This window comes from Coregonus clupeaformis, chromosome 6, assembly GCF_020615455.1.
Source record: "Coregonus clupeaformis isolate EN_2021a chromosome 6, ASM2061545v1, whole genome shotgun sequence".
Taxonomy (NCBI): Eukaryota; Metazoa; Chordata; class Actinopteri; order Salmoniformes; family Salmonidae; genus Coregonus; species Coregonus clupeaformis.
In genome coordinates this window covers 45925797-46069165 of record NC_059197.1, presented here as the reverse complement: position 1 = coordinate 46069165, position 143369 = coordinate 45925797, and the positions used below count along the sequence as shown (strand labels likewise).

Genomic DNA, 143369 nt, shown 5'->3' with positions numbered 1-143369 from the left:
ATCCTACCGATCCTTGACTTCGGCGATGTCATTTACAAAATAGCCTCCAACACTCTACTCAGCAAATTGGATGTAGTCTATCACAGTGCCATCCGTTTTGTCTCCAAAGCCCCATATAATACCCACCACTGTGACCTGTACGCTCTTGTTGGCTGGTCCTCACTACATATTCGTCGCCAAACCCACTGGCTCCAGGCCATCTATAAATCACTGCTAGGCAAATCCCCGCCTTATCTTAGCTCATTGGTCACCATAGCAACACCCACCCGTAGTCTGCGCTCCAGCGGGTATATCTCACTGGTCATCCCCAAAGCCAACACCTCCTTTGGCCGCAATTCCTTCCAGTTCTCTGCTGCCAATGACTGGAACAAATTGCAAAAATCTCTGAAGCTGGAGACACTTATCTCCCTCACTAACTTTAAGCATCAGTTGTCAGAGCACCTTACCGATCACTGCACCTGTACACAGCCCATCTGAAATTAGCCCGCCCAACTACCTCATCCCTATATTGTTATTTATTTTGCTCATTTGTACCCCAGTGTCTCTATTTGCACATCATCTCTTGCACATCTATCATTCCAGTGTTAATACTAATTGTAATTATTTTGCACTATAGCCTATTTTATTGCCTTACCTCCATAACTTGCTAAATTTGCACACACTGTATATATATGTATTTCTGTTGTATTTTTGACTTTGTTTTGTTTTACCCCATATGTAACTCTGTGTTGTTGTTTTTATCGCACTGCTTTGCTTTATCTTGGCCAGGTCGCAGTTGTAAATGAGAACTTGTTCTCAACTGGTTTACCTGGTTAAATAAAGGTTAAATAAATAAATAAAATAAATAAATAAAGGCTGTCCTACCTTATCTGTTGACTGGAACCAGACTGTGGCCCTTCTCCTCTCCTTAGGATACATGAGATTTAACAATAACATGTTCTTCCTGCACTCCCTTTTCTCACTCAGTAGATTTCCGTACCCTCAGTTCTAATATGGTAACATGAATAAGGATATATCATATTTCAAGTTTAGAAGTTAGTACCCAACAGTCCCCCCTTTTGAACAATAACTCCATACTGTTCAACATTATATAAACTTGGAAATTACTTATAAACAAACAAACAAATAAAACATGAACAAAAAATAAAACATGATTAACATTCACAGTTGATTTGTATATTTACTCCTCCGAGACTTATGGCCTCTGATCTATGATTATACTATGCACACTCTTTTGTCCCTCTCTCGTCAGACAACTGATAATGACATTTCAGCTGGAGCTTTTGACTTCCTCCATTTCAGCTGGAGCTTTTGACTTTCTCCATTTCCTCCTTCTGGTTCCTAAGAGAGTGATAGCACAAGACTTGAAAAGCAAAAAGAAACACAAAACATAACAAGTATTCATTATGCGTTTAGCTGTGCATAATTTATATATGCAAAGAAAAACCAAAGTTTGATAACATGACGATTCCCACTCTCTCTTCGCCTGACTCTATACCGTCGGTATAATTTTCTGCTGGGTTACACAAAAATGAAGGCCCTAGGAAACCTCCTCATGCTTTCACCCAGTCATCCCCATCAGGCCACAGGTTACAAGAGGTGTTTCCAAGCCATGTCATTTTCACTTCGCTCCCCATCTCCTCCTTCCTCCATGGCCACCCGATATGTGCGGTGGCCCTAATTAACTTTACCTCGTCCTGATTGTTTCCACATCAATGCCCTCAGAAAGTGATATCCCAACAATGCTACCAAGGTAACCCCTGCTACTACTAACACTGCCCATGACGCATACTTCAATATACCCCTCATTTGCGCCGTCGTCCAGTTGCATGCTGTTACTATAGCACTCTTCACCACTACTACTACTCCTTCAGATACTGTCCCCACAGCGACTGCCGTGAGAATAGCTATTGCATGGAGTCTGTCTCCTCCTCTCCTATTGCCTTCGTGGTTCACTGATAGATCTAGGACTGAACCTTTCAGATACACCCTACCTGTCTCCCAATTCATACCCGGTTCCCTAGCCACCAACATCTCCAATGGCCTCCTATGTTCTGCTACAGTCTGTACCTGTGGATAATACTTTCCAGTGCTTAGGTTAGGTACACATCGCTCATCCCAAGGCTGATGTACACCCCACCCCTGTGTGACCACCCTCGTTACAGTGTAAACATTGGGTCCCAACGGTTGATAAGCAGCCACCTTCTGACACTTTCCGTTTACCGTCACTCGGTCCCAATCTTCTGGGAGATATGTCAAGTGTTTGCTGGCTGTTAGAGACGGGGGAGATATTAGTGGTGTTGGAAGAGTATCCAACCTTACAAAACTCTGAGTCACATGTTTCTTAATCACACTCTTCAGGAGATGTGATGCTATTATTACAGCATACCTCCCTTCCGGTGAGGTGGCCTCCTGTATACAGGGATCTGTAGCTATTCTTTCAAGTGTTGTACCTTCTTTGACGAACCCCTCACTGAAAGTTGACAATGGTGTCTGAAATGAGAACACTATCTCTGCTACTCCCACCATGATCTAGGCATGTGTGACGTTCAATTTAACTTCATAGTAGTCTCTATATTGTGCACAGTTAGATGTCCTTCCTCTACTACGAGCGATCCCCTGTATCACTATACACAGAGGAGTGGTATCGTTCCCCAGAGACTCTATTACCCACTTCCTTAATTTATGAGCCACACAGATCTCCGCTCCAGTCACATTCCATTCACCTTTCCCAATTCCCTGTAATGTTAACGCCTTGGTTTTTGTTGGTCCTGCCAGACTCTGCAACTAACACCCTTATGCAAACATTCTGCCTCAAACACAGGCCCTGTATGTACTTAGCCTCCGGCTACCAATACATTTACACATAAATCATTCCATCTAACCCATAACATGTTAGTCACTACTGCTAGTCCACTTATATAGTTATAAACACACTAGAACATGCTGAAGTCAATTAGTCAATTTCCAACAATCCCTCCTCTGGAACAATGATCACTCACATGTTCCACGACACCTAGGAAACATATTGACTTGAACAGGGAAGAGAGAAAATACATGTTTAATAATTTCACACCACCCTTGATGTGAATGAGATTGGGGAAAGAACCGTCCATCCGTTCTGTTCTATGCCGATGGGATGCTAGTCTCCATGCCAGTCTCTGTCCATCCGTTCTGTTCTATGCCAATGGGATGCTAGTCTCCATGCCAGTCTCTGTCCATCCGTTCTGTTCTATGCCAATGGGATGCTAGTCTCCATGCCAGTCTCTGTCCATCCGTTCTGTTCTATGCCAATGGGATGCTAGTCTCCATGCCAGTCTCTGTCCATCCGTTCTGTTCTATGCCAATGGGATGCTAGTCTCCATGCCAGTCTCTGTCCATCCGTTCTGTTCTATGCCAATGGGATGCTAGTCTCCATGCCAGTCTCTGTCCATCCGTTCTGTTCTATGCCAATGGGATGCTAGTCTCCATGCCAGTCTCTGTCCATCCGTTCTGTTCTATGCCAATTGGATGCTAGTCTCCATGCCAGTCCCCTTCATCCTCATCCTCGGGTGTCAAAGCAAGACGCAGACTATGAGCCTTGTACATAATTCATTGTACTGTATCATCCAGCAAGCCATATGTATTGATGCGCTTTAACATTAGGATTCTGATGACATGGTAAAACGAAACCCCTACTATCAAGTATCCCATCATGGTTAGTCCAAGCTATCGTCTAGTGGGTTCTCTAATAACCTCCCTCTCGGAGGACACTAAAAGATAAGGTTTCCTGGGAGGAAACCGTCCCTAGACTCAAAAGACTCGAGCAGTGCACCCTCCCCTCACAGCTTAGGGGCCACGCTCTCTCTCTTTTTCTCTCCTTTCCAAATCATAATTAAGCACTTGATAAATTAGCCAACCCAAATTTAGAATGGGTCCTTAGTGCTTTACATTGAGTCTATCACTCGAATTCGAGCCTCAACTTAGCACACACCGACACTATTAGTATATACATTTACAGACAGGGAAAATATATAGACAGTATGCACTACTTATATTACCAGGATTCACTTTTCTCATCACGGCCCCGTTTGTCCCCGTTTTACTGTTGCTAGTGGCATGTTAATGACAGATCGGTATCTCAATAGTCTTTAATCTAAATTACCATAAACTTCCCAGTGTGTAGATCTCCAAAATCAACCTGATACCCCAAATAAACAGTTTAGGGCAACCCTAAATCAATTTACGGGCACAGTTGACCACCCCCCTCCTTCTGGCATATCTTCATTTTCTTCTTCAGATATCGTTATAGTTCATCTTCCCAACGGCACATATGTAACTCATGCCTGTCACAGTTGATAGCCCTTGATAATGTCCTGATTTCAATATCTGGGGGATAATCACATTTTCCCCAGCAAACAAATCTCTCACCTGAGCCGCCACCACCATTCTGTACAGTCCATTCTGTCTGGTCCATTTTCCCAGTGCACCAGCAGCATGAGAGAAGTTTGGACGTGATCTCTCTCCATGCTCACTCCACACGTACGGTCTCAGGACTCATGCCGCACGCCTGCCGCTCGTACACAGGTTGCTGGCTCGTACTCAGGTCTCAGTAGAAGTGGTGCAGGACAGGGCCGTAGTGAACACCATTACTTCAGCCAGTTAGGGGGGGTGAAGCTCACACTGTTCTCATCGTATTATTCCTTCCACGCATATAGATACCATCGGTAGTCACTATCGCCATAACTTTGAGAGAGGACAGACCAAAACAACAGTTTAAGTCATTTCTGATTCAGAAAATCCCAACAACTATTTACCGTATGACAAATTATTACCTTCCCAATTTTCTTAATACAAAATTCCTAAGACAAATGTCCAAGAGCATAACCACACACTGTTGAAACCATTTTCCAAAATGGCTTATACTCCCTTATCATACTAGCGACCTCACCGCAGAGTTACAGGGTCAGTGAGTTAGAGAGCTAACCCTTAGCGAGAAATCCCCACCATACAGCAGACCCAATCTGGTGAGATTTGTATCGAAACAAAGACAAAAACAAGAACAAAAACAGCAACAGCAATTCATATTATACTTAAATCTTACCAAATGTCTCTAGCCTTTCTAGTAAGGGTGATCAGGCCTCACTAGGAAGTCAGGTCAAAGGTCATTCAACACCATTAAGTATTTCCTTTCCCTTTTCTTTCCCTGTCCTTCAGAAACCATTTAACAACATTTCAAACATTTTCATCATTCTGCGTACCCAGTTTACAACCAAAATAAATAAATCAAACACAATAAATCAAACACGGTATTAACACCACTAACAAATAGTAATAACCGGTGGGTTGTGTGTGCGTGTGCTGGTGTGTGTGGTAAAACATAGGGAGAAAAAAAAAACAGATGGCCATGCCTTTGGTTATCTGGGAGCTCCCTTTACAGCCGGATCCAGATACCTTTATACTTTATAAAACTAACAGTCTCGGGAAACATTTCAAAGAGAGAGATAAGGACACCCCATCCTCTCCTGGAAGAGAAAGTGTACATTTCGTTTGTATTCACTATGCTACATCTTAATCAGCAACCCAAAAGTTTTAATTACAAAAGAAACATGATAATGAGTCCACTGTCATCCCTCCAATCATGAATCGTTTGTTTTAATCCATCCCAACATTTATGTAACCTTTATGTTGCTTGTACTACTCTTCGACATGGCGACATTTCTGGCACCTACTACCATTCCCCGTTCAAAGGCACTCAGTCTAACGATTATATGACTGGTCTCTCTTTTCCCCATGATTTTCCGTAACCACCGCACTACAATGCCTTCATGTTCATGAACAAACATTTTAAAAGGTCATTTTAGGTTTGGTAACCCCAACGCTGTCGCTTGACAGAATTGCTTTTTCAAAACTCTACTAACAATTACTCACAATATTAACTCCACTCTAATTTCTCGTGACCCTCCTCCCTTTCGTCAATTCAATAAATCTATTTCAGAATAAGACTAAATAAAATGTCTCACGAGATAAAATAACAAACAAGGTTTTCTGAGCTTGTAAGGAGTGTTTGGCCGTGCCAATTCTAACTTGTTACCTTTTAGAATTAATTCCCCTGGCATTTCACATAGATTCTTTCAACCCCAAAATTGGTTCCACACCCGTCGCCATGTAACATTATCCGTGTATTGTTACTGGTCCTATGGTCAGAGATATGGGTAGTAGCTGTGCATTAGCACCAGTTCGCTACCCTTTCCTCTCTGTTTCCTTGTCTTACCTTGGCCATTGAAACCACTGTTAGTGACTTTCACTGTGGCTATATTAGCCACACGCATGGCTACGAAGTGATCGGAATTAGATTCCACTCTCAAAGCCTCCTGCTCTATTTCATCCCAATGAAAATGTTAGTCCACTACCCCCGCAATAGCCGTTTTGATAACAGGTTTCAAACCTGCCATCAAAGCAGACATACACATTCTATCAATATATTCACGTACCCAGTCTTTTTGCAGCTGAGTACATCTACTAATTTTGGTTTTATCGGTTTTTCTTTTTTGTTTATAGAACGCTGACATCAAAATGCTGGTGTATTTAGCTTTAGATTTTTATTTTATGTCATTGTGCCAAGTCACAATTGCATCTCTGAATTCTTTATTAGATTGGAGTTTTCCGTCAGCAGGGAAATGCTGACCAATTTTGTCCAGTTTGCAAAATAAATCCCATATTCGAGTCGAATTGGTAGAATGCTCGTGCGCCACTTTCAGCGCCTCTATGGCTTTATTAAACTTTTCTTCCTCTAGCCCCCTTTACAGGGAGAATCTGGGCCGCCGGTCGCCATTTCAATCAATATTATTCCGACGCTTCTCCCGACGGTGTCCAGAGTGTTTAGATTTCTTCACCCAGAGCTCTAATACGCCAATTTTAACTATCTTTCAGGTAGTGATACCCACTTCCTGGAGAGTAGTTACAGTATCGTTACCTAATCATTTGGTCACTGGACCTGATACCTTGTATTAGACACAATACTGAAGCTTCTGCCAATTTACTACTGGAGAATACGGGTGACCTAATGTCTTATTCCAGTGTTACGCCTCCATTATCACTGTTGTTGACAACACTCATTACCAGAATTATTCACTGTCGTCTTCCTATTTCCACATGATCTGTCTCGGTTCCCTCTCCCAATAGGGCATAAACCAACCTTTCTCCTTATTGCTCCTTATGTTTAAACAACATTTGAATATCTTTTATATTTTCTAACCATGGATGAGGCTCTCCTCCAGAACTTATAGGCAACCTTTTATACTAGTACACAAGCACGACACCCACACACACTCTACTGCAGGGTTCTTCAATTCCGGTCCTGGAGGGCCGAAACACCTCTGTTTTTCATCCTCTCCTTCTAATCAGGGGCTAATTCAGACCTGGGACATCAGGTGAGTGCAATTAACTACCAGGTAGAAATACAAAACAGAAGTGTTTCGGTCCTCCAGGACCGGAAATGAAGAACCCTGCTCTACTGCCTCACGGCCACTCAGACTTTCGTCCTTCTTATAAATCTCGCAGGGGAATACTCCCACTAGGGACCTATCCTACACAGAACCTACCCTACACTGTAGTGTCACGCATGGATCTCGCCGAGAACTAGCTCCACTCGGGACCTATCCTTATAGAATCTACCCTAAACCATGTATTTCTATGGATCTCGCAGAGGAACACCCCCACTCGGGACCTATCCTTAAAGGAACCTACCCTACACCATATATTTCTATGGATCTCGCAGAGGAACACCCCCACTCGGGACCTATCCTTAAAGGAACCTACCCTACACCATATATTTCTATGGATCTCGCAGAGGAACACCTCTACACGGGACCGGTCCTTAAAGGAACCTACCCTACACCATATATTTATGACCGGTCGTCACACAATGGGCCTACTGAATAAACTCAGGTTTTCTAGGTCCGTATCCTATAATTGTTCAGCCTACGATTCTCATCTCCCCAAGATGTCAGAATGAGTGGTAGCAGGTGTAGGAACTGTACAGGCTCCTGCTCCACTGATTCGGACACTCCAGTTAAATTGTAAATTGTGGTGAACCCTGCTCGCAGCTCCAACTGTTAGGTTCTAAATAAACAGAGTAAAACTCACGGAACGAGTTCAAACCAAGTTTATTCACCCACTGGGTCAAACAGCTGCATAAGAGAAAGACATGAGTCCACAAGTACATATATTTATACCCTCCACTGGGTGGAGTCAACTTCTTGCACACCGAGACAGCCAATACATCTCTGTTGCTAGGCAGGACTTTAGTGATGCCTGCTCTTTCTCACTTCATCTGACTTGACCTCGGCCCAAATTCCTCACTCCTCCCCAACTCACGGCTGTCCTACCTTATCTGTTGACTGGAACCAGACTGTGGCCCTTCTCCTCTCCGTAGGATACCTGAGATTTAACAATAACATGTTCTTCCCCCCTTTCTCACTCAGTAGATTTCAATACCCTCAGTTCTAATATGGTAACATGAATAAGGATATTTCATATTTCAAGTTTTGAAGTTAGTACCCAACACCCTCTATGTAGCATGGCTTTGCTTCTGAATGATATGTAAAGCATTTACGTATTGTTTATGAAGACTTATAAAGCCCTATAAAGCCTTTATAAGTTGTAGTTCGTTTAAAGTGAGACGTTTTTCAAGTTCAAGGGTATAGTTTGTTGTTTACACTGATCACTGTTAAGATATGAGTTTCCAATTAAACAGAAGATATTAATTAACAGAAGACAGGCTCAAGGTCCTTTCCTGGCTGAAGGTTTATAAACACACTTCCTCTTTCTCTTTCTCAATGCTGTCCATCCATCAACACACAAGGTGAAGGAGGCCCAACTGTCTCCCTCTCTCCCTCTCCCTCTCTCTATGCTGGTCTAAACTATCTTTCATGTCCTATCCGCTCACACTGGAAGGGTTATATGAGGTGTGTGTGTGTGTGTGTCAGAACCTGCAGCTGGTGTTAGAGTAGTGTGTGTCAATGTGAGCCAGGCGCGGTGGGAGAACTCCTACACGAGGGGCCAGTGTTCCTGAATTAGGCGTGGACACAACTTGTCACTGACAGAGAAGTCTGTAAGGAAGTAGAGAGGGAATCGCATCCTGTTTGTGTGAGCGAGAGAGTCAGGGGCCAGTCTGTGAGTAAAGGGCACGTTGGCATGGCAACGAGAAGGGACAAGTAGTGGTAGGGTAGAGGTTCAAGAATATACAGTGGGGGAAAAAAGTATTTAGTCAGCCAACAATTGTGCAAGTTCTCCCACTTAAAAAGATGAGAGAGGCCTGTAATTTTCATCATAGGTACACGTCAACTATGACAGACAAAATGAGAAAAAAAATCCTGAAAATCACATTGTAGGATTTTTTATGAATTTATTTGCAAATTATGGTGGAAAATAAGTATTTGGTCAATAACAAAAGTTTCTCAATACTTTGTTATATACCCTTTTTGGCAATGACACAGGTCAAACGTTTTCTGTAAGTCTTCACAAGGTTTTCACACACTGTTGCTGGTATTTTGGCCCATTCCTCCATGCAGATCTCCTCTAGAGCAGTGATGTTTTGGGGCTGTCGCTGGGCAACACGGACTTTCAACTCCCTCCAAAGATTTTCTATGGGGTTGAGATCTGGAGACTGGCTAGGCCACTCCAGGACCTTGAAATGCTTCTTACGAAGCCACTCCTTCGTTGCCCGGGCGGTGTGTTTGGGATCATTGTCATGCTGAAAGACCCAGCCACGTTTCATCTTCAATGCCCTTGCTGATGGAAGGAGGTTTTCACTCAAAATCTCACGATACATGGCCCCATTCATTATTTCCTTTACACGGATCAGTCGTCCTGGTCCCTTTGCAGAAAACCAGCCCCAAAGCATGATGTTTCCACCCCCATGCTTCACAGTAGGTATGGTGTTATTTGGATGCAACTCAACATTCTTTGTCCTCCAAACACGACGAGTTGAGTTTTTACCAAAAAGTTATATTTTGGTTTCATCTGACCATATGACATTCTCCCAATCCTCTTCTGGATCATCCAAATGCACTCTAGCAAACTTCAGACGGGCCTGGACATGTACTGGCTTAAGCAGGGGGACACGTCTGGCACTGCAGGATTTGAGTCCCTGGCGGCGTAGTGTGTTACTGATGGTAGGCTTTGTTACTTTGGTCCCAGCTCTCTGCAGGTCATTCACTAGGTCCCCCGTGTAGTTCTGGGATTTTTGCTCACCGTTCTTGTGATCATTTTGACCCCACAGGGTGAGATCTTGCGTGGAGCCCCAGATCGAGGGAGATTATCAGTGGTCTTGTATGTCTTCCATTTCCTAATAATTGCTCCCACAGTTGATTTCTTCAAACCAAGCTGCTTACCTATTGCAGATTCAGTCTTCCCAGCCTGGTGCAGGTCTACAATTTTGTTTCTGGTGTCCTTTGACAGCTCTTTGGTCTTGGCCATAGTGGAGTTTGGAGTGTGACTGTTTGAGGTTGTGGACAGGTGTCTTTTATACTGATAACAAGTTCAAACAGGTGCCATTAATACAGGTAACGAGTGGAGGACAGAGGAGCCTCTTAAAGAAGAAGTTACAGGTCTGTGAGAGCCAGAAATCTTGCTTGTTTGTAGGTGACCAAATACTTATTTTCCACCATAATTTGCAAATAAATTCATTAAAAATCCTACAATGTGATTTTCTAGATTTTCATTTCTCAATTTGTCTGTCATAGTTGACGTGTACCTATGATGAAAATTACAGGCCTCTCTCATCTTTTTAAGTGGGAGAACTTGCACAATTGGTGGCTGACTAAATACTTTTTTTCCCCACTGTACTGTGCACTGAAGTAACTAACTAACTGGAGTAGGCTAGTGCTATCTCCCAGTGGTTACTGGAAATAGCCATGCCTATGTTTAACCCTAAATAGGAAATCCCTAATATTTCCAATGCTGTTTGTTCCTTCAGTCTGCTCAAAAACAGGTTATCAGCCTCCGACAACGCAGGAAATGTTTTGAATGTAGTTGTCCAAAAGATTAATAAATGTGCCTTTTAATTAGATAACACTGTATTTTGGTACTCTATTTTTTTTTATCTTTCTTACATTTCCCCTACAGTAGGTTAGGTTATATTTGCCATACAAACTTTGAATGGGGCCAAATCCGTGCCGATTAGAGCTAATATTTTTATCTAGCACTAGTTATTGCTGCCCTCTTGTGGTTTCAGATAAAAACACAGGTTTATTCACACCATGAGTCTTACAATGCATGTGAAATTAATTATGGTGTCATGGTAAATCTATTGTACACACACATCTAAAGCCTCCACTGAAGTTAGGAGAATGAAAGCACACCCCACCAGTTGAAACCAGAACCCACCAATGTATAGCTCAAGAAGACTACAAGCAACTAAGCAACTATAGGCCTAAGCCAAACAGAGGTAGTAGCTAGGTGAGTAGTCTCCATACACACTAGGTAAGCGACACATTACACACAGAAGAAAAAACATTGTTTTGAGAAGGACTGAAGTACGAAAGCTGAGAAATCAAGAATTGTCAAATCAATTTAAATCGAAATTAACTTTTTGAAAAGGCATGTTTTAGAGCTGCAGTATACCAAATAATGATTATATAAAAGAACAGCATTACTTTTTGGCCCAATGCAGAAAGTGTTGCCAGCACTGACCATTCTTGATGCGCCTGGCACCTACTACCATTCCCCGTTCAAAGGCACTTAAATGTTTTGTCTTATTCATTCACCCTCTGAATGGCACACATACACAATCCATGTCTCAATTGTCTCAAGGCTTAAAAATCCTTCTTTAACCTGTCTCCTCCCCTTCATCTACACTGATTGAAGTGGATTTAACAGGTGACATCAATAAAGGATCATAGCTTTCACCTGGATTCACCTGGTCAGTCTGTCATGGAAAGAGCAGGTGTTCATAATGTTTTGTACACTCAGTGTATAACACGCTTAATGATTTAAAAAAATGTACATGTCAACTATCATCTACAGCCGTCCTATAAGTCTGATGGACAGATCTCAGGTGAAGGGGGGAAAGTGAAGAGGAAAACAGAGTGTGAGGAGAAGGAAAGTATTCCAGCAGAACTCCTGCCTGTCAGTCCATTGATATTTGACCCCCAGGTGAGGTCAGACATACAGTGCATTCGGAAAGTATTCAGACCCCTTGACTTTTTCCACATTGTTACGTTACAGCCTTATTCTAAAATGGATTAAATAGATTTTTTCCCTCATCAATCTACACACAATACCCCATAATGACAAAGCAAAAACTGTTTTTTTGAAATTTCTGCAAATGTAAAAAATAAATAAATGAAATATGACATTTACATACTGTTAGTATTCAGACCCTTTACTCATACTTTGTTGAAGCAACTTTGGCAGCGATTACAGCCTCTGGTCTTCTTGGGTATGACGCTACAGGCTTGGCACACCTGTATTTGAGGAGTTTCTCCCATTCTTCGCTGCAGATCCTCTCAAGCTCTGTCAGGTTGGATGGGGAGCGTCGCTGCACAGCTATTTTCAGGTCTCTCCAGAGATGTTCGATTGGGTTCAGGTCTGGGCTCTGGCTGGGCCACTCAAGGACATTCAGAGACTTGTCCCGAAGTCACTCCTGCGTTGTCCTTTTGGAACGTGAACCTTCGCCCCAGTCTGAAATTTCCCTCGATCCGACTAGTCTCCCAGTCCCTGCTGCTGAAAAACATCCCCACAGCATGATGCTGCCACCACCATGCTTCACCTTAGGGATGGTGCCAGGTTTCCTCAAGACGTGACGCTTGGCATTCAAGCCAAAGAGTTCAATCTTGGTTTCATCAGACCAGAGAATCTTGTTTCTCATGGTCTGAGGGTCTTTAGGTGCCTTTTGGCAAACTCCAAGCGTGCGGTCATGTGCCTTTTACTGAGGAGTGGCTTCCGTCTGGCCACTCTACCATAAAAGCCTGATTGGTGGAGTGATGCAGAGATGGTAGTCCTTCTGGAATGTTCTCCCATCTCCACAGAAGAACTCTGGAGCTCTGTCAGAGTGACCATCGGGTTCTTGGTCACCTCCCTGACCAAGGTCCTTCTCCCCCGATTGCTCAGTTTGGCCGGACGGCCAGCTCTAGGAAGAGTCTTGGTGGTTCCAAACTTCATCCATTTAAGAATGATGGAGGCCACTGTGTTCTTGGGGACCTTCAATGCTGCAGAAATGTTTTTGTACCCTTCCCCAGATCTGTGCCTCGACACAATCCTGTCTCTGAGCTCTACGGACAATTCCTTCAACCTCATGGCTTGGGTTTTGCTCTGACATGCACTGTCAACTGTGGGACCTTATATAGACAGGTGTGTGCCTTTCCAAATGATGTCCAATCAATTGAATTTACCACAGGTGGACTCCAATCAAGTTGAAGAAATATCTCAAGGATGATCAATGGAAACAGGATGCACCTGAGCACAATTTAGAGTCTCTAAAAACCTGTTTTTGTTTTGTCATTATGGGGTACTGTGTGTAGATTGATTATGAAATTGTTGTATTTAATCCATTTTAGAATAAGGCTGTAATGTAAGAAAATGTGGAAAAAGTCAAAGGGTCTGAATACTTTCCGAATGCACTGTATTCCAAGCTTGGGATCATGATATAATTACAAAATAGCGTTGGGCCAGTAACCGAAAGATTGCTGGATTGAATCCCCGAGCTGACAAGGTAAAAATCTGTTGTTCTGCCCCTGAGCATAGCAGTTAACCCACTGTAACCTGGGCGCCGATGACGTGGATGTTGATTAAGGCAGCCCACCCGCACCGCTCTGATTCAGAGGGGTTGGGTTAAATGCGGAAGACACATTTCAGTTGAATGCATTCAGTTGTACAATTGACTAGGTATCCCCCTTTTCCTAGTTTTACCTGAGTTTCAGTGGAAGCAGTCTCTGTGTGTACACGTCCTGTCCTCCAGGATGTGCTAAAGGAGCTGCTCTTGCGTCACCCTGTAACCAGTGAGGAGGGAGAGGAGAGTCTGGACAGCATATGCACACAGTTGTATGAGCTGGAGAATGCTGTAAGAAAGCCTTATTATACATTGAATACTAACTGAAGAGTTGGCACTGTCTTTAACAATCCTGACAATCATATTAATCCAATAACAGAGAGGTAAACACCAACCATTGGAGGCGAGGGTGCGTCCATCCACGAAGATATGTCGCTTTGACCTTCCAATGGACTTCAGACAGCTGGAGAGTGGGTTGGATGGATTTTCCCCAGATCAATTCAGAATGTGAGATCTGTCATTCATTCACTTGGTGGAAATGACAAGATTTTGGAGGTCATTCTCTTGTGTCTTTCTCTGTGTCCCAGCCAGGCCTCTCTCCACAGGGATATCTCCGCAGGTTCTGTCAAGTGTGTAAGCGAAGAAGCAACCTATACAGGAGAGTCTTCGAGAAGTTTGATAAGGACAGGGATGGACTGCCTTCTCTCAAGGTAAATCCAAATAAAATTGCATAATATAATGTGGTTCCCCCACCACAGTGGATGGCCTGAGAGGATCCCTCACCAGCAGGCGCTGACCCAGCAGAAACAAGTTAGACTGACTAGTTTATGGATGAAATGTGAGAATCTAAATCCATTTAAAATGTATAATCCTGTTACAAAATACTATGTGCAAAACAGCAGCTGTGGACAAATCTATATCGAATCACAATTTACAGACCATGTACAATGGGCTGTGTCTCTCTGTATTGCAGGAAATGGAACGTGGTATATGTAACCTGTATATGACTGATGTCACCGCTGGGCTGCTCCAGCGGCTGGTGGTATTGATTGACGCAAAATCACACTTTGACTGTGTCATTCTGCGCGACATGTGCCCTGTCTGAAAGAATATTTCACTCTCTGTTAATGTAAGTCAGTCTTCTGATTGACACATGATAACCAACTGTCAAATGACAAAATAAACACACCAGGTGCCTTCATATAAATGACATGAACTTGTTCACTTTCACATAAAGAATAAAGAAACAATCAAGAAAAGACTGGCAAATATAAATCCTTATATTCTTGAAAGTTATCACTATTAAATCAACACTTAAAATAACACATTAAATTAACACTTGAAATACATCTGTAATTTTGTTAGGAAAGAAGACATGGAGGAACATTTTGAAAAGGACCGTTTAGAAGAGGCCGACTTCAGCTCACTGATGGGAAAGCTCTGCTACCATAACATTTCACCTCCAACGACTAGACTGTTGTTAATGATTTCAAGACTTACATGTGTTCAAAAAACCTAGACCAGCGCCTCAAAGGTTAGTACTAGGCCCAGTGGTCTCACGTACCAGATTTGATAGGGCTTTCTTTGTAGACACTGGCTGTTGAGACTAGGGCCCCTGTAACCTAGTTAGGGTCTTACAGTCACCTGTCATCGGAGTGTCACGGTGACAATTCATATAAACGTTTGTTGGATTATTTGTCCCCTTCCATTTTAATAAACTTGTTCAAAGCCAACATTCTTCTAATGTAGGCCTACATATTTCCCTGCCATACATGCTCAACTGGTATACAAGTAAAGCACTGTTTCTGTAAATGACAACTGCTAGCAAATAAATGCAATCCATCATTACAAATGTTTTAACTTGACATCTTCAACAAAAAACTCTGATTAGAGATTTGGTATCAGGGCCAACCAACCATGTGCCCTGTGGTTGTGTTAGAAAATCCCTTGTCTATCTCCAACCTTCCTCCAGTGCTTCTCAAATGACAGTGACTTAACATGGCCCACCAAAAATAAATGGGTATACATCCAACAGGCAAGCTTCCATTTTGTGAGTCATTTCTAACCATGTTTAAACACCCAATTCCATGGCTTTACTCCATGGCTTTTTAAAAAGTAAAAACCAAGAAGCATGAATGAATTGTTTGATGCAATCAACACCAACAGACATTTAGGTATGTTTAATTTAGATTGTTTAATGTTAATTCCATGCTGTGTTTCAGAAAGAACAATAGGAGACGCTCTGTGGCTCCAGTCAGATATCCAGTAGTACAAATTAGCTTTAAATTACACATAATGAAGCGAAAAGGAAAGAAAAACTTTAGGAGCTATATAAAGGAGGGGAAAGAGGCTGAAAAATAACTATTCATTAACTCATGCAGGTTTTAAATCATCTATTTAGAACGCTGTCATCTTTCAACAGAAGCCAATCAAGAGCGGTCTTTTACTAAACGCAACAGCGCTCCCTTGGATTTTTAAAACCACTACCAGCCACCATCTGAAATCAGCAAGTATGCGCAATACAGTATTTCAGCACAAAGTACAATCCAAAACATTACAATAGAATCACTATGATGTAAAAGTTAAGCATTTTGCGCCACATGGATATCAAGAATTTTGCCAACTTCCTCTGAAAAACTAAAGTTAACAAAAGCACTTTGTTTAGACTTGCCCTTCAAATGTTTAATGATTTGCATCTCTTTCACTAACACAGAAATATTACAGCTCCCACAACTAATAAAACTATCAGTAATAAAAGTTAATTTCTGTAATTACATTAAGAAAAAAATGTCTCTAAATACATCCAGCAACTGATAAAATAATGAGGAAAGAGCAAAAACAAAACAACGAAAAATAATTTTCAGAACCGCGTGTACCAAGAAAAATACAATAATCCAGGGACTCTTTGCCTTTCCAAAATTGTATTTATTGTCTCAATTAAGTGGTATTTATATTTGAATTGAATTAAAGGGCTATAAAAAAAATAAAAAATAAACTGATTATCTCTAAGACCATGAGGTGTTAGAGCTGCTGAGGAGAGCCACTGTCACTTGGGCCACTGGGGGGGTCTCAAGCTGGCTGTGATGTCTCACTGGGGCTCGTCCTCCACATCTTGCAGCGCCTCTTTGTTCTGTTCTTCACCTGCTTGAAAACAAGAGAAAACGGACAGTGAGGGCTGGGCTTTCAGGTTATGTACACGAGAGACAAACTTAGTCTAGGTGATCAGACTCAGTGCCCAAACATCAAACATATTGAGATGCTGTGGAAGTATTGCATTACTCCTGTGCCAGTTTTAACCTACAGTCTACAAAGTTGAAGGTGGACAGGCCAAAGTGAGCCCAGTGGTGGTTTCATTCAGTGCGTCACAAACATCTTAGCACATGCAGTGAAACTTCAACCACTAACTACAACCTTGTAGGCCATATCAAAAATAACTACTGTAGTGCTTCAATCAAATAAAAATGACATCTTAGACTAATTCAAAAGCTTTAAAATGAAACGTCCTATATAGGCTCTACTTGACAACCTGACAGATGACTTCCGTTTATAATTGAGAAGCAAGTTTGATTTGTTAATTTCCCCATAGCCTACTCATTCCATGATTTATAAGCCATCTAGCTAATACAGTAACATCCTATCTTTAAATCCCTCCTGACAGATCTGCCCAAGACTCACCTGTACCCAAGTATTCTATTCCAACATAAGCCACTATATTGTCCTGGCATTCCGTTGCTAGTGAGACAACTGTCTATTTGTGTCATGCTACAGGATGCCAGGCAGACAGAATGACAGAGCAATTATGGGACTGGATGTAGATAATGTCACCCAGTCAAAGACAGACAGGATATCCCATATAGCCTCTCAACAACTGGTGCCATGCTGTTAGTCGTCCAGTCTCCACAATACACGGCTCTTAGGATAGCTACGGAGATCAGGCACTATCCATCAACAGATCAGGCAGGCGACTACAGAGCGTCAGACTCTACACACAAACCCACGTTCTAACTTGGTGAGACACTTGCAGCCCCACAGAGAAAGCTAGTGCCCTTCACCTGGCCTCCTTGTACCTACAGAGCTGCCCTTCACCTGGCCTCCTTGTACCTACAGAGCTGCCCTTCACCTGGCCTCCTTGTACCTACAGAGCTGCCCTTCACCTGGCCTCCTTGTACCTACAGAGCTGCCCTTCACCTGGCCTCCTTGTACCTACAGAGCTGCCCTTCACCTGGCCTCCTTGTACCTACAGAGCTGCCCTTCACCTGGCCTCCTTGTACCTACAGAGCTGCCCTTCACCTGGCCTAAAATGGTTCCAGCTGAAAGACGATACTCGCACACCAGTACCAAACACCCAATAATCTGTCAGCTGTCCAAGACACGTAGAAATCAGAACATGAAAAAGACAGTCGCTTCAGGTTACCTTCTAACTAAATGCATTACTGATAGACAGGTGATTTTATTTTAAATCACTATGTAAAAAGACTATTCATAAGACAGTGTGTGAATATACAACTTTCCAGAGGACACAAACCAATGGGTGAGTGGCGTTGCAGTGAGTTAGTAGTGAAGGGGGACAGAACAAACTATTCAAACCAAGGCCAGAAAACACTTACAAAGTACAGATTATGGGAAATGAACAGCTGTTTTGTTCCTTTAGGACTCTACACAAACAGAACGAGAGAGGTGAGAGATGAATCAGACAATAAGATGAAGGTTGAAGAAGCTACAGCTTTAGAGGGCAGAGAGAGGACCACTAAGCAATGCGGAAGAAACTGCAAGGTGAAAGACACAAGGTTAGGTTAGAGACGGATGGAGAAGGGAGACGTTAGGGTTAGCATAATGATCCACGTCAGCAGCTCTGAAAAGAGCCGAATAAGCAATAGCACACACCTCAAGGAGATCCAGTGCTACACTTTTCTGGTAGGATAGCATCCGTTTACAAACATTGTAATGGGCTAACAAAAAAATAGCAGAGGCAAACTGCTGTAATATTGTAAGTATACCTCAGACTGGAAGAAATTGAGGAATTGAGCATGTTCTCAAAAAGCGCTTTACCCCTTAATAATATTACCAACTTCCTCCATGCATTCTAAAAGTCCAGGTGTGGGAGCTCTCACTCAGCTTACCATCTCCCTGCATGTCTGAAGTCCATAGTGTCAGGTTGTCACGTAACAACTGCATGATAAGTGTGGAGTCCTTGTAGCTTTCTTCACTCAACGTGTCCAGCTCTGCGATGGCATCATCGAACGCAGCCTTCGCCAACCTGCAGTACAAACATTGGTCTTATGTCACACTTGTATCAAGAGAGTCTATCAAGGAGAGCCGTGCGAGGTACTTGCCTGCACGCGCGGTCGGGTGAATTGAGGATTTCATAGTAGAATACGGAGAAGTTAAGAGCGAGGCCTAGGCGAATGGGGTGTGTAGGTGGCAGTTCGATCATGGCGATGTCGCTAGCAGCTTTGTAGGCGACCAAACTGTTCTCTGCAGCCTCCTTCCTGTCGTTCCCGGTGGCAAACTCGGCCAGATACCTGTGGTAATCGCCTTTCCTGAGGGGAGAGCAAGAGGGAGACGAATCAGTGGGTCATCATGGTGTAAAATGTTCAAAGGCTCCCTGAAAACATGTGAAAAACAACTATGTTCCTAACTCAGGGACGTGATCAGGGCAACCTAAAACATCTCGGGGATAGCTCAGTTTCAATGATCAAAGAATGGAGGATAAATGTCAGAAAAGCAGGAATTCGGGATTTAGCAGGAGGAATCACAATCCCTGCTCTATGCTTTATTCTAGAGCCATTAGAGAAGTGGAATACTGTTCTAACCCGGTCATTAAAAAACAGCAATAACCATCTATCAAGCATCTGTTCCTAAACAACACATCGAGAAAAGGAGAAGAGGCTCGTACATTTTGTAGTAAAAGACCTTGGACTCTCCCGTGTTGGCAGCTGGAATAAGGTGCTTGTCCAGTACATCCAGAATGTCATTACAGATTGACTTCAGCTCGTTCTCAACCTGCAGGAGAAAAAATAACTCAATGAATGACCAGCCACTGGCACAATGTTAGGCACAACAAGCAACAATACACAAACGGTATCATTCAGGTGAATTAGCCTAAACTACTTTATATCAATGACAATTTTCTCCAGTAGAAATGCTACCATATTGCTTTAAGAGTGCTGCAGCTCAAATGCCTCTCCAATCATGTCAGATCTCTCTCGCACCAGTCCTATATGAATGCACTCAGAATGACTCATACTTCTGGGCGTACTCACAGTTTGCCTGTATTCCCGGATCATTTTCAATTTGTCTTCTCCACCTTTGTTCTCTTCCCTTTGTTCAATACTGCTGATTATCCTCCATGATGCTCTCCTCGCCCCAATTACATTTTTGTAGGCCACTGATAGTAGATTTCGCTCCTCGACTGTTAGTTCCACATCCAACCCGGCCACTCTCTTCATGGACTCCACCATTTCTGTGGGGAGCAGAGAGGAAGTCATAAGTAATTGGGGCTGAAAGATCAGATCCAAAATAAAACTATTTGACAAAGTTTGACTTCAGAGATCTTTCTTTCCTTTTTCTTATGCTAAAGTTACAAATGTTTATTTCTCAACAATATAATCCCAATTATAGAAAGTCCTATTTACAATCATCTCTGTCCCTAAACCTGGGCCTATATTCCCAGAGTCGGCAAGCTGATCTATAATCAATGTTGCCAATTCGATCATAATGAATATGATTATAAGGACAGGTGAGACCTGATCCTAGATCAGCATGCCTACTCTGATGTGCTTTATGAATACAGGTTCTTGATCATACAATCTTGGAAGGTAGTATCTGCTGCAACATTTAGGTTTAATTCAGTCATGCCGAGGGATTAATACTACAAGACTACATCTGTACCGCATCAACATATACCCAGTGACAAGGTACAAAATCATATCTTTCAGAAACCGATAGTTACATCAGTGTCAAGAATGAGAGCGGCATGTCTGAAGAATCGCATTTGATTTGAGAGTGAAATAAAGCAGCTAAACTGGTTTTATTTCGGGGCAAATCAAAGTTGCATGTGGCCAGGGTTCCATAGCCAGACAGACATGATCATGCCCTGTAATCACACATCTAATAACAGCTTCTGCTTCATGCCAATTGACAGGCATGTTAGCTAGCTTGCTAACTTAACTAGCTACGTCAAAATGTCTTATCATTGGGGAAGGTTTTGTTTCAGGTCAGTCTTCGATACGTCACACCCAGATAGCACGCTATGGCTAACGTTGGACCACGAGAAGTTTAGTAAACTGGGGTAGGGTATTTGGCTGGCCAACAAATTTACATAGTTATCTAACGTTACATTATAGCTAATACTTTACCATATGTTTACATTGGCTGACATCATTGTTTGGGAAAAGTAATCCCCACATAGCTACTGTAGCACAGCTAACGTTAGGTGGCTAACGCGTTAGCTAACTACCACCCCCACTTGCTTGCTAGCTACCTAGCTCTCGCACCATCAATAATCCGCCATTTTGTATTCTCTTTAAATTATCCATATCGTTAAACAAATCTGGACAGTTAAGTGGCTATAGTATTGGGTAATTAATGTTAGTTACACAGCTAGCTCGTTAACCTAATGCGTTAGCTCACGCTAACTAGCTAGCTAACGTTAGCGCACTGACATCACCGTCCTCGCTCGAGGCCCCCTGCAAGAGGGAGGAGGATGAGTGAGTGCAAGTGTTAGCTATGTTGGTAGCTAACATTAGCTAGCTGGTGAAAAAAAACAGCGGCGAACATGTCCCTCCATTGAATAATACAATTGTGTCTCTTACCGTCATATCTCTCAGCCTGCTCGGCGAGTTTTGCCTGATATACTAAATCCTCCCGATCGCCCATTTTGTTGCGAATAGTCTAGTTTAACTGACAAATTGATAAAACGGGTCGACAGTAGCTGCTATCGTACTAGGTCAATCTGTCGGCTGTTCCTGTGAAATCAACGGATAGATCAGTGGCGTTTCCACCCCACCGGTTGTACTGGAGTAAAAAAAAAAAAAGATGGCGAAAATCTCAATCCGGGAACCTTTCACACCACACACGCATCACCCCCCACTGAGGATCACCCCTTCCCCAGAAAAACCCCTCCCATTTTTGCACGGCATGGCAACCAGTGACAGACAAGTGAGCCAAATGATGAATGAATAACGGCAGTGCAGTTTGATCTCATCAATTTATGACAATCCATAAGATTGATAGGGTACAGTATTTTCATTTGCCAATCCTTTGACTTTAATATGCCATTTAGCAGACGCTTTTATCCAAAGCGACTTACAGTCATGTGTGCATACATTTTAACGTATGGGTGGTCCCGGGGATCGAACCCACTACCCTGGCGTTACAACCCTGGCGTTACAAGCGCCATGCTCTACCAATTGAGCATGTTACATATTACATGCTACAGAAAATAAAAGGTAATTTCACTTGTCTTGAAAGAATATAGTGTTATAATACAATGGCACATTTTGATATCACAATTTCCATTTGCGGTTGCCAACCAAGCCCCCTTATGAAAGGTCATGACTTACACAGGGTTACAAAAATACAATACTTTAAAATATTTATAGGCATGATTGACAACAAAAAATCATTAAAATAAGAGCAGATTACATAAGCAACAGGCATGCACTGAGAGAATGAATGAAAATGCAGACATTATTTAACAGATGTTAATACTGGAGTAACTGAGTAACTAGATACTTAAAAAAAAAACTAGATGATTGCTTCTTGGATTACTTTTAAATTGAGAAAGGATGTTCGCGAAAAAATACATTATGACACCTTTCTGTTTTCTCAATGACATTTAATTCCGCATTGAAAAAAGGCGCAAGTTTAAGTTTGTTCCACCTGAGCAAGTCTGAACTCAAGTCAGAGACCACTATGATGACACACTAAATGCGTTTGATGGTTCCTTTTTATCTGCTTGTAAAGGGGACAGTAATCCAAAAGTAACTGAAAGTAATCAATTTGGGTCATCCAAAAGTTAATACCGATTACAATTTTGGAGAGGTAACTAGTAACTAACTGATTACATCTAGAAAGTAACCTACCGAACCCTGCCCTTAAACAAAGATTGTGGCATAAATTGGCAATAAAACAGTTTGTCAGGTGGCCCGAAAGCTACAATTACACAGAGAAATGGTAAAAGTTTGATGGCAATGGGATAACCCCTGTGGTTTGAGGACAATCCAATCATCAAAAGGTTATACATTCTATTCCTCTGGACTTTGCAGCATCTACTACCCAAAACATAATCTAAGGACAGCACACACTGTATTTTTGATGAGGTACTACATCATTGGAGTTTAATTCGTATTACCATATTACCATTTATGTAGACTTCACACCCTGATAATGCATGCGTTTGGATTTTTCACAGCTGCTTCATAAATTTGGTGCTAAATTACCTTATATTATCCCCCAAAAAAGCCATCACAAGGTCTGCCACAGACAATGAACACAGCAGAAATGACATATTGGAACAGTAAAGAAAAGGCAAGAAAAGTCATTAAAAGGATGGGGTCAGAACTGACAAGTAATTGTAAAAAATAACTGAAGTGCATTCTGAAAAAACTAATTTCACCTCCAGCAACCTCAACACAGACTACTGTATTGATCAACAAAGGCTAAGGCTCAGAGACAGACTAGCACCTTGGTTCTCCCAGCACCGCTCTGCCTAATGCTGTTGCAGTGCACCCTAGTGGCCAGTTCTACTGAAGACGAGGTAAACCATTTCTCAAGTCCCCTCCGCCTAAATCTATGGGAAACCCCTCTAGGAGGTGAAGTTATCCAAGTGAATTTCAGGGGCACATTCAGTGGGGTGCAATGTGTAAGAATGGTCAGATACAGGTTAAATTTATAGTGGAACAGAGATACGCATCTGCTGTGTACAGTAAACTACTTATATCTGTAACATTTGTGATGCTGTGCCAGGGTGCTTTGTGATGCTGTGCTAGGGTGCTTTGTGATGCTGTGCCAAGGTGCTTTGTGATGCTGTGCCAGGGTGCTTTGTGATGCTGTGCTAGGGTGCTTTGTGATGCTGTGCCAGGGTGCTTTGTGATGCTGTGCCAGGGTGCAAACATTTGTCAGTTTTCTACATGATAGGAATGGAAAGATGATTGTCATGTGTCAACAGGTGGACTTAACTGTGATCTCTTAACAACAAAGAAGACCTATTCAAAGTAGACAATCTTAGTAATAGTATGGTGGTTTGTGGATGCATGCAAATTAAAGGGTTTTTAGCTTGCTCTAATACACTAATAAATACGGACAGACATCAATTCTCAAAATATAGTGGATGACAGGAATCTAGAACAGAAATGTGAGAACAGTCAGTGTCAATGCACTGCCTTTACCTTGTAACCAACGTGTACAGGAGAACAAGTAGGTACTACCGTAATCTGTTTTATATCTGACAGCTTGCAAGGAGAAAGCCAATTCATATGAACATTGAGCTTATGTCATATGAAAATGTCATTTTAACAGTCTATCCTTGGCTATGGTATGGCAGAACATTTGCGCGACCCTGGCTGATCATACACAAAAGGCATCTCCACTGTTTAGAACAAGGTGAAAAGTTAACAGCCGTTTGTAAAAATAAAAAATGTTTCAGTGATTCAGAGTAGGAGCGGAGCAGACAAAGGTTTGTCAAAGACAAACACAAAAAAATAAGAGAGAGGGTTAGCGCCTGACAATACCATAAGCACACAACATAGCCTACACATTTGTTGAGATCTCTGCAATAGTGGTGGACTGGCAATGTTACTTCTCGGAAAAACGATGCAGAAATACAAGGCAGAAAAGAAACAATTTCAGCATGTAATGGTTATCAACAATTTCATAACAATATGTTATTTTGTTCTTACAAAAGACTACTAGTTACTTGGTCGTGGATTTGTAGTGAGGATGATAGTTTTGTGTACAATGTAGTGTTATCCTAACGGCTCTCCTCGACAACCAGAGTGTTTCTCCATGGGTCTCTGTGTTTACCATTCCAGTCCAAGATAGCGTTTCTATCTTTCTTTCCCTCTCTCTGAATGGCTGTCCACACACTCCCCACTGTCCTCATCCCAGACAAGGCTTGAGTCTTTCTTATTTAGAAGGGGAATGTGTGTGGGTGCGTGTGTGTTTTGATAGAGCTGACCATGGTGCTGAAGTGGTATAAATACTGGTAGTGTGAGTGAAGATGACACAGCGTAATGATTATCTAACGGGACCAACTGAGGAAGAGGAAGTGGTGTGTGTGTGTGTCTGAGTGTGGCCATGAGGAGGCTGCTGATTGGCACAGGGGCGATGGTGGCAGTGGAGGGAGTGAGTGTGTGTGTCTAAGGGCAGAGTAAGGGATGGGAGGAGCCCAAGGAGCCCAGTGTCCACTCTCAGCTCGCATCGTCCTCAGGGTTGTTATGGTCCAGCAGCTTAACGTGGGTGAAGGGGAAGTGGCCGCGCTTGCCCTTGCACTCGCCCTCCCACTGGCCGTTCACGTTGATCTTTGTCACCTTCACCATGTCGCCCACCTGCAGGAGGAGAAGGACTCGTCAAACAGACAGACATGGCTCATGTTCATTAGGGCACGCTACGGAAAACATTTCCAAACGCTTTTCAACGGAACACAAAAATGTGCCTTTCTTACTGGACAAGTCCAGGGAGACACTCCCCATTTCAGTACGTTTTAGTTGCAGCAAGATAGCCACTTGTGAAACTTTGTGTCTATGTATCGCAGCAGTTCATTTGGCCTCACAAGCACAAATCACAGTGCAACTAAACACAAACCAGTACTGCAGAGGTCCATTTGACGGTTCATCCTGTAGGCCTCTTCATTACAGGTGGACCATTCTTCTAAAGAGAGTGAAGTACTACCATCTACTAAGATGTGACCAGGAAGTGTGTGCAGGGAGCTAATCATTACATTTACATTTACATTTTAGTCATTTAGCAGACGCTCTTATCCAGAGCGACTTACAGGAGGGTTAAGTGCCTTGCTCAAGGGCACATTTACGTCATTCATTAAACCTATATCCTCCTTAGTCATACCACTGGCAAACACCTTTATGGAGGGTAAATATCCTGTTGGTTATCAGTGGAGCGCAGTGCTGACTGACTCTTGGGTGGGTAGAACATATAAACTGTCTGGGAACCAAAAGTAAATAAAAGTAATGCAACATTTTCACACAAGTCTTTGACATTACTTTTTGTCCTTGTAAGCATGTAGCGTAACACTTCAGTCTTTCAAAAGACAGAGGCAAAACAGACTACCTCCAGCCTGTAGCTGATTCCATAAAGACAGAAAGAAGGTCAGAAAGTGAAGATCATGTATCTGTTTCAGTGTTACTGTTCCTTCACTCCCTCCACCTCCCTTCTCCCCTCTCCCCTCTCCCCAAGCAGGTTAGAAGAGGAGAGAGGGGGGCAGCTGAGACTGAGACCGCTGGCTTGACGCCCAGAGGCTGCTCTGGCTCAGAGTAATGTCCTCATAGAAATGAAAGGAAATGTTCCTCTACACAAAGTATTTCCTTCCCACAACGACCTTCGCTTTGGAAGCCCTCTTTCCCCTTCTGGACAGTTTGTTAAGACAGTCAGGGAGGGAGCCTCTGGCAGCATTCTCTAATGAGCTTTAGAGCAGTTGGCCATTGAGTTCAGACTGACTGACCACCACCCTGCATGCACTGGGTCATATTCAATAGAGCACACCCGTAGCAAAACGTTTTGCAATGAAAAACAAAAATAAGCATTGCTTATTGGACAAGATCAGGAAAGTCCCTGCCCGTTTCAGTCCGTTTTCTTCTGTTTGGTGACTAATGGATACGACCCAGACTAACTTGTTTAACAAGCCTGGCGACTGGGACCCTGAGGGGCATGCGACTGGTTAAGAACCTGAGGAGGAAGTCACAGACAACGAGTCACAGAGGTCACATACCAACTCCTTCATTCCTTCCAGCAGTGAGCGGAAATGGAAGACATAACTTGGAATGCCTCACTGGGAGAGAACATAGGGACTTCTCCAGATTATGACTTTACAACAGTTCAAACCAGTCCCAGTAGTGAGGATTACCACTTAAGACACTGATATTGGCATTACAACTATGACGGTACAGACGACAACCATTCAGAAATGTCATCAATTCAATATAATTCTAAATCACTATTAATGATAAAGAATAAAAAGAAAAGGCTGAATAAAAAGGTGATTTGATTCTCTGACCTCATAATTTTGACATAATGCCAAAGAAAATATATGTTGTACAAGACCAGTAATGATTAGCCTCATTGCACTGAAGGCTGTGGACAAAGGAAAATCCATGACAAAATGAAGAGTATCAAAGAATCTGAGAGAGGGATGATGAATAAAGGGAAAGAGGAGATGAGAGAACAAGAGAGCAAAGCTAGGTAGGTACCTCTAAGGCAAGGGCGGTCTTGTCGTAGGCGTTGGGCACCCTCTTCTGGATGGCCCTGGCAAAGACGGGTCCGTTCTGCAGGTTGGGAAGAGATGTGGGCTGGGCGTACTGGCTCGGGTCTAGCAGAGGAGGGCCCTGAACACTGGAGCTGTCTACCGAGCCCACCCCACTGGGACCCCCTGCTCCAGGGCCCCCCGAGGTGGGAGAGGCCGGTCGGTACTTCTCCACGTAGGGCACAGGGATCATCCCGGGACGCCCCTCTAAATTCTTGGCGTTCCACCACTGCTCCTCAGGCTTCTCCAGAACCTGCAGGATGTCACCCTTTCTGAAAGGCAGGTCCTCATCGTCGTTGCCTGGGAAATCGAAGAGGGCACGGACAAACTCGTCTTCTAGCCGCTGCGGCAGGCCTCCAGCACCTGCATTGACGAAGGAAGATTTTTTGGCCTTGTTGACCGGCTCTATCAGAGTGGTGGTGTCCAAGTAGTGGATCTTGTAGAACTCCAGCAGGGAATGGAGGGCGTCAAACTCCTGGTCCCCTATGCGGAACCGTGGTGGCGCCAGGCCTGGGAGAGGAGGGTGGGAAAAGAGGGATGAGTAGAAAAGAAGGAAAGAACAACAGAAACCCTTTCACTGGCCAAAGGTATTAGGCCTTATTAATTGGCATGTGAATTACCACATTTCTGGCCGATAAAAGGCAGTGGACTACATAGTTGATGTCTGGTTAATCCAAATGTCACTGTTTGGTTAATTCACTTGTAGGAAGTTCATCTAAAATTATGTTCCAAATAAAGCCAAATAAACGTGGAGTGGCTTGCTGGATTAATATTTTATCATTGGATTGCATGCGTTATTGTAAATCCGGTTGCATTGAAGTCATACAAGAACGGATACCTTGTTTGCTCCTGTATTCTGCAGCCCCAAAGCATGTCTCTCTTACCTGAGCCAGACTGCCGGTTGTTGCTGATGCTGTTGATTATGTAATGCGAGACTTTGGAATTCTCTGAAACGGACAGCACGTAGTCGCCTGGACTTGTGATAGAGTCTCTCACCAAAAACACTCCATGTCTCTGTCCTTGTAAAAGTGAAACTGCCTCCTGTCTACCTAATCTTCCCCAGTACCAACTTGCACGGTCCTCTGCGTCAAAATTTCCGGCCATGACTCCCACTCCAAAGCCGAGGCTTCACGGGCCTTCCCTTTGCCTCCACTTATCCACAACCAGCATTCAACTCATACAAAAACTTTAGCGCTTAGAACACGTTTGGAAAATAGGCGACATCCGCAACTTGCATATGCCCATCAATTTAAAATCCACAAGCTGGTCCTCGTACAAAACGTGTCTGATCGCCAGATTTAAATGATAACTCACCCAACCCAGTTGTAAAACAATACAATTTTGAATCAAATCTTGTTACTTGTCACAATTAACTTCAAAAAATGAAATGGCGGATCCGCGGAAACAAAACTGACCCCATTAGCCGGATATGACGTTTTGATGAAATACGTAGAAACGTGTCAGATGAGGGTGTCCATGTTGATAAGGTCAAACATTACTTTATTTATGATAGGATATGAGATGATGATGATAATAATAATAATAATAATAATAATAATAATAACAGTACACATTGTATAAATTAATCCAATACATGGATTATCTCAATTGTGGTCTATTTGATGGCCCATAAATCCAAAAGATTATGTGGTTTAGGCCTAAAGGCCACTGATTTGTGCAATTATGCCAGACTACATGTATTTCTTTCACCTTTATTTATACAGGTAAGTCAATTAAGAACAAATTCTTATTTACAATGACGACCTGTCAGGGAGCGGGCACAGCACATATAACACACAAATAGGTAAAACAATATCAGTCAAAATACAGTCAAAATACACATAATGAGCAGTCAGTAAAACTGTCAGTAAAACATTCAGCAATAGGCAGCATTTAAGAGGCAGGGGGGAAACACATGCAGTTATCAGTTAAAGCTTTTTGGGCGACCGACCAAATTCACATAGAAGAGTGAGTTATAGATCTGTCATTCGAATTGAAAGCAAGTCTAAGAAGCAGTAGATATGTTCTATATGGCTATTTCTATGCTTAATGTCCTTAAGTTTCATTTTTGCTTCTTTTACTTTTGGTTTTGTACACCAGCTTTAAACAACTGAAAATACAATATTTTGGGTTTTGGAAAATATATTTCACAGCGGTTTGGATGGTACAATGATTCTCTACACTATATTTGGTTGGTTTGTCACATAAACGTAAATTAAGCAAACGATTAGAATTTTAGCAACCAGGAAATGGCAGAGCGATTTCTGCATAGTGCACCTTTAAAATCCCAGACAGTTTGTTTTTAAAAGTACCAATGGTCACAAAAGAGCTTAGTTTCAGTGTTTTTTGAAGGATGGTCCAGTCTCTAGCAGCGGAGAATTGAAAATCAGTTTCACCAAAGATACTGAGTGACTTGATGATTGCCAGGTTTATGTAATTGCTGGATCTCAGGTTGCTGGTGGGGAGTCTTAATAGTGAGCTGAGATAAAGGGGGGTCTTACCAAGGAGGGATTTGTATATGAATGTGAGCCAGTGGGTTTGACGTCGTACATGTAGGGATGGCCAGTCAATGGATTAATATGTCACAGTGTTGGGTTTTGTTAAAGCACATTCTTTATATATATATATATATACAGTAAGGGAAAAAAGTATCTGATCCCCTGCTGATTTTGTACGTTTGCCCACTGACAAAGAAATGATCAGTCTATAATTTTAATGGTAGGTTTATTTGAACAGTGAGAGACAGAATAACAACAAAGAAATTGTCACGCCCTGGCTCTGGGGACTCTTGTATTTTGAGCCAGGGTGTTCGTTTCTTTGTGTAGTGTCTATGTTTCGTTTCCTATGTTCTGTTCTAGGTTATGTGTTTCTATGTTGGCCGGGGTGGTTCTCAATCAGAGGCAACGAGAATCAGCTGTTGCTTGTTGTCTCTGATTGGGAACCATACTTAGGCAGCCTTTTGTGCACTTGTGATTCGTGGGATCTTGTTCCGTGTAGGTTTGTGTTATGACCGAGGACTTCACGTTTCGTTTTGTTGTTTTGTTGTGTTGTTGCTAAGTACTATTAAAAGATGTACGCATATCACGCTGCGCCTTGGTCCGTTGTGTATGACGAGCGTGACAGAAGATCCCACCAAAACAGGACCAAGCAGCGTGTCCAGGAGCAGACAGCCTGGACTTGGGAGGAGATCTTGGACGGGCAGGGGTCCTGGACTTGGGAGGAAATCCAGGCTGGAATGGATCGCCGTCCGTGGGAGGAGACGGTGGAGGCGCGCCATAGAGAGGAGCAGCAGCGCCAACCGGGCACACGTCGGACACGCAAGAGGCAACCCCAATAAAAATGTTTTGGGGGGGGCACACGGCATGGACGACGGGGCTGCTGAAGGCAGCTACGGGGCGAGTTTGGGGATTAGGAGAGGTGGCCACCGGGTTTGGGGGGCTGGAAGGGAGGTTGGCGGAGCCAAGAGGTAGAGCAGAGCCAACTCCCCGTATTCAGGCTAGGCAGCGTGAGACTGGGCAGGTTCCGAGGTATGCGGAGCTGCGTACTGTGCCGCGAGTGGTCCGGCACAGTCCGGTACGTCCTGTGCGAGCACCACGCACGTGTCGTGCTAAGGTGGGCATGCAGCCAGGACGGAGTGTGCCGGCTCAACGCTCGTGGCCTCCAGTACCCCTCCTCGGTCCCGGATATCCTGCGCCAGTGTCACGTGCTGTAGTGCCAGTACGAGTACACAGCCCTGTACGTCCTGTGCTGATGCCTCACACAGAGTGTGTAAAAATAGGCATTCAGCCAGGACGGGTTGTGTAAGCTCTTCGCTCCAGACCTCCAGTCCGTCTCCACAGCCCGGTCCGGCCTGTTCCTGCTCCCGCACCAAGCCTGTGGTGCGCGTCGCCAGCCCAGTCCGGCCTGTTCCTGTCCCTCGCACCAAGCCTGTGGTGCGCGTCGCCAGCCCGGCCCGGCCTGTTCCTACTCCCCGCACCAAGCCTGTGGTGCGCGTCGCCAGCCCGGTCCGGCCTGTTCCTGCCCCTCGCACCAAGCCTGTGGTGCGCGTCGCCAGCCCGGCCCGGCCTGTTCCTGCCCCTCGCACCAAGCCTGTGGTGCGCGTCGCCAGCCCGGCCTGTTCCTGCCCCTCGCACCAAGCCTGTGGTGCGCGTAGCCAGCCCGGTCTGGCCTGTTCCTGCTCCCCGCACCAAGCCAGTGGTGCGCATCGTCAGCCCGGTCCGGCCCGTTCCTGCTCCCCGCACCAAGCCAGTGGTGCGCGTCGTCAGCCCGGTCCGGCCCATTCCTGCTCCCCGCACCAAGCCAGTGGTGCGCATCGTCAGCCCGGTCCGGCCCGTTCCTGCTCCCCGCACCAAGTCAGTTGTGCGCGTCGTCAGCCCGGTCAGGCCCATTGCTGCTCCCCGCACCAAGCCTGTGGTGCGCGTCGTCAGTCCGGCACAGCCCGTGCCTGTTTCACCGGTGCCTGGTCAGGTACCGGTCAGCTGCTCCACACCGGAGCCTAAGCAATCCGCTCCACCGATGTCCAGGCCAGCGGGACCAGACCAGGGGCGCTACGGGGGGGTTGTTAGAGGGTGGTGGTCACGCCCGGAGCCGGATCCGCCTCCGAGGTGGAATGCCCACCCGGCCCCTCCCCTGTTGGGTTTATGTTGGCGCGGTCGCAGTCCGCGCCTTTGGGGGGGGTACTGTCACGCCCTGGCTCTGGGGACTCTTGTATTTTGAGCCAGGGTGTTAGTTTCTTTGTGTAGTGTCTATGTTTCGTTTCCTATGTTCTGTTCTAGGTTATGTGTTTCTATGTTGGCCGGGGTGGTTCTCAATCAGAGGCAACGAGAATCAGCTGTTGCTTGTTGTCTCTGATTGGGAACCATACTTAGGCAGCCTTTTGTGCACTTGTGATTCGTTGGATCTTGTTCCGTGTAGGTTTGTGTTATGACCGAGGACTTCACGTTTCGTTTTGTTGTGTTGTTGCTAAGTACTATTAAAAGATGTACGCATATCACGCTGCGCCTTGGTCCGTTGTGTATGACGAGCGTGACAGAAATCCAGAAAAACGCATGTCAAAAATGTTATAAATTGATTTGCATTTCAATTAGGGAAATAAGTATTTGACCCCATCTCAATCAGAAAGATTTCTGGCTCCCAGGTGTCTATTATACAGGTAATGAGCTGAGATTAGGAGCACACTCTTAAAGGGAGTGCTCTTAATCTCAGCTTGTTACCTGTATAAAAGACACCTGTCCACAGAAGCAATCAATCAATCAGATTCCAAACTCTCCATCATGGCCAAGACCAAAGAGAGGATGTCAGGGACGTGATTGTAGACCTACACAAGGCTGGAATGGGCTACAAGACCATCGCCAAGCAGCTTGGTGAGAAGGTGACAACAGTTGGTGTGATTATTCGCAAATGGAAGAAACACAAAATAACTGTCAATCTCCCTCGGCCTGCGGCTCCATGCAAGATCTCACCTCGTGGAGTTGCAATGATCATGAGAACGGTGAGGAATCAGCTCAGAACTACACGGGAGGATCTTGTCAATGATCTCAAGGCAGCTGGGACCAAGAAAACAATTGGTAACACACTACGCCGTGAAGGACTGAAATCCTGCAACGCCCGCAAGGTCCCCCTGCTCAAGAAAGCACATATACATGCCCGTCTGAAGTTTGCCAATGAACATCTGAATGATTCAGAGGAGAACTGGGTGAAAGTGTTGTGGTCAGATGAGACCAAAATGGAGCTCTTTGGCATCAACGTGTTTGGAGGAGGAGGAATGCTGCCTATGACCCCAAGAACACCATCCCCACCGTCAAACATGGAGGTGGAAACATAATGCTTTGGGGGTGTTTTTCTGCTAAGGAGACAGGACAACTTCACTGCATCAAAGGGACGATGGACGGGGCCATGTACCGTCAAATCTTGGGTGACAACCTCCTTCCCTAAGCCAGGGCATTGAAAATGGGTCGTGGATGGGTATTCCAGCATGACAATGACCCAAAACACACGGCCAAGGCAACAAAGGAGTGGCTCAAGAAGAAGCACATTAAGGTCCTGGAGTGGCCTAGCCAGTCTCCAGACCTTAATCCCATAGAAAATCTGTGGAGGGAGCTGAAGGTTCGAGTTGCCAAACGTCAGCCTCGAAACCTTAATGACTTGGAGAAGATCTGCAAAGAGGAGTGGGACAAAATCCCTCCTGAGATGTGTGCAAACCTGGTGGCCAACTACAAGAAACATCTGACCTCTGTGATTGCCAACAAGGCATGTTTTGCAGAGGGGTCAAATACTTATTTCCCTCATTAAAATGCGAATTAATTTATAACATTTCTGACATGCGTTTTTCTGGATTTTTTTGTTGTTATTCTGTCTCTCACTGTTCAAATAAAACTACCATTAAAATTATAGACTGGTCATTTCTTTGTCAGTGGGCAAACGTACAAAATCAGCAGGGGATCAAAAACTTTTTTCCCTCACTGTATATGTTTTGTACTTCTTACCCCATTTTTCTCCCCAATTTGTAGTTACAGTCTTGTCCCATCGCTGCAACTCCCGTACAGACTCGGGAGAGGCGACGATCGAGAGCCATGCGTCCTCCGAAACACGACCCTGCCAAGCCACACTGCTTCTTGACACATGCGCTCTTAACCCAGAAGCATCAATGTGTCAGAGGAAACACCGTACAGCTGGCGACCAAAGTCAGCATGCATGCACCGATGGGACAAGGACATTCCGGCCGGCCAAACCCTCATGACGCTGGGCCAATTGTGCGCTGCCTCATGGGTCTCCTGGTCGCGGCCGGCTGTGACACAGCCTGGGATCAAACCTGGGATCAAACCCGGGTCTGTAGTGACGCCTATAGCACTGCGATGCAGTGTCTTAGACCGCTGCGCCACTCGAGAGTCCGTTCTAGCACGTTCTACTGGTGTTTTTTGTCAGGCAGCTCAGCCACCGTTCAGAAGGTCCTAAACTTATTTTAGTTCTTATTGGTCAAGGTCACGCCAATTATTATTATGTTAGCCTATCAGCAGCCTAGATTCCCGGGACATTCAGTGCAAGACCCCAGCACGGACAGGACAGATGTCAGAAACGTGCTTTCCCTATCCTGACGAGCACTACATTTTCCTTCCTGCTACTCCCCTTATTTTAATGGTCCTTTGATTCTACAACCAACACATCTTTTTCTGGTTTGGAATGGGGCACTAGTGACAAAGCGTACAGCAGAGTGGTAAAGTACGTCCAGTTTATTGAGGGTGGAGTTTGGGGCCATCCTGTAGATGACATCCCAATAATCCAGGATGGGGAGTATTGTCATTTAGACCAGGGTGTGTTTAGCAGTGTGTGAATGAAGAATTGTTCCGGAAGAGAAAGCCTATTCTGAACCTTTGCTTGAAGATTATTGATGTGTGTGTGGAAGGATAGTGCCTTGTCCAGCCAGATACCCAGGGATTTGTATGAGCTGACAAATTCCAGGGCAGACCCATCTAGTGAGGTACATTGGCTCTAAAACGTTTTCTTCACTTTTGCGTCTCAATCAATGAGGTAATGGGCTTGTTTGAGTGGTAAGGCTGAAGCAACTGACTGTAGACGAAAGTCAAGGAGTGAAGTCAGGGGAGGTGCATCTGCGCCAGCCGAAAGATGGACACTGATGTGGTTATCCAACAGTAAGGCTCAGTGTATCATGGCAGTGTTGCCATTGTTTATAAAAGTTTTTCTGTGTGATGTCGAAATAAATGTATGTGTGAACATTGTATTATCAATTGGTGAGAGTGAGACTCAAATATCACATTAATTTGTACATATCCACTGTATACATGAATGCTGTTCCTGTTTCAGTCACGTCTTTGGTCACGTCCGCGTGGGTCAAAGAAAAACACCCTAATGATTGGTTGACAATAGAGCCTTCCACAATGCATGTGTTGGCTCAGTTGGTAGAGCATGGCGCTTGCAATGCCAGGGTTGTTGTGGGTTCAATTCCCACAGGGGACCAGTACTAAAATGTATGCTCTCACTACTGTAAGTCTTTCTGGATAAGAGCGACTGTAATGGTTGCAGCTGGTGATGAGCAAATGCAGAAAATTGCTGTCGACTGAAGTTGAAACGTCATGACCTTTGATCACATGGTTGTTGTAAAGTTCATGTAGGTGCAAGTCGGACAGTTTTTTATCTCCATAATGCATCACACTTTGAAAGGCGTTGGTCACCGACTCGACAAAAGTGATCCACTTGAAAGAGCCCATAAAGAACTGGAGACTGTCCCCGAGATGTCCGACCTTTGTTTTCAACGTAATCTACTCACGTTAGCATACGCCAATTCATGGACCGTCTATATCCGGGTTATATCCGGTTTACAAGGCCCAACTTCACAAGCGCACTAGCACAGGAAGCAGCGTGAGCAGCGACGGCGTCATCACGTAATCCAAAAACATGGCAGACATTGGATGCATATAAAATGTTAATGGCCGTGTTCGGGAGCATCAAAACCACGATGTATCATGGGTAAATTGTGAATGACTGATTTATAAATAATAATGAGTCGTTATTTATGATGCAAGGTGATTTGTAGATCAGTCAGTTGTTAGCAGTCGCCTGCACTGTTGGCTGCTATGTCCAACAAGGCCTCTCTCTTCGGGCTGTGAGTGATGGAAAAAAAACATTGGCCTCGGCGACAATTATTTGAATAATTCAATGGATGTTTTGTGCACAAAGGTGATGACTAAGGTGTCTTATTAGGAATTTTCTAATCTGACTTCTCTATGTGGCCGTCTATGGAAATTGTCTTTCTGGGCCGGGCATCAGTTAAACTGTAATGCCGAAGCAAGTCTGTCAGAGCAGTCGAAACTGTGCTTCTAGACCGGAACTCTGGCCCCTTGGTCTCAATTGACTTTATTTCACCTAAAAGGGGGCTGAACTTCCTGATTTGGTCATTAAGAAATGCAGCGTCCATGGTAAAGAAATGAGAGTTGTCTTGGGGGGGTGGTTTAATGTGGGTGTCTCTTGTGTGTGTGTGTTCGCACGTGGCAAGCAGTCTATGGTTTGTACATTCACTCTCCCAAAACAGTACACAGTTACAGTCACCCTTCTAGATAACTTGAAATTGTCTAACCAGGTGTTGTGTCTTGAAGTCGCCTAGGCTAGCTAGTGCTAGCAAACTTCTTTCACGAATTAGCTTCAACCAGCTAGTGTGCAACCATGGCAAGGTTGGTTTGACATTGGATAGCCTATCGCTGGGGGTAATTAGGGAACATCAATAAATTACACAATGTAAATGGGACAATATTTTCATGTTGCACATCTTTTAGTTGTCTCATTAAATGCTTTCAATATTTGTATATGAATTTCTACAATTTATAGTTTGTTTTACGTTTTTATGTCATTGAAATTTGGAGGTATTGTTATTTAAGAATATTGTCCAAAGTACATTGTGTAATTTACTTATGGTCCCTAACTATCATGGGGATATCATCAAATGTCAAACCATGTTGACCATGGGCATTACGATCGGGTAGCGTGCAGAGCTAGAATAAATGTTTCTGACTCATATCGATGCCACATAGGCCATTTTCAAAACTAGAAATAGCTTTTTAGAGGTAGTCGCTCCGTTTTCAATTTGATATTTCCAAAAGTGACCACCAGATGTCAGTCTAATACCAGGGACCCAAAAGGGTGCCAAAAATGTGTTTTCAATGTCTTTTTCTGGGCATCATACCAATGGTATCATTAGAATGTCAATACTGGATCTGGCGTGGTTCAGTTGGAGCAATTGCTCCCTAGGAAGTGGCACTCATAAATGTCCCTTGAAGTACCCACTTTAAGTCCAAAATCCTTTCCAACAATATTTTCTTCTTCCCTCCTTACTAAAAAAGATTAAGAAGGCATTTGGGGTTTTCCTGGATATATGTCTTAGGCATCTGGGGTTTTCCTGAATTTGCATATCTGGACTGATGCAATGGAAACTAGCTAAGTTTATTGTGGCCACCTAGTGTGAGATGACCCAGATTGCCTCACAAAACCCTGACTCTGGAGCACTGTATCATATCCTCTGGACTCTATATGGATAGTGCAGAGAATCACAGAACAACTGGTCTGCTATGGGGTCAGCACCCCCACCACATATGTGTGTCCACCTCCAACTCTGTTACCAACTAAATACGTATTTGTTTGCTCATTGTCTGTGTGAATGGGAGCGACAGACTGCTCTAGTTATTGATCCAAGAAATAGCACTGAAACTCCATATATGGGAAAAATTTGAAGTTATTCTGGAAAAAGTGCTTCGGAGGAAATTTTGGAGCTGAAGTCCAGGGCAACATTCCTAAATATTTTCAGGCAGAGAATTAGGGATTATTTACTGCAGTTCACTGCTCAGGCATTTTCTTCATAATCTGTTACAATACAATGAGACCAAGAAGAGGGGAAAGACTGATATTATAACAAAGAAAACATGCAGAAAAATAAGAAACAGATATGCTTTTCAGAATACAGTATTTATTGTTTTTATTTCATGACATTGGCAAGACAGCAAGTCACTTGGTTTTCATTTCATGGAAATACACAGAACTTTCCTTTCCAATTCATCACCTAAACTGAGAGAGAGAGCAAGGAACAAAGAGCGAGAGAGAGAGAGAGAGAGAGAGAGAGAGAGAGAGCAAAGAACTCAAAGCTGCATATAGACATGCTTTTAGAATCATATAACCCTTTTCACTTTCAGAGAGAGAGAGAGAGAAAGAGAGAATCCTTGAACTGTGGATGATCCTCATAAATCCATGATACACTCAATATCATAATAGCAAAATTCAAGTACACACAAGTCTAGAAATTCCAGTACACACCTTTGGTTTATTTGTATTTTTGAACCGTTTAGTCTGCTCCATTAACTCAGGCACATTTAGCTTATTTTGTTTTAATATTCCACTAATAATCATCCACTGGTTTGGGAGGGGAAATTACAGTGCTGTGGGCAGTGAGGAGAGAGGTGCCAGAGATTCCCAAACAAACAAGTATACAAAGAAACAAACTGCATTATCACATCTTCTCAGTTTGACAGATAATATGGACTGAGTTCCAGAGAAACGTCTTCCAATTCTTGTCACTGTCAGCAGTGTCTATGGTGACTGTTACACGTTGTCTGGGGACCTAAGAGACAGTTGAGTCTGTCCTCCCAAAACCAACCATCGAGACACAAGACACTGCACCCAGACAGACAAAGCACTCTCACAGAAAAATTCATCAGAGACACAGTGGAACATCCTGCAAATACAGACAGTGTACTCATCTATTACAGCTCCTATAGACCCACATACACACAACGTGTTCAACTGGACTTTCTCTGAAATATGAAAGACTTGAGTTAATAAGACAAGTCTCAGATAGGAGTAGACCTGAGAACAGAATATACGCTTCAAAAAGTGCTTGTGGGGCAGCACTGTGCAATGGTGGATAGAGTTCTGGACACGATGAGACCATAAGAATTAGGGTCCTAATTGGTTTGTTGAGATACAGTATATCCACTATCTTCTCATTTGAATACAGTATAACAACCACATTATCAGCACAAATGTCTATCTTTTTTGGGGGATGATAATAGTTTTGAGGAATTACACTTCTGAGAACTGACATTGAACATCTGGACCCAATTGCATTCACCTCAGTTGACACATAACCCCATGTTACTGCCCTTAAAGGTATACGGTACCTCATATACACAATTAACAAAGAAGATGAAGCGAATAATCCTAATTCTTAAAGCGTTTTATTAGTCCGTTGTTACAAATGGGAAAACATACGCTGTGTGAGAGCTACATATTTACTGAGAATGAGGGAATGTTCTATAGCCGTAGCCTAGAGACAGTCCATGTTAGATGGCACTGTTGTAATCACACAATAAAATACTACTCAACATTTTCATACAACGGTGATAAGTGATACGTGCACTCTACATGACTGGCAGGGATAAAGGGGAAAAGCGAGGCTACTAAAGATGGGTTGTTATTCAGCACTGTGCGCTGAACTACATAATATCTTGATTGAATGGTTCTGTTCACTACAACTGTCACCGTAGCTCCCGTCACCGTAGCTCCCGTCACCGTAGCTCCCGTCACCGTAGCTCCCGTCACCGTAGCTCCCGTCACCGTAGCTCCTAAGCCCTTTTCCTTAGCCTAAACACTGCTTTTCGTCACAGCAACAGACTCTTCCCTCACATGTTTTACAATCATGAGCCTTATAGTCAGAATCTTTTCCTTTCACATTCAACCCGCCTTACACCCAGTATTTTTTTGGTTTCCATCAATTCTTTCCGCCAATAGCACTTGTTTAAAGGTACTCTTAGTGCACTCACATCACATCAGAAATCGAACATGCATATGCATAAAAAATACTGGGTAGGTAGGATTGGTGAAGAGAGTGCTGGTCAGCGAGATAGAGAGACAGACATACTGTAGTATCAGAGCAGAGAGAAAGATGCAATCTTGTTCACACACCAAAGCTGTCTGTGTCTAACGCTCTTCCTCTGTCTTGTTACCTATCTGTCTGTCCATCCGTCCGTCTGTCCGTCAGCCGTCTGTCTGTCTGTCTCGCTCTCTGACATACAGTCTCCCAAACAACAGGGGAACAAGTGACAGGCACATAGGCATTCATCCATCTATAGGACAGGATTAGCAGGAAGTAAAACCTGAATGAAACATCTCATACGTGCCAGATTTGACATACTCACATGTACATTTCAAAATGTAATTTCTTTCTACATTTGATATATAATATATCTATTACTCTTTACTACAGGGGATTATAATCCTAATTCATAATGAAACAACAATAAGAGTTATCACAAACGTCCTCCTCTTTTAACCTGGATTGTCATCTCCCTAAACTGTGCATCCGTGGACAAACAGTCCACCCAGATCAGTTGGATATTCCGGAAACATTCCAGAAGGTTGAGATGACAGAGCCCCTCCCCCCAGATGTCCAACCCAGGAAACAATTTCCGGTTACCTATGCATTCCAAGAACGTTACCTAAGGTAATAGAAACGTTCACTGTTTGCTGGTACTGCTCTCTTCTCATTCTAGACAAAACGTGGGAGGGGAAGTTACAAGCAGAGTGGACCGGGGCTCTTGCTCAGGTCAGGTGATCTAAGTGATCTGTCCCCTCCTCTCCTTCTTCCTCCTTCATCAGCTCAACCACTCCAGAAGAATGCTGCGATTGGCTGGAGCATGACAAGTGGGAGGACTGACTCTGTGTGTCTTCCTCCTCTAGCTCTGCCTTCCCCACCATCTTCCTAATTCCCTGTCCCCGTGTCTCCTCCCTCCGCTTTCCTTCCATCCTCTGCTCCTCCATTGTCCACATGCTATCCTCTATCTCGTCCTCCTTCCCCTGCACCTCCAGGTCAAAGTCCAGCAACTCTTCCATCATCTCCTCAATCTCTGTCTCTTCATCCATCTCCCCCTCCACCTCCGACCTCAGCTCATCCATGCTCTCTGTCCTGTTGATGTCATCCCTGTCATCGTCATCATCCCCCACCCTCCCCTCGGGCTCGCTGGCCTGGCTCTCACCAAACTCCAGGATGGTGGGCAGGTTGCCCTGCTTGGGGCAGCGCTTCCTCAGACTCACCAGGAAGGGCTGGGGCAGGGAGAAGATGTCCACGTTGTTGCCCAGGTCGATCCACGTGACACTGGGGAAGCTGGCCGGGTCCTTCAGACTGTCCGTCAGCTCCTTGAGGACGGCACGGGTCAGCCGGTTGCCATTGAGGGCCAGGGTCTCCAGGCGGGGCAGGGCGGCCAGCGTGGGCAGGAGGAGGAGGAAGGCGTCGTCGGTGAGCTCGGTGAAACCCAGCTCCAGGCTGCAGATGATGGGCGCGTGGCGTTGCAGGTAGACACACAGGCGCTCCATGTCACGCACCGTCAGGGGGATGCCCGACAGGTCCAGCGCCCCGTTAGGGGGAGGGGTCGACAGCATTACCTTGAGACTGGGAGGGGGGAGAAGTAATCAGTTACATGTCACGATGCGTGTGTTGACTCAATTGTAGGTAAATCTGTTGAATATAACCAATTCAAAATGTGTATGCAAATTGTATTTTTCCCAAGCACGAAACATGGCAAAGGTCCATATATTATATAGTCAACAAAACTATAAGGGTGACGCATTGAGCTATCTCTGAGAGCAACATCCCCCTGACAGGAAGGATATTACACTACTAAGAGCCTGTGATGAGACAAGGCCAGCCATGACAGAGAGCAGGAGCATGGAGCCCCAGGCATAGCGACAGGTAGGTAGACCAATTACATTACTATCTGTAATACTGTTGTTTTCACCATTTCCTGACACTTCATGTGCTGAGGAGCAGCGAAATGGGTTTTCCCGCTTACATGGAAAGGTTTGCACAGAGATAATCAGAGGAGGAGAGATGGGGAGAGAGAGAAAGAGAGAGAGAGATGTTTTAGTTTCTGCATAATTAGTAGTCTGCCAGTCTGTGTTGTGTTTCGGTTTGCAAATCTGTCCATATGATCCAAACAAACAAATACGATGAGAGTGAACTGAGGGAGATTTTCTGCCGACCTCATCGAAACAAACAAGTGGCTCTCTGTGGCACAGCTGGAGTGTTCATGCGTTTTATCATAAGCTTGTGTCTTAATACTGTGGGTGACACCCAGGTGTGGAGTGTCTTTCAATTTGGTCATTATGAGTCATAATAACAACATCCAGCGATGTGAGTTTGAACGCTTTCGGAAGAGATACAGATGGATCTTTTTGCCATCAGTCAACAAGCAGTAAACAACGCAGTGCCTTGTGGTTAGAGTGTTTGCCCAGAGATTGGAAGGTTGGGAGTTCGATGCCCAGCCAAGTCATACCAAAGACTGTGAAAATGGGACCTGATGCGTCTCTGCTTGGCACTCAGCAATAGGGAGATAGATTGGGGGTAAGGCCCTGCGATAGACTAGTGCGCTGTCCAGAGGGATGTACTTGTACATCAAGCTGCCTCATGCTGCCTCATAGAAACAGGAGATAGGCTCCCACTGCTATGAGCTGTTCCAGCTCGCACAAGCCAAGGCTACTTACTTTACAACAAGCAGTAAAACACTGATTGGTAATGTTGTTTGCTCAGAACAATATCTGAGTAAGGTGTGTAAACCAACACTCTAAACCTAAAAATGACCACAGAATGAAATGAGAACTAGAAAGAAAGAAGTGCGTCCAGATAATCCAGACCTCTGGGGGTAGAAGAAGAAAAACAAATGTTCCAACGTAAAGATGTTAGACATGCGCTCACAACACATGCTAACTGCTAAAAATAACTGAACGAAGGCCTGCTCTGCATTTTATGACATAAAAAGGAAAAGTGAGATCAGACTTGAACGTCTTCCAGGTACAAATGAAAACAATACAATGCTTGTGAGGCACAATGAGGTCTGGACCCCAATTATTACTCAACATTCCCCCCAATTCGGAATTTACCGTAACAATAGTAAATCTCCCTCCCAATGGCTGTGTAGTGACAGGATGTGAGCCAAAGCAGAGACCCATTTATTAGTTGGTCCAGGCATAGAATTACTAGAAGGGACTAATCACAGAACATTGACCTGAACGTGAATGTCCGTTATATTTAAAATTATATGGGTCAAGCACTCCGCTCTAATCTGCCAACAACATTGCGACATGTGCAGTCCCACATTTGCTGCTAAATCAGTCCAGATTTTGTTTTGTTATTAATTACTATTAAAAAAAAGTTCCATAACTTCTCTCAAGCTAATTGCTTTTAATGGGAATTGGGTCAAAGCAAACAAATGGAATTACTAAAATGGGAAAATCCTTCAGACAGTGTACAATTGACAGTACGGTCATGCCTACACTCAATATGGCTGACGGCCCACCCAACACGGAATGTTGACTTAAATATCCGTTCTAGTAATTATTTGTCTATGGGTCGAAGTCAATGGTCCCTGGGTTATGACCTCATGATGAATCCCTGGCTCCCTTTCAGCATTCTCCCTGTGACAAATCTAAAAAGCAGAGCAGAATGTAAATAAAAACAGATGAAACGTCGTACAGGACATCAATCCCACACTATCAGCTTGGCTTCCGACCAGAATCCCACGCTTTAGACTAGAGCAACGCTGAGCCGAGTTCTCTCCCTCTCAGACACAGGAGTCAGGACCTTATGGCTTAGATACTACATACCACATGGGACCGATCTAGAGTAGATTGACTAACAACATACATTAAAATCCCACGCTTTAGACTAGAGCAACGCTGAGCCGAGTTCTCTCCCTCTCAGACACAGGAGTCAGGACCTTAGGGCTTAGATCAAATCAAATCAAATGTTATTGGTCACATATTTAGCAGATGTTATTGCGGGTGTAGCGAAATGCTTGTACCACATACTACATACCACATGGCGACCGATCTAAAGTAGATCGACAAACAACATACATTAAAGCTAAGTTACACCCATTCGATAGGCAGTTTTATGTTAAAAGGATGTTTGGGGTGTGCAAAAGAACGACAGTACTTTAGGTTTTCCTCTTCTACTGAGTGTTATGACTAGCATGCTAACTGCTAGCTGTGATTAGCATGCAAACTGCTAGCTGTGATTAGCATGCTAACTGCTAGCTGTGATTAGCATGCAGAAAGCTAGCTGTGTTGGAACAGAGGCTCTTTGATGAGGCTCAATAAGGGGGACACCAGTGACTTGGCTGTGAGGTCATCATCATGCAGTACCATCGATTGTGGGTGAGACAAATATCAAGCCAAGGCCCTGGTGAGAGAGAGAGAGAGAGAGAGAGAGAGAGAGAGAGAGAGAGAGAGAGAGAGAGAGAGATAGGGAGGGGGGGGAGAGATAGGGAGAGGGGGGGGAGAGAGATAGGGAGAGGGGGGGGAGAGAAGAGGGGGGAGAGAGAGAGCGAGAGAGAGAGGGGGGAGAGAGAGAGAGAGAGAGAGGGGGAGAGAGAGGGGGAGAGAGAGCGAGATAGGGAGAGAGGGGGGAGAGAGAGAGAAGAGGGGGACAAAGCCACATAAAAATAGAGTTAATGAATATTAATGCTGTAACCTCTTTTGCATATCATAACCATTGTAATGTGACCCTGTCTTTTGGCTCACATTGTGCATACCGGTCAAGTGAGAAGAGAATAGATTGAGGGAGAAAGGCAGTGAACAATGACTAACGGATGAGGAGTGAGAGTTGGAGACACACTGAACGCTCCTGCTGCCCCCCTGAGCCCCCCCAAAAAATATTATTAGACATAAAAGCCTGTAAAAACACCAGCAAATCAGTTCCAAGTGATTACAATTTTGGAAATCTGTTCCAAAGTATTCCAACGCATAATACAGAGACATATATGTTCGTACACCAATTTATGCAAGGTTTGATGATTATGTTTTAGTCAAATGTTATACAGTGGGGAAAAAAAGTATTTAGTCAACCACCAATTGTCCAAGTTCTCCCACTTAAAAAGATGAGAGAGGCCTGTAATTTTCATCATAGGTACACGTCAACTATGACAGACAAAATGAGAAAAAAAAATCCAGAAAATCACATTGTAGGATTTGTAATGAATTTATTTGCAAATTATGGTGGAAAATAAGTATTTGGTCAATAACAAAAGTTTCTCAAAACTTTGTTATATACCCTTTGTTGACAATGACACAGGTCAAACGTTTTCTGTAAGTCTTCACAAGGTTTTCACACACTGTTGCTGGTATTTTGGCCCATTCCTCCATGCAGATCTCCTCTAGAGCAGTGATGTTTTGGGGCTGTCGCTGGGCAACACAGACTTTCAACTCCCTCCAAAGATTTTCTATGGGGTTGAGATCTGGAGACTGGCTAGGCCACTCCAGGACCTTGAAATGCTTCTTACGAAGCCACTCCTTCGGTTGCCCGGGCGGTGTGTTTGGGATCATTGTCATGCTGAAAGACCCAGCCACGTTTCATCTTCAATGCCCTTGCTGATGGAAGGAGGTTTTCACTCAAAATCTCACGATACATGGCCCCATTCATTCTTTCCTTTACACGGATCAGTCGTCCTGGTCCCTTTGCAGAAAAACAGCCCCAAAGCATGATGTTTCCACCCCCATGCTTCACAGTAGGTATGGTGTTCTTTGGATGCAACTCAGCATTCTTTGTCCTCCAAACACGACCGAGTTGAGTTTTTACCAAAAAGTTATATTTTGGTTTCATCTGACCATATGACATTCTCCCAATCCTCTTCTGGATCATCCAAATGCACTCTAGCAAACTTCAGATGGGCCTGGACAAGCAGGGGGACACGTCTGGCAGTGCAGGATTTGAGTACCTGGCGGCGTAGTGTGTTACTGATGGTAGGCTTTGTTACTTTGGTCCCAGCTCTCTGCAGGTCATTCACTAGGTCCCCCCGTGTGGTTCTGGGATTTTTGCTCACCGTTCTTGTGATCATTTTGACCCCACGGGGTGAGATCTTGCGTGGAGCCCCAGATCAAGGGAGATTATCAGTGGTCTTGTATGTCTTCCATTTCCTAATAATTGCTCCCACAGTTGATTTCTTCAAACCAAGCTGCTTACCTATTGCAGATTCAGTCTTCCCAGCCTGGTGCAGGTCTACAATTTTGTTTATGGTGTCCTTTGACAGCTCTTTGGTCTTGGCCATAGTGGAGTTTGGAGTGTGACTGTTTGAGGTTGTGGACAGGTGTCTTTTATACTGATAACAAGTTCAAACAGGTGCCATTAATACAGGTAACGAGTGGAGGACAGAGGAGCCTCTTAAAGAAGAAGTTACAGGTCTGTGAGAGCCAGAAATCTTGCTTGTTTGTAGGTGACCAAATACTTATTTTCCACCATAATTTGCAAATAAATTCATAAAAAATCCTACAATGTGATTTTCTGGATTTTCTTTTCTGAATTTGTCTGTCATAGTTGACGTGTACCTATGATGAAAATTACAGGCCTCTCTCATCTTTTTAAGTGGGAGAACTTGCACAATTGGTGGCTGACTAAATACTTTTTTTCCCCACTGTATCTGTTTGGGCTTCTTGCTGTCAATTTGTAGTCTACAAATTATTTGTAATTATGTTCCAGCCCCCTAACCATCCATCCGCTCAAGAAAACAAGATGTCACAATGGACTTTGAGAGCTAAGTACTGTACAGATTAACACCCTGTTTCTGTAACCTACCTCGTGATCGTCCTTCCTCAGTACGGTGTCTGTGTGTCTGTCTCAGGAGAAATGCGTTCTAGTTGTCAGTTTTACTGTTTGTCAGATCGAGTCTGATGTCGTTCATTATGGACTGGGTTTTGGCCTGGGTAAACAGTTGTACTGCATAGACAACTAAGGCCATCAGTATGTCATTTGAAAATGTTTTGAGAAGGTTATTGTGACAAGGGTTGCTAGTTAGGAATACTCCTTGTCACGTAGTCTGAAGTAAGTACCTGGGTTCTATTGTAGAGTAAACTAGTGCATGTCAGTGCCTCCCGGGTCCTCCTAGACTCCGTAATTACAGAGGTAACTAGAGGAAACCTCTTCAATATCTCGATCTCACTGACTAACACTCACAGACACGGAGTGCTCTGCATATAATCAGACCTAGGCTGAAATACCATTTCAAATCTTTCAAATACTTTGACTGTTTGCTTTAGTCTGCCTGGAGTGACAGGGGGCGGGCTTTTGGGACTATTGGGACTATTCCATTGGCTCTATTGCGCAAGGCAATCTCAAAGTGAGCCTAGCTAAATTATTTGAAATGATTGCAAATAGTATTTGAACCCAGGTCTGCATATAATGTGTTCTGTGGATCACTTTAGCTTTATCCCAGTGAATGTTATCTCCGTGCCTCTGTCTTTGTGGTGGAGGTGTCGGGGCCCTTAAAGCCTTTTGCCATGGGTTTCATTAGCCGCTAGCTAATTAGCATGGGGGACAGGAGCACTGGAGGAAAGGGCTCATCTCCTCCTCCTCCTTCTCCTTCTCCTCTACTGTCTCATACACTCTGCCTCAGCCCTGGACTGGTCATGACTTCATCACGCACCGTGCACACACAAACACACGTATGGATGGACACACACATATGGACACATGCACAAAAACACACACACACACTCTACTTCTTCCAGGGGGAACTGCTTGACTGAGTTATACCAGCCCCTAAGCCCCATTTCCAGTTCAAGTGAGTCTTGGTTAAAATAAGTACTGGGAAACCTAATGAGTGAACTTCCCCTAGTTAGATACTGAACCGTAGTCTTGATATAGTTGGGCAGTGGCTGACTCAGCCTTAAACACGGAATATAATTTGTCCTGGAATGGATAAGGAATGTCAAAGTATAAAATGTTGAAAGAGGACTATAATGTATAGAAACGAGATGTGGCTTAGTTGGTAGACCATGGCGCTTGCAATTCCGACGGAGGACAGGAATGCAAAATTACAAAATGATATGCACTCACTACTGTAAGTCGCTCTGGATAAGAGCGTCTGCTAAATGACTAAAATGTCCTTAGACGTAGGGAAAGATACAAAAAAAGATACTAGCTGTTGTCTGATGAAGTTTGTTATAATTTAAAGGCTTTAAGCAGTCTATGCATTGGAGTGAGGATCTACTGTACAGCTAACTAAAAGTAAAATTTTTACATTTACATTTTCGTCATTTAGCAGACGCTCTTATCCAGAGCGACTTACAAATTGGTGCATTCACCTTATGATAGCCAGTGGGACAACCACTTTACAATATGTTTTTAAATAAACTTTTGTTTATTTAAAAAAATTTAAATTAATAAGTAACAGCGCTGGTCCCAGAACAGTCATCATTTTAATTATATGGTAATCCCACTGGACTGTCAGAGCTATATAAATAGAATTATATTTATATGGTCAGAGCCGTGTACAGTGCTAATGTGATTAGAACCCTGTTCTGTGGGCTACCGCGTAGGCGTAGTATTGTCCCTTCAAGGGATCCTATTTCTATGGTGATTCCACTGTGGAACAATAGCAGGCGATAGTAGAGCTCAGAGCTGTAATGATAAGAGAGACTGGAGACAGAGAGAGAGCTGAGGAACATGTGGGCTGTTAATCCCTCTGCACCCCAGTGTGTGTGTGTGTGTGTGTGTGTGTGTGTGTGTGTGTGTGTGTGTGTGTGTGTGTGGCCCTGAGGGAACAGGCTCAAGCTTTGGGAATATAAAAACATCACCGCTGGGCTCCAGCTCCAGGGTCAATGGACCCATAACCCTCCTTTGGCCGCCATTCCTTCCAGTTCTCTGCTGCCAATGACTGGAACGAATTGCAAAAATCTCTGAAGCTGAAGACTCTTATCTCCCTCACTAACTTTAAGCATCAGTTGTCAGAGCACCTTACCGATCACTGCACCTGTACACAGCCCATCTGAAATTAGCCCACCCAACTACCTCATCCCTATATTGTTATTTATTTTGCTCTTTTGCACCCCAGTATCTCTATTTGCACATAATCTCTTGCACATCTAGCATTCCAGTGTTAATACTATTGTAATTATTTTGCACTATAGCCTATTTATTGCCTTACCTCCATAACTTGCTACATTTGCACACACTGTATATATATTTTCTGTTGTATTTTTGACTTTATGTTTCTTTACCCCATATGTAACTCTGTGTTGTTTTTATCGCACTGCTTTGCTTTATCTTGGCCAGGTCGCAGTTGTAAATGAGAACTTGTTCTCAACTGGCTTACCTGGTTAAATAATTGTGAAATAAAATAAAAAAATAAAAAAATATATATTGAAACAGTTACACCATAACACACTTTGGAAGTGTGTATGGTGTAACACACATGCACATACACACGAACTCGCACACACACAGAAGCACACCAGCACGCACGCCACAACTCACACACACACAGACACTACACCGTATACTGCAGAGCCCTGAGAGTTGGAAGACCTGCAGCACTGATGGGGAACATGCAGCACATATTCCCATCTGTGGAGCTGTCATTCACTGAGCAGAGTCAATAGTACTCCCATTAATCAATGTAGTATAGGCTAGAGCAGTTAGAGCTAGGGGCAGAGTGAAAGGCTGCTGGGAATAGATGATGAATGAAAAGATGAGATACGGTCTGTGTACACAGAGTTGTTCTAGATTAGATTTATATAGAAACACACACACGCACAGTCACACAGTCGGATACACACGTACGCAAAGACACACCCACACATAGGATGTCTTGTTTTAGTTGAGTTAGACTGGACCAAGCCAGACATCAGCTGATGTGGCATTTTCGTGACGTCCTCTACATTGATCAATGAGGAAGGAACTGGGAAATCAGAGAAGATGCCAGGCGAAACAATGATTCAGTCCGATCCTTCGGCCCAAGATGCCACGTCAAGCCTTTTATTTGCACGAACTAATCACCTTAATGAACAAACAAAAAGGCCTGCCCCATGCAAGCCTGCAGTTTTTGCGTGTAGGCCTAAGAGTGCGCCAGACCACTGATCCAGAATTACATTAAGAAATTAGAAACGTACATTTGAGAAACTTTCGCACATATAAATAAATAATCAGAGCTTCTTCTCTGTGTGTGTATGCTGCCTTTGACCAAACTTTCTCTCTAGATCTATTGACCCCTCAGAGGGTACCAGATGCACACACACACACGATGTGTCCCCTGTCTCCTCACCATGCCAGCGGCTTCCTCTTCAGTATGCCCTGCCGTCTCCACTGTGAGTGTGGGCTTAGGTGATAGGTCAACTGGCGACACACCTTCTCCATGGCACCCAGAGAATCCTCCCCCTGACAGACAGAGAGAGAGCGAGAAAGAAAGAAAAACAGACAGCATAGGTTAATAATGGCTGACGGGACCAGCGGAGCTGAGCCGTAGCACACAAACACTTCTGTGGTGACAGGAGAGGAGCTGAGGGATCTCTCTCTCTCTCTCTCTCTCATTAAAATGCATAAATTCATATTTTGAGTCAAGGTGCTACACTGTGGTCCTCTATGCACCTGTTTCAATCTTCAGAAGCACTAAGTAATGACGCCAGGTTTTCACAACAACACAAGTAAACACCCCACTAACATACGGTATACAGGTACATATAACACAGTTACGGAGAACATGGAATGCTCTTACCATGGCTGTCAGAGGAAATAGTGAAGGGTGGCACGGGTATGCAAAGATATTATACAGTACGTTATTGTCTGTGAGGTCATATCGACGCCCTATTGATTAATCTCTGCTATTCTGCACCTAGATCATCTGCCCCAGAAGGCCAGTTGGTGCTCTTGGTGGTAAGATCACTAGAAATAATATAGAAGCCATTGTATGAGGCCACTTAGGTTTGTTATTCAGGGAGAGATATGATTAACAGTCTCTGGTTCAGATTGGTAAGAGGTTCAAGGGTCTGCTCTGCTGCTGCATTGTTCCCAGTGTGTGTGTCTCTATGTGTGTGTGTGTCTCTATGTGTGTGTGTGTCTCTATGTGTGTGTGTGTGTGTGTGTTTGTTGTTCGCAGCTCCCTGCCTGTGTCCTCAGGAGGTAAGACATATTACATTATTGATACTGATGTCTCCACTTTCTCCTCCACTCATTCAGTGAGCCCTACTGACGTGGTTACTATACCATGAAACATGCATGTGTACCGCTAAATATGTATCTTGTGGATTAGATGAGTGTGGATGCCAATAATACAGTAAGGATGTTATTGCTCTTTTCTAAAAAAATATATGCTTATTTAACGGCAATTTCCTTTGAGCAGATGTGGTCACACAAGTGCTAGCTGTAACAATATTGTTATACATATTGATCAAATATGAGATATTTACAGTAATTCGTTATTAGCCGTTCTAAGTATGAATCTATCTTAATTTGGATGTGTAATAAACCTGTGCCATTAAAAGCCTCTCTCTGTCTGAACAGTAGGGTAGCAGGAGGTGGGTGGGAGGTATTGACCAGTCTGTTAGGGATTATCAATACTCTGCACTGGCGCTAACTCACTACGTCCCAAATGACAACCTATTCCCTACATAGTGCACTACTTTTGACCAGGGCCAGCTCTGATCTAAAGTAGTGCACTATGTAGGGAATAGGGTGCCATTTGGGATGCGTCCCCTCTCCACTGATCTGATACAGGCAGCAGACTAGCAGCATATGCTGGGCTACCGAGGGATTCCTCTCCATGCTGTGTCCACTGGCCTACATCTGTCTACAACAACCAGCAGACTCTGTCTCAGACAGACAGACAGACAGACGTACAGGATTACACTGTACAACATTATTGTTCTGGTAGTAGGGTAGGGAGAGGTAGCTATGCTTTTCCTCAGAGCCATCTATTTACATATATATGGGGTTCTGGTTTTCCTTCAATAATGTGGTGATCTATCAACTGTATAGTACTGTATCAAAATGAAACGTCGCACACACACCTTGAGATGCAATCTGCACTGTAAACCTCTCTTGGGTTCTGTTCTATTTGGCTTCCTGACCTTTACAATAAACATGACAAGGACAGATAATGAATTCAATACCTACCGACTCCCCACTGTCTCCTCTCCTAAGACCCAATCAAAACCAGCTCAAAGGAAGTGCAGTACAGTCAGTGTGCATTCCCCTGTGTGGTATGGCTGGCTGTGTGAGTGTATATATATAGTTTATGTGTGTGTGTGTGTGTGTGTGTGTGTGTTTGTGTGTGAGAGAGAGAGAGAGAGTCACTGTGACACAAGGCAGAGCTGCTCTGCTCTCTGTCCCTGTAAACAGGCTGCAGTCCCCTACTGACAGAGGCATCATAAACTCAGCACCTCACCCTTGGGCCTCACAACGCTCTCCACTACTCTCCTCTCTACACTGTTAAAATGAAGTGCTTTGTAACACCAAAACTAGTGGCAACTGAGCTGCCACCAACTTTGCTGGAGTATTGAAACACATCATCCTGAGATGTTTTGAAACATTACATGGTGTGTTGTAAGACCACTTAATCAAGTGTTGTGCAACACTATTTTGGTGTTTTCGAGTCCTGTTTAGTGCAGAATTAGATCCCTTCTCTTTTGGTGTCGTTTCCTGTCTCTAATGCTTCTAAACACCATTATGATGTTTTGAATCATGTCTAGTGCAGAATAAGATCCTTTTCTGAAGTGTCTTAATGTTTAATATTGTTTTATATATTTGATAATTTGCCATTATATACCTTTTTGGCAGGCATTGTCAAGCACAGTGTTCAAACCACCAGCAGTAACTGGAGGTTGAACTGCAAGAACTGAGAATTCTGCACTTGCCTCTTCCATTGACAATCTTGAATATGGGAATGGGTGCTGTCCTCACTGAACGTCAATTTGCCTGACGGTTCTGATAGCTATTCATCATGATCCATTACACATTTTACATTTACATTTTAGTCATTTAGCAGACGCTCTTATCCAGAGCGACTTACAGTTAGTGAATACATATTTTTTTATACTGGCCCCCCGTGGGAATCGAACCCACAACCCTGGCGTTGCAAACGCCATGCTCTATCAACTGAGCTACATCCCTGCCGGCCATTCCCTCCCCTACCCTGGACGACGCTGGGCCAATTGTGCGCCGCCCATGAGTCTCCCGGTCGCGGCCGGCTGCGACAGAGCCTGGATTCGAACCAGGATCTCTAGTGGCACAGTTAGCACTGCGATGCAGTGCCTTAGACCACTGCGCCACTCAGGAGTCAACACCTCATGGCACTGTCACGAATACCGCCGAGGCTGCTCCTCCTCCTTGTTCGGGCAGGCTTCGGCGTTCGTCGTCCCCGGAGTACTAGCTGCCACCGTTGGATGTTTCAATGTTTGTTTGGTCATGTCTAGTTTAGTGCACCTGTTTCGTATTCTGTCCTGATTATGTCACCTATAAGTTTCACTGTGTTATGTTTTGTAGTTGTGTGTTATTGTCCGCCTGTCGTTTGTCTTTTTGGTATATTTTGTGCATTAGTGTTTTACGCGTTGCGCGTAGGTTATCGCCTCCTGTGTGTTCGAGGCTAGTTATTTTTGTATTGTGTCATTGAGTCAAGTAAAGTCGTTTTGACTTATCCGCTGTGTCCTGCGCCTGACTTCACCACCACATCCACAAGTATACCGTGACAGAATAACACACCATTTACTATGGAGTCAGCAGGAGCAACGGCGGGAACCGAGTCGCTGGAGGATCGGGTCAGCTACCAGGACGCCAGGATCCAGCAACTCGGATCCGCCATGCAGGAGGTCATGGACACCCTGCGCCGATGGGAGAGAGGAGGTTTGCCCACACCTCCTCCTACCTTACCACCACCATCGGCCAGCCCCACCATACCAGCTCCGGAGTCCAGTGGCATTCGGCTCTCGCTCCCGAGGGCATATGATGGCACCGCAGCCGGGTGTCAGGGGTTCCTCCTTCAAGTGGAGCTCTACCTGGCAACCATACACCCGGCGCCCTCGGGATACGAGAGCGTTTCCGCCCTCATCTCCTGTCTCTCCGGCAAGGCGTTGGAGTGGGCCAATGCCGAATGGAGGGGAATAGACGCCGCCACCATCAGCTACGCGGAGTACTCCCGCCGCTTCAGGGCTGTTTTCGATCATCCCCCTGAGGGTAAAGCGGCGGGAGAGCGTCTGTTCCACCTTCGACAGGGGAAGAGGAGCGCACAGGAGTTTGCCCTGGACTTCCGGACTCTAGCGGCGGATGCGGGGTGGAATGAGAGGGCCCTCATCGACCACTATCGGTGTAGCCTGCGTGAGGACGTTCGACGAGAGTTGGCCTGCAGGGACACCAATCTCACCTTCGACCAGCTGGTGGACATGTCAATCCGTCTGGATACCCTGCTGGCCACCCGCGGACGTCCAGAGTTGGGGCCGTCCATTCCATCCCCCAGCACCTCTGAGCCGAGTCCTATGAAGCTCGGGGGTGCTGGCGCTAGAGAGAGGAGGAGGGAGATACCGAGGGAGGCCGTCCCCTGCACCAACTGTGGTCGTAGAGGACACACTGCGGCTAGGTGCTGGGGAGGGTCTCCAGGGGTTCGAGGCAGCAGGTCGCGCACTGGGGAGTCATTCCAGGTGAGTAGGCGCCCACCTCACCCAGAGCTCTCTGTTGTTCACTTTTGTATACCTGTGGTATTTCCTCAGGTTGCATCTCAGTCCCAGCATAAGGCGCTAGTCGATTCAGGCGCAGCTGGGAATTTCATTGATCGTAATTTTTGTGTGAGGTTAGGGATTTCCCTCCTGCCCGTTGATGCACCCTTCCCTATCCATGCCCTAGATAGCCGTCCGTTGGGATCTGGGTTGATTAGGGAGGTCACAGCGCCACTTAAGATGAGGACGCAGGGGGGTCATGAAGAGATTATTCAGTTGTATCTGATCGACTCTCCTGCATATCCCGTGGTACTGGGACTTCCTTGGTTAATCGCCCATGATCCCACCATTTCGTGGCAACAGAGGGCTCTCAAGGAGTGGTCTAACCAGTGTGTTGGGCGATGTTTAGGTGTTTCCGTAGGGGCGACCACGGTGGAGAGTCCGAACCAAGTGCCCGCAATGCACATTCCCCCCGAGTATGAGGATTTGGCACTCGTGTTCAGCAAAACTAGGGCGACGCGATTGCCACCTCATAGACGGGGAGATTGTGCGATAGATCTCCTGGCAGGTACGGCACTTCTGCGGAGCCATGTGTATCCCTTGTCTCAAGAGGAGACGGCGGCTATGGAGAAATACATAGCCGAGTCTCTGAGACAGGGATATATCCGGCCCTCCACTTCCCCTGTGTCCTCGAGTTTCTTTTTTGTGAAGAAAAAGGATGGAGGGTTGCGCCCGTGTATTGATTACCGTAATCTCAATCAGATCACAGTTAAATACAGTTATCCTCTTCCTCTGATTGCGAGTATGACGGAATCATTACGCGGAGCGCGTTTCTTCACAAAACTGGATCTCAGGAGCGCTTACAACTTGGTGCGCATTAGGGAGGGGGATGAATGAAAGACAGCATTTAGTACCACCTCGGGTCATTATGAGTATCTCGTCATGCCATATGGGTTAATGAATGCTCCTTCAGTCTTCCAATCCTTTGTGGACGAGATCTTCCGGGATTTGCATGGGCAGGGGGTGGTCGTGTATATTGACGACATTCTAGTGTACTCGTCTACACGAGCCGAGCATGTAGCCCTGGTACGCCGAGTGTTGGGTAGGCTGTTGGAGCATGACTTGTATGTCAAGGCAGAGAAATGTCTGTTTTTCCAGGAGTCCATCTCCTTCTTGGGTCATCGGTTGTCCGCGTCAGGGGTGGAGATGGAGATTGACCGTGTGTCAGCCGTGCGTAATTGGTAGACTCCAACCACTGTTAAAGAGGTGCAACGGTTTTTGGGTTTTGCCAATTACCACCGGAGGTTTATCCGGGGTTTTGGACAGGTGGCAGCTCCCATCACTTCCCTGCTGAAGGGGGGCCCGGTGCTTTTGCAGTGGTCGGCTGAGGCGGACAGGGCGTTTGATAAACTGAAGAACCTGTTCACCTCGGCTCCGGTGCTGGCGCATCCGGACCCCGCTTTAGCGTTCCAAGTGGAGGTGGACGCGTCAGAGGCCGGTATTGGGGCAGTATTGTCTCAACGCTCAGGCACGCCTCCTAAACTCTGGCCCTGCGCTTTTTATTCTAAAAAGCTCAGCCCGGCGGAATGAAATTATGACGTAGGGGACAGGGAGCTGCTAGCCGTAGTTCAGGCCCTAAAGGTGTGGAGGCATTGGCTTGAGGGGGCTCAACACCCTTTTCTCATTCTGACTGACCATCGTAACCTGGAGTACATCCGGGCAGCTAGGAGACTGAACCCTCGTCAGGCTAGGTGGAACATGTTTCTGACCCGGTTTGTCTTTAAGCTTACGTACATCCCAGGGTCCCAGAACGGTAAGGCAGACGCCATGTCCCGGCGGTATGACACAGAGGAGAGGTCCATTGAGCCCACTCCCATACTGCCGGAGTCTTGTCTGGTGGGTGTTACGCACCGACCCTACTCCTCCGGAGTGTCCAGTGGGGCGGACGTACGTGCCGCTCGAGATCCGTGATCGTCTCATATATTGGGCTCACACGTCACCCTCCTCTGGACATCCAGGTATTGGCCGGACAGTGCACTGCCTTAGTGTTAAGTACTGGTGGCCAACATTGGCTAGGGACGTGAGGGTTTATGTCTCCTCCTGCTCAGTGTGCGCCCAGTGTAAGGCGCCTAGACACCTGCCCAGGGGGAAGTTACAGCCCCTGCCCGTTCCACAACGGCCGTGGTCTCACCTCTCGGTAGATTTTGTCACTGACCTACCTCCCTCCCAGGGGAATACCACCATTCTGGTCATTGTGGATCGGTTCTCTAAGGCCTGTCGTCTCATCCCAATGCCGGGTCTCCCTACTGCCCTACAGACCGCTGAGGCTTTGTTTACCCACGTCTTCTGGCACTACGGGGTTCCCGAGGATATAGTGTCTGATCGAGGTCCCCAATTCACCTCTAGAGTCTGGAGGGCGTTCATGGAACGTTTGGGGGTCTCGGTTAGCCTTACCTCGGGTTTTCACCCTGAGAGTAATGGGCAGGTGGAGAGAGTGAACCAGGATGTGGGTAGGTTTCTGAGATCGTATTGCCAGGACCGACAGGAGGAGTGGTCAGGTTATATCCCTTGGGTAGAGATTGCCCAGAACTCTCTTCGCCACTCCTCTACTAACCTGACCCCTTTCCAGTGTGTGTTAGGGTATCAGCCGGTTCTGGCACCATGGCATCAGAGCCAGATCGAGGCTCCTGCGGTGGATGAGTGGTTTCGGCGCTCGGAGGAGACGTGGAACGCTGCACACGTTCATCTGCAGCGCGCTATGCGTAGACAGAAGGCGAGCGCCGATCTCCACCGCAGCGAGGGTCCAGTATACGCACCTGGAGATCGAGTCTGGCTCTCGACTCGAAACCTGTCCCTTCGCCTGCCCTGCCGGAAGCTGGGTCGGCGGTTTGTGGGGCCATTTAAAGTCCTGAGGAGATTGAACGAGGTATGCTACAAGTTACAACTGCCTAATGATTATCACATTAACCCCTCGTTCCATGTGTCTCTCCTCAAGCCGGTGGTAGCTGGTCCACTCCAGGACAATGAGATAAGAGAGACTCCTCCGCCCCCACTGGACATCGAGCGGGCTCCGGCGTACTCAGTCCGGTCCATCGTGGATTCGAGACGTCGGATGGGGGGTCTACAATATCTCGTGGAGTGGGAGGGGTATGGTCCGGAGGAACGGTGCTGGGTGCCTAGGAGGGACATCTTAGATCCCTCCCTCCTGACGGAGTTCCACCGTAACCATCCCACGCGCCCTGCTCCGCGTCCTCCTGGCCGTCCCCGAGGCCGGGGTCGGCGCGCGGCAAGGGGGGGGGTACTGTCACGAATACCGCCGAGGCTGCTCCTCCTCCTTGTTCGGGCAGGCTTCGGCGTTCGTCGTCCCTGGAGTACTAGCTGCCACCGTTGGATGTTTCGATGTTTGTTTGGTCATGTCTAGTTTAGTGCACCTGTTTCGTATTCTGTCCTGACATTTTGTGTAATAAAACACTTACATTGGGTTTACATAAAAAAAACACTCCAAACACTAGATCTCAGGTTAGGTGCACTACTTTCATGGTTTCATTACACAATCCTGGTGTTTTGAGACTTTCTATTTTTACCGTGTACACTAAGACACACTCCCTCTCCCTCTTCCACCCCTCCTCAGGATTGATCTCTCAGCTACTCTCTCTCCTACATCAACACATAAATCTGTTTCTCTCATCTGCACCCAGAAACAAAATAGTCTCTCTCTTCGTAGTGCAGGTGGACTAGTAGTTTACCCATGGTGTTATGCGTCGTCATGGTGTTATCAATAACAACCTTCCATCGCTCATCCTTACTGTTTACCACAAAGCCTAACTGTGTTTTCTTGCATGAACCACTCCGCACAAGCAGTTCCCTCACAGTACAAATGCAGTTATTCGAATGTAATTAAATGCGGTAAATAGTTACAGGGCTGAAAACGGCAGCAGACTGGGAAAGAAAAAGACAAGCTGAAAATTAACACAATCAGCCAAGCTACTTTTTTAAAGTACGGGTTCAAATTGTAGCGAAGCAGAGCGGTAAGAGGAGGAATGTGGGCTGAATCGGTCTTTCAGAGACATTTTCTATACGTTTCAAGTTTTATTATCACGTGCACAATTACAGTGAAATATATTTCCTGCAAGCTCTTTCCCAACAATGCACTAATCAATATCAGTAGCACTATAAAAAATAATAAAGACTACTGATTACTACACAAATAGAGATGTTTACTGTGTGTGTGTGTGTGGTAATATTGTGCTGGGTTCGCTCCAAAGAGAGCAGCAACAGCAGCACTGAGGCTCGGAAGGCTGCCAGTATTTTCAGTGTGTGACTCATACAGGAGAACAAGGCACTGCTGGTCTGTCTGTCTGTCATTTCCCCCACAGTCTGTCTGTCGTTCCCCCTGCTGTCTGTCTGTCGTTCCCCCTGCTGTCTGTTGTTCCCCCTGCTGTCTGTCTTTCCCCCTGCTGTCTGTCTGCCAGTCTGTCTGTCTGCCAGTCTGTCTGTCGTTCCCCCGCTGTCTGTCTGTCTGTCGTTCCCCCTGCTGTCTGTCTGCCAGTCTGCCTGTCTGTCTGTCTGTCGTTCCTCCCACCGTTCTGCCTCTCCCTCCCTCCATCTTTCCCTCCGTCTCTCTCTATCACTCCCTGCAAGACATGTCTCTCCTTCCATAATGAATCTCTGACTCTCTTTCCTAGTCGCCACATCCCTCTCTCCACCGCTAACTTTCATCATCTCACTCAGTGAGACAGACAGACTCATGCCTGTTAGAAAAAGCAAAGGATTAGGCATGGATGGAATCAAAAGGTATAATCCTTCTTTATCCATCATAACTATCTCATCCTAATAATACATCTATTCAACTAAAACAGATTGAAATCCTTATGGGAATCTGTTTATTTAATGGTAGGTCATTTTAATCCTTCTGGGCATGATTGTGTTGTTATTAATCACATCACATACAGGATGTGGGTCAATGCAGAGATGGTATGTTATTCATGAGCCGGTCTAATTAATTATCTGACTTAGGTTGTTAATGAGTGTACGACTCACTGAGGAACAGGTGATTGAGAGAGAGAGAGCGAGAGAGAGAGAGCGAGAGAGCGAGAGAATGACCCTCCTATGAGCATTAATGCATTTCCATTTCAATCACAGCATCTCACCAGCCGATCATCAATACACTGTACTGTAGAGAGGATGACCTCAACCCAGAGGTCTGATAGTCATTAATGTCCTTCCCTCCACTCCCCTGACTCAAATTGATGCTTGGATGATACGGTACATGGCCAAAAGTATGTGGACACCTGCTTGTCGAACATCTCATTCCAAAATGGGCATTAATATGGAGTTGGTCCCCCTTTGCTGCTATAACAGCCTCCACTCTTCTGGAAAGGGTTTCCACTAGATGTTGGAACATTGCTGCGGGGACTTGCTTCCATTCAGCCATAAGAGCATTAGTGAGGTTGGGTACTGATGTTGGGCGATTAGGCCTGGCTCGCAGTCAGCGTTCCAATTCATCCCAAAGGTGTTCGATGGGGTTGAGGTCAGGGCTCTGTGCAGGCCAGTCAAGTTCTTCCACACCGATCTCAACAAACCATTTCTGTATGGACCTCGTTTTGTGCACGGGGACATTGTCATGCTGAAACAGGAAAGGGCCTTCCCCAAACTGTTGCCACAAAGTTGGAAGCACAGAATCATCTAGAATGTCATTGTATGCTGTAGCGTTAAGATTTCCCTTCACTGGAACTAAGGGGCATAGCCCGAATCATGAAAAATAGCCCCAGACCATTCTTCCTCCTCCACCAAACTTTAGAGTTGGCACTATGCATTGGGGCAGGTAGCGTTCTCCTGGCATCCACCAAACCCAGATTCATCCATCGGACAACGTGTTTCCACTGCTCCAGGGTCCAATGGAGGTGAGCTTTACACCACTCCAGCCGAAGCTTGGCATTGCGCATGGTGATTTTAGGCTTGTGTGCGGCTGCGTGGCCATGGAAAACCATTTCACGAAGATCCCAAATCCACTAATTTGAAGGGGTGTCCATATACTTTGTATATGTAGTGTATCTCTCTCTCTCACAGACACACACACGGATATTATATACACACCGAGATTCACACAAACGCACTCAACATTACATACACAAACACACTTAGAGCACATCTATAACCTAATTTCCCGGCCAAAGACATGAGGATAGGAGCTGGTCTCATTGCATCAGCACACTGAATTAAGTAAGGCTGAGAGGTAATATTGTGATGGGGGATCTGTGAGTAGCATGTAATAATGGAGTAATAATAAATTACCTTTACATGCGCTTTTTACTAGGTCTCAACGCACTTTACGTGTGTGTGTGTGTGTGTGTGTATATGTGTGTGTATATGTGTGTGTATATGTGTGTGCGTGCCCACGCATGTGTCCGTGTGTGTCTGTGTGTGCATATGTGTACTTGCATGTGTGTGTTAACATGTGTGTATGGAGTGTTAGGTGTCCTACCGGGCCTGTCTTGGGGGGGCACTGGATGTATCTGGCCAGGCTGATGATGAGGTCGTGGGTGATAGGGTCCACCAGGTTCCTGAAGCTGGCGTAGCGGTACAGCACATCATCCAGAGATGTGGACTCCATCCCCAGGTCCTACACAGAGAGATATACAGGAGAGATGTAGAACAATGTTACAAGATTAGGGCCTGGAGTTTTCACGAACCATGTGACCAGACCAGGAAAAACTCTGCATCCTACTTATAGCCTATAACTCAGGCCCTGGGTTTTTCCCGGTTATACCACGTTGTCAGGAAAACCTCTGGGCTCTACATAATACACATAATTAATCTCCTGCATAATATATCAATATTACATTAGTTTATGTGACAGTGACTGACTAACATACAGGAAACTAGCACACATCCTTATTGACCTGTACTCAGAGGTGGGATGAGCAAACGTGGAAACACTCACAAATGTACCACTGCTAAGCAAATTTAACACTTAAACCTGCTGATCAAGTAGTGTTGACTCAAATACTAAGATTTCGGCACCAGGAAAGTGAGTGTGCTTGCTGCATGTCAGCAGCCCAACTGTGAAATTGAAAACAACTCATTCATCCTTGAAGCTTTTCCTTCAGGCGCAGGAAGTCTTTGTCAATTCATGCAAAGACCTTGAATTTGCTTAGGCTCCCGAAACATGAACAGACTATTTCCCACAGGTTTCTACCTGAAGCTAAATCCATGGCAGACTATTTTGAGGCTAGCTGCTGGGTCTACAAACCCTTGGCTCTGGATGATAAGCAGCCTCACTTAGTCTCTCTCTCTCTCTCTGTGTGTGTGTGTGTGTGTGTGTGTGTGTGTGTGTGTGTGTGTGTGTGTGTGTGTGTGTGTCTGAATGAGAATCAGAGCCTTGACACAGTCACAGACACCCCTCAACTGCATTCTCCTCTCTGTGAGGCCAACCACTTCAGACGTTTAGACAACTCAAGTCCCTCCTACACATGTGGTTGACTTCCATAAATATCAACAGGTGCATTATAGCAGTTTGAAGACAAACACAACATTGACTCTTCCTTTGCTATGTTAGTTACCCTAGCATTGAGGCCACATCCAGAATAACGTTTCAACTGTGTGGCATGCAGCCGTTTGAGGGTGTGTGTGCGTGCGTATGCGTCCATGACAGCTGGATGAGTCACAGGACATGAGGGGAGCCAATTCTCTCCGTGCCCGCCGAGCGAGCGATAAGACATCAAGCAGCTATGCAAATAGATAACCCCTAAATGGAAATGTATCTGCCATCTCTGTGTGTTATCTTCGGCACAGCAGATTTAGGTACCTGCAGTTACAGATTGGCCACGAATTGGCGAGGGGAGAGGGGCAAGGTGTGGTGGATGGGGGCAGTCTATGGTTCTAGCCAAGGTAAAAACAACATGGCAAAGGCAGAATGAGACTTTGAGGTGGAGAGAGAGAAAGGACAGAAAGAAAAATATGACATTTGAGCAGCAATTCCCTCTAGTAAAGAAAAGGCCATGCATTTTTGATGTCAGTCGTCCTCTATTCAAAATGAATGACTATGACAACTAAAGTCGCAAAATGATTTGAACTGTATGGTGGGGATGGTGATGGTGGCGTGAGTGGGAGGGTTAGCGGGGGAAGTGAGGACAATAAATTGTCTTTCATTAAAGTATTCCTCCCACATCAATCAGCCACATTCAACATCAAAGCAGTGGACTCAGGAGGAGAAATGAAGAGTTTTTCGGTACATTAGGTGTTAACAGAGCTGCCCCTTCATTAATCAATTCCCATTTAATGGGAATTTCCATGGTATCCGGGCAACAACGGGGTGCACCTGGTTGCCAGTGAACTGAGATGCTTCTCTCAGTCTCTCCGTCTTTTTCGAAGAACAGGCACTCTCTCTGTCTACCCGCCACATCACGCTCTCTTTCTCTCTCTCTCTCTCTAAGTCTCTCTCCCTCTACATCTCTTTCTCTCATTCCATCTTCTACTCCCAAATTAATTAGCAGGACAAACAGTAACAGCATCAGAATTAACAGTTTAGTTTCTAATCAACCTGTGTGGACTCAGGGCATGATGATTATACTATATTATACAACGGGTGGGTCTAATCCTGGATGCTGATTGGTTAAAACCGTTTTCCAGCCGGTGACTATTCCACAAGTTACCACCTGCTAAAGCTATGACGTTATAATGCCTATTTACTCTGTTCCATCTGACTGCACAATCCACTGTCTCATCAGCCCAGCCAGGCAATTTATAAACTTGATCTCCACTATAAAAAGCATCTAGACATTATCTCCCATTTCTTTTAGACTAGCATTTGTTTTTCAACTGCGGAGATTTGTATAAACCTTGCTGTCTGTCTCTCCGACATTTGCAAAATTATTTCATATTGAAATTCGATCTCCAGCTGTCCCATAGTAATGAACATGTCGGAAGTTGGGACGAGACAGACAGCTTTTCTCAGCCAGTCGAAATCATGAATCAGCTGACATCATTTTAATGAATATATACAAAGGAATATCAATAGAAAACAGGTCAAACTAAACAAAATTCAGCTAGTTTGCAGTCTTTCCAGCTTCAGTTTGAATTGATTGTGTTAGCTGTGTTGTTGGCTAGCTCCTCTGAACAACAGTGTCCTGACGAGAGAGCACATTTTCTATGCCAGGCGAAATCATGCATCATTAGCTCATTGTTATGGATGTCTCCAAATAAATGTCACTAGAAAACAGCTTAAACAAATGCAAATGCGGCTACTTTGTTGTTATTCTGGCTGCACTGTTTGACGTGACTAAGTTAGCCGTAGTTGGCTAGCTAGCAAGCAAGAGATAAGAACGTTGCCAGCCAGTATGGCAATAGACCATTTAGAACAAACAAATGGGTCGCGTCCATAGATACAGAACAAAAAGACTTCATGACCTGGTCGCATCTCTGGCAACCGAACTGATAGAACGAACGACCAGCCGGCTTGGGTAGCAACCTTAGATTTGTGTCGGGACTATATCTCATGGAAGGATGAAATAGTATGAATACATTCATCAGAATAATGTTTTTTATGAAAATATGTCAATCATTATTTGAATATGTTGGTAACCCGTTGTATAAAAGTGATAATGCCCTCGAAGCCGGTGTTTGGAGGATGTATTGGCACGGTTAGCCAGCCCTTGACTTCGTCTTGGGCCTAACAACACCCGTGCCAATATATCCTCCAAACACCGGCTTCTCGGGCATTATCACTTAAGTGTAGCAGGTGTGTGTTGAAAATGAGGGCCACACACTTAGAAATTTTTTTGCTATCTAGAACCTAAAAGGGTTTTTCGGCTGTCCCCATAGGAGAACCCTCTGCACTCTTAGGGAAAAAAAGGGTTCCAAAAGGGTTCTTCAGCTGTCCCCATAGAATAACCCTTTTTGGTTCCAGGTATAACCCTTTTTGGTTCCAGGTAGAACCCTTTTGAGTTCAATGTAGAAACATTTCCACAGAGGGTTCTACATGGAACCCAAAAGAGTTCTACCTGGAACCAAAAAGGGTTCTCCTATGGGGACAGCCGAAGAACCGTTTTGGAACACTTTTTTCTAAGAGTGCAGAGCCAGAGCTAGAGGATTGATAATGTCATGATAATACTCTGTGTCCCTCCCTGGCCTCATCTCAGCTCAGCCTGTGCCTAAATTTACAAAGTGTCTCAGAGTAGGAGTGCTGATCTAGGATCTGGTCCCCCCGTCCATATAATCTCATTCAGTCTGGTCGAAAATACAAAACTGATCCTAGATCAGCACTCGTACTATGAGACGCTTTGTAAACAGAGGCTCTGATCTCAGAACCACAACCAGCAGGGATTTTTTTATTTAAGCAGGGAGTCATGCTGAGTCTCTTTCACAGATGAGCCCTGCATGAACACATCAATAAACAACAATTACACTATACATATCTACATAGACTCAACATCAACTACACAATACATAAAAAGCAAACAAAACACAAAAAGCAAAACACAGTAATATGAAACAAAAACATTGTTCAGTAACATCCGCCTGAATTGTCCTAGAGGCACCAACTCCACCAACTTTAAGGAATTGTGGGTATCATTCCACATGAGGTGCAAAAAAACTAAAAGCAGATTTATTTAACTCGGTGGAGATGGAATGGATCTCCGGGTTATCCATCCCTGAGTCTGGGTCTGGTAACTTATACATGTGAAGGTTAACAATGAGGTAAGGTATGGTGGAAGTTTATGCAAGAGGGCTTTATAGACAAAATAGCGCAATCCATCAGTCTAAGAGACTTCAAAGAGGGCCAGGCTACTTTCTGATACAAAATGCAATGATGTGTACGGAACCAATCGCCCGTAATAAAGCGCAATACGCTATGATAAACTGCATCCAATGGCTTCAATACAGTGGCAGCTGCATTCATATAGACTATATTGTCATAGTCAATAACCGGAATGAATGTTGACTGAATTATTTGTTTTCTGCTATTTAATGAAAGACCTGTTTATATAGAAGAAGACTATTTTAATGATTAATTTCTAACTCATCAACATGCTTTTTGAAAGATAGCTTTTTGTCAATCCAGATGCCAAGATATTTATAAGCGGGACACGTTCAATGAGGGCACCAGACATCCTTAAGGGGTGAGGATTGTCTGGCCTCACCACTATGATCCACAGGATAACCCTTAAGATTTAAGTTTACACAGCCGGTGTCTCCAACCTGGAACCTCCATCCTCTCAGATTGGATACTACATGGATGGATTGATTGTAACACAGCCTCTATTTCCAGGCATCTATTTTTGCAAAGCTCAAAATGTATAGAGGGAATGCGACAATATGACGGCCAGGCTGTCTACGTGAGACTAATTTGATCGTAACAAATTATACCTAGTGTTGAAGTAATGAAAACCGATTACCCTTGAGAGTGATATCAAAAAAAGGGATGAACCAATCGATGAAATCATGTCCGATATTCAATATAAAGTGTTTAGGTCTGGTGGGATCTGGATCTTAATGTGGGCCTAAACCACATCCCGAAGTTGCATGCATAGTGAAGTTCTCTTTCTCAATTATGTCTCGAGATAAATGTTATGAGGTAAAAGCACATTAGTAGGAGTAACTCTTCTTCAAACTATCTCTCCCTCCCTCTTACCTCCACTCCCTCTCTTCTTTCCTCCTCTCTCTCCCTACTTTCCTGCTCTCTTTCCATCCTCCCACAGGCCGATCGAGCCAGGCTGAATGGCATCACAGAGGGGCCATAAATTGTGCCACTCCTCTGATTGCATCAGCAGTGAAGGCGAGCCTCTGGGCATCTGTTTCAGCAACATGACAGCCCAGAATGAGTTATGCTTTCTCAAAAAAAACATGGACAGAGGGGCAAAGGAGGTGTGGGACGGGAGGAACACGGGAGAGTTGCAGGATGCATCTCTTCGGCTTGTTATGGTATCGCAACAAGAGCAGATACTGTAGATAGCTGTTGGTGTAAATGTCTATCTGTCATCTAAGTTGATCTAATATCCTTTGATCATTTAACTGTATTCGAATGCTGGGTCGTATTCATCAGGGCACACCCTAGCAAAACATTTCATAACATTGTGCAACGGAAAATGACAACAACGACCATTTCATATTGGACAAGTTCAGGTAGCACCTCCCCATTTCTTCCCATTTTCTTCAGTTTCGTGCCTAATGAACACGACCCTGGTGTGACATAGAATGGAGGTGTGGTTTGAGTTGGTCTTCCTTATTATTCACGTCCTCTCCTCACTCAGACAGACAGTCACTATAGTTATATATGTCCCTTAAATCGAGGTGTGCTTGGGCAGATGCACACAGTGTCAGTGTTCCTGTGGTAGAGCTAATCACAACCTAATTGAGAGAAAGCACGACCAGCTTTCTGTTGATCACACCTCTCTACCCGTCTCTGCATCAGTCCGCCCTCCTCTGTCCTCTGGAGCTCTCCTCCCTCCCATCTGTGTCTCCCTGGCCTAGTGAAGGACTTCTATCAGAGATGATGTCATCTAGACTCAGACTAGGATTTGCAGTGAACTTATATCGGATTTGGGGTCATAGTAGATGGTGCACACACATTAATACACACACACACACAGGCAAACACACACACATGAACACAGGAGCATACAGGTGTACAAACACACGCACACACACATTTACATATACACACACCTGCCGGAGTGTCTGCAGCATCTCTGTGGCCTTGTCCTGTTTGCCTTGCTTGGCCATCAGCATCATCTCCTGGATCATGCCTATGCGGCGCTGGTAGGGCGGAGGGGTCCCTCCACGACTCAGCCGGTCCCCTGACCTCAACATGAAGGAGGTGAAGATGTCACCCCTCTCCTTGGTAGGGGTCCGTTTCCACCCGTGCTGTGGGCTGGGCCCAGCCTCTTGGCCCCCAGCGCCTTTGGTCTGTTTGGTGCCCATGTTCGGATGTTAGAAGATGCTGTAAGAAATGACTTGCTCCCCCAGGCAGTCATGCAAGGCTGACTTGCATAAAAATATTTGTTTTTGCACTAAACATTAAAACCCTGCACATAAAGTCAAGAAGCCTTAAAGTGGATAGGACCTCTGGGTTCATTCCCCACCTGACTAGTTGGACAACACACCTGTCCCCTAGTGAATGGTACACTGTCCAGCTGTTAGAGCGCAATACCAGTGGAGGAAACAACCTCCAACACATTCATTCAGATTTTAATAAAATGTCTAACTCACATAATAAGCTTGAGCGAATTGGCTGCTACTTGTGCCTACTGTAAACACAGACACACACTCAACCCCATAGGGCCTACACTCTTCAACCCAAAACTTTTGTTATGCAATTCAAGGAACATAGCCTATAAATACTTAAATGTTTTCCACATAATTTTGTTAGAATAAAAATGTCAGAGCTAAGTGAAATATGATCAGCTCTCTCTGCACAGAGTCCTTTAGCAAACGATGAAACAAAGGTTGCAAAAAAAGCCTCAGGAATAGCCGTCTTCTAGACAACGAAATAATTTTCACGAATTCACTGTTATAACAATCGTCTGGTAAAAGCCCCTCAAGTCAGGATGATTCCTCCGAGCAGCAGTCCCGCATTTCGCCAGCAAACTCAGGTCGGATGCACTCGCTCACAGTGGCCCGTGCTATCCTGGAGACGACTTAATTACTGTCCTTCAAATATAAACGACTATCATCTGAAGGGCCGCTACTAAGTTGATGTGACTGTCAGTGTTAGGAGTGTCTCCTCTCCTCCAGTCCACATTGGATGTCTCTTCCACCTCCCTTTTAATCAATAATTCCACGCATCCTGCGTCTGTGCGGAAAATGAAGAGGAAGCTAAACGAATGTGGTGGTGGCGATGGAGACAGGGCATGGTAATGTTTACATCTGCTCCGTTTGTTTATTCACCTCCACCGCTCCAAATCATTCACGTGATGTCAACCTTTTCCTTTGCAAGATATTGGATTCGTTGTTCCTATATTATATGATTCGCTCTTCGAGGCATGTCCTGTTAGAAAGGCCTCCGCAATAGCCTAGGGTAGAGTCCCGGACCTGGTTGAAGGTGTCTCTTGTCGGGACTGAATTATAGGCTGCGCACTGTCGGAGGAGCCGACTGGAGCAGGCGCGGTGTGTACAGTGCGTGTGAGCGCTTCTCTCCTCAAGTCCTCGCACTGAAGAGGGATGGGTTGGGCAGGCTGCTCCCCACTACAAAGACGTCCTGCCAAGAGGATATTGTAACAACTATAGCTAGGCCAACATCCATGATATCTTTGCCTTTTTTTCTTAACGGTGTCTGGGTATGGGTTAGGCAAATTTAGAGGTAGTATAGTGCCTACAATAACTTAGAATAACACACTCAGTACTATGACATGCAAATAAATAGATAACATTATGACGTTGGCTTGTACAATAAGCACATTGCAAAGACGACTTCAACAGCAACTTTTAGTCTCGTAATTGCAGTATTTCAAATGACATAAATCTCAGCATTGGTCTGTTTATGTGAAGTGCAAATCATTGTATTGCATTATATTGACCTCTGGTGTTGGCTGCGTGGAATTACATACTATATCTTTTTTATTTTAGGGCCATAGTATTGTTTTATAGCGTTATAGTGTAGTATTAAACTATAGAACACTATAGTATAGTATTATCTCTCTAAATATGTAAGTTGCCTATTTCTCTGATTTAAAATGAATAGAAATCCCGGCAGCCGATAGGCTACTCACTGTCATCAGTTAGATTTGAAATGGGAGTAAAAATTATATTCAATATGCCATCAAATAACATTTTCATTTCATGTTCAATAATAAAAGGGACCACACAAATCATATGATTACAAGATGCACAGCAAGAACCTAATCACAGGTCAGAGATTCAACAGGAAAGATGGGGGCATGTTTGTAGGGGTTTGGTCTAGCAGTGTGCTCTCAGTGATCGTGATAACTGTTCAGCAAAATCTAATAATATTCACCATCTGTATACTCTAACCTTCCCTTGGAAGGAACTACACGTATAGAAACAGTATGTGCTATATGTCAGCTGAGCTGGTTGCCCTACTCAAATGCATTAGAAACTATTAAATGAAGTTTCATAGTGTCGACCCATGATGGCTTCAAAAACTCAAATCTGAGTGATTGCCTGTGGTTACTAAGGAACTGGATTTCTTTCTGACATGAGGTTTCTAGATGAACAGCAAGAGGGGAGAAACGTATGACCTTGTGCTGTCCTAATAAGCTGAGTGCACACAGCTCAATTTCTCAGCGTCAGCCAAATGCCCCACTCTCCTGCAAGGATAAGGTAGAACAGCGTTTCCCAAACTCGGTCCTTGGGACCCCAAGGGGTGCACGCTTTGGTTTTTGCCCTAACACTACACAGCTGATTCAAATGTTCAAAGCTTGATGATTAGTTGATTATTTGAATCAGCTGTGTAGTGCTAGGGCAAAAACCAAAACGTGCGCCCCTTGGGGTCCCGAGGACCAAGTTTGAGAAACCCTGGGGTAGACTAACTGTCCATTTGCTGATTGATACAGTGACTATCTGACCATTTCTTTAATTATTTTTACAACTTTATTTTACAGAACATCATTCAACCATTAGAGACAGTCATTTCAAATCACCTACCAAAAAGTTAGTTTCCTCCTTTAACAAGGCAAAATCAAAGTTTGAGACTTCAATCCACAGAACTGACTCAAGGGATGGATACTACAGACTCGAGCAGCATAACAGCCAGTCAGTCTCCCAGACACCTCCCTCACCAACACACAATGGTCGAATTCAGTAGGGCGCAACAATATGAAATGTTCAGATATAAATACATTGTGTGGAACAGACATGATTCTCTGTCATGTAGAATGAAGAACCATGTCTGCTCTATGCATGACATTTCTATCTGAAACAGAACATTGCACCCTCCTGAACCCGGCCCTCACATCAGACAAACCTACAGTTGGTAACATCAATGTGGGTCACTATGACATCCTTAGCTCACTGATTCCTCCTGTATTCACTTTCTTACTACATTCAAGGGCTACATCCCAACCGGCAACCTATTCCCTATACAGTGCACTACTTTTGACCAGGGCCCATGCACTTAATAGGGAATAGGGTGCCATTTGAGACATGCACAAGGTTCTTTCCCTTTTCTTCATGTTTCACCACAAGCCCCATCACAGAGGCTCAAAGAAGTAACAGTCAAGCCAAACAACACTCAGAGGAATTTGCAGAACACTATACATCAGAGGAACATGAGGTCTAGACTTGACTGACTGAGGTCTCTGTTAAAGAGTAGGGCTACTATTGGACATGTTCTATTTGGCTTTAGACGTCTACCTCTGGGTCAAGCAACTATGGCTGAGAAACAATTGGCATGATTTATCCCCACTCATCATCATAATAATAAAAGGAAATAGCGTCAGTGCTCACCGAGCCATTCTGCCTCTGCAGAACGATCTCAATCAACAACCTCGGTGACCGATCGCTTGTCCTTCTCCTTTCCACTAAAAAGCTAAAGTTGTCATTAGCCACAATAGTGTTGGGAGGATATTTTTTTGTCCCTTTTCATTGAACATCTCATTTCAATGTGCTCGATTAAATACGTTTCTTAAAATCTCAACAAGGAAAAGTAGCAGAGGAAGGGTTTTGATCCGTTCCTAAGGATGGCTTGGCTGTCAGACTGCGCTGAGGGACATGGTGCTGCTGCGTTGCCTCAGAGGGTGTAGCCAGCAGGAGGTACCTTCTCATCCTTGTTACTCTCCAGGGAGAACGGGGGAATGCGCACGTCAAAGTGGGAGCCGTCCGTCCGCTCGATGCGGAACGTCCCCCTGTACAGAGAGCATCATTAGAATCTTGACCATCACACCTCTGTACTAAATGTGAGAAAGGTTGATGTTATTTATTTTAGATTTTGAAAAGCTTGAGTTACTCTTGCGTTTACTCCTGTGTTTTAGATTGTTTGTTTACTTGCCTGTAAATCTGTGCAAGATTCACTCAAACATCAATTCCAATTGCATGGTATATATTTCATGTTTCCCCAGCTTATGTTTACCGCAAGGACCAGGTTCAAATAGCAAAACCAGTTTAATAAGTCATTCTCAGACCAGAACATCCATAAACCTGCATTTCAGGTAACTGCTGTGTGTGCTGCTTCTATGACCTACAGTAAGACGTTTACCACAGCAATACTCTTAATTAATGTTAATAATGCAGTGCCATTGTCATGTTACTGTGTGTAGAAGCCAAAGGTAAGCTGGGAAGTACTTACCACATGTGTCCACTGGGTGCTTGAAGGGAAACATGGCTGCTGTACTGGAAGGCTGGCTGCTCTTTGGACAACACTGGCTCCTGGGGATAAAAACCATTGGTTATGGCCTCTACTCAGTCGTGGAGGTAACGTACTGTATGAGTGGCTGTGTCAAATACATGCTTCCTCAGTTCTTGTTCCCTCAAAGCTCATTGGAGGAGGTTGCCCGAGGAAGGGACCTTAGATCCTCTCATCCAATGAGCTTGGAGAGGAATTGAGGAAACAAGGACAGAGGAAGCAAGTATTTTGGCAGCTAGTAATGTTTTCAGACACAGCCATTGAGAGTTTGTAATTCCATTGTGTGGTGGTGGTTGTACTATTGACCCGGCCTACGACCCCCCGGCCTCGGACCGTCTCCAGGGTGCCTGACAGGCTGAAAATCCTCCAGTGTCTCTCCCTCAGTTGCACCACCTCACTGCCCATGTTCTCCAGGCGGATGCAGTACCGCCACTGACACACACACACACACACACACATCAGCGTTTGGTACACATTATGTTGCTGTTCTTACAGTCTACATTTGTGTCCTTGACTGGATATACGAGGCCTACATCATAAATTGGTAAAAGTTCAAATTATTTGTCCCTTTTCAGGGAATTGTAAAAAGTAAATGCTACTTACCCAGTACACATGAGAATTTTGAGCATCCTGAGAAAGAAAATACTTTATTTATTCTTCATGCGCAGATTCAAGATCATAAGAATCACACGACAGAGTGGGAGGACTCAGTGACGAGCAGAACATTATTGAAAGGGGTGAGTTATGGAAAGAGCTCATACTACCCAGTATAATATTGATTTGATAGGAACTGACATAATTAAAACAGAGGCTTTCTCTCAATGTCTTAAAAACCTGTCCTCCCCTTCATCTGCACGGATAGAAAAAAACGGATATGGTGGATGCGCATTACGCTGGCTTTCACCTGGCCAGTTCTTTCAGATCAGTGCAATAAAAAGAAGCGGCAAGGAGAGGACAGATTGAGAAAGAGCCTCAGTCCCAACAGCGACATCATCCTTACCCTCATGCCCATGTAGAAGGGGATGACGGTAACCCTGATGTTCTCCGTCGTCTCTCTGTGTACGTCGGACAGCTCCAGCCAGGGATGGTTCTTCTCCTGCCATGCCTTCAGAGTGTCCCTCGCACTGAACGGGGGAGCTGGGGTGGCTGGACACACACAACACTCAGTTTAAACAGTCGTAACATATACATACACACATTACACACTTGTGAATGCTCACAAAATAACTGGATATATTGTATACTTTACAGTACCTGTGAATGTAAAAAAAAACATTGAATGTTGAATACTTTATAGTACTACTGAATGTTTTTTAAGTGGAAGAAGTTGGAATTCGTGAATGTTCCAAAAAATTACTGGAAATGTACACCGATTGTAGAAAACATTAAGGACACCTGCTCTTTCCATGACATAGACTGACCAGGTGAATCAAGGTGAAAGCTATGACCCCTTATTGAGGTCACTTGCTAAATCCACTTCAAAATCAGTGTAGATGAAGTGGAAGAGACAGGTTAAAGAAGGATTTTTAAGCCTTGAGACAATTGAGACATGGATTGTGTACAATACCAGTCAAAAGTTTTAGAACACCTACTCATTCAAGGGTTTTTCTTAATTTTTACTATTTTCTACATTGTATAATAATAGTGACGACATCAAAACTCTGAAATAACACATATGGAATCATGTAGTAACCAAAAAAAGTGTTAAACAAATCAAAACATATTTTATATTTGAGATTCTTCAAATAGCCACCCTTTGCCTTGATGAGAGCTTTGCTCGCTCTTGGCATTCTCTCAACCAGCTTCATGAGGTAGTCACCTGGAATGCATTTCAATAAACAGGTGTGCCTTCTTAAAAGTTAATTTGTGGAATTTCTTTCCTTCTTAACGCATTTGAGCCAATCTGTTGTGTTGTGACAACGTAGAGGGGGTATACAGAAGATAGCCCTATTTGGTAAAAGACCAAGTGCATATTATGGCAAGAACAGCTAAAATAAGCAAAGACAAACAACAGTTCATCATTACTTTAAGACATGAAGGTCAGTCAATACGAAATATTTCAAGAACTTTGAAAGTTTCTTCAAGTGCAGTCACAAAAACCATCAAGCGCTACGATGAAACTGGCTCTCATGAGGACCGCCACAGGAATGAAAGACCCAGAGTTACCTCTGTTGCAGAGCATAAGTTCATTAGAGTTACCAGACTTAGAAACTGCAGCCCAAATAAATTACATTACAGGTGAAGCTGGTTGAGAGAATGCCAAGAGTGTGCAAAGGGTGGCTATTTTGATTTGTTTAACACTTTTTTGGTTACTAAATGATTCCATATGTGTTATTTCATAGTTTTGATGTCTTCACTATTATTCTACAATGTAGAAAATAGTAAAAATAAAGAAAAACCCTTGAATGAGTAGGGGTTCTAAAACTTTCGACCGGTAGTGTATGTGTGCCATTCAGAGGGTGAATGGGCAAGACAAAAGACTTATGTGCCTTTGAACGCAGTATGGTAGTAGATGCCAAGCGCACTGGTTTGTGTCAAGAACTGCAACGCTGCTGGATTTTTCACGCTCAACAGTTTTCCATGTGTATCAAGAACGGTCCACCACCCAAAGGACATCCAGCCAACTTGACACAACTGTGGGAATCATTGGAGTCAACATGTGCCAGCATCCCTGTGGAACGCTTTCGACACCTTGTAGAGTCCATGCCCCGACGAATAGGGGCATGTTCTGAGGGCAAAGGGGGGTGCAACTCAATATTAGGAAGGTGTCCTTAATGTTTTGTACACTCAGTGTATACTATGCTGTACAATGGAAACTGGAAAGCAGCGAGCGGCTGGCGCTTACTTTTGTCAGGGTTGAACATGAGGAAGCGCTCAAACAATTCGTGCTGGATGGGGACCTGCTCTGTGGAGTTGTAGGGCAGGATGTCTTCATGACTCACATAGTCCAGACCTGAAACACACAATGACAGCCAGGCAGAACGTCAGTCAGTCAGGAGGCTGGCTGGGACAGAAGTAGTACAAGGAAGTAACTAGGGTAGTTATACAAAATCACGTGGCAGCCAAGATTATTCATACACACTGACAGTGCCATTTGCTGATAAGAACTCAAAGCATTTTTGTGGGTGGTGCGGGGAATGAAAATAAACTATTATTTTAACAACTCTGCTAGCCAATTGTCCTGTTTGAAAAGAAATCAAAGCATGTAGCCATTTACTACATAGGGAGCAGCAGATAATGTGTTTACCTGGGATGGCATAGAGGGCTCTGCTGTCGTCATGGTTCGCCAGGAACGTCACTGCTTCTGTCTGAGACCTCTGAGACTGTCAACACAACAGGAGAAACAACTAGAAGACTAGCAGTCTGGTATATGTCTTCATTTAGGCCTAACCAGTAAGAACAATGGCATTGTATTGGTAGTGTTCAGAGGTAACGTACTATGTGAGGACAGTCCCGTGTGTCGATGAGGACCTGGTAGTAGGTATGAGTTTTCCCCTTCACCTCCTTTGACCCATGTGAACCAGGAGGCTCTGGCTTGCTGGGAGACGGAACATGGCTGTTAAAAAAATATCTGACAAATCACCCATTCAAATCAAAAACAAAACACACATCTAAGAAAATAAAAAACTCCTGGCCCTACCGGTGGGAGATGTGATACGCACCTGTCAGACACGGGAGGAATGACATCTCTGTCATAGATACGGGCGTGCCAGGGGAACAACACGACCCCCCTGTAGCCAAACACACTATGAAGGAAGAGCTGAGGACAGAACATGGAGAAACATAGACTGTGACAAGGGCAACTACAGTATGCATACACTGGACGACGACATAGGCCTGGGTTTATTGTACAGGACCACCATTCATCTAGGACCGGTTTCCCCAGACACAGATTATGACTAGTCCTGGACTAAAAAGCAAGCTCAATTAAAAATCTATTTTTATTCCAGGATTAGGCTTAATCTGTGTCTAGGAATCAAGCCGCCCCTTAATGTTTAGGCATATGACAGTGAAGAAAAATATGATGATTATGGTTATGAGGGAAAGACAGGACCAATATTTGTGGTCTGGGTGGGTAAACAGCATGGCACTGGCTCTCTTACCTGGCCTGTTTCATATTTGCCATGCTGCTTCAGCGCCTCAAACACTCCCACCGTCTCCAGAACCTTCCCCTCTGGCCTGTTCCTGCCAAACACAGGCCACACTATGACAAACTGGAACAAAATCACATCACACTAGAGGTCTTCACGGGTCCAAGCGAACCTGAATACCTGAGAGCCGACCCAGACCCTACTTGTTAACCAGAAGAGCAACTTGGCTGATAAACATACATTTTGTCACTCGGGTCCAATCGGGTCTGGTCTAGACTCGTACCTGTTAGGGTATGGGTCGGGTCTAGGTCTGATTGTCCTCGGGTCCAACCTTTTGGACCCAAGAAGACCTCTACATCACACTGTAGGCCTACATTAGTCTCACATAGCCAAGTGTTGTAGCAGATTGGAAATGGAGGCTAGTACATACAATACACAACATGAGCACAGAGATGACAGGAACAGGTCATCTCATAGTCATCCCCCTCGACTAAAGCTTAATCTCAATCTCAAATCAGACAGGATTGAATAAAACACCTCGAATTATCAAAGTTCAACAAACATAAATAACAAGTCTAATCTCTGTCCCTCCCTTTGGCTTTACCCTTCACTGTATTATATCAACAAGGTATTGTAAACAACAGCTGGCTGTGTTCAAGTCACTCATACTTTGATGATCTATTCTTCAAAACATGGGGGGTGATATAGATGGGGGATTTAGTATTGCCTCTAGATATCCATATTATTGTCAGATGATATGGAGGTGGAAGAGATGATTATTTCACCTTTATTTAACCAGGTAAGCCAGTTGAGAACAAGTTCTCATTTACAACTGCGACCTGGCCAAGATAAATCAAAGCAGTGCGATAAAAACAACAACACAGAGTTACATATGGGATAAACAAAACGTACAGTCAATAACACAATAGAAAACCTATATACAGTGTGTGCAAATGTAGTAAGTTATGGAGGTAAGGCAATAAATAGGCCATAGTGCAAAATAATTACAATTGAGTATTAACACTGGCGTGATAGATGTGCAGAAGATGATGTGCAAATAGAGATACTGGGGTGCAAATGAGCAAAATAAATAACAATTTGGGGATGAGGTAGTTGGGTGGGCTAATTACAGATGGGCTGTGTACAGGTGCAGTGATCGGTAAGCTGCTCAGCCAACTGATGCTTAAAGTTAGTGAGGGAGATAAGAGTCTCCAGCTTCAGAGAATTTTGCAGTTCGTTCCAGTCATTGGCAGCAGAGAACTGGAAGGAATGGCAGCCAAAGGAGGTGTTGGCTTTGGGGATGACCAGTGAGATATACCTGCTGGAGCGCATACTACGGGTGGGTGTTGCTATGGTGACCAATGAGCTAAGATAAGGTGGGGATTTGCCTAGCAGTGATTTATAGATGACCTGGAGCCAGTGGGTTTGGCGACGAATATGTAGTGAGGGCCAGCCAACGAGAGCACACAGGTCACAATGGTGGGTAGTATATGGGGCTTTGGTGACAAAACGGATGGCACTGTGATAGACTACATCCAATTTGCTAAGTAGAGTGTTGGAGGCTATTTTGTAAATGACATCGCCGAAGTCAAGGATCTGTAGGATAATCAGTTTTATGATGGCATGTTTGGCAGCATGAGTGAAGGAGGCTTTGTTGCGAAATAGGAAGCCGAATCTAGATTTAACTTTGGATTGGAGATGCTTAATGTGAGTCTGGAAGGAGAGTTTACGGTCTAACCAGACACCTAGGTATTTGTAGTTGTCCACATATTCTAAGTCAGACCCGCCGAGAGTAGTGATTCTAGTCGGGCGGGCGGGCGCAAGCAGCGTTCGATTGAAGAGCATGCATTTAGTTTTACTAGCGTTTAAGAGCAGTTGGAGGCTACGGAAGGAGTGTTGTATGGCATTGAAGCTCGTTTGGAGGTTTGTTAACACAGTGTCCAATGAAGGGCCAGATGTATACAAAATGGTGTTGTCTGCGTAGAGGTGGATCTGAGAGTCACCAGAAGCAAGAGCGACATCATTGATATACACAGAGAATAGAGTCGGCCCGAGAATTGAACCCTGTGTCACCCCCATAGAGACTGCCAGAGGTCCAGACAACAGGCCCTCCGATTTGACACATTGAACTCTATCTGAGAAGTAGTTGGTGAACCAGGCGAGGCAGTCATTTGAGAAACCAAGGCTATTTAGTCTGCCAATAAGAATGCGGTGATTGACAGAGTCGAAAGCCTTGGCCAGGTCGATGAAGACGGCTGCACAGTACTGTCTTTTATCGATCGCGGTTATAATATCGGCTTGTGTGTTCATCACCTGTGTTGGCGATTATTGGCAGAGGTTGTCCCTTGGATTATAATACCGTCGCTGACAAGAAAGCACAACCAGGCTGGTGAAATACCATAACAAATACATAAAATGGAGGGTCAGATCGCTAACGTTTCCTAATTTCATGGAGATTTCATCATAACCAAAATAAGAGAGAAAGAGAACAGCAATATCTACAGCAGATCAGGCTTTGTCGATAGGCCCAAAGCTCTCTACGTTCTTCCACTCATAGACAAAAAGTGAACTAGCTAATATAGGCCAGATATGTTGCCTACTTTCTACTAGTGTTCCAATGTCACTTTTTCTAGATAAGTGGCTTAGTGTCCATGTAGGTCTACACTCTAGAGGTCTTCACGGGTCCACCCGAACCCGAATACCTGAAACCTGAGCGGGGCCGGGTCCAAAATTCAAACTTTTCCTGGTCAGGTCCTCTTTGATTGTCAACGGGTCTCGGGTCTATGGAACTACAGCTGATAGACCCGAGTGGACCCGACTACAGCTCTGTATAGCATATGTATTTTATGCTAATAAAGTGCATTTATTGACTTATAGAAGGCCTAGCCAACATATAAAGACCTATTCGTTAACCAGAAGAGCATCTGGGCTGAAACTTAATTTTGTCACTCAGGTCCAATCGGGTCTGGAGCCGAGAAGATCTCTACTACACTCCCACTTTGACCTCAACCTGAAAACAACCAGGCTTGCAGCTAGGGCTGACCCCATTTAGTAGACTGGTCGATTGTTTGCTGGTCGATAGGCTGTTGGTCGACCGAGATTTCTTTAGTTGAGCAGTAGCAAAAATATATAAAAGAAAAAAAGAAATCATGGTGTACAAGACACCTGTCTGAGTGGACTGATCCATTGTTGAGGCCGTGGGGATGACACAGTCCATCAATCTAAGACTTGCTAGTGAAATTGTATATGGTTATATTACGTAAGAACAATGGTGCAAATATTATTTTATAACAAATGCGCTTTCTCCCGCATTGGATAGCGGTCACTGTCCGTGGTTCTGAAACACATCAGTGCGCTGTTGAATTGGCACCTTTTCCTAGACCATGTTGCTATGTGCATAAAAGCAAAGTTAACCAGCATATTAGTGTTGAGAACAATGCGGCGGAGGCAGCAGTGGAGTTAGGAGATGAGAAAACAGCCCTTGCCTTAATTGTCTAAGAAAAGTGAGGAGAAGAAACTCCAACTTAATTAGGTCTATAACCAATAGTCTAAAGTCAAATGTGCCTGACTCTATAAATCATCCATATATACAGAAATAAGACAGATCCTGTCTCTGTTGCCTGTTTGTTTAATAGTCTACTTATTCGGTGAGCACCAAGCCTCACACAACCATAACATGCCGGATAAACAACTTCACAAATTCGGCTGTTTTAATTCTTTGCTTTTGAGGAAATAGGGAATGTTTTTCCTAAACAAATGAGGAATTTCAGTAACAGAATTTTTCAGAATTGGCTGTAAGTATGTTGCATCTTCAGCAACATGGACAGCGTGATAAACACTGTTGATGTTCTGTGGTGGTCGCTGCAGCAGGGAGGAAAGAGCAACAACGGGTGTTAATCACACAGCGCAGACTGAGCCCGGCCCGGCACAATCAAATCAATTGCAGTCGGACTCCCTCTAGCCATTTGTGCGTCTTAATTATTTCATCAAACTGTGTGCTTAAAGCACCAGACAAGCTCAGTGCATATCGTTGATTTGATTAAAACACATAGGATGTGTCTATATGGAAAAATATGTTTTACAATTTCGACCAAGTGTATAAATTGAGCAGTATAATAAATAAATAAATATAATAAGAGTCTGGTAGCAGCAGTCGTGATGTGAGTGTAGCATGAATGTACAGTATATGTGTATGTCTGTGTGGATGTGTGTGTGCATGAGTGAGTGAATGTGTGCTAAGGTTCAGAGAATCAGAGCAGGTGGTCAGTCCAGTTCAAGTGTTCAGCAGTCTGATGGCTTGTAGATAGAAACTGTCTCTGAGTCTAGTTATGAAAACTGAAAATATGCACAGCTCTGCTTGCAAGTTAAGGTCTATCTATAAGCTGTGTGTGTGTTACCAAGTGCATATGACACTGTTTGATATGACACAAACTGAGAATTTGATATGTAAGTTGGAATTTACTAAAAACGAATTGATTTGTCTGACAACAGGAGCTCGTGCAATGTACAAATCATTGTAGCTCTATGCAAAACATTTGCCAATCATATAGCTTATAGCTAGCACCTTCCTGTTTCTGCAAGTTCAGTTCTGCAAGTTACTTTCCAAGCTGACTTCTTGCCAAGTGTTGCGCAATCAATGTTAATTTAATTTACAGAGCATTTATTTTCCTACATTAGCTAGCTAGAGAGATATATTTAGGGAGAGAACTGAAGTTCACTGCTTGTAAGTTCAGCCAGGTAGCTATATCTATCTTAGCTGGCTGTCAATCTTATAGATAGCGGTGGCAGCTAAAGTAGTGGAGGCATGGCAGCATCAATGATGCATCATTGGGCAGCATTAAAGACAGTGGACAAACTGGTTAACTTGCTAACTCACGTTAGCTAGACAGCTAGCTAGCTAGCTAGGACACATTCGCTTAGAAGGTAGCCCTTACCGTGACGATATGAACCTCGTCTGCTGAATGTTGGGCAATCGACATGCTAAACACGGTAACCAGGGTCTCTTCACCTGAAGTCCACTACTCCCTTCAATAATACTCAATATTCTATGTGTGTGTTTCTTCTTGTATTTACTGACAGTAGTCAGAAAGCCTCGTCGTATTGCACAAGCAGCCATCTTTCCTACTTCTGCACATGCACGCCGAGGCTGACGTATAAAAGCGTGCGAATTTTAAAGCTGATTTAAAGGTCAGCTGTTGTTATGTCAATATCAAATCATTTCTGGGTAACAATAAAGTACCTTACTGTGATTGTTTTCAATGAAAATGATCAAAAATAAACACAAATATTCCTAGCAAAGAGAAAATTCTCAAGCAAGAATTTAGCTAGGACTGTCTGGGAGTTCTGAGTGGGGAGGGGAAAACTGAAAACTAGCTGTTTTTGGCAGAGGTTTGGAAATCTCTTTCTTATTGGTCTATTGATGTCACCAGGCAGACAAAAACTCCACCCCACCGCAACAGCCCACCACTGAAAGGGCATTATCATACTTTTCACAATTTCACAATATTATGCCAACCTTATAGTGTGGATATATATATATAACACAACAATATCACGTTTTTGAATGCACTGGGCCTAAAAAGTTTAATCTTAGCATCAGGGACTCTGTTGCAATTTACAAGTGTTCAAAGTGTCTCCATTTAAAGGCCCAGTGCAGTCACACACAATTTCAGAGCGTTATTTTGACCAAAATGTACTATGAGGTCAAAATAAAACTCTGAAATTGTGAAAATTATGATAATACCCGTTTTGTGTAAGAGCTGCTTTAAAAAAAATAATAATTCAGCCTGTTTGAATGGGATGGAGTTTTTGGTCGACACATTACGTCACACGGCGATCTGATTATAATGGACCAATGACCGTTCATCTTGTATTTGCCTATTCATCTGGTAATTGCATATGTACCCTCCTACTCTATAATGAGAGAGGGGCTTCTTCTGTCAAAAACACATCCTGCCCTAGGCTACTAGCTAGCTAGCTAACATTACTGTGTGGATATTTGAATAATGACAGATCTTTGGATTACTCATATTTTCATCATGGACAACATGCAAAATGAAGCTACAGCTTTCAATAATGTGTTGCCTTGAATTCACCTGGTGCCATCGACGACACAGCTCTCAGTCAAGAAAGTCAGAAAAAAAGTTAATGCCGAGTGAGAATACAGTTTTACTTTCAGTCTTTTGCTGTGAATCATTCATTCATACACAGGTAAAAAGACTCATGTTATATTTCACTGCACCTATCCGCTGTATGTGACAATAAAACATATTTGTTTTTTTTTGCATACATTTTTTGTTCAACTGTATGAAGTTGTTTGCTTTGCTAGCTTTAACAAAAATTGTTAAAGAATCCAGCCACCCAAGCCATAGACTGTTCTCTCTGCTTCCGCACGGTAAGCGGTACCGGTGCATCAATTCTGACACCAACAGGCTCCTGAAAAGCTTCTATCCCCATGCCATAAGACTGCTAAATAGCTAACAAAATGGCTACACAGACTATCTGAGTTGACCCTTGTATTTATTTTAATTTTTGCCCTGTCTCTAAGCACACTCACAGGACTCTACACACTCAAAGGACTCTACACACTCACACACACTGACACGCAAACACACACATAACATGCACACACATTTGTACTGACTCTACACACAAGCACACACACTCACATAGAATCTTAATTTACGCTGCTGCTACTGTTTATCATGATGCCTAGTCACGTTACTCCTATACATACAGTGCATTCGGAAAGTATTCAGACTTAACTTTTTCCACAATTGGTTACGTTACAGCCTTATTCTAAAATTGATTAAATTATATATTTTCCTCATCAATCTACACACACAATACCCAATATTGACTAAATGAAAACAGGTTAGTAGAAAATTTTGCAAATTTACAAAAACTTAAAAACAGAAATACCTTATTTACATAAGTATTCAGACCCTTTGCTATGAGACTCGAAATTGAGCTCAGGTGCATCCTGTTTCAGTCTTCCTTGAGATGTTTCTACAACTTGATTGGAGTTCACCTGTGGTAAATTCAATTGATTGGACATGATTTGGAAAGGCACACACCTGTCTATATAAGGTCCCACAGTTGACAGTGCACGTCAGAGCAAAAAAACAAGCCATGAGGTCGACGGAATTGTCCGTAGAACTCCAAGACAGGATTGTGTCGAGGCACAGACCTGGGGAAGGGTACCAAAAACTTTCTGCAGCATTGAAGGTCCCCAAGAACACAGTTGCCTCCATCATTCTTAAATGGAAGATGTTTGGAACCACAAAGACTCTTCCTAGACCTGGCCGCCCGGCCAAACTGAGCAATCGGGGGGAAGGGCCTTGGTCAGGGAGGTGACCAAGAACCCGATGGTCACTCTGACAGAGCTCCAGAGTTCCTCTGTGGAGATGGGAGAACCTTCCAGAAGGACAACCATCTCTGCAGAACTCCACCAATCAGGCCTTTATGGTAGAGTGGCCAGACGGAAGTCACTCCTCAGATCCTGACCGCCGACTTGGAGTTTGCCAAAAGGCACCTAAAGGACTCTCAGACCATGAGAAACAAGATTCTCTGGTCTGATGAAACCAAGATTGAACTCTTTGGCCTGAATGCCAAGTGTCACGTCTGGAGGAAACCTGGCACCATGCCTACGGTGAAGCATGGTGGTGGCAGCATCATGCTGTGGGGATGTTTTTCAGCGGCAGGGACTGGGAGACTAGTCAGGATCTAGGGAAATTTCAGACTGGAGCGAAGGTTCACCTTCCAACAGGACAACGACTCTAAGACTTGACTGGCCCAGCCAGAGCCTGGACTTGAAGCCGATTGAACATCTCTGGAGAGACCTGGAAATAGCTGTGCAGCGACGCTCCCCATACAACCTGACAGAGCTTGAGAGGATCTGCAGAGAAGAATGGGAGAACCAGGTGTGCAAAGCTTGTAGCGTCATATCCAAGAAGACTCGAGGCTGTAATCGCTGCCAAAGGTGCCTCAACAAAGTACTGAGTAAAGGGTCTGAATACTTACGTAAATGTGATATTTACGTTTTTTATTTTTAATACATTTGCAAAAATTTCAAAAAGCCTGTTTTTGCTTTGTCATTATTGGGTATTGTGTGTAGATTGATGAGGGGAAAAACTATTGAATCCATTTTAGAATAAGGCTGTAACTTCAATTTTATTGGAAAAAGTCAAGGGGTCTGAATACTTTCCGAATGCACTGTATCTACCTCTATCACTCAAATCAAATCAAATTTTATTTGTCAAATACACGTTTTTAGCAGATGTTATTGCGGGTGTAGCGAAATGCTTGTGCTTCTAGCTCCGACAGTGCAGTAATATCTAACAAGTAACATCTAACAATTTCACAACATATACCCAATACACACAAATCTAAGTAAGGAATGGAATTTAAGAATATATACATATACGGACAAGCAATGACAGAGCGGCATGGACTAAGATACAGTAGAATATTATAGAATACAGTATATACATATGAGATGAGTAATGCAAGATATGTAAACATTATTAAAGTGACTAGTGTTCCATTTCTTAAAGTGGCCAGTGATTTCAATAGGCAGCAGCAGCCTCTAGTGTGCTTGTTTTTCATTCTCTCTGTCCCAGCTTTGATGCACCTGTACTGACCTTGCCTTCTGGATGATAGCGGGGTGAACAGGCAGTGGCTCGGGTGGTTGATGTCCTTGATTATCTTTTTGGCCTTCCTGTGACATCGGGTGCTGTAGGTGTCCTGGAGGGCGGGTAGTTTGCCCCCGGTAATGCGTTCGGCAGACCACACCACCCTGTGGAGAGCCCTGCGGTTGCGGGCGGTGCAGTTGCCGTACCAGGCGGTGATACAGCCCGACAGGATGCTCTCAATTGTGCATCTGTAAAAGTTTGTGAGGGTTTTAGGTGCCAAGCCAAATTTATTCAGCCTCCTGAGGTTGAAGAGGCTCTGTTGCGCCTTCTTCACCACACTGTCTGCGTGGGTGGACCATTTAAGTTTGTTAGTGATGTGTACGCCAAGGAACTCCAGTATCCCTGCACATTGTAAATGTGGTATTGGAACTGACCCTGTATCATAGCTTCTAACTTTCTCGTGTTCATCTTATTTCTTCTTTTTATTTCTTGTGTTTCTGTTCTACCTTATGCTATTTTTAGTACTACATTGATATAGAATACGGCATTGTTGGGTTTGAACTTGCAAGAAAGGCATTTCACTGTACTTGTACACGTAACATTAAAACTTGAAACTTGTTGTTCACCCTCGTTGATTCACAGGTGGAGGAGAGGCAGTTATGTTGTTAGCTAGCCAGCTGCATACTGACAGGCAGCTGCATACTATACTGGTTTCCACTAGATAGCACAAACACAAAGTCAAAATTGGCTATTCATGAAAACTTAAAATTAATTTAAGGTTAAGTTTAGGCATAAGGTTAGCAGTGTGGTTAGGGTTAAGGTTAGATTCAAAATCACATTCTAATAATATAATTTGTAGAAATCGGCGGGGTTTATGACTTTGTGGCTGTGGTAACTAGTGACAACCCTGCATACTAGCTAGTTAGCCTTATGTTAGCTGGATTAATGTTGATTGCTCATGCGTTTGCTACCATCATCTTTGTCATTATTGTCTGTTTTTCATGATCAATGAGGAAAATATTAAATGTGGTTTGAATGCTAATCGAAACACATACGTCAGTGGGACAAACTGGCAGTGGTGTAAAGTACTTAAGTAAAAATACTTTAAAGTACTACTTAAGTAGTATATTTTTGACAACTTTTACTTTTACTCCACTACATTCCTAAAGAAAATAATATACTTTTTACTCCATACATTTTTCCTGATACACAAAAGTACTCGTTACATTTCGAATGCTAAGAAGGACAGGAAAATGGTCCAATTCACACTTATCAAGAGAACATCCCTGGTCATCCCTACTGCCTCTGATCTGGCGGACTCACTAAACACAAATGCTTTGTTTGTAAATTATGTCTGAGTGTTGGATTGTGCCCCTGGCTATCTGTAAAAAATGTATTACAAAAAAATTGTGCCGTCTGGTTTGCTTAATATAAGGAATGTGAAATGATTTATACTTTTACTTTTGATACTTAAGTATATTTTAACAATTACATTTACTTTTGAAACTTAAGTATATTTAAAACCAAATACTTTTAGACTTTTAATCAAGTAGTATTTTGCTAGGTGACTTTCACTTTTACTTGAGTAATTTTCTATTAAGGTATTTTTACTTTTACTCAAGTATAACAATTGGGTACTTTTTCCACCACTGCAAACTGGCTATTATTACTGTAGCTAGCTAAATTGGCTGCACAGAAGGTATAGCTAGGTCGTTGTTTGAATATTAAACTACGTACAATACTTCGTAACACGGAACAAAATCAAGTTTGCGCCAGAAGGGGTCCGTTTTTTCAGCTTTTCTCAAATATAATTTGTCCATTGCCATGTCAATCAAAGCTTGATGCTAACACATTAGTTGTATGCCCATTCGTTTTCATTGCAGCCCTGTTTGAACGCATAGTTACGCTTAACTCCGTATTCATGATGTATGATACTCAGTGAGTCAACTCACATCCAGCTAGCTGGTAATTATGAAGTTAAATGTTGTTGTTTTTTATCTAGCAATTTATCTTGTTGTGTCTGCATTGCCAGTGCTTAGTTTGGCTGGAAGCAGGTTAAGTATTGGGCAGGCAACCTCTGTGACTTGTTTTTTAGCTGGTGAATTTTAATGTAGTTTACGAAAGTTCAATCAGGAAGGCTGGTCTGAATGCTCGTTTAACTTCATCAAGCTGTTCACTCTGTTTCCCATCCCAGCAAAGGGTTACCAGCATCTGTCATCAGCATTCATCGGAGACGTGGCCATTTCCCATTAAGACTTTTCCATATTGTATTCTGTCTCTGTAGTTCATTCAGTTAAGCCTGTACTCGATTGAAGTACAGTTGCAGCAGTCAACAGGCAATAACTAGCTATAGGAGATGATCAATACATCTTTAACTCTAACCTATTTTTCTGGAATTTGTCTTTCAGCATAAAAATAACCTCCCTCTCCTACACCAGTGAATCAACGAGGATGAACAAGCAGCACTTCAGGTAGTTTGTCTTTGTATTGCCTAACCTTATGATAGTAGATTCTATGACTATGAAACTCCAGCCAATGCAAAGCGTCGGCTGGAGTTGTGTAAAGCTCGCTGCCATTGGACTCGGGAGCAGTGGAAATGCGATGTGTGATGTATGCCTTTTGTTTTGATGACACAACAAAGTAGCGCGCGCACACACCTGTGGAAGTTTGTTGCTTTCAGGGTCCAACTCCAGCTCCAACTGACAAGTTGAATACCATGTGTCTTTGTTTTTTGTTTTTTGAAGGGGTAAGGGGGTGGTCTCTAGATGATTATATCAGCCAATCAGGGCTGTATATGCAAACGTATTAACATTTGTATCCCCATGCCCACACAGTTGTACTGAGCATTTCAGTGGCCCAAGGAGGCTCAAGGAAATAAGTTATGAAAAATATATTTTGTAGTTATATATATATTTAAATAACACACACAGTGATTTACATGGGGGCTTTAATTATTATGCATTCATTTCAAAGCATTGTCATTGAACTAGCTATATCATTATTTTATTTCCCCTGACATTAACCACAATCAATTGAAATAATAACTATATTTGAAAACAATACTTGCACAAAAATCAACACGATAATAATTTCCCCTACATGTATACAAATACTGTATACTATGAACTATGTTTGAAAGTACAGTATTCTTGGTATTTATTTTTGAGTGGACATAGCTACCTACGTCAGATCCTGTCACAAGGTAAACATAGATGCTTCAGACAACTCTGGCTGCTTCCTCTCTCGGCTGTCGTTACTTCTAGTTAGTAAAATTAACTAAACTCTCATCATTACCGGACAACTTAAAATGGGTAGTTAATACGATGATTAGATGAATACTAAATGTATCAATTTGTGAAGAATTGGGAATGGATCATCTGTATAAACTGTCAACGTTTCCTTCTGGTCGTAGGTTTGCTAGCTAACGCCGTTAGCTGCTAGTTATCCTTGTAGCCAGAGCCTTCTCTTCTTGTAGCTAGCTAGATCAGCAGGCTAACTCTGCTCTACCAGCCAGTACGGGAGAATAACAACTAGCTAATCCAGCCACTTGTTAGCACAGTTCATTGTAGCTAACTACATAAGTTTGACAGTTAACGTTAGCTAAAGAGAATGGCGTCGTCATTTGTGATTGGAAACACATTTCGAGAGAGGGTAAGAGACTTGTTGGAGAAGGATGAGGCTTCAGTTCCAACAGAACTACAGAAAGAATTGGAGGATATTCTTCAACAGGAACAACCATCAACTCTGTCCTTCAGAACTGCAAGAAAACTTCATAAATGTCTGCAAGACAATGGTATTTATAAATACAGTTATATTACATATAGCTACACAGGTCTTACATTTCACGAATTAAGTACTAGCCTATGTGTGCTTTTCCTTCCTCTCAGGTCAACCCTTCTACCTTAATGAGTTGTTGGAGGACAGCTCATTGCACCTGCCTAAGGTTGAAACACCCCCCAGAGTAAGTGAGATCTCGGTGTATGGTTATTCCTTCAGTCACTTAATTTGATCTCCATCATGAGGACCACACTAAAGTGTTACACCCTGTTTGTGACAGAACCCTGTGCTTGTGGCTCGTCTGGAACGAATCAAAGCCAAGTTGGCCAATGAAGAATACAACAGGATCACACGGAATGTAAACACTCAGGTGAATTGCACAGTGCACACTCAGCATGTAGCCTACTGTATGTATTGGATTGACATATTTGGGTTTGGGGTTGTGTTGTTGATTCATACGAGTTCTTCTCTGCCCCCCAGCAAATTAATCGTCGTGAAACACTGGCAGACTTTGGGAGAGAAGGTTGGTATGGGTTACAAACATTTGCATGCAATCTGTCTCTAAGATTCTTACTGTCCTCTTCATCTACCTTTTCCTCAACCCATCCTCCTCTAATGTTGACGTGTGTGTGTGGTCTGTCTCTAGTGCGCTCAGCCAAAGCTGCTGTTGTGACAGTCTTAAACTTCCTAGTGACAGTGGTGGCGACGTTCGCTTGCTCCTATCTCGGCAGCCAATACCTCTTCACAGAGACAACGTCGGTAAGAATCCATACAAAGATCCCTCACTCGTACAAGCTGGGAAAGCATAATCCCCTATTGCCTGACGAGATTAATCGTGTCACTTAAACCTCGATTGCATGATAAGCGATGATTAAACTAGTACTGCATTGTGTTGTAATATGACAAAAATATTGTTTGAAAATGTAATCACGAAGAAAGCTACATTTCAAAACCCTTTAACCCTGTTTAAGAATCAGTATCTTTGTTGACATGTTTGCTTGTGTGTTTCAGAGGGTGATATCTGCAGTGATTGCTGCGTCCGTAGTCGGCCTGGCAGAGCTGTATGTTCTAGTAAGGACCATGGAGGGAGAGCTAGGAGAACCATAGCACCGGTCTGTGTTCTTATCAACAAAACACATTCCTGGAGAACTATGCCCTTACCTGACCCACCAGTGGACTTAAAAAAGGAAATCAAAGGGGTTACATTTACATTACATTTGAGTCATTTAGCTTTTTTGAGTCTTATCCAGAGCGACTTACATGAGCAATTAGGGTTAAGGGCACATCAACAGATTTTTCACCTGGTCAGTTTGGGGATTCGAACGAGCAACCTTTCGGATACTGGCCCAACCTCTTAACCGCTAGGCTACCTGAGTGGAAGTTAATGTACTGCTTTGACATAACCACAAAACTAGTGATAGGAATTGTCCCACGTTGTTCATAAATTGAAAACAGATTAGTGTGAAGATTTGAATGTGACCCAGATGTAAAACTTGTTTGTGCTTTACCATCGCTTCTCTATTATGAGGATGTTGACTCCATGTTTCCCAACTCATTTATTTACTGATGTGCACTAAACAAGTTGGGATATTTAGCTATTTATTTACATCCATTTTGCTTTTATAGGGCCTGTCTGTGTAGTCAGTATTGTTTGTCTATTCAATAAAATTTGCGCCCATGTAATTACATACTCTGAGAGCAGTTTGGTTCAATGTAAAAAAATATATATCTATTGTATATACAGAACCAGTCCACGGTTTGGACACACCTACTCGTTCAAGGGTTTTTCTTAATTGTTTTACTATTTTCTACATTGTAGAATAATAGTGAAGACATCAAAACTATGATATAACACATATGGAATCATGTAGTAACCAAAAAAGTGTTAAACGAATCAAAATATATTTGATATTCTTCAAATAGCCACCCTTTGCCTTGATGACAGCTTTGCACACTTGTGTTATTTGATAGTTTTGATGTCTTCACTATTATTCTACAATGTAAAAATAAAGAAAAACCCTTGAATGAGTAGGTATGTCCAAACTTTTGACTGGTACTGTATATACACACACAAACAAACATACCCCCTCTATGGTTAGGATTGAAGCCTTGAGCTGCTTCATAACAATTCTTGATAAATCCCTCTCTACCCTTACATTGAGCTTTTTAGCCCTGGTAATATTAGGGATATTCCATGTTCTATTGGAAATAAAATAGATTGTTGTTTTTGTTTATTGTACCTGTCCATTTACAGTAAACTTTGAGTGACAATTGTCTCACATCAGAGTGAGTACAATTGACCTATACTTGGGCTAGAAAAACTCCCAGGCACTGTCTTTGGAGAATATGGTTGTTTATGACTATACAGTAACTAGTGAAGTTATTACTCCAGCCAGCTCTCTAGCACAGGGTTTCCCAAACTCAGTCCTGTGGGGCCCCCTGGGTGAACTTTTTGGTTTTTGCCCTAACACTACACAGCTGATTCAACAGCTGTGCTATGGCAAAAACCAAAACGTGCACCCAGGGGAGGCCCCAGGACCGAGTTTGGGAAACTCTGTTCTAGCATATAGCTTACCTGCTGCCAGATGTGGCAAACAGTATTGTCTTCAATTGCCGATGGGCACTAATCTGTTTTGAGGTGAATTAGAGAGCAAGATGGATTTTACAGGCCAGAAACAAACAACCAATTACAGTTACCCTGAGAGCTGTATCGTACTTAAATCCCTTCTATGACAACACATATCTCTTTTCATGATTCAAAACAATTTTAATACGATATCTGGCTTGTGTTATGACTTTTCCCCCACCTATACTGTATCTGTGGACAATTTCCTTTCAGTCCTGTCCTTTCATATCAGTTGAAAGATTAAAGGATGTAACTACATCTGGAATACAAAAAAGTATCTCTCAAAGATCTGAGATTTGACACCCGGATTAAGGGTTTATTGAAAGATTATTTGGTATTAAAGATGATTATGATATGCAGAGATCACTGTCCAGCAGGCCGGGGTGAACTGTCATAGTGCTCTTGTCATATCTTTACTGTATTACTCACATGTAATACTTCAATGGAGACCTTAAACCCAGCTAGAATTAAAGAGCTGGTAAGCTGATAGACCCTGAGCTTCAGTTTTAATTTATTTCTTATTATTAATTTTTTCCTCTGTCCACCCCATACTTATGGGGGGGAAAAAGAAATCTTTGGGAAATAATTATTTATATCGTGGTATCTTTCCACAAGGAATCATTTTAATCAGGATATTTTGAAAGATAATACTACCGGAAACATGAAATGTTGAATCAAATCCACCTAGAATGAAGAACAGACCAAATGGATCTATGAGAGCTGATTCTATGTCAGGAAGAATACAAATACCTCAGTAAACAACTATGTAACGTTACAGCACGTTATGCATATTGGTCCTCTTATAATCATAGCAGAAAGCTGCTTGACCATCAAAGACCTTACAAAATAAAACTATGAGAGGGCTCTCCTATAGGTAACCCCATCTCTGTAACCATATATTATTATTTTACTGTTTTAAAAAGGTCATATTAAACTTCTAATCAATCATTACAATGGTGAAATAAATCAATTTATTCCTCTTTGGATGAAGTAAACATACATATTATGATTATTCACAAGCTAATGAAAGACACAAGATATAAGATCCACACATTTAACAACAAAATAAAAACAAAGAAAATGTTACAATTGGACAGATTTCTGCCAATGTGGAGAGACAGACAACACGCATACAGTGCCTTCAGAAAGTATTCACACCCCTTGACCTTTTCCACATTTTGTTGTGTTACAGCCTGAATTTAAAATTGATTAAATTGAGATGTGTCATTGGCCTACACACAATACCCCATAATGTCAAAGTGGAGTTATATTTTTAGAAATGTGTACAAATTAATTAAAAATGAAAAGCTGAAATGTCTTGAGTTAATAAGTATTTAACCTCTTTGTTATGGCAAGCCTAAATGAGTTCAGGAGTAAAAATGTACTTAACATTTTCGTCATTTAGCAGATTTACAGTTAGTGAGTGCATAAATTTTTCATGCTGGCCCCCCCCGTGGGAAACGAACCCACAACTCTGGCGTTGCAAGCGCCATGCTCTACCAACTGAGCTACAGGAGACTTAACAAGTCACATAAATTGCATGGACTCACTATGTGTGCAATAATAGTGTTTAACATGATTTTTGAATGACTACCTCATCTCTGTACCCCACACATACAATTATCTGTAAGGTCACTCAGTCGAGCAGTGAATTTCAAACACAGACCAGGGAGGTTTTCCAATCCCTTGAAAAGAAGGGCACCTATTGATATTATTAATTACACTTTGGATGGTGTATCAATAGACCCAGTCACTACAAAGATACAAGCGTCCTTCCTAACTCAGTTGCTGGAGAGGATGGAAACTGCTCTGGGATTTCACCACGAGGCCAATGGTGACTTTAAAACAGTTCCAGAGTTTAATGGCTGTGATAGGAGAAAACCGATGATGGATCAACAACATTGTAGTTAGTCCACAATACTAACCTAAATGACAGAGTGAAAAGAAAGAAGCCAGTACATAATACAAATATTCCAAAACATGCATTTGTTTGCAATAAGGCACTAAAGTAAAACTGCAAAAGATGTGGCAAAGAAATTTACTTTATGTCCTGAATACAAAGCGTTATGTTTGGGGCAAATCCAACACAACACATCACTGAGTTCCACTCTTCATATTTTGAAGCATGGTGGTGGCTTCATCATGTTATGGGTATGCTTGTCAGGACTAGGGAGTTTTTTAGGATAAAAATAAACAGAATAGAGCTATGCACAGGCAAAATCCTAAAGGAAAATCTGGTTCAGTCTGCTTTCCAACAGACCTGGGAGACAAATTCGCCTTTCAGCAGGAGAAGGCCAAATGTACACTGGAGTTGCTTACCAAGATGACAATGAATGTTCCTGAGTGGCCTAGTTACAGTTCTGACTGAAATCATCTTGAAGATATATGGCAAGACTTGAAAATGGCTGTCTAGCAATGATCAACAACCAACTTAACAGAGCTTGAATAATTCTTAAAAGAATAATGTGCAAATATTGTACAGTCCAGGTGTGCAAAACTCATAGAGACTTACCCAGAAAGACTCACAGCTGTAATCCCTGCCAAAGGTGAGTCTAACATACAGTATATTGACTCAGGGGTGTGAATACTTATGTAAATGTATATTTCTGTATTTCATTTTCAATAAAATTGCTGAAATGTCTAAACGCATGTTTTCACTTTGTCATTATGGGGTATTGTGTGTAGATGGGTGTGATTTTTTAAAATATTTAATAAATTTTGAATTCAGGCTGTAACACAACAAAATGTGGAAAAAGTCAAGGGGTGTGAATACTTTCAGAATACACTGTATTGGGCAAGTGTTATAGCCTAGTGATCCCACATCGGTTTGTGCTGTCTTGCCTCCTGGCAAGACAGCACCACCAGAGCTGGGACCACCAGGCTATAGGTAAGCAGGGGCAGGACATTAGAACTCCAGGAAGTTGGTGACAATAGCAGCATTATAGATCAGGTCCGAAATGTATCCGATTGAGGTCTGGGGGCCCACCTGAGTATGATGACCCTGTCCTTGAGTCACATCCCAGTACATCTGCTGTGGATGGGAAGGGACAACCTGGTCCACTGAGGTTTGATGACCATATCTGGCCTGTGACTCAGCTAGAGTCTGTGGATTAAAGTTCCTATACCCTGAGGTCCCCACACAGGGCTGGTTGAACCCATCCCGGAATGGCCGTGAGGAGTGTGCTTGCCTTCCAATGGGTGCAGTGGTAGTAGCAAGAGATCCCAGGTGAGATCGGCGGTCTTCCTCCCACAGTAGGGATTCTGCCAGGTTTGGGGAGACCGGTGTAGGCTGATGAGACACAGGGTTGCTGTAGAGACGGATCCAGTCAGAGTAGAACTGCTGACCATCATCACACTGAATCTGGTCTGGTCGGAACATCTCCCCCATTGTGGTTGGGGTGAAGGAGGGACCAGGGGAGGGGACCATTGGGCGAGGTTGGCATGTTGCACCTCTTCCAAAAGTAGTCTTAGTTGATTTGGTGAGTCTTCCACTCTTGATACTTCTTGCCCGTCTGTTTTGGAACCACACCTGTGAAAAATGAGTAGAGTCAGGTAAATATGTTGTTGTAGCCTAAATGCAAAATATATATATATATATATATATATATATATATATATATATATATACAGAAAGTGTAAATAACTAACTTTTAGTTATTATCACTTCACAAACCTGTATCTTGCTTTCAGGTAGATGCGTATGTGCGGCCAAGCGTTCACGGAGAGTGATGTCTGGGTACGGCGTCAGAGCGAAAGCTTGTTCTAACTCAGACAATTGGGCGCGGCTGAAGATGGTTCTTTTGCGTTTCCTTTGGCCCTCTGTAAACCCGCTTCTCTCAGGTTCGGGTGATGAAAGTCCATTGTCATTCCTCACGTCTAAACAACAACAAAAACAACAATTTTGAGAAATTAAAATTTGGCTAATCTATGATTCATAGATTATTATTTAAGTAGCCTAAAATACCGGTATAGCGTTAGAAAATTATTAAAGACAATTGAGGAATTATTAAACGAAGTGTACCGTATGTTTTCGTTTCGTTTTCATCTGCATTTCTGTTTAAATCAATGGATATCTTTCTATATATTATAACTTTATGTTTTTGTTTGTTTCTTTGTGCTCTAAAATATAACTGTCACAATTGTAACATATTTTTTTTACTTTGATGGTAAGCTTTTACGCATAGGCCTACAACCGGAACATTTGAAAATTATTTACATAGCCTACCTTTACATTGATCTTGGTCTCCAAAAAGTGCAGTAAAATCCATTTCTTTATGGCAAGTCAGTCTGTGTGCAGTGAATTCTTGATTGATGAAGAGAGATAGAATTCCATGTACCTCTACAGCTTGGTCTGGTGATGCGTAAATGATGCGCTCAGCGCTGGGTAGCGGTGCCCTCTTATAGCGGGAACACCCTCTCAATCCCATAACGCCCACGGTCCACCCCAAATTAATCTGGGCACGTTCAGGTGTTACAGGCCTATAGTGGAGCCCAGTACCCACCTCTCAAATCCTGAATTGCAGATGGTGACCTTGCCACGAATTGACAAGAAACAGATGAAAGCGGCAATGGTGTATAAACCCGCTGTTTCCGCTGTCGCTGTTGTCTGACACTCCCTGTGTCAGACTGTCAGATCTCGTCCCGGGGCAATCGACTGCAAAGAGGAACCCCGTGGAGATTGGAGCGCAGGGCAGGCAGCGCTTGTTGAATGCACAAAGCAGAGTCAATCTACATAGGCCTACTGTCTCATAGCCCATTCACTGCGAGAGTAATATTTGTTCTTCAGCACCCCATTTGCTGTCCTGTCATTTGTCACATGCCTACTAAAAATTAATTGCCAAATTATGCTTAATCGAATTGATCAATATTGATGACAGACGTTATCATGTGCAATATATATATATATATTTTTTTTATAGGCCCAACTCAACAAATTGATTTGTTGAGTTGGGCCTATAAAAACTAATTCGCAAATTCTCTCTCAATTAATTACAATATATGTATATATTTTTTCGGGGCGATTAGGATGAACGAAAAGTAAACTATAGCCTAACTATTATCTTATGCAGGAAAAAGCCTAGCAACTTCAAAAGCTGGTTTCACACTTTCTCTTCCTGTGTATTGAAGTCAATTAGCCTAGCGATCGATTTCCATTTCCTTGAACACCAGTTCAACTTCTGAGAAAAGCTCTAAATACACCAACGTACACAAATCCCCAAATTTACATTTCTGAACGAAGCTGGAAGGGTTTAGAAGAATACACATTGTACAAGCACGAACTCCGTATCTACTCTTTTTTAATGAGCCAATTAGTAATGGTTTATATTGGCCTGTTCTACCCCTTTCCTTTTTTCTCCTTTTATGTGAAAGGATCATGCTAAATAATCATAAAACATTTTGGTCCTCAAATGTGTTCATTTATTGCTAAAGTATTCCAATTGTGCGCCGCCCCATGGGTCTCCCGGTCGCGGCCGGCTACGACAAAGCCTGGATTCGTATCAGGATCTCTAGTGGCACAGCTAGCACTGTGATGCAGTGCCTTAGACCACTGCACCACTCAGGAGGCCATCATCTATCATCTGTATACCACCCCTACCTTGTCACAACACAACTGATTGGCTCAAATGCACTAAGGAGGAAATAAATTCCACAAATTAACTTTTAAGAAGGCACACCTGTTAATTGAAATGCATTCCAGGTGACTACCACATTATTCTGGTTGAGAGAATGCCAAGAGTGTGAAAAGCTGTCATCAAGGCAAAGGGTGGCTATTTGAAGAATCTCAAATATAAAATATATTTTGATTTGTTTAACAATTCTTTGGTTACTACATGATTCCATATGTGTTATTTCATAGTTTTGATGTCTTCCCTATTATTCTACAATGTAGAAAATAGTAAAAATAAAGTGAAAACCCTTGAATAAGTAGGTGTTCTAAAACTTTTGACCGGTAGTGTGTATATATACAGTTGAAGTCGGAAGTTTACATACACTTAGGTTGGAGTCATTAAAACTCGTTTTTCAACCACTCCACAAATTTCTTGTTAACAAACTATAGTTTTGGCAAGTAGGTTAGGACATCTACTTTGTGCATGACACAAGTAATTTTTCCAACAATTGTTTACAGACAGATTATTTCACTTATAATTCACTGTATCACAATTCCAGTGGGTCAGAAGTTTACATACACTAAGTTGACTGTGCCTTTAAACAGCTTGGAAAATTCCAAAAAATGATGTCATGGCTTTAGAAGCTTCTGATAGGCTAATTGACATAATTTGAGTCAATTGGAGGTGTACCTGTGGATGTATTTCAAGGCCTACCTTCAAACTCAGTGCCTCTTTGCTTGACATCATGGGAAAATCAGCCAAGAAATTGTAGACCTCCACAAGTCTGGTTCATATAATATGCCATTTAGCAGACACTTTTATCCAAAGCGACTTACAGTCATGCGTGCATACATTTTCTTTTGTGTATGGGTGGTCCCGGGGATCGAACCCACGACCTTGGCGTTACAAGCGCCGTGCTCTACCAGCTGAGCTACAGAGGACCACTGTTGGGAGCAATTTCCAAATGCCTGACGGTACCACTTTCATCTGTACAAACAATAGTATGCAAGTATAAACACCATGGGAGCACGCAGCCGTCACACGGCTCAGGAAGGAGACGCATTCTGTCTCCTAGAGATGAACGTACTTTGGTGCAAATCAATCCCAGAACAACAGCAAAGGACCTTGTGAAGATGCTGGAGGAAACAGGGACAAAAGTATCTATAGCCACAGTAAAACGAGTCCTATATCGACATAACCTGAAAGGCCGCTCAGCAAGGAAGAAGCCACTGCTCCAAAACCACCATAAAAAAGCCAGACTACGGTTTGCAACTGCACATGGGGACAAAGATCGTACTTTTTGGAGAATTGTCCTCTGGTCTGATGAAACAAAAATATAACTGTTTGGCCATAATGACCATCGTTATGTTTGGAGGAAAAAGGGGGTCCTTGCAAGCCGAAGAACACCATCCCAACCGTGAATCACGGGGGTGGCAGCATTATGCTGTGGGGGTGCTTTTCTGCAGGAGGGACTGGTGCACTTCACAAAATAGATGGCATCATGAGGAAGGAAAATTATGTGGCTATATTGAAGCAACATCTCAAGACATCAGTCAGGAAGTTAAAGCTTGGTCGCAAATGGGTCTTCCAAATGGACAATGACCCCAAGCATACTTCCAAAGTTGTGGCAAAATGGCTTAAGGACAATAAAGTCAAGATATTGGAGTGGCCATCACAAAGCCCTGACCTCAATCCTATAGAACATTTGTGGGCAGAACTGAAAAAGCGTGTGCGAGCAAGGAGGCCTACAAACCTGACTCAGTTACACCAGCTCTGTCAGGAGGAATGGGCCAAAATTCACCCAACTTATTTTGGAAGCTTGTGGAAGGCTACTTGAAACGTTTGACCCAAGTTAAACAATTTAAAGGCAATACTACCAAATACTAATTGAGTGTATGTAAACTTCTGACCCACTGGGAACGTGATGAAAGAAATAAAAACAGAAATAAATCATTATCTCTGCTATTATTCTGACATTTCAAATATTTAAAATAAAGTGGTGATCCTAACTGACCTAAGACAGGGAAGTTTTACTAGGATTAAATGTCAGGAATTATGAAAAACTGAGTTTAAATGTATTTGGCTAAGGTGTATGTAAACTTCCGACTTCAACTGTACAGTGGGGAGAACAAGTATTTGATACACTGCCGATTTTGCAGGTTTTCCTACTTACAAAGCATGTAGAGGTCTGTAATTTCTTTCATAGGTACACTTCAACTGTGAGAGACGGAATCTAAAACAAAAATCCAGAAAATCACATTGTATGATTTTTAAGTCATTCATTTGCATTTTATTGCATGACATACAGTGAGGGAAAAAAGTATTTGATCCCCTGCTGATTTTGTACGTTTGCCCACTGACAAAGACATGATCAGTCTATAATGTTAATGGTAGATTTATTTGAACAGTGAGAGACAGAATAACAAAAAAAAATCCAGAAAAACGCATGTCAAAAATGTTATAATTTGATTTGCATTTTAATGAGGGAAATAAGTATTTGACCCCTCTGCAAAACATGACTTAGTACTTTGTGGCAAAACCATTGTTGGCAATCACAGAGGTCAGACCTTTCTTGTAGTTGGCCACCAGGTTTGCACACATCTCAGGAGGGATTTTGTCCCACTCCTCTTTGCAGATCTTCTCCAAGTCATTAAGGTTTTGAGGCTGACGTTTGCAACTCGAACCTTCAGCTCCCTACACAGATTTTCTATGGGATTAAGGTCTGGAGACTGGCTAGGCCACTCCAGGACCTTAATGTGCTTCTTCTTGAGCCACTCCTTTGTTGCCTTGGCCGTGTGTTTTGGGTCATTGTCAAGCTGGAATACCCATCCACGACCCATTTTCAATGCCCTTGCTGAGGGAAGGAGGTTGTCACCCAAGATTTGACAGTACATGGCCCTGTCCATCGTCCCTTTGATGCGGTGAAGTTGTCCTGTCTCCTTAGCAGAAAAACACCCCCAAAGCATAATGTTTCCACCTCCATGTTTGACGGTGGGGATGGTGTTCTTGGGGTCATAGGCAGCATTCCTCCTCCTCCAAACACGGCGAGTTGAGTTGATGCCAAAGAGCTCCATTTTGGTCTCATCTGACCACAACACTTTCACCCAGTTCTCCTCTGAATCATTCAGATGTTCATTGGCAAACTTCAGACGGGCCTGTATATGTGCTTTCTTGAGCAGGGGGACCTTGCGGGGGCTGCAGGATTTCAGTCCTTCACGGCGTAGTGTGTTACCAATTGCTTTCTTGGTGACTATGGTCCCAGCTGCCTTGAGATCATTGACAAGATCCTCCCATGTAGTTCTGGGCTGATTCCTCACCGTTCTCATGATCATTGTACCTCCACGAGGTGAGATCTTGCATGGAGCCCCTGGCCGAGGGAGATTGACAGGTCTTTTGTGTTTCTTCCATTTGCGAATAATCACACCAACTGTTGTCACCTTCTCACCAAGCTGCTTGGCGATGGTCTTGTAGCCCATTCCAGCCTTGTGTAGGTCTACAATCTTGTCCCTGACATCATTGGAGAGCTCTTTGGTCTTGGCCATGGTGGAGAGTTTGGAATCTGATTGATTGATTGCTTCTGTGGACAGGTGTCTTTTATACAGTTAACAAACTGATATTAGGAGCACTCCCTTTAAGAGTGTGCTCCTAATCTCAGCTCGTTACCTGTATAAAAGACACCTGGGAGCCAGAAATCTTTCTGATTGAGAGGGGGTCAAACACTTATTTCCGTCATTAAAATGCAGATCAATTTATAACATTTTTTACATGCGTTTTTCTGGATTTTTTTGTTGTTATTATGTCTCTCACTGTTCAAATAAACCTACCATTAAAATTATAGACTGACAATTTCTTTGTCAGTGGGCAAACGTACAAAATCAGCAGGGGATCAAATACTTTTTTCCCTCACTGTAAGTGTTTGAAACATCAGATTAGCAGAACTTAATATTTGGTACAGAAACCTTTGTTTGCAATTAATACGTTTCCTGTAGGTCTTGACCAGGTTTGCACACACTGCAGCAGGGATTTTGGCCCACTCCTCCATACAGACCTTCTCCAGATCCTTCAGGTTTCGGGGCTGTCGCTGGGCAATACGGACTTTCAGCTCCCTCCAAAGATTTTCTATTGGGTTCAGGTCTGGAGACTGGCTAGGCCACTCCAGGACCTTGAGATGCTTCTTACGGAGCCACTCCTTTGTTGCCCTGGCTGTGTGTTTCGGGTCTTTGTCATGCTGGAAGACCCAGCCACGACCCATCTTCAATGCTCTTACTGAGGGAAGGAGGTTGTTGGCCAATATCTTGCGATACATGGCCCCATCCATCTTCCCCTCAATACGGTGCAGTCGTCCTGTCCCCTTTGCAGAAAAGCATCCCCAAAGAATGATGTTTCCACCTCCATGCTTCACGGTTGGGATGGTGTTCTTGGGGTTGTACTCATCCTTCTTCTTCCTCCAAACACGGCGAGTGGAGTTTAGACCAAAAAGCTCTATTTTTGTCTCATCAGACCACATGACCTTCTCCCATTCCTCCTCTGGATCATCCAGATGGTCATTGGCAAACTTCAGACGGGCCTGGACATGCGCTGGCTTGAGCAGGGGGACCTTGCGTGCGCTGCAGGATTTTAATCCATGACGGCGTAGTGTGTTACTAATGGTTTTCTTTGAGACTGTGGTCCCAGCTCTCTTCAGGTCATTGACCAGGTCCTGCCGTGTAGTTCTGGGCTGATCCCTCACCTTCCTCATGATCATTGATGCCCCACGAGGTGAGATCTTGCATGGAGCCCCAGACCGAGGGTGATTGACCGTTATCTTGAACTTCTTCCATTTTCTAATAATTGTGCCAACAGTTGTTGCCTTCTCACCAATCTGCTTGCCTATTGTCCTGTAGCCCATCCCAGCCTTGTGCAGGTCTACAATTGTATCCCTGATGTCCTTACACAGCTCTCTGGTCTTGGCCATTGTGGAGAGGTTGGAGTCTGTTTGATTGAGTGTGTGGACAGGTGTCTTTTATACAGATAACGAGTTCAAACAGGTCCAGTTAATACAGGTAATGAGTGGAGAACAGGAGGGCTTCTTAAAGAAAAACTAACAGGTCTGTGAGAGACGGAATTCTTACTTGTTGGTAGGTGATCAAATACTTATGTTATGCAATAAAATGCAAATTAATTACTTAAAAATCATACAATGTGATTTTCTGGATTTTTGTTTTAGATTCCGTCTCTCACAGTTGAAGTGTACCTATGATAAAAATTACAGACCTCTACATGATTCGTAAGTAGGAAAACCTGCAAAATCGGCAGTGTATCAAATACTTGTTCTCCCCACTGTATATATATACACACTACCGGTCAAAAGTTTTAGAACACCTACTCATTCAAGGGTTTTTCTTTATTTTTACTATTTTGTACATTGTAGAATAATAGTGAAGACATCAAAACTCTGAAATAACACATATGGAATCATGTAGTAACATTTACATTTTAGTCATTTAGCAGACGCTCTTATCCAGAGCGACTTACAGTTAGTGAATACATTTTTATTTATTTTTTTATACTGGCCCCCCGTGGGAAACGAACCCACAACCCTGGCGTTGCAAACGCCATGCTCTATCAACAGCTACATCCCTGCCGGCCATTCCCTCCCCTACCCTGGACGACGCTGGGCCAATTGTGCGCCGCCCATGAGTCTCCCGGTCGCGGCCGGCTGCGACAGAGCCTGGATTCGAACCAGGATCTCTAGTGGCACAGTTAGCACTGCGATGCAGTGCCTTAGACCACTGCGCCACTCAGGAGTAACCGAAGAAGTGTTAAACAAATCAAAATATAGTTTATATTTGAGATTCTTCAAATAGCCACCTTTTGCCTTGATGACAGCTTTACACACACTTGGCATTCTCTCTCAACCAGCTTCATGATTAACAGGTGTGCCTTCTTAAAAGTTAATTTGTGGAATTTATTTCCTCCTTAGTGCATTTGAGCCAATCAGTTGTGTTGTGACAAGGTAGGGGTGGTATACAGAAGATAGCCTCCCGAGTGGTGCAGTGGTCTAAGGCAGTGCTAGCTGTGCCACTAGAGATCCTGGTTCGAATCCAGGCTTTGTCGTAGCCGGCCGCGACCGGGAGACCCATGGGGCGGCGCACAATTGGCCCAGGGTAGGGGGAGGGAATGGCCGGCAGGGATGTAGGTCAGTTGTTAGAGCACGGTGTTTGCAATGCCAGGGTTGTGGGTTTGATTCCCACGGGGGGTATGAAAAACGAAAAATAATGTATGCACTCACTAATTGTAAGTTGCTCTGGATAAGAATTACTGAAATGTAAAATGTATAGCCCTATTTGGTAAAAGACCAAGTCCATATTATGGCAAGAACAGCTCAAATAAGCAAAGAGAAACGACAGTCTATCATTACTTTAAGACATGAATGTCAGTCAATACGGAACATTTCAAGAACTTTGAAAGTTTCTTCAAGTGCAGTCGCAAAAACCATCAAGGGCTATGATGAAACTGGCTCTCATGAGTACCGCCACAGGAATGGAAGACCCAGAGGTACCTCTGCTGCAGAGCATACGTTTATTAGTTACCAGCCTCAGAAAATGTAACCCCAAAAAATGCTTCACTGAGTTCAAGTAATAGACACATTGAATTCATATTAGTTGACAACTCAACCAAATGTAAATCAAAACTACATGTTGAATTTACTTCTGTGCCCAGTGTGAAGAATATATTAAGGTTTTGATTTTGTCCAAAGTAATGGTAAGAAAAATCAGGTAAATTGATGAAGCACACTTTCTTTAACCTGTATAGATTATGTATTTTGGATGTTTTCAGACTTATTATTTTCTTAGTGCACTAATATTACAAAAAGTTAACTCAAGTTAATTAATTAGCTGACAGCCCTACTATAAAATGATGACATAAAAAAACAAAGGTATGTGTGAAACAAGTGACAATTTATTTAGGATTTATTATTGTCTCTTTTTTTGTCTATGAAAATCAAATAAAATCACAACCATAACAATAACACTATAAGAACATAGACCGTTTTACCTTTGCATGTAGTGGGTACATATGTGCAGTTCATCTTCGCAGTTCTAGCTCCTTAAATAGCAAACCTTTCAACTTTATAGTGAGTGTACTTGGGTTCCTCTGTTTGGCTGATGTTAAGGCACACTTTGGTATAGCTTTTCTATTGTGCTGCAATGCAAGGCCTTTTGTGGACACATTCGGGTCTGAGAAACCACAGTAGGACAATAAAGTAAATGATGCCTGAACAAATACAACTCTAGAAGGAACCAAATGATGATAACATCCTATTTAGACTGATCCACAGTGTCAATCCTCTGGATCCTCAGTCCTTTGTCCTTGGTCCAGTGTTATAGGCCTACTGTTCAAGTCCTCTTGCAGCTTCTTCAAAGGGACTAGGTTTTCTCCCCAGCAAAGAGTTGATTCCGCAACCTGTCCCATTCTCTCAAACAGCAACTGTGCCAATATAAGCCTTAAACATGGTCGGTCAACATCAAAAATGGAGAAAGATCCTTCCTTTCTCTGAAACGTAGCACAGACTTTCAGGGAATAAACACCCAGCCACTCATACACAAACAGGGATAATATAGCTTTTTTTTATTTGTGAATAGCTGTGAGTACTCAACATTGCAGAGTGAAACATCTCTCAAACTTGAGAAATACTTGTAATACTCTGTCCATTCCAGCAGGGGGAAGTGTAGTCTTTCAGTGTGCATTGCTGCTGTCCCTGTAGGCAAGAGAGTGGTGGTAGTGGTGGTGGGGTAGTGATGTCGTCAAGTAGCTGCCAGGTCATCGTTCATCACTCAAACTTGCGCAGGTGGTTGTACATGGACTGGACGTAGGTAAAGACACACATGGGGTCCGGCTTGCGCCCCATCACCATCATGTCCTCCACCTCGATGAGCCGGTCACAGCCCGCCTTCTCCCTGTATCAGACAGAGGGCACAGCACAAGTCAGGAGGAGTCTAGGACTATCTATGTCATTCCTTAGTTAACGGGGCTGATATATCATTAGCCTGTTTTCCCAACTCATATCTATGGTCATTCGGTGTTGTTGGCAAGACAGCACAAACAGACCTGGGACCAGGCTAATAGATCACATGGAACAATGTGGACTAATTTGTGGTATTGTACAGAAGCTCATGTGTTAGAACTATCTCTGCATATGGTTAGATGCACACATGATTTTGATCAATGTTTTTTCTGTGTACTGTATGTATCCATGTGTCAGGAGGATCATGAGAGGCTGTGTTGCAGCAGTGGTGTTGTTAGTAGTGAGGTCAGGCTGGAGGAAGCAGAGCAGAGGGAAGAGAAGAGAAGAGGAGGTTAGTGTGGGGAGAGGAGAGGGTATTCTCTGGTAGCGGCTGCCTTGCTGGCTTAACGTGCGGGCTACAGACACTCTTTACCAAGATGCAACAGAAACATTGTAAGATCATCTCAGTGGTACAATCGTTTATGTATCAACGCTATTAATGGAATCTGAAAGTGATTCCATTCATGTTATTTCTATTTGTATGGTGGCCAGGGACACTGTGACTCTAAATGTATTTACGCAGGTAACTTGGGTTCGCCATTATAACAAGCACAGCATAGTAGTGTTCTTTGCTTAACCAAACCAAGAGGAGAGCGACACTGGAAATGCACATGAATAGGCCGATACATAAAACATTGTACAACTGAGATGATCTTACAATGTTTCTACATAATGAATGGATGAATCATTCCAACATGATTCAAGACAGAAGAGCATGGGTGTGTGTATAATGCTCAGAAATACTATACAGGACATATAGATAACGCTTATTACAATGTAAAAGTCACTTACTCTGCTGTTCCGAAGGCCAGCTCAAAGTTGTGTTTGCGGTCAGCAGGCGTCAGCACGTTGTAGTCATACTCAGTGGGGAAGAAGGAATGGACCAGGGCACAGAAGGCCATGCCATCACTCCAACTGGACGAGAAGTTCTGGATGTCTATGTTCTGGGGTCAGAGAGACAGAGTTAGGAGTGTGTGGTTGTGTGTGCGTGTGCGCGTGTGTGTCTGGACTGTACATGTCTGAGTCTGTGTGGTGTATTTCCACATGTGTTTAGTGAGGGAATACGGAGACACTGTAAAAGAGACTTAAGAATAAATCAGACATACGAAAAATGCCAATAAAAATGATTGGCTACCTATTCTAACGTCATGAAATGTCCTCTCCCAGAGGAGGAATGCTGAATGGTTTTTTATCCTCAATTCCTCTCCCTGCGTCCCTCTCTCTCTCCAATTGGACATGCTTTCAGAACTGTGTAATTTCACGGTTTTTGTGTCCTTAGCCTAGCCTAGCCTATAAAAGCCTCAGCGTGTCAGTGGGAAAATACAACTTGTCATGTTTGTCGAGCGCCAGTCAGGTCTCTAATTTGAGTGTGAGGAGGAGCTGCCTGCGGGAAGCAGCCGGTGCTGTTTGCTCTGCGAGGCCGGCCTTGGCCGTGACAGCTCTCTGTTTAACCAGAGCCACATGGACAGACTGGCACAGCTGCTGCTGCAGAGTGAATGACAGAGTGAAGCCAACGACCCTAGCACTGAGCCGTAACTCAAAACACTCACGCACAGACACGGATATGCATGTTCACACACAGACACATACACACACACACACACACACACACACACACACACACACACACACACACACACAACGTTCAATATACTACAATAATACGCTTAGTTCAGTATGCAGCATAACCATGGCAATGTGCTTCTCATTAACACATTAAAGACATTAAGACTGCTCCTGTGTTGTGGATTTCAGGTGACCAGATGACAGTTCCATATTCATCATCTTTGTTACTGGCTGCTATGGGGCTGTATTCATAATGGGGGACCTGATCCTAGATCAGCCTCTACTCTGAGGTGCTTTGTGAATACGGCCCAGGTCTCTGTTCCGGTGTGTAGCTGTGTTCTGTCACCACAATCTCACCTGGTATCCTATGGTTTTGGAGCGGCACCACTCCAGAAGAATCTGCTTGATGCTGCTGGCACTGGACACACCAAAGCTCTGAGAACGCTTCAGTTTGGGCTTGGAGTCCATGGGCTTGGGTCTACTGAGAGGAGCGGGGACAGGGGTCAACAAGATGAGCCAGAAAACATGACAGAGGTCATGTCCCCATTCTCTGCCTTTCTCCCGAAGTGTACACTTGCACACTCCCCGTCGTTGGGTGGTGTTCTTCTACCATTGTTAAATCCATGAGAGAGTGTGTGCAAGGGTAGAGAATTGGGACGCAGCCGAAGTATGAGTTAAGAATTACCCAGAAGAAAGGAGGGATAATATGAGGGAAAGGAGAGAACCTATCAGTTTAGGGATGGATGGATGGGATAGAAAGAGAGATGGTGGGAGGAGAGAGGGTGGTACCTGCTGGCTTCAGAATCCAGCCTTTCAAATATGGACCGGCGGGCCTGAGCTCCAAGGTTGCGCGGCAACGTCTGTGACCTCACCAGCTCCCGCCTCCGCTCCACTCCCCTCCCAAAGGACATGTCCCCGCCCGCATCTTCCACCCTGCAGGTCGGAGAACGGAGGAGTGTCATACATCAACTTGGGCCACAATGAGGCCATTCCAAATGGCAAATGGGTTATCGCATGTGGGTTAAAGCATGGACTATCTCAATTCTCTAGGACTGAGTAAAGAATAGTTCACTCACCTGTCCGTGTTGTGTTGGATGAGGCCAGAGTAAGTCACTGACTTCAGGGGAGCAGACGAGGACTTTTCTGCAAATGACAAATCAAAGAACATATAAGGAAACTGTGGGAATAAAACATTGTGTGAGTCTAGTTAGTTCCAGTTCTAGTAACAAGCCTGACTTGATAGATCCCTCTTACCTGACAGTCGAGGAGAGCCCAGACCTCGGCTGAGACTGGGGGTCCATGTCTTCATAGAAGACACTGAACAACATAAAATACAAAGTGTAACAAAGGATATTATGGCTTATGGAGCAGAAGAACCATAGAAGGATATAGAAGTCGAGAGTTCAAATATTTGGTCTGGACAGCTTTTAGCTGATGTCTGGTCTCTCATACCTGGTTGAATGGGGAATTCTGGGATGGCTTGAGGCTGGTTGTTGTCAGTAGGCTCTGATACAGACGAGGGCTGAGAGCGTACAGGACTGGTGGGAGATTCACTCTTCATAACTGAGGGGTCAGCCGTTTTGGTTGTGGCGGTGATGGGTAGGTGTGGCATCCGCATGGCAACAGGGTCCGTGTTTTCATACGGGACATTGTTATTGGCTGGTGAGCTCTTTCCATGTGACACTGTTGAGTTTTCTGATTGGACAAGCATTGAGAAAATAAATCCCCTCATACAGTACATGGATGGCAAGTATGGCTGTATTTCTACTGTAGCTGAGATGGTAGATTAGAACAGCCATTACCTGGGTCAGTAGAGTGTCCATTCTCCAGTCCAGGGGATACAGGGGCTGGATCCACCTCTATTGGCTCCTCACGTTCAATACTCTACAGGACACAGAGAGAGAATCACATGAACACCCCCCACAGTACTCCGGTGTCACAGTATCTTAACAACAATATTTTGATGACAGGCCCTTTAAACATGTGAATAACCTTTGGATTACAAAATATGCATGTTATCTGTGACATCATCAGAGCAAGCCATTTTTATCGAATTAAATCCTTCCCCAACGTTACATCTATTACTTTCATTAGTAAGTGACTGGCACTCAGTACACTGTGTGCCTGACTAACCAGCCAATCCACAGAGGAGCCTTTCAGAAAGACAACCAGGAAGTGACTGAGGGCTGTGTGATTTGTCTGTGGAGGATGTGTCATGTTTCTTTCTTGCTCTTTCTTGCTCTTTTTCTCTCTCACACATACTCACACACGTACGTGTGCATGCAAGCACGCACACACACACATGCGCACACACACATACAATGCAAGTTATTATATACAGTTATTATCAAAGAAAGGGTACATTCTTCCCAGTGAAAATAAAGTCAATAATTGAGCTGTAGGGGAGAGAGGAGCCAGGTGACCTCAGCAGAGAGGAATGCTGCTGTTGCTGGGTTGTGTGTGTGTGTGTGTGTGTGTGTGTATGTGTGTTACTGCATTAGGAGGGCTGAGGGGAGCAGGGAGCTGGGAACAGCTGGCTGTCCCACTGGGAGAAGGTGATTTGGGGAGACAGATTTCCCCGCCTCAACCATGGAAGCCCCTGAGCCCCGATCAACCCTGATGCTCTGGCTGAAACCCAAAGCTCCTCCTGGCTTGGTGTGTCCCAGTTATGGAAACTTTCTGTACTAAGTCACGCTTCTCCTCCTGTCCGAATGGGCCACCAGGCACGTGTGTGAGACTGTGGTGCTCTGGGCCTGAAGATAAAAGTAGGCAAATCTTTTCGGGTAATAACGATCGAACGTAGAGGGTATCCTCGGTTGAATCTGATCTCGGACCAAAGTTAATGCAGCTGAACTTTATGGACGACAAAAGGAAGGCACTTTTCAAATCATGTATCTTTTGTCTTTGTGCATCTCAAACGCTAAAACAGTGTGGAGCTCAACCTAGTGTGTGCAGTCAGCTCTGCTGTCATCAGCTGCCCAGATACAATGCTATATTTAAGAGGATGACCAGGAATCAAGGCACACCCCACAGAGCAACACCCACACACGCACCCACACACTCTCACGCACGCACAAGCACCCACACACTATCACGCACACGCACCCACACACTCTCACGCACATGCACCAATTCTCCACACAACACAGGCAGGAGCACACAAAAGCCCCTCTCTCCGCCTTCCTGGAACGACAAATCCCCCGGTCCCTGAGAGTGCGTCATCGAATTATCAGTGGGGAACTATAAAATATTTAGAGGAAATCGTGAAATGAAGTAGAAAATGTGGAAAAGCCCTCAGTCTGCTACACTGACTCATGGGATGACATTTGACAATGGGGGCATGTTGTGAGAACACTGGGCTGGGGAGTTGAGTGGGGTGGGGGTATGACAGTATGTGTCACTCAGGATTTTGGGCACAGTGTTGGGCACAGAAACAAAGATAGCCAGCTCTTATGGACAACAACACCCTGCCATACAATAAGCCTCATTAATAGGAATATTCACATTTTCCATTGATCACATACAAATGCTTTCCAACACAGGACGTTGTTCTATGAATGCTTCACAACACAGCTGTCTCAGTTACCATTTCCACACCAAACACACAAACAAACAAAATAGAAGGAAATATCTATGTATAAACAATGCTATTGTAGACTATGGTAAACAGCATGCAAACACATGCTTTCAATGTACCGTCATGATAATTTAATAAGACAATTAGAGGGATAGAAATATATTGTGACTAAAAGGTGCATTACTCATCCAGGTGTGTACAGTACATTATCACATATTTAACGAACTCTGCACCGCCTTCAAATTAACAAAACCAACACACACAAGCACAACACACATAACTGCACACACACACACACACACACACACACACACACACACACACACACACACACACACACACACACAGCCATCAGAGCTGTTCAGAGCCCTGAGCCCTGAGAGCAAGCAGACAGTACAGTTATAGTGGGCCTCTCATCACAGGCCTATAAAATGGGTATTTTCTCTGTCATTTCCTTGTAGAACAGGGAAATCCTCATGGAGGGAGAGACACACAAAACCACCTGTTCTTCAAAAGACCCACAAAGCCTGCAATTTCGCAGGGAGACCCAGGCCGGTGCCTTGGTCCTACAGAAACGGAGGGGGCCCTTTGTACACTTTCTTTACATCACCTGACTACAGGGGCCCCTGCCTTATCTGATGGGTGTGTGTGGGAGCGAGGCTGTTTGGCCGAGCACGCACACACACGCGCGCACGCACTCACACACTCACACACTCACACACAGGCCCTTGTATTAAGCTAACTGGGCACGCATTCCCTTCTCAAGTGCGTCAGCGAGCCTCCCTCCTTTAATCCCCCTATAAACCTGCTTCAGTAGCTCTCCTCTGTTACTGGGATTTTCCAGGGTTTCAGTCACAAGGCAGGGTCCATAAAATGCTGTCAAAGGTTAAGAGTAGATATACCCCAATGTCACTGACGTACAGATAAGATAACCTTATGTTCCGGTCAGGGGCTGGATGTCACGGAAGACAATGTACCATTGATTGTGTGCCGCATGCGGCAATGTAAGATTGTGCGTGTGTGCTGCAGAAAGACATGTAGGATGTGTGTGTGTGTGTTTGTGATGCGGAAGTCCATGTAAGATTGAGAGTGCGTAAGGGGACGGGGAGGGAAGGGAGATGGGACCGACTCACCGACTCCCCAGGACAGCACAGCAGTTGGCACCCAAGAACTTCGACATCTCCAAGATCTAAGAGCTTTAGTAGTCTGCTCTCGGGTTACAAGGCACAAGCTGCGGAAGACATCGGTATCCCAGCCTCCCAACACCAAAACAAATCAATACAACCTGGTGATATGATATGACTGTTTGATGATTCAATCAGCTAAGTTACAGGTGCTAGGACACATGCTCCGATCTGACGCTCACCAAAAACAGCACACCCTCTCTAGTCCATACAGTATGGCTGCATGAAAAACATTGAGTCAAACCAGTGCACACAAGTCTAATACAAACACTAATTCGTACTATACGTTTGCTGTTATTGTCTGTCTGTTTGAAAATGTTTTAATGTATAAATAAATACAATAATAATAAAACAAACACTATTTCTCCCTCCCTCCCTGAGTGTCACGACTTCCGCCGAGGCTGCCTCCCCTCCTTGTTTGGGCAGGTTTCGGCGTTCGTCGTCACTGGCTTACTAGCTACTGCCGATCCCATTCTCATCACCCCACTTGTCATGTCCTGTCTTGTCAATCACACACACCTGGTGCTCATTCCCCTAATTAGTATATGTATACAGTGGGGGAAAAAAGTATTTAGTCAGCCACCAATTGTGCAAGTTCTCCCACTTAAAAAGATGAGAGAGACCTGTAATTTTCATCATAGGTACACGTCAACTATGACAGACAAAATGAGAATTTTCTTTCCAGAAAATCACATTGTAGGATTTTTAATGAATTTATTTGCAAATTATGGTGGGAAATAAGTATTTGGTCAATAACAAAAGTTTCTCAATACTTTGTTATATACCCTTTGTTGGCAATGACACAGGTCAAAAGTCTTCACAAGGTTTTCACACACTGTTGCTGGTATTTTGGCCCATTCCTCCATGCAGATCTCCTCTAGAGCAGTGATGTTTTGGGGCTGTTGCTTGGCAACACGGACTTTCAACTCCCTCCAAAGATTTTCTATGGGGTTGAGATCTGGAGACTGGCTAGGCCACTCCAGGACCTTGAAATGCTTCTTACGAAGCCACTCCTTCGTTGCCCGGGCGGTGTGTTTGGGATCATTGTCATGCTGAAAGACCCAGCCACGTTTCATCTTCAATGCCCTTGCTGATGGAAGGAGGTTTTCACTCAAAATCTCACGATACATGGCCCCATTCATTCTTTCCTTTACACGGATCAGTCGCCCTGGTCCCTTTGCAGAAAAACAGCCCCAAAGCATGATGTTTCCACCCCCATGCTTCACAGTAGGCATGGTGTTCTTTGGATGCAACTCAGCATTCTTTGTCCTCCAAACACGACGAGTTGAGTTTTTACCAAAAGTTCTATTTTGGTTTCATCTGACCATATGACATTCTCCCAATCCTCTTCTGGATCATCCAAATGCACTCTAGCAAACTTCAGACGGGCCTGGACATGTACTGGCTTAAGCAGGGGGACACGTCTGGCACTGCAGGATTTGAGTCCCTGGCGGCGTAGTGTGTTACTGATTGAAGGCTTTGTTACTTTGGTCCCAGCTCTCTGCAGGTCATTCACTAGGTCCCCCCGTGTGGTTCTGGGATTTTTGCTCACCGTTCTTGTGATCATTTTGACCCCACGGGGTGAGATCTTGCGTGGAGCCCCAGATCAAGGGAGTTTATCAGTGGTCTTGTATGTCTTCCATTTCCTAATAATTGCTCCCACAGTTGATTTCTTCAAACCAAGCTGCTTACCTATTGCAGATTCAGTCTTCCCAGCCTGGTGCAGGTCTACAATTTTGTTTCTGGTGTCCTTTGACAGCTCTTTGGTCTTGGCCATAGTGGAGTTTGGAGTGTGACTGTTTGAGGTTGTGGACAGGTGTCTTTTATACTGATAACAAGTTCAAACAGGTGCCATTAATACAGGTAACGAGTGGAGGACAGAGGAGCCTCTTAAAGAAGAAGTTACAGGTCTGTGAGAGCCAGAAATCTTGCTTGTTTGTAGGTGACCAAATACTTATTTTCCACCATAATTTGCAAATAAATTCATAAAAAATCCTACAATGTGATTTTCTGGATTTTTTTTCCTCAATTTGTCTGTCATAGTTGACGTGTACCTATGATGAAAATTACAGGCCTCTCTCATCTTTTTAAGTGGGAGAACTTGCACAATTGGTGGCTGACTAAATACTTTTTTTCCCCACTGTAAGTGTTCCCTCTGTTCCCCTTGTCTTTGTGAGTGATTGTTTCATTGTGAGTGCGAGGAGCTCGGTTGAGCTACTCTTCCATTTGTTATTGCCAAGGTGGAATATTTCCCTTGTGATAGTTTTGTTTTGACGCTGGGTGCGTTTTATTTATGTAAACGGAATAAACTCTGGACTTCGGTGTTTTACCTCCTGCACCTGACTCCTTCATTCACACCTCATCACAGAATCACTCACCCGCTGAATGGAGTCAGCAGGAGAAGACCGCATGCCTGGAGTTGTGGCAAGGGTCCAGGAGCATTCCTCGATGCTGGCCAGCTTGGGAGAAGCGATGGATCGGGTTCTTCAGGTGGTACAACGCCTGGAGAAGAGAGGACCCGATCTATCGAGACCAGCTGGTCAACCTGATCCAACCACCTACACCCCAGCCCCTGGAGGGATCCAGATATCCCGGCCACCGGCGTTTGATGGGACGGCAGCACGATGTAAGGGATTTCCGCTCCAACTAGAGTTGTATTTCTCCAGCATCAGGCCGGCGCCACTGGAGCGGGAGAAGGTATCCGTCCTCATTTCCTGCCTTTGTGGGAGAGCCCTGGAGTGGGCCAACGCGGTGTGGAACGAGGACTACGGGGAGTTTGCTCGCCTCTTTTGGGCCATTTTCGATCACCCGCCTGAGGGTCGAGAGGCGGGCGAACGACTGGTCCATCTGAGGCAGGGGACGAGGACCGCACAGGACTACGTGCTGGAGTTCCGGACGCTGGCAGCAGGGTCTGGGTGGAATGAGCGGGCCCTGACCGACCATTTCCGGTGCCACCTAAGGGAGGACGTCCGACGGGAGCTAGCCTGCCGTGATGCCATGCTATCGTTCTCCCAACTGGTGGACATGGCCATCCGGCTGGACAATCTGCTAGCAGCCAGAGGACGTCCTGGTAGGGTCTGCCCGTTCCCACTCCGGACGACTCTGCCCCCGAGCAGATGGAGCTGGGGGGAGCCGCCGGTCGAGAGAGCGCAGGAGGACAGCGACAGTGCCACTCTGGTGGCACGAAGGGGCAATCCACCTCACGTCGCAGTCAACGTTCCTTTGGGTCTGGAGGCGGTAGGCAGTGTACTCACGCATCACCCCAGGTAACGAACACCCAAACTTGTTCAGAGCCCTTAGCGGCGCACTGTACCTTATCTATCTCCTTTCCCGATCACCTGGTAGTTTCCCAGTGTAAGGCGCTAGTCGATTCAGGCGCAGCTGGGAACATTATGGACAGGGCATTTGCACGCCGTCAAGGCATTTCATTGGTTCCCCTATCCATTCCACTCCCCATCAGAGCACTTGATAGTCGACCATTAGGGTCCGGGTTTGTTAAGGAAGTTACTGTACCAGTCACCATGATCACCCAGGAGACTCATTGTGAGCAGGTTACTTTTTCTATTATTGAGTCTCCTGCTTTCGCTGTGGTATTGGGCCTCCTGTAGCTCAGTTGGTAGAGCATTGCGCTTGCAATGCCAGGGTTGTGGGTTCGATTCCCACGGGGGGGCAGTATGAAAAATGTATGCACTCACTAACTGTAAATCGCTCTGGATAAGAGTGTCTGCTAAATGACTAAAATGTAAAAATGTAATGTATTAGGTATCCCTTGGCTAGCACTCCACAACCACACCTTCTCATGGCCACAGAGGGTTCTCACGGGGTGGTTGCAAGAGTGTCAGGGTAGGTGTCTAGGTGTTTCCGTTGGTGCAACCATGGTGGAAAGTCCAGACGGTACCTCCACCATGCGCATTCCCCTCGATCTGGCGCACGCGTTTTCAAAGACGCAGGCGACAAAATTACCACCTCATTGGGCGGGGGATTGCGCGATAAACCTTCGGGTAGACGCTGTACCTCCCAGGAGTCATGTGTACCCCCTGTCGCAGGCTGAAAAGGAGGCCATGGAAACATACGTCACCGAGTCCCTGGGCCAGGGGTATATACGTCCCTCCACTTCACCCGCTTCCTCAAGTTTCTTCTTTGTGAAGAAGAAAGACGGCGGTCTGCGCCCGTGCATTGATTATCGATCACTGAACAAGGAGACGATAAGATTTAGCTATCCTCTCCTCCTCATTCCTTCAGTGATTGAGTCAATGCATGGGATGCGCTTCTTCACCAAATTAGATCTCAGGAGTGCATACAACCTGGTGCGTTTTCGGGAGGGGGATGAGTGGAAGACAGCATTCAGCACAACCACGGGGCATTATGAATACCTGGTGATGCCCTACGGTTTGATGAATGCTCCATCCATCTTCCAGTCCTTTGTGAACGAGGTGTTTCGGGACATGCTTGGTCGCGGTGTGGTGGTCTACATCGATGACATCCTGGTGTATTCCGCCACGCACGCCGAGCATGTGTCCCTGGTTCGCAAAGTGCTGGCCCAACTGTTGGAAAATTACCTTTACGCCAAGGCAGAGAAGTGTATGTTTTTCCAGCAGTCCGTCTCCTTCCTCGGATACCGCATTACCACCTCAGGTGTGGAGATGGAGGGAGATCGCATTTCAGCCGTGCGTAATTGGCCAACTCCAACCACGGTTAAGGAGGTGCAGCGCTTCCTTGGCTTCACAGCTCCCATTACATCCCTGTTGAAGGGTGGGCTGGTCTGCTGAGACTGACCTGGCCTTCAGTAGACTGTGGGGTCTGTTCACCTCAGCCCCGGTACTGGCCAACCCCGATCCATCACTACCGTTCATAGTGGAGGTGGATGCTTCTGAGGTAGGGATAGGCACTGTCCTATCTCAACGCTCTGGCACGCCACCCAAGCTCCGCCCCTATGCCTTATTCTCTAAGAAGCTCAGTCCGGCGGAGCAGAACTATGACGTTGGTGATCGGGAGCTGTTGGCTGTTGTCCGAGCTTTGACCGTGTGGAGGCATTGGCTCGAAGGGGCGAAACACCCTTTCCTCGTCTGGACGGACCACCGTAACCTGGAGTACATCCGGGCAGCGAGGAGGCTGAATCCTCTCCAGGCCAGGTGGGCCCTATTCTTCACCCGGTTTGAGTTTACACTGTCATACATTCCGGGTACGAAGAACGTGAAGGCAGACGCACTGTCCTGGCTGTATGACACAGAGGAGAGGCCCAGAGACAACACCCCCATACTCCCGGCCTCCTCCATTGTGGCGCCGGTAGTATGGGCGATGGACGCAGATATAGAGCAGGCATTACGCACAGATCCATCTCCACCTCAGTGTCCAGCTGGGCTGCGGTACGTGCCTGCTCTTATCCGTGATCGGCTGATCTTCTGGGCACACACGTCACCCTCCTCTGGTCACCCAGGTATCGGTCGTACAGTGCGCTGCCTGACCGGAAAGTACTGGTGGCCTACCTTGGCTAAAGACGTGAGGGTGTACGTCTCCTCCTGCTCGGTGTGCGCCCAGAGTAAGGCACCTAGGCACTTCCCATCGGGTAAGTTACAACATTTACCAGTTCCACAACGACCATGGTCTCACCTAAGTGTTGATTTTTTTGACTGATCTTCCCCTCTCCCAAGGTAACACAACCATCCTGGTCGTTGTGGACTGCTTTTCCAAGTCCTGCCGCCTCCTTCCTCTGCCCGGTCTCACCACGGCCCTGCAAACTGCGGAGGCCCTGTTTACTCACGTCTATAAGTGTTCCCTCTGCCCCCGTTGTAGAATACATTGTAGAATAATAGTGAAGACATCGAAACTATGAAATAACACATATGGAATCATGTAGTAACCAAAAAAGTGTTAAACAAATCAAAATATATATTATCTTTGAGATTCTTCAAATAGCCACCCTTTGCCTTGATGACATCTTTGCACACTCTTGGCATTCTCTCAACCAGCTTCATCAGGTAGTCATGAAGCTGGAATGGTGGCACCTTAATTGGGGAGGATGGGCTCGTGGTAATGGCTGGAGCAGAATTAGTGGAATGGTATCAAATACATCAAACACATGGTTTCCATGTGGTTGATGCCATTCCACATGCTCCGTTCCAGCCATTATTATGAGCCGTCCTCCCATTAGCAGCCTGTGTGCATACGTGCACATCATGAGCCAATGATCACAAATAGTAATTTGGTTTGGAGCAGGATTAGTGCTTTTTTCCCCCCATTCATACAATCTATCCATCAGACTATACTAGACTGTGGCGAACACACGCACCCATGGCACTGCAAGGTAAACCAAGCAATCTGTTAGTAATTGCATGTTTGAACAACAGTGCAGAGGACTGAGGTTGAGTAATGTTAATAGTGGGAGTGGGGGTCCTGTATTGTAGGGAGTGGAGAGAGTATATGATGGTGGTGTATTGTGTGTGTGTGTGTGAGTTTACGTGTAGCAGTGACAGGGAGGATTGGCTTTTAGCTGATTTTACGGGTCCTGATAGTAGAACCTAAGAGTGCTCTGCTCCTCTTTTAGAAGTCCTCTCCGTGTATGACAGTATGTGTGTGTGTAGCGTATGTAATGGGATCCTACCATTGGAGGTGTGTTGAGTGCAGGACGCAGTGGGGGTTGTTTGTGCGTGCAAGGTGTGCGTCTGTGTTTGCTCACGTTGACAGCGTGAGCGTGCTCTGACGCAGTTTCCACTGATAAAGTCTCACACGTCTTAACCTTCCTCCCCTCCCCTGCTGTCGGTTCACATGCCCTGAAGATGCCTCAGTCTGAGAGAAGACACACACACACACACGCATGCACCCAGGCATGCACACACAGCCCACATGAACACAACCCAGCCCAGGGCAGGGACAGGGCAGGACAGTGCGGGTCCTAACGGTTCACACTGTGGTCCTGTGTTATGTAGTTACGCTAACTGTCAAAGATAACATTGTGACCTGGGTAGAATCTATCCAGTTCATCTTCTAATAGGGAACAGCCGCTCTCTCCTCAACTGGAGTACGCTGAGGAATGTAGTGAACGTGCGGTTCGAGGTGTACAGGTGTGGTCTGTCTGCGAAAGCATGCCTGTGTGTGAGTGTACTTGAGTGAATTCTGACGCATGCTACAAGGGGAGCAGAGGTGAAGAGGAGGTGAGGAAGGGAGGAAGGGAGGAGAGGAGGAGAGGGCCCTGACTCACTCCTGAAGCCCAGAGAAGGAGTGTGGAGTCTAGGGATGACTGGGTCCTGGGTGAGGAGGACGAAGAGGAGGACGAGGGAGGAGGAGGGGGAGGGGAGGAGGGAAGAGGAGGAGGATTCCTGTCTAGTATTGTCAGAGCAGCAGCCCTGATCAGCACAGTGGTTGAGGCTCATAGATTCAACACATCTCTCTCTGAAGAGGAGTATCAAAAATCCTAGTGAAACCAACTACCTGTCCTCCTCGGACTCTGGGGGACCTGGTGTGTGCTCAAGGGGACTGAGGGGAACGTCTGATGAATTGTGCTCAGCCACGTAAGACTGCATAAAAACAGGGCCTAGTTAGGACCAGAGGGCTCCATAGAGGCTCTGCTCATGAGAGAGACGGGGAGAGAGGGAGGGAGTAAAAAGAGAGAGAAAGAGAGGGAGGGAGACTCATATCTGCATCAGTGTCAGGTGTCCAGGGCACAGTCGAGCACAGGTGGAGATGTACAGTAACCAACCCTATAGTGAAAGTGGAGTCCCAGGGCAGGCCCGCACATATCCTAATTTGCTGTGCTCTCTCAGTGAAGCGACGCTTAACTCCAGGGCTGCAAAACCATCTTCAGATGTGCCTGGAGGTCCCGAGCGCAATCAGCTCCCTCCCTCAGACCTGCTGAAACAGCCCCATCGGACTTTACGAGGCCAACATCCTGTACGGTCTCTCTCTATCTCTCATTGGCCGTGTCTAGACTTGACAGTTCATGCAGCTTTTGTATTCTGATCATAGAGTTCTGGTCATGGAATTCCGAACACGTCTACACCTACATTTAAATGTGTCTACCGTGTCCACATTGTGTCCGGATTCCCTTTTCCCGTACTATATTCAAATGCAGTATGCATTCTGCAAACAGTGGAACAGGCTAAATCTGATAACACAACAACAGCAACTTGATGGCAGTAGCCAACTACTGAAGCTAACTAGCCAGCTAACCTATGAAACTAGCCAGCAAGCTAACTAGCAAAGCTAAAGGGATTGCAAACATGTTAGCATAACTCTGGCCAAACAAAAAAATGTTTTTCTAAATAAGCTAGCTGGATAGCATTTATGAGGCCAGCAAACACGTTCCTCACACGCTAGGAATGTATTTCCTTCAATGTTTAATGAAGAAAGGTGCCTCTTACTCCCAAAACACACGTTTTCTGGAGACTTGTGGGCGGAGAGCTGATGTTGTCGCCCACTGTATGTGCTTTCAGCAGCCTGATTGTGTCCAGACCGAGGAGAATTCCCCACACAATGCATCTGTGACCACCTCCTGAGGTGGTTAGGGAGATCTGAACACAATCCGACCTTAATGCGACTTTTCTGCGTCTAGACCTGTCTTTTCAATGCGATCTTCATACTCTGATAGCAGAAATCGCATGTAAGTGTCAAGTGTAGACAGGGCCATTGAGGCTGAAAGGTGTTGATGTGGCTGTAGAGGAAATCTGAAAAGCATAGCGTTTCCCTGTTGAGTTCTGGGTACATGTAAATATTAACTAGAATAGATTTACACGCACACCAATGAATAGATTTGCATTGGATCAATAGACGAGGAACTCACATTAGTTTTCTACAGTATTATGATCCAATCTCTGTCTGGTTGTTTGGAAATTTGAAGAAAAAGGTTTGGGCCACCCACAAAAAGGGGATCTCCAACAATCTATTATGAGAAACAAAGGACCTCTGTTTCATACTAACTAAAAATTTTACATAGATAAGAATCCTCAGATGCTTTACTACATACTTTGTTAAGATGAGGCATATGACATCAGTGTGTATGTGTGTGTGTGTGTGTGTGTGCACATGTGTATGTGTGTGTGTTTGTTGTGTCTATGGCTGTGGGTGAGCAGTCACAGTTAACAGTCAACATCCGTGCCAGAGTGTCAAGGGTTAGTTTGCTACAGAAAGCAGCTGTGAGTTTACAACCAAGACACAACAAAGAACCTCAGAGCTGAGAGGAAAAACTCAGAATCAAATAAAGAGTCCCGTGTACTTCAGTTGGTAGAGCATGGCGTTTGCAACGCCAGGGTTGTGGGTTCGATTCCCACGGGGGGCCAGTATGAAAATGTATGCACTCACTAACTGTAAGTTGCTCTGGATAAGAGCGTCTGCTAAAATGACAACAACAACAAAAAACTTTTTTTTAAATCACCAAAAACATTCCCAAATCAAATTGTATTTGCCACGCCGAATACAACAGGTGTAGACATTACCGTGAAATGCTTACTTACAGCCCTTAACCAACAATGCATTTATTTTTTAATAAAAAAGTAAAATAAAACAACAACAAAAAAGTGTTGAGAAAAAAAGAGCAGAAGTCTCCTGAGTGGCGCAGTGGTCTAAGGCACTGCATCGCAGTGCTAACTGTGCCACTAGAGATCCTGGTTCGAATCCAGGCTCTGTCGCTGCCGGCCGCGACCGGGAGACTCATGGGCGGCGCACAATTGGCCCAGCGTTGTCCAGGGTAGGGGAGGGAATGGCCGGCAGGGATGTAGCTCAGTTGATAGAGCATGGCGTTTGCAACGCCAGGGTTGTGGGTTCGATTCCCACAGGGGGCCAGTATAAAAAAATATGTATTCACTAACTGTAAGTCGCTCTGGATAAGAGCGTCTGCTAAATGACTAAAAATGTAAAATGTAAATGTAAAGTAAAATAAAATAACAGTAGGGAGGCTATATACATGGGGGTACCGGTGCAGTCAATGTGCGGGAGCACCGGCTAGTTGAGGTAGTTGAGGTAATATGGAGGTAACAGAGTAGCAGCAGCGTTAAAAGATGGGGTGGGGGGGTAGTGCAAATAGTCCGGGTAGCCATGATTAGCTGTTCAGGAATCTTATGGCTTGGAGGTAGAAGCTGTTGAGAAGCCTTTTGGACCTAGACTTGGCGCTCCAGTACCGCTTGCCGTGCGGTAGCAGAGAGAACAGTCTATGCTAGGGTGGCTGGAGTCTTTGACAATTTTGAGGGCCTTCCTCTGACACCGCCTGTTATAGAGGTCCTGGATGGCAGGAAGCTTGGCCCCAGTGATGTACTGGGCCGTACGCACTACCCTCTGTAGTGCTTTGCGGTCGGAGGGCGAGCAGTTGCCATACCAGGCGGTGATGCAACCAGTCAGGATGCTCTCGATGGTGCAGCTGTATAACTTTTTGAGCATCTGAAGACCCATGCCAAATCTTTTCAGTCTCCTGAGGGGGAATAGGCTTTGTCGTGCCCTCTTCACGACTGTCTTGGTGTGTTTGGACCATGATAGGTCGTTGGTGATGTGGACACCAAGGAACTTGAAGCTCTCAACCTGTTCCACTACAGCACCGTCGATGAGAATGGGGGCGTGCTCAGTCCTCTTTTTTTCCCCCTGTAGTCCACAATCATCTCAATCACTGAGTTCCCACCCAAACCTCATCAACAAGTGTCAAACTGTACAGTACCTTAGAACTGACCAACTACGACAGCATTAGCTTTCATCAACTGTAACAAAGTACACTTGTTTGTCTTCAGTCCCTCACATATTAGTCAAATGTCCCAATGACAGTCCCGATAGGGGTAAGTGAGAAACAGTGTACTGTGTTTATATTTGTTACTAGTAAAACTGAAGGACACGATTCAAAATGTTGCGCAAGCTGTGTTGCCACTCAACAAAGAGAATAGTGGGAGAAGATTCATGAGCAACATGTTGTCAGCAGCATGATAGCAGTATATGTGCAAAAGAAAAAGAACCATTCATCACAGAGGGAGAGAGAAAAAGGGAGAGAGAGAGAAAGAGAGAGAGACTCCTCCCATGATCTATCACTCTCAGGAAAGAGAGATCTAGTGCTACAAGAACAGCTTCTTTCTCAGACTGCAGAGATTGGACGGACATTAGAATAAGCAATTACTTCTACCAAAATGTTCAGCGATGGGAAATTATCCTGATTGCTTTCATCTGGTATCTACTCTGCTTGCGTGTCTAAATATTAAGTTGAATATGACGAGTTTCCCCACCGCTGTCAAAGCTCTGACATCATCCCAGTGAAGTAGCCAAGAAAGTCTATTCAATCCCCATATCATGATTTAGTATAAACACACTCTGGAGACTGGATGAACCATTGCACAGTCTTGACAGTCTCTCAGAACCACATACTGTCACCACCACAGAATTAAATACAACACATTAATTTATCCCTGATCAAGATGGCTGCCATTATCAGCCCATTCTAGAGTTCTGGAGGTTCATGACATAGTCTACTGCTCTAATGTACCTCTATGTTCCCCATAACCCCAACCCATTCTCCTCAGTGTATAAGGCTACTCACATTAGTCTTGCTGGACACAGCGAAGGTAGCTCGGCTGGAGAAGCGGGCGGCGGTTGGGCTGGAGGCCGAGCCCGAGGCTGACCCGGTCAGGGCTCCCATGCTGGGGCCACCAGCAGGGCTGGTGGGGGAGGTGGAGGGGGACTGGGGGCTCGCCCCCTCCTGGCTGCTGCTGTGTGTCTGGGCCTGGATGGAGGCTGGCTGGTGCTGGTTGTTGTTGTTGTTAGTCATCAGGGCGCCTCTGTCGCACACTGACCCAGTGAGGAGCTCTACCTGATGTGTAAGGGCCTCCAGCTGGCTCCGGAGCTGCCGGTTCTCCTGCTGCAGCTGGGCCACAGCCCGGCCTAGGGGGCCCTCGCTGGTGTGGGCCGTCGCCCCCTCCAGACGTCGCTCCACGCCCTGCTTGAAGGCGCTCACATCCACGTGGATCTCACGCACAGCATCCCTCAGTGTGGCCTCGTAGCGGGCGAGCGCGGCACACACAGTCTCGCCCTCCGGAGAAGAGCCCTCTCTCATGGCTGTCAGAGGACCTGTGTCCATCTCTGCTCTACTGCCTCCAGTCCCTATGTTCCTCACTGGGTCTTCTCTGCTCTCTCTGGGGCTGCTCCCTCCACACTACTCCTCCTGTCTGAGTGTCCCAGACACATGCACTTTGAATGGAGATTGGGGAGAATTCTGTCTTGTCAGCTGCAGTTGAACTTTTCAGGTCCCATTCGCTCCAGGAGGTCCCTCAGGGTATCCTCTATCCTGCGAAGTCAAAGCTCACATTTATAAGCCTGCTACGACACACTGAATGACAATACTGAGGTCTATCGAAACGCAAACACTATTCAAACATGACAGACTCTAAAAGAAGTGAAGTGAATCAGTAGAAAAATGACACAATCTGTGTTGAAGCCAGGCATGTGACAAGGCTGTTGTGAATTAAACCAGTGAGGTAATTGTAACTTAGTTTCTGAGTGTACAGTGTGTGTGTGTGTCTGAGAGACAGAGACAGAGACAGAGACAGAGACAGAGACAGAGAGAGAGAGAGAGAGAGAGAGAGAGAGAGAGAGAGAGAGAGAGAGAGAGAGAGAGAGAGAGAGAGAGAGAGAGAGAGAGAGAGAGAGAGAGAGAGAGAGAGAGAGAGAGAGAGAGAGATAGTAGTAACCCATACGCAAGTTCAGCTCTCGAGCTCCGATATAGTATTCTCCCTCAGCGCTGGCCAGCTATGAGTGTCTGCTCTGCTCGGCTTTAAAACACTCCTCTCTCTCACACACTCACTCAGGTTAATCTCCCTCTTCTCCACTGGTCAGGGGGAGGGAGCAGGAATACAGAAGAGGGAGGGAAAGAGGGAGGGAAAGAGGGAGGGAGGGAGGGAGGGAGGGAGGGAGGGAGGGAGGTGGGCTAGATTTCCTCTTTATCCCACCCAGCACTCTGTGAACTGTGGAAGGAATCATCTGTGTTGATGTTGCCTTTCCCCTTCCTCCTCCTCCTCCTCCTCCTCCTCCTCCTCCCAGACCCTTCCTCCTCCTAGTGTATTTGTGTCACTCTCTCACCGAGTGAACTTTTAACAGCAGGACGTTCAATCAGCATTCTCTCTCTCTCTCTCTCTCTGTCTTTCTCTCTCTGATCTCATTCCTCTCGGTTCCAAGTCTTGTCAATCACGCCGGCTGTCTCCCTCTTTTAGCAGCGCTGTTATAGATCAGGGGGGAAACTGACGCTTTCTTCCTCCCCCCATGCCTCTCTCTTTCCCCCTCTCTCTTTCTCTCTAATAGTATTATTATAGGTGGGTGGACAAGATAAGAGAGATAAGACAGGATAAATAAACCTGTGAGATTACTTTTAATGAGAGAGAGATTGACGGGCAAGATAATGATTGACTTCAGGTAATCTGTGAAAATATACATCCAGGTAGTGGAAAATGCCTTTCTCTGTGAGTATTCCATTGTATAGTTGTATTGTGATGTGAACAATTATTGCTAAAATTGTATTTTCAAAGTGGGTAGTGATAAAAGCTGTGTTTGAGCCTGGTGAGTGAAGGGTAGGGCTGCACCCCTCTTCTCGTCCCCTCCCCCGCGTAACAGGACCCTAGCAGAGCAAACATTCCATATCAGATTGGAGAGTGAGTGAGTGGGGGTCTGGCTGGGATGGTTGGATGGGTGGCTGGGTTGGGGGGCACAATGCTTGACAGACCAACACTGCCCTGCACCACCATCACAATGAGAGCAGACGGACAGACACAAATAACTTTACATTCCACCCCACTGTTTACTGTAAACACAGGGGGGTTGGAGGGGGGCTTGGGAGGGGGGTGATTTACGATGGCAGACTGACTGTCCACCCTGGACATCCCTCCTTCCCTCCATCCCTAATTCCCTCCCTCCCTCCATCCATCCCTAATTCCCTTCCTCCCTCCATCCCTAATTCCCTCCCTCCCTCCATCCCTAATTCCCTTCCTCCCTCCATCCCTAATTCCCTCCCTCCCTCATACCCCAGGCCTTATGTAAGTCTGCCTGGCTGAGACACAGCAGCCAGCTACCACAGGGACCACAGTCTACAGTAACCTGGTTAAACTAGACTGAATGCTGTGCTCACCATTGTTTCAATTGAGTGCAGCATTCAGGCTGCTTTAACCAGGCTAGATATGCAGGGGTGAGAAGAAAGAGAACTCCCAACAACTCCTATCCTGTCAATGTGTGTTAATTGAATCTGGATAAATCATGGCAAATACACTGCTCAAAAAAATAAAGGGAACACTAAAATAACACATCCTAGATCTGAATGAATGAAATAATCTTATTAAATACTTTTTTCTTTACACAGTTGAATGTGCTGACAACAAAATCACACAAAAATTATCAATGGAAATCAAATGTTTCAACCCATGGAGGTCTGGATTTGGAGTCACCCTCAAAATTAAAGTGGAAAACCACACTACAGGCTGATCCAACTTTGATGTAATGTCCTTAAAACAAGTCAAAATGAGGCTCAGTAGTGTGTGTGGCCTCCACGTGCCTGTATGACCTCCCTACAACGCCTGGGCATGCTCCTGATGAGGTGGCGAATGGTCTCCTGAGGGATCTCCTCCCAGACCTGGACTAAAGCATCCGCCAACTCCTGGACAGTCTGTGGTGCAACGTGGCGTTGGTGGATGGAGCGAGACATGATGTCCCAGATGTGCTCAATTGGATTCAGGTCTGGGAACGGGCAGGCCAGTCCATAGCATCAATGCCTTCCTCTTGCAGGAACTGCTGACACACTCCAGCCACATGAGGTCTAGCATTGTCTTGCATTAGGAGGAACCCAGGGCCAACCGCACCAGCATATGGTCTCACAAGGGGTCTGAGGATCTCATCTCGGTACCTAATGGCAGTCAGGCTACCTCTGGCGAGCACATGGAGGGCTGTGCAGCCCCCCAAAGAAATGCCACCCCACACCATGACTGACCCACCGCCAAACCGGTCATGCTGGAGGATGTTGCAGGCAGCAGAACGTTCTCCATGGCGTCTCCAGACTCTGTCACGTCTGTCACGTGCTCAGTGTGAACCTGCTTTCATCTGTGAAGAGCTCAGGGCGCCAGTGGCGAATTTGCCAATCTTGGTGTTCTCTGGCAAATGCCAAACGTCCTGCACGGTGTTGGGCTGTAAGCACAACCCCCACCTGTGGACGTCGGGCCCTCATACCACCCTCATGGAGTCTGTTTCTGACCGTTTGAGCAGACACATGCACATTTGTGGCCTGCTGGAGGTCATTTTGCAGGGCTCTGGCAGTGCTCCTCCTGCTCCTCCTTGCACAAAGGCGGAGGTAGCGGTCCTGCTGCTGGGTTGTTGCCCTCCTACGGCCTCCTCCACGTCTCCTGATGTACTGGCCTCCATGCTCTGGACACTACGCTGACAGACACAGCAAACCTTCTTGCCACAGCTCGCATTGATGTGCCATCCTGGATGAGCTGCACTACCTGAGCCAATTGTGTGGGTTGTAGACTCCGTCTCATGCTACCACTAGAGTGAAAGCACCGCCAGCATTCAAAAGTGACCAAAACATCAGCCAGGAAGCATAGGAACTGAGAAGTGGTCTGTGGTCACCACCTGCAAAACCAGTCCTTTATTGGGGGGTGTCTTGCTAATTGCCTATAATTTCCACCTGTTGTCTATTCCATTTGCACAACAGCATGTGAAATGTATTGTCAATCAGTGTTGCTTCCTAAGTGGACAGTATGATTTCACAGAAGTGTGATTGACTTGGAGTTACATTGTGTTGTTTAAGTGTTCCCTTTATTTTTTTGAGCAGTGTACATTTACTTCACCGATACTTGAAAATGAATTAGTGGACTGGAAATGAATAAAATCCACTTGCCATTCTCCAAACAATGTCTCTCACTCCCTGAGTTGCTGGGGCAAGAGCAGCTGCTTTTTTCAGTGTTTTCATAATTACTAAATATGATTGAGCTCCTGGGGTGACGTCAGCCCTGTTGCAGTGCTGCTCAGCTCTGCTCAGGTCGTAAAAGTCAGACGTGATTAGTGGGACGAACCAAGGGAGTTCACAGACTTTGTTGTGCTCTGCTTATCCACAACAAGTGTTTGTTATTGTACCTGAATCCCTAACCCTCTAACACTCTAGTCTGCTGTGCTTCTGTTTGCTTTCAGCCTTATCAGTGTAGTATGGAGAGTGAGGGGCCCAATGAAGTCAGTGCGAGTAGTGCATGGTGCTTGACGAAATGAACGGATGTTTGTGGTTCGTGGTTCAGCTCTGGACCTCACCGGGCTGCTGAAGAAAGGGCTCTTTGATGTAAAACTGAGATCCCCGATAGCGATAACCAGCTTAGGTTAGGTATTGCGTAATCCAGTAGTAGTGAGACAAAAGCAGGAAGTCAGAGAGACAAGAAAAACATGACACATGCAGTGTCACACGCCTGTTCCTACACTCTGCACTAGCTTCATTTCAGGGAATCGTGTTGGGACCCATATCACATGATGACACTTGCTGTATAATATGTGTCATACATTACCAACCCCACTTCTTACAGACAGTGGGATCCAGAGATACTGTCTGTGCTACATCCAGTCTTTATACAGAGTTTCAGTTAACCGAGTCCACACTATTAGTAAAACAATAGTGAAACATAGCATGGATTCAGTAGCATGAGCGGAAATAGTCAAGATTTCGATTCCATGTCAGCCTGGGGATCAGTGAGAGAGGACAGAGGAAAGAGGTTGTGTTTTGTGAGGGGTAAAGTATGGTGACCTCTGACCTCAGAGTACTGGAAGCAGGTCAGTTGCTACAGTACCTTTGCTATTCTATTCTTGACATCAACACTTCAATATATTAGTCAACATATTATCAAAACAGTTGATTCATTAAGTTAATAATAACCTCAGTTAACCCAGAACTAAAGTCTCACGTAATTCGGCAGCTGCTTAATTAAGTTCTGGGTCCATATGTATTAAGAGAAGAGATGAAGCGATGCTAGAACGAGGAGCAGAACCAGAACGAGGAGCTCCACCCTCTCTCTTTGCAGGCAAGTCTACGGGCCGAATGTCCCCTCCCTTTCTGAAATTCAAAAGATGCTAACACCTGCTAAATCGTGATTTGGCCAAATAACCAGTGACAGAAAAACCCAAGCACCCGAACTATTGCTGCTCGTTAACTATCGGTGCCCATAGTATAAAGACAGATCTACGGTACCATTTATGTTTACGTAGTCTGCCTATTAAGATTAAGTTAGTAAGGATAGTAATCGGCGTGTAGTATCAACATTATTAATCTCTTCAGAGGGTGCCAGGCTAAACCACATTCCTATGTCCCCTGTCATTTCTCCTCCCCACCCCTCCAACTGATGGTTTTGAGCTGTAAACATTAACAAGGAGCGCTGAAGCTTGCCCACAGAGCAGGGCTGCGTCACTACACTATTGTACACAAACATGTCTGTCCACTCTCTCTCTTTCTCTCTGCACTCAAACTCCCATTACAATGCCCAGTGTCCACATGGAGGCCAGCACTAGTCTCTGAACTAGACAAGCCCTCCTCAGCCAGAGCAAATGCCATGCAAGCACCTCTTTGTCTTCATGTATTTACGAAGCGTCTCAGAGTAGGAGTGCTGATCTAGGATCAGGTCCCCCCTCTTATTCCTTATGATTTACAAGGCAAAACAGATCCTAGATCAGCATTCCTACTCTGAGATGCTTTGTGAATACAGGCACAGAGCTGCATGCGCTCAGCAGGGCACAACATTGTGGAACATTCAGACTGAAATACTGTATATGAACAAACATGCCTCTCTGATATGTAAGGGAACACATCAGCTCTATTCATTATATTTCTATCGGCAATGTTCCATAATGTTTGCCTACTGAACGTGTCCCAGACGTCTGACTGAGGGATGGACAGAGGGAGGGAGGAAGAGAGTGAAGGAATGCCCGGATGCCTCTCCTGTCTCCTGGGAAAATGTAAAATACCTGCTGGCTTTCGACCACCGAGACAGCCTGTTGACCTACTGATCCTTCCGAAACAAAAGCCAATTTCTCTCTCTTTACCACATCGGCTGTGCTGTGGTTTCCCCGAAAAAAAGCCTGCATGGATGTGATGATATGCAGACCAAAAAGAATAACAGGCAGCTAATGATGTCATCATCACTTCAAAGTAAATCTAATTAAGTGCACATGGAGCCAAGACAGAGAGAGAGAGAGAGAGAGAGAGAGAGAGAGAGAGAGAGAGAGAGAGAGAGAGAGAGAGAGAGAGAGAGAGAGAGAGAGAGAGAGAGAGAGACGCAATCTTAGAAAAAAGGTGCTATCTAGAACCTTAAAGGGTTATTCGGCTGTTCCCATAGGATAATCCTTTGAATAACCCTTTTTGGTTGCAGGTAGAACTCTTTTGGTTCCAGGTAGAACCCTTTTGAGAACCCAAAAGGGTTCTACCTGGAACCAAAAAGGGTCCTCCTATGGGGACAGCTGAAGAACCCTTTTGGAACCCTTTTTTCTAAGAGTGTAGAGAAGAGAGAAAGAGAGAGAAGAGTGAGAAAGAGAGAGAGCGGGGAAGTATCCTAATAAAATGTATTTAATGTTACTAGCGTTTAATGTTTATGGCACAGTTTCTGAGGTACGTGCAGAGACATCCCGCGATGAGGTGGATTGAGAGGTTGGATGCATAACCCCAACCCTGTAAAACACTCTCTACACTGAACATCCCCCTACGCAGTGCATGAGAAGGTGACAAATATAATCAAATCCCTATAGGGGAGTTTAACTTAATCTAAAATGGAAAATATTGTCACATATCCTCCATACATAGCCTAAAGACAAGTGGACTAGTATTGCATTATACGCTATCAGAGAGATACCGGTTGTCTGGGAGACCTGGAGGAGTGGAGGAGAGGAGGAGCAGAGGGGGGCACATTCCACAAACCCCAGCCAACCTCCTGAGATCACTGGCTCCGAATAATTACAGCCCTGTTCCCCCCCGCTTCTAGAGTCGGGATGGGCTGAGCCATACCTCCCGTATCCTCACACACACACACACACACAGATGTGGGCACACACATGCACACACATTCATGCAAACACACACACAAAAAAAGGTCTACACTTGTTGTATTCACACGTGACCAATACGATTTCATTTGATTTGACATGCAAACACACATGCACGTGTAGCGCATGGAGTGTGGCCACTTGCGCAGCTGAATTGTTAACTTTTTGGTGCCTGCTGACCGGTAAGATGCTTCGGGAGGGCGGTCACGTGTGCTAGCAAAGCAGAGGTCTGGGGTTCGAGCCTCGATGTGAGCTGAATCAGGAGGAAGTGGTACTCGCTAAGCATGCAGCGTGACGTCCATTACACACACACACACACACACACCGTGTCACTCTGTCATCCTCACAATCAATACAAATACTCACCACGTTTAAGATATCCTCAGAGACAGGAAAAGACAATGACCAGACACACACAGGCTCAGTGGAAAGTGGCAAATCATGAATGAGAGATGAGTCACCTCCTTAGGCCTGCACTAGGGGAAAGGGGGGAAACAGACTAGCCCCTAATATCAACACACTGTGTACTCTCAGTCCACTGTCTCCAAGAGGCTGGATGTAATTGTGAGAGCTGGATTGCATGTGAAAGACCGTGACACACACACACAGGAACACACATGTGCACACACACACTGAACCACACACGCTGAACCTTACCCGTGTGCCAATTGCTATCCGTCTGTGTGCAGCTTCAACAAAAACCGATACTTCAGTGATGATGGATTCTCAAGGAAGTGAACAGTGCTGATGTCATACTCCCAGGCCGAGCCAAAATACATCTCTGTCATATCCATCAATTGTTCCCCACAATCTGCTCTCCTATATCACAACCTTCTCTCAGGCCTCCCTCCTCTGGCAGCCAGACAGGCCCTGATTCAGCATGACATCACCCTCTCCCTTCTGTGCCTCCAGGGCCCCTAAGAACACACACACACACACACTGACATAGAGAGAAATCAGCAGGACAAGTAAGGTTGTCCATCTGTCAAAGACTAACATTTTTCACTTAAAGACCCTGAAGTGTGGTTTGGAAACAACATCACTATTTGTCCTGGCAATGAATGTCTGTCCTCTGGAACACTCATGAAAAAAGAGAATGGTTTTTCGCTGAAGTTGTCCACTTTAAAAACCCTTCAGCTTCTCCCTCTCTCTGAGTTGCTTGAGGACACTAGCGCTGTGACGAGGAGGCACAAGATAGGTCCTTAACGTACCTAAGGCTACTTAACACTGTAGAAACTCTGGAATCACACCTTGTTGGCATAAAGACACCCACAAATCTCTCCTTTTATCTTGGTACATTCTGTAGTGCACCAACGAGTGTTCAGTCCTTGCACACCATATAATGGATGGTGTCATTCCAAAACACCCCTTCCTGAAGTGAACCTACTAGTTACTGAGATAGTTTAACGTTAAAATGATTGAGCGTGACTTTCACCACTAAATAAACTTCCACAGTTTGACAAAGACACGTCAGGGGAAAACAGCTACTATTAAAAACCTTTCATTATGGCGTTAGCTATTTGCTGCAGTGACTGAGAGCCCATTGAAGCCCAGTATTCTCAGTGCTTCTGGGGCCTGTGCAGTGCAGGTGAATGGTGTGTGTGTGTGTGTGTGTGTGTGTGTGTGTGTGTGTGTGTGTGTGTGTGTGTGTGTGTGTGTGTGTGTGTGTGTGTGTGTGTGTGTGTGTGTGTGTAATGTAGGATTGTCTGAGCACAAACAGACCCTACTTCTTTTGGCAACGCATGAAGTAGAGTTAGCAAACAGCTTGAGTGATGAATGACAGGCTGCTAGGAGAGGCAGAGAACCCAAAGATCCCTCCTCACTCACACTCCCAGAAAAGGCTTTTGAGTTGCTGTGGATCCAATGGTTTGTGTGTGTGTGTGTGTGCACGAGGCCAACTCCTAATGAAAGTGTTGCTGAGGAGGAGAGTGATTACTCTAAGACAGATGTGCCTCAGCTCACCTGTGTGTGTGTGTGTGTGTGTGTGTGTGTGTGTGTGTGTGTGTGTACTCGTTTTGGTGACATATGAAGACAATTTTATGACAACTCACCTTCAATGTCAGGACGCTCGGAAATATGAGGACATTTTTGGAGTCCTCATTTTTCCGAGCTCACTACAGTGTTCTAGACGACCATAGAATGCCCCTAAACCAAAAATCTGAAAAGTCTTTAAATGTCACAATCTCATGATTTGAAGTGTGTGTGTGTGTTTACGCTTTTTGCTCACCTGTGAATACGCCACCTAGTGGTCAGTTTTGGAACATTAACACACTTTAAACACACTTTAGTCACGTGACACACTTTAGACATGTGACACACTTTAGTTACGTGACATTTCCTGGTTTTGTTTGAGCACACTTTCCAACTATTCAAGATAGATTTATTTGAATACACATAATACATGTCATCATAGTCAACTATAACTAAGCTTTGGATAAAAGTGTCTGCTAAATGGCATATTATTTATTTATTATCATAAAATCCCCCTAAATCCCTCAAATAAAAACGTAATTTAGCATCAATTAGCCAGATAAGCTAATGTTAGCAAATTAGCTGAAAGGAAAGAAAAGGACTTTTGCCACATGGAAAATTCAGAACTGGAAGATGTGCAAGAGAAATGAAGGTAATACATTTATTTTTCTTCATTTACAACTAAAGAGATTGTTATTATCTAAGCTGTTCTTACATTTAAGTGTTCTTGACCACAAATGTTACTTAGCACTATCATGTTTTTCCATTTAAAGCCAAAGTGATGATATTGGTTGTTCAGTTCAGATAATGTTATTTGTAGAGTTTACAGTACTATACTTTTATAACAGTATTTATCTTTGAAGGTGTTAAGATTGCTTACTGTGCTTACTGTGAAAAGATTGCTATTGTGATTGCAGTTGCATAAGGTTTGCACTGATCAGTTAGCCTAATAAGCTAACCGGATACTGCATTAGTAAGAACATGAGCACGATATGACTAAAGGCAGACTAATACCATTTGATATATCCTTATTCGATTCAAATCAAGTATTAGTCTTTTCTGTATTTGTCTCGCTGACTTTTTGTCATCCAATGTAGATGTTTTCTAGTTGAGGAGCACATGGGCAATTGAAGAGCATGTCAAAACGAAGAGCCAGACTTAGTCCTGAGGCTGAGGCTATTCATTTTATTATTTCTGGAAGTGACAAGCCTTGTATAAAGTCAAATGGATCAATGACTATAAAGGTATGTTATACACACACGCTACACTTATTGGGTCATACCATATTGGGATGTAATTTCAAACACATTCAAGTCTTACACAAGTGAAAAAATCACTGCGTACCGCTGCATTAGACACATACGGCTTTAACATCCAATTTCAGAAGTTATGTTGTGATTCTTTTGCAAGCAGTTGGGGGATGGGGAAAAATATTCAAGATTTATGAACTACACCTCCCAACATCTATTAGAATGTGTGATATTGGTGGTAATTTCCTTGGCCAGTCGGCAGACCATTCGGGATCTGTCAAAGAATTATAAAATATATAAATACATGTCCCTTCTTGCATGTATTTTGTCACCGCTTTATATACACTGCTCAAAAAAATAAAGGGAACACTTAAACAACACAATGTAACTCCAAGTCAATAACACTTCTGTGAAATCAAACTGTCCACTTAGGAAGCAACACTGATTGACAATACATTTCACATGCTGTTGTGCAAATGGAATAGACAACAGGTGGAAATTATAGGCAATTAGCAAGACACCCCCAATAAAGAAGTGGTTCTGCAGGTGGTGACCACAGACCACTTCTCAGTTCCTATGCTTCCTGGCTGATGTTTTGGTCACTTTTGAATGCTGGCGGTGCTTTCACTCTAGTGGTAGCATGAGACGGAGTCTACAACCCACACAAGTGGCTCAGGTAGTGCAGCTCATCCAGGATGGCACATCAATGCGAGCTGTGGCAAGAAGGTTTGCTGTGTCTGTCAGCGTAGTGTCCAGAGCATGGAGGCGCTTCCAGGAGACAGGTCAGTACATCAGGAGACGTGGAGGAGGCCATAGGAGGGCAACAACCCAGCAGCAGGACCTCTACCTCCGCCTTTGTGCAAGGTTGCCAGAGCCCTGCAAAATGACCTCCAGCAGGCCACAAATGTGCATGTGTCTGCTCAAACGGTCAGAAACAGACTCCATGAGGGTGGTATGAGGGCCCGACGTCCACAGGTGGGGGTTGTGCTTACAGCCCAACACCGTGCAGGACGTTTAGCATTTGCCAGAGAACACCAAGATTGGCAAATTCGCCACTGGCGCCCTGTGCTCTCGCAGGTTCACACTGAGCACAGGTGACAGACGTGACAGAGTCTGGAGACGCCGTGGAGAACGTTCTGCTGCCTGCAACATCCTCCAGCATGACCGGTTTGGCGGTGGGTCAGTCATGGTGTGGGGTGGCATTTCTTTGGGGGGCCGCACAGCCCTCCATGTGCTCGCCAGAGGTAGCCTGACTGCCATTAGGTACTGAGATGAGATCCTCAGACCCCTTGTGAGACCATATGCTGGTGAGGTTGGCCCTGGGTTCCTCCTAATGCAAGACAATGCTAGACCTCATGTGGCTGGAGTGTGTCAGCAGTTCCTGCAAGAGGAAGGCATTGATGCTATGGACTGGCCCGCCCGTTCCCCAGACCTGAATCCAATGGAGCAGATCTGTGACATCATGTCTCGCTCCATCCACCAACGCCACGTTGCACCACAGACTGTCCAGGAGTTGGCGGATGCTTTAGTCCAGGTCTGGGAGGAGATCCCTCAGGAGCATGCCCAGGCATTGTAGGGAGGTCATACAGGCACGTGGAGGCCACAAACACTACTGAGCCTCATTTTGACTTGTTTTAAGGACATTACATCAAAGTTGGATCAGCCTATAGTGTGGTTTTCCACTTTAATTTTGAGGGTGACTCCAAATCCAGACCTCCATGGTTTGATAAATTTGATTTCCATTGATAATTTTTGTGTGATTTTGTTGTCAGCACAAGTATTTAATAAGATTATTTCATTTATTCAGATCTAGGATGTGTTGTTTAAATGTTCCCTTTATTTTTTTGAGCAGTGTATATACACTGATGATTTTTTCAGTTTTAATTAAATAGATTATAATACAGAATATTTATTGTTGTATTTTGTTGTAGACACCAAGTGACAAGATCCCAGCTCAACCTTCAGCAGACCCAGAAGTGAGACAGAAACCCACTTCATCCTTCCAACAGGTTATTACACATTTATTGTACATCTTTTCTATTTAAATTAAATTGTTGTCTCAGTTCATTCCAATATATAAATTAAATGCCTTTTCACTGTATTACAACCAATTTTTTTTGTAAAATGTTCACAATATCAACATCCCGTAACTTGTTTCGATATCAGAGGGTAAACAAAATTAGCCCGACCATTTGACAGAACTAACCGCCCCTCAAAACATCAAATTAATCTTTATTCTCTCTAATGCCTATATTTTTTTGGGGGGGAGGGCAATGTTTTTGCCCATTTAACATACAGTGAGGGAAAAAAGTATTTGATCCCCTGCTGATTTTGTACGTTTGACACTGACAAAGAAATGATCAGTCTATAATTTTAATGGTATGTTTATTTGAACAGTGAGAGACAGAATAACAACAAAAAATTCCAGAAAAACGCATGTCAAAAATGTTATAAATTCGTTTGCATTTTAATGAGGGAAATAAGTATTTGACCTCCTCTCAATCAGAAAGATTTCTGGCTCCCAGGTGTCTTTAATACAGGTAACGAGCTGAGATTAGGATCACACTCTTAAAGGGAGTGCTCCTAATCTCAGCTTGTTACCTGTATAAAAGACACCTATCCACAGAAGCGATCAATCAATCAGATTCCAAACTCTCCACCATGGCCAAGACCAAAGAGCACTCCAAGGCTGTCAGGGACAAGATTGTAGACCTACACAAGGCTGGAATGGGCTACAAGACCTTCGCTAGCAGCTTGGTGAGAAGGTGACAACAGTTGGTGTGATTATTCGCAAATGAAAGAAACACAAAATATCTGTCAATCTCCTTTGGCCTGGGGCTCCATGCAAGATCTCACCTTGTGGAGTTGCAATGATCATGAGAATGGTGAGGAATGAGTCCAGAACTACACGGGAGGATCTTTTCAATGATCTCAAGGCAGCTGGGACCATAGTCACCAAGAAAACAATTGGTAACACACTACGCCGTGAAGGACTGCAGGGCCCACAAGGTCCCCCTGCTCAAGAAAGCACATATACAGGCCCGTCTGAAGTTTGCCAATGAACATCTCAATGATTCAGAGGAGAACTGGGTGAAAGTGTTGTGGTCAGATGAGACCAAAATGGATCTCTTTGGCATCAACTCAATTCGCCGTGTTTGGAGGAGGAGTAATGCTGCCTATGACCCCATGAACACCATCCACACCATCAAACATGGAGGTGGAAACATTATGCTTTGCGGGTGTTTTTCTGCTAAGGGGACAGGACAACTTCACCACATCAAAGGGAAGATGGACGGGGCCATGTACCGTCAAATCTTGGGTGAGAACCTCCTTCCCTCAGCCAGGGCATTGAAAATGGGTCGTGGATGGGTATTCCAGCATGACAATGACCCAAAACACACGGCCAAGGCAACAAAGGATTGGCTCAAGAAGAAGCAAATTAAGGTCCTGGAGTGGCCTAGCCAGTCTCCAGACCTTAATCCCATAGAACATCTGTGGAGGGAGCTGAAGGTTCGAGTTGCCAAACGTCAGGCTCGAAACCTTAATGACTTGGAGAAGATCTGCAAAGAGGAGTGAGACAAAATCCCTCCTGAGATGTGTGCAAACCTGGTGGCCAACTACAAGAAACGTCTGACCTCTGTGATTGCCAACAAGGGTTTTGCCTCCAAATACTAAGTCATGTTTTGCAGAGGGGTCAAATACTTCTTTCTCTCATTAAAATGCAAATCAATTTATAACATTTTTGACATGCGTTTTTCTGGATTTCTTTTTTTGTTATTCTGTCTCTCACTGTTCAAATAAACTTACCATTAAAATTATAGACTGATCATGTCTTTATCAGTGGGCAAACGTACAAAATCAGCAGGGGATCAAATACTTTTTTCCCTCACTGTACTTATCAATTTGCGTGATTTAATTTATATGGCAGTAGATCCATTTACATTACTTTTCAGGTTGTGAGCTTTCTTTGACCACAAAAGAATAACTCGAAGTCAGGAACCTTGACCCTAGAAGTGTTCAGTCGTCATGTCCTCATTTCGTACTTAGTCTGTTCAAGACGTAAATGTGTTTCAGATGACGTCCCGATATGGTATGACCCAACCAGAGTAGAGTGTGTGTTTTACACGATCCTCATATTGTTGGTTAGCAGATATTGTACAGTTTTAACCATTTCTATAGTCTTGCATAAAAAGCCCAGATCCACATATGAATTATCTTTCCTAACATCTGTGGTCAATGCAGCCCTTGACCACAGCAATGAGTCTCACCCCAAAGGCGATTATGATAGACAGGTGGTAGGAATATATGGTGACTGAACTGAGTATGATCATTAGCTTACTAATTAGATATGATCGATATTATATAACACAATATTTCTGACATGTTATTGTTGTATTTCGTTGCAGACACCAAGTGACAAGATCCCAGCTCAACCTTCAGCAGACCCAGAAGTGAGACAGAAATCCACTTCATCCTTCCAACAGGTTATTAAACATTTATTGTAGATATTTTCTATTTAAATTAAATTGATGTCTCAGTTCATTCCAATATATAAATTAAATGGATTTTTTACTGGATTACAACCAACTTTTTGTGTAAAATGTTCACAATATCAACATCCCGTAACTTGTTTCGATATCATTGCGTAAACAAAATTAGCAAAACCATTTGACAGAACTAACCGCCCCCCAAAACATAAAATTAATCTTTATTCTCTCTAATGCCTATGTTTGTTTGTTTTTTGGGCAATGTTTTTGCCCATTTAACATACATCTTATCAATTTGTGTGATTTAATTTATATGACAGTATATCCATTTACATTACTTTTAAGGTTGTGATCTTTCTTTGACCACAAAAGGATAACTCAAAGTCAGGAACCTTGACTCTAGATGTGTTCAGTCGTCAGGTCCTCATTTCGTACTTAGTCTGTTCAAGACGTAAATGTGTTTCAGATGATGTCCCGATATGGTATGACCCAACCAGAGTAGAGTGTGTGTGTTACACGGTCCTCATATTGTTGGTTAGCAGATATTGTACAGTTTTAACCATTTCTATAGAGTCTTTCATAAAAAGGCCAGATCCACATATGAATTATCTCTCCTAACGTCTATGGTCAATGCAGCCCTTGACCTCAGCAATGAGTCTCACCCCAAAGGCGATTATGATAGACAGGTGGTAGGAATATATTGTGACTGAACTGAGTATGATCATTAGTTTACTAATTAGATATGATCTATATTAATATAACACAATATTTCTGACATGTTATTGTTGTATTTTGTTGCAGACACCAAGTGACAAGATCCCAGCTCAACCTTCAGCAGACCCAGAAGTGAGACAGAAATCCACTTCATCCTTCCAACAGGTTATTACACATTTATTGTAGAAATTTTCTATTTAAATTAAATTGATGACTCAGTTCATTCCAGTATATAAATTAAATGGCTTTTTACTGTATTACAACCAACTTTTTGTGTAAAATGTTCACAATATCAACATCCCGTAACTTGTTTCGATATCATTGCGTAAACAAAATTAGCCCGACCATTTGACAGAACTAACCGCCCCTCAAAACATAAAATTAATCTATATTCTCTCTAATGCCTATGTTTGTTTGTTTTTGGGCAATATTTTTGCCCATTTAACATACTTCTTATCAATTTGCGTGATTTAATTCATATAGCAGTATATCCATTTACATTACTTTTAAGGTTGTGAGCTTTCTTTGACCACAAAAGGATAACTCAAAGTCAGGAACCTTGACTCTAGATGTGTTCAGTCGTCAGGTCCTCATTTCGTACTTAGTCTGTTCAAGACGTAAATGTGTTTCAGATGACGTCCCGATATGGTATGACCCAACCAGAGTAGAGTGTGTGTGTTACACGGTCCTCATATTGTTGGTTAGCAGATATTGTACAGTTTTAACCATTTCTATAGAGTCTTGCATAAAAAGCCCAGATCCACATATGAATTATCTCTCCTAACATCTATGGTCAATGCAGCCCTTGACCTCAGCAATGAGTCTCACCCCAAAGGCGATTATGATAGACAGGTGGTAGGAATATATTGTGACTGAACTGAGTACGATCATTAGTTTACTAATTAGATATGATCTATATTATATAACACAATATTTCTGACATGTTATTGTTGTATTTCGTTGCAGACACCAAGTGACAAGATCCCAGCTCAACCTTCAGCAGACCCAGAAGTGAGACAGAAATCCACTTCATCCTTCCAACAGGTTATTACACATTTATTGTAGATATTTTCTATTTAAATTAAATTGATGTCTCAGTTCATTCCAGTATATAAATTAAATGGGTTTGTACTGTATTACAACCAACTTTTTGTGTAAAATGTTCACAATATTAACATCCTGTAACTTCTTTCGATATCATTGCATAAACAAAATTAGCCCGACCATTTGACAGAACTAACCGCCCCTCAAAACATAAAATTAATCTTTATTCTCTCTAATGCCTATGTTTGATTGTTTTTTGGGCAATGTTTTTGCCCATTTAACATACTTCTTATCAATTTGCGTGATTTAATTTACATGACAGTAGATCCATTTACATTACTTTTAAGGTTGTGAGCTTTCTTTGACCACAAAAGGATAACTCAAAGTCAGGAACCTTGACTCTAGATGTGTTCAGTCGTCAGGTCCTCATTTCGTACTTAGTCTGTTCAAGACGTAAATGTGTTTCAGATGACGTCCCGATATGGTATGACCCAACCAGAGTAGAGTGTGTGTGTTACACGGTCCTCATATTGTTGGTTAGCGGATATTGTACATTTTTAACCATTTCTATAGAGTCTTGCATAAAAAGCCCAGATCCACATATGAATTATCTTTCCTAACATCTGTGGTCAATGCAGCCCTTGACCTCAGCAATGAGTCTCACCCCAAAGGCGATTATGATAGACAGGTGGTAGGAATATATTGTGACTGAACTGAGTACAATCATTAGTTTACTAATTAGATAAGATCTATATTATATAACACAATATTTCTGACATGTTATTGTTGTATTTTGTTGCAGACACCAAGTGACAAGATCCCAGCTCAACCTTCAGCAGACCCAGAAGTGAGACAGAAATCCACTTCATCCTTCCAACAGGTTATTACACATTTATTGTAGATATTTTCTATTTAAATTAAATTGATGTCTCAGTTCATTCCAATATATAAATTAAATGGCTTTTTACTGTATTACAACCAACTTTTTGTGTAAAATGTTCACAATATCAACATCCCGTAACTTGTTTCGATATCATTGCGTAAACAAAATTAGCCCGACCATTTGACAGAACTAACCGCCCCTCAAAACATAAAATTAATCTTTATTCTCTCTAATGCCTATGTTTGTTTGTTTTTTGGGCAGTGTTTTTGCACATTTATTATACTACTTATCAATTTGCGTGATTTAATTTATATGGCAGTATATCCATTTACATTACTTTTAAGGTTGTGAGCTTTCTTTGACCACAAAAGGATAACTCAAAGTCAGGAACCTTGACTCTAGATGTGTTCAGTCGTCAGGTCCTCATTTCGTACTTAGTCTGTTCAAGACGTAAATGTGTTTCAGATGACGTCCCGATATGGTATGACCCAACCAGAGTAGAGTGTGTGTGTTACACGGTCCTCATATTGTTGGTTAGCAGATATTGTACAATTTTAACCATTTCTAAAAAGCATAAAAAGCCCAGATCCACATATGAATTATCTTTCTTAACATCTGTGGTCAATGCAGCCCTTGACCACAGCAATGAGTCTCACCCCAAAGGCGATTATGATAGACAGGTGGTAGGAATATATTGTGACTGAACTGAGTATGATAATTAGTTTACTAATTAGATATGATCTATATTATATAACACAATATTTCTGACATGTTATTGTTGTATTTTGTTGCAGACACCAAGTGAAAAGATCCCAGATCAACCTTCAGCAGACCCAGAAGTGAGACAGAAATCCACTTCATCCTTCCAACAGGTTATTACACATTTATTATAGATATTTTCTATTTAAATTAAATTGATGTCTCAGTTCATTCCAGTATATAAATTAAATGGCTTTTTACTGTGTTACAACCAACTTTTTGTGTAAAATGTTCACAATATCAACATCCCGTAACTTGTTTCGATATCATTGCGTAAACAAAATTAGCCCGACCATTTGACAGAACTAACCGCCCCTCAAAACATGAAATTAATCTTTATTCTCTCTAATGCCTATGTTTGTTTGTTTTTTGGGCAGTGTTTTTGCACATTTATTATACTACTTATCAATTTGCGTGATTTAATTTATATGGCAGTATATCCATTTACATTACTTTTAAGGTTGTGAGCTTTCTTTGACCACAAAAGGATAACTCAAAGTCAGGAACCTTGACTCTAGATGTGTTCAGTCGTCAGGTCCTCATTTCGTACTTAGTCTGTTCAAGACGTAAATGTGTTTCAGATGACGTCCCGATATGGTATGACCCAACCAGAGTAGAGTGTGTGTGTTACACGGTCCTCATATTGTTGGTTAGCAGATATTGTACAATTTTAACCATTTCTATAGGGCATAAAAGCCCAGATCCACATATGAATTATCTTTCCTAACATCTGTGGTCAATGCAGCCCTTGACCACAGCAATGAGTCTCACCCCAAAGGCGATTATGATAGACAGGTGGTAGGAATATATTGTGACTGAACTGAGTATGATCATTAGTTTACTAATTAGATATGATCTATATTATATAACACAATATTTCTGACATGTTATTGTTGTATTTTGTTGCAGACACCAAGTGACAAGATCCCAGCTCAACCTTCAGCAGACCCAGAAGTGAGACAGAAATCCACTTCATCCTTCCAACAGGTTATTACACATTTATTATAGATATTTTCTATTTAAATTAAATTGATGTCTCAGTTCATTCCAGTATATAAATTAAATGGCTTTTTACTGTGTTACAACCAACTTTTTGTGTAAAATGTTCACAATATCAACATCCCGTAACTTGTTTCGATATCATTGCATAAACAAAATTAGCCCGACCATTTGACAGAACTAACCGCCCCTCAAAACATAAAATTAATCTATATTCTCTCTAATACCTATGTTTTTTTGTTTTTTTGGGCAGTGTTTTTGCCCATTTAACATACTTCTTATCAATTTGCGTGATTTAATTCATATGGCAGTAGATCCATTTACATTACTTTTAAGGTTGTGAGCTTTCTTTGACCACAAAAGGATAACTCAAAGTCAGGAACCTTGACTCTAGATGTGTTCAGTCGTCAGGTCCTCATTTCGTACTTAGTCTGTTCAAGACGTAAATGTGTTTCAGATGACGTCCCGATATGGTATGACCCAACCAGAGTAGAGTGTGTGTGTTACACGGTCCTCATATTGTTGGTTAGCAGATATTGTACATTTTTAACCATTTCTATAGAGTCTTGCATAAAAAGCCCAGATCCACATATTAATTATCTTTCCTAACATCTGTGGTCAATGCAGCCCTTGACCTCAGCAATGAGTCTCACCCCAAAGGCGATTATGATAGACAGGTGGTAGGAATATATTGTGACTGAACTGAGTATGATCATTAGTTTACTAATTAGATATGATCTATATTATATAACACAATATTTCTGACATGTTATTGTTGTATTTTGTTGCAGACACCAAGTGACAAGATCCCAGCTCAACCTTCAGCAGACCCAGAAGTGAGACAGAAATCCACTTCATCCTTCCAACAGGTTATTACACATTTATTGTAGAAATTTTCTATTTAAATTAAATTGATGTCTCAGTTCATTCCAGTATATAAATTAAATGGCTTTTTACTGTATTACAACCAACTTTTTGTGTAAAATGTTCACAATATCAACATCCCGTAACTTGTTTCGATATCATTGCGTAAACAAAATTAGCCCGACCATTTGACAGAACTAACCGCCCCTCAAAACATAAAATTAATCTTTATTCTCTCTAATGCCTATGTTTGTTTGTTTTTGGGCAATATTTTTGCCCATTTAACATACTTCTTATCAATTTGCGTGATTTAATTTATATGGCAGTATATCCATTTACATTACTTTTAAGGTTGTGAGCTTTCTTTGACCACAAAAGGATAACTCAAAGTCAGGAACCTTGACTCTAGATGTGTTCAGTCGTCAGGTCCTCATTTCGTACTTAGTCTGTTCAAGACGTAAATGTGTTTCAGATGACGTCCCGATATGGTATGACCCAACCAGAGTAGAGTGTGTGTGTTACACGGTCCTCATATTGTTGGTTAGCGGATATTGTACAGTTTTAACCATTTCTATAGAGTCTTGCATAAAAAGGCCCAGATCCACATATGAATTATCTCTCCTAACGTCTATGGTCAATGCAGCCCTTGACCTCAGCAATGAGTCTCACCCCAAAGGCGATTATGATAGACAGGTGGTAGGAATATATTGTGACTGAACTGAGTATGATCATTAGTTTACTAATTAGATATGATCTATATTATATAACACAATATTTCTGACATGTTATT

The 143369-nt window shown here is 44.1% G+C and overlaps 7 protein-coding genes and 1 long non-coding RNA gene across 15 annotated transcripts; 2 read left to right on the top strand and 6 right to left on the bottom strand.

Moving 5' to 3' along the window:
* The first annotated feature begins 14301 nt into the window (after positions 1 to 14301).
* Positions 14302 to 16055, top strand: LOC121567463. The gene is made up of 3 exons (XR_006001110.1): positions 14302 to 14463; positions 14727 to 14882; positions 15119 to 16055. It is a non-coding gene; the product is annotated as an uncharacterized LOC121567463 (long non-coding RNA).
* Positions 15929 to 21782, bottom strand: LOC121567461 (14-3-3 protein epsilon). Of its 4 annotated transcripts, none has more exons than XM_041877514.2 (7): positions 21568 to 21782; positions 20017 to 20216; positions 19650 to 19756; positions 19087 to 19293; positions 18874 to 19010; positions 18361 to 18408; positions 15929 to 16897 (listed from the first exon to the last, which is right to left on the bottom strand). In XM_041877514.2, exons 1-6 carry the CDS (start codon positions 21629 to 21631, stop codon positions 18401 to 18403), a joined length of 723 nt encoding a protein of 240 aa, XP_041733448.1. In that variant the 5' UTR covers positions 21632 to 21782; the 3' UTR covers positions 15929 to 16897; positions 18361 to 18400. The 4 variants fall into 4 exon arrangements, with proteins under 4 accessions (XP_041733448.1, XP_041733449.1, XP_041733446.1 ...); XM_041877515.2 differs by having other exon boundaries at positions 15929 to 16894; XM_041877512.2 differs by lacking the exon at positions 18361 to 18408.
* Positions 21783 to 24173: 2391 nt separating this feature from the next.
* Positions 24174 to 28630, bottom strand: LOC121567460 (adapter molecule crk). Its single transcript, XM_041877511.1, has 3 exons — positions 28115 to 28630; positions 27178 to 27740; positions 24174 to 25302 (listed from the first exon to the last, which is right to left on the bottom strand). Exons 1-3 carry the CDS (start codon positions 28332 to 28334, stop codon positions 25165 to 25167), a joined length of 921 nt encoding a protein of 306 aa, XP_041733445.1. The 5' UTR covers positions 28335 to 28630; the 3' UTR covers positions 24174 to 25164.
* Positions 28631 to 37681: 9051 nt separating this feature from the next.
* On the bottom strand, positions 37682 to 68364 carry LOC121567459 (leucine-rich repeat-containing protein 75A). Its single transcript, XM_041877510.2, has 4 exons — positions 66861 to 68364; positions 60679 to 60816; positions 49817 to 49929; positions 37682 to 41175 (listed from the first exon to the last, which is right to left on the bottom strand). The coding sequence occupies exons 1-4, from the start codon at positions 67113 to 67115 to the stop codon at positions 40329 to 40331; spliced, it is 1353 nt and encodes a 450-aa protein (XP_041733444.1). The 5' UTR covers positions 67116 to 68364; the 3' UTR covers positions 37682 to 40328.
* Positions 68365 to 69724: 1360 nt separating this feature from the next.
* On the bottom strand, positions 69725 to 80941 carry LOC121567458 (polymerase delta-interacting protein 2). 4 transcript variants are annotated; one of them, XM_041877509.2, is made up of 11 exons: positions 80519 to 80941; positions 75597 to 75678; positions 75156 to 75253; positions 74932 to 75049; positions 74741 to 74816; positions 74339 to 74446; positions 72494 to 72639; positions 72097 to 72123; positions 71793 to 71925; positions 71437 to 71516; positions 69725 to 70996 (listed from the first exon to the last, which is right to left on the bottom strand). In XM_041877509.2, exons 1-11 carry the CDS (start codon positions 80698 to 80700, stop codon positions 70955 to 70957), a joined length of 1092 nt encoding a protein of 363 aa, XP_041733443.1. In that variant the 5' UTR covers positions 80701 to 80941; the 3' UTR covers positions 69725 to 70954. The 4 variants fall into 4 exon arrangements, with proteins under 4 accessions (XP_041733443.1, XP_041733439.1, XP_041733442.1 ...); XM_041877505.2 differs by having other exon boundaries at positions 71800 to 71925; XM_041877508.2 differs by having other exon boundaries at positions 71800 to 71925; positions 74932 to 75031.
* A 5153-nt stretch (positions 80942 to 86094) lies between these two features.
* Positions 86095 to 89682, top strand: LOC121568263 (transmembrane protein 199). Its single transcript, XM_041878819.1, has 7 exons — positions 86095 to 86182; positions 86626 to 88010; positions 88105 to 88178; positions 88275 to 88364; positions 88475 to 88517; positions 88641 to 88753; positions 89006 to 89682. The coding sequence occupies exons 2-7, from the start codon at positions 87827 to 87829 to the stop codon at positions 89099 to 89101; spliced, it is 600 nt and encodes a 199-aa protein (XP_041734753.1). The 5' UTR covers positions 86095 to 86182; positions 86626 to 87826; the 3' UTR covers positions 89102 to 89682.
* A 3710-nt stretch (positions 89683 to 93392) lies between these two features.
* Positions 93393 to 95056, bottom strand: sebox (SEBOX homeobox). The gene is made up of 3 exons (XM_041878818.1): positions 94846 to 95056; positions 94294 to 94496; positions 93393 to 94149 (listed from the first exon to the last, which is right to left on the bottom strand). The coding sequence occupies exons 1-3, from the start codon at positions 95045 to 95047 to the stop codon at positions 93526 to 93528; spliced, it is 1029 nt and encodes a 342-aa protein (XP_041734752.1). The 5' UTR covers positions 95048 to 95056; the 3' UTR covers positions 93393 to 93525.
* An 8093-nt stretch (positions 95057 to 103149) lies between these two features.
* LOC121567457 (smoothelin-like protein 2) lies at positions 103150 to 123424 on the bottom strand. Of its 2 annotated transcripts, none has more exons than XM_041877504.1 (10): positions 123257 to 123424; positions 122104 to 122847; positions 107645 to 107726; positions 107295 to 107537; positions 107097 to 107159; positions 106919 to 106985; positions 106632 to 106775; positions 106200 to 106320; positions 105069 to 105220; positions 103150 to 104169 (listed from the first exon to the last, which is right to left on the bottom strand). In XM_041877504.1, the coding sequence occupies exons 2-10, from the start codon at positions 122638 to 122640 to the stop codon at positions 104043 to 104045; spliced, it is 1536 nt and encodes a 511-aa protein (XP_041733438.1). In that variant the 5' UTR covers positions 122641 to 122847; positions 123257 to 123424; the 3' UTR covers positions 103150 to 104042. The 2 variants fall into 2 exon arrangements, with proteins under 2 accessions (XP_041733438.1, XP_041733437.1); XM_041877503.1 differs by having other exon boundaries at positions 106200 to 106323; positions 123257 to 123421.
* Between the last annotated feature and the right edge of the window lie 19945 nt (positions 123425 to 143369).

Coding starts and splice junctions, on each gene's coding strand:
- LOC121567457 (XM_041877503.1), bottom strand. CDS start 122,640: ATGGACACAGGTCCTCTGACAGCCATGAGAGAGGGCTCTTCTCCGGAG. Junction 107,160..107,294: donor AGAATTCCCCATTCAACCAG/GTATGAGAGACC, acceptor TATGTTGTTCAG/TGTCTTCTATGAAGACATGG. Junction 106,776..106,918: donor ATCCAACACAACACGGACAG/GTGAGTGAACTA, acceptor TCCGACCTGCAG/GGTGGAAGATGCGGGCGGGG.
- LOC121568263 (XM_041878819.1), top strand. CDS start 87,827: ATGGCGTCGTCATTTGTGATTGGAAACACATTTCGAGAGAGGGTAAGA. Junction 88,365..88,474: donor CACGGAATGTAAACACTCAG/GTGAATTGCACA, acceptor TCTGCCCCCCAG/CAAATTAATCGTCGTGAAAC. Junction 88,518..88,640: donor GGCAGACTTTGGGAGAGAAG/GTTGGTATGGGT, acceptor GTCTGTCTCTAG/TGCGCTCAGCCAAAGCTGCT.
- LOC121567460 (XM_041877511.1), bottom strand. CDS start 28,334: ATGGCCGGAAATTTTGACGCAGAGGACCGTGCAAGTTGGTACTGGGGA. Junction 27,741..28,114: donor CAACCGGCAGTCTGGCTCAG/GTAAGAGAGACA, acceptor CTCCTCTCCCAG/GCCTGGCGCCACCACGGTTC. Junction 25,303..27,177: donor AGACCGCCCTTGCCTTAGAG/GTACCTACCTAG, acceptor CTCCTCCTGCAG/GTGGGCGACATGGTGAAGGT.
- LOC121567461 (XM_041877512.2), bottom strand. CDS start 21,631: ATGGGCGATCGGGAGGATTTAGTATATCAGGCAAAACTCGCCGAGCAG. Junction 19,011..19,086: donor TCACCCGACCGCGCGTGCAG/GCAAGTACCTCG, acceptor TTTGTACTGCAG/GTTGGCGAAGGCTGCGTTCG. Junction 16,898..18,873: donor TTCAGACATGCAGGGAGATG/GTAAGCTGAGTG, acceptor CTTGTTTTCAAG/CAGGTGAAGAACAGAACAAA.
- LOC121567458 (XM_041877505.2), bottom strand. CDS start 80,700: ATGGCTGCTTGTGCAATACGACGAGGCTTTCTGACTACTGTCAGTAAA. Junction 72,640..74,338: donor CATGTTCAACCCTGACAAAA/GTAAGCGCCAGC, acceptor GTGTGTGTCCAG/CCACCCCAGCTCCCCCGTTC. Junction 72,124..72,493: donor CCTTCTACATGGGCATGAGG/GTAAGGATGATG, acceptor TTTCTTTCTCAG/GATGCTCAAAATTCTCATGT.
- LOC121567459 (XM_041877510.2), bottom strand. CDS start 67,115: ATGGGCACCAAACAGACCAAAGGCGCTGGGGGCCAAGAGGCTGGGCCC. Junction 60,817..66,860: donor TGCTGCAGACACTCCGGCAG/GTGTGTGTATAT, acceptor CTCTCTGTGTAG/GACCTGGGGATGGAGTCCAC. Junction 41,176..49,816: donor AAGAGGAAGCCGCTGGCATG/GTGAGGAGACAG, acceptor CCCCCCTCCCAG/TCTCAAGGTAATGCTGTCGA.
- sebox (XM_041878818.1), bottom strand. CDS start 95,047: ATGGGATTGAGAGGGTGTTCCCGCTATAAGAGGGCACCGCTACCCAGC. Junction 94,497..94,845: donor AGACCAAGATCAATGTAAAG/GTAGGCTATGTA, acceptor GTTGTTGTTTAG/ACGTGAGGAATGACAATGGA. Junction 94,150..94,293: donor TACCTGAAAGCAAGATACAG/GTTTGTGAAGTG, acceptor CATTTTTCACAG/GTGTGGTTCCAAAACAGACG.